This window comes from Misgurnus anguillicaudatus, chromosome 23, assembly GCF_027580225.2.
Source record: "Misgurnus anguillicaudatus chromosome 23, ASM2758022v2, whole genome shotgun sequence".
Classification (NCBI taxonomy): Eukaryota; Metazoa; Chordata; class Actinopteri; order Cypriniformes; family Cobitidae; genus Misgurnus; species Misgurnus anguillicaudatus.
In genome coordinates this window covers 25,264,286-25,377,845 of record NC_073359.2, presented here as the reverse complement: position 1 = coordinate 25,377,845, position 113,560 = coordinate 25,264,286, and the positions used below count along the sequence as shown (strand labels likewise).

At 36.2% G+C, this 113,560-nt stretch overlaps 3 protein-coding genes across 3 annotated transcripts; 1 reads left to right on the top strand and 2 right to left on the bottom strand.

Moving 5' to 3' along the window:
- Positions 1-7,005: 7,005 nt before the first annotated feature.
- insrb (insulin receptor b) lies at positions 7,006-80,815 on the bottom strand. Its single transcript, XM_055218579.2, has 21 exons — positions 79,618-80,815; positions 63,131-63,679; positions 22,566-22,887; positions 20,397-20,536; positions 18,929-19,073; positions 18,548-18,762; positions 17,644-17,770; positions 17,291-17,541; positions 16,861-17,022; positions 16,583-16,781; positions 14,849-15,114; positions 14,586-14,734; positions 14,055-14,211; positions 13,883-13,976; positions 13,741-13,808; positions 13,420-13,649; positions 13,218-13,328; positions 12,914-13,073; positions 12,612-12,741; positions 12,268-12,402; positions 7,006-11,555 (listed from the first exon to the last, which is right to left on the bottom strand). Exons 1-21 carry the CDS (start codon positions 79,694-79,696, stop codon positions 11,201-11,203), a joined length of 4,044 nt encoding a protein of 1,347 aa, XP_055074554.2. The 5' UTR covers positions 79,697-80,815; the 3' UTR covers positions 7,006-11,200.
- A 7,213-nt stretch (positions 80,816-88,028) lies between these two features.
- use1 (unconventional SNARE in the ER 1 homolog (S. cerevisiae)) lies at positions 88,029-91,407 on the bottom strand. The gene is made up of 8 exons (XM_073861646.1): positions 91,249-91,407; positions 90,926-90,975; positions 90,637-90,711; positions 90,387-90,543; positions 90,183-90,198; positions 89,781-89,811; positions 89,522-89,684; positions 88,029-89,176 (listed from the first exon to the last, which is right to left on the bottom strand). The coding sequence occupies exons 1-8, from the start codon at positions 91,348-91,350 to the stop codon at positions 88,994-88,996; spliced, it is 777 nt and encodes a 258-aa protein (XP_073717747.1). The 5' UTR covers positions 91,351-91,407; the 3' UTR covers positions 88,029-88,993.
- A 6,318-nt stretch (positions 91,408-97,725) lies between these two features.
- Positions 97,726-100,834, top strand: LOC141359387 (GTPase IMAP family member 7-like). The gene is made up of 2 exons (XM_073861762.1): positions 97,726-97,741; positions 100,101-100,834. The coding sequence occupies exons 1-2, from the start codon at positions 97,726-97,728 to the stop codon at positions 100,832-100,834; spliced, it is 750 nt and encodes a 249-aa protein (XP_073717863.1).
- Positions 100,835-113,560: the final 12,726 nt, after the last annotated feature.

Below are 113,560 nucleotides of genomic sequence, written 5' to 3'. Positions count from 1 at the left end.
ATGAAGTGAAAGTGATGTAATGACCAATGTTTGGTGACCCATACTTGTAAAGTGACGTCTGCATCCTGGATTGCACACATACCCGGAGCAGTGGACAGTTAGGTGCCTTCCTCACGTGAAACTTGTTAACCGAATGTTAACTGATAAGATATTATTAGCCCATTAAATTGTCAATGAGGATTCATACGTTATAAAATTTCACGCAACATTACATTATTATCAAAGGGCACGCGATCAGTCCAGAGGATTAGCATAATATCCAGAGGGTGGATTGTCTCTTTTTTATCTACAACAGTGGCCATTTCTAAAGCAGGACACATTTCAAAAAGTTTTGTTTTCACTGTTAGATGTTTATGGGGTCTTCGTGCTGCTTCCAAAACATACTTAAGCACGGACACATATGCAGTACAAATGATTTCTCATACAAATGTTTACTTTACCAGAACGTCAGGGCAGCAATTATTCACATAATTTGTAGGCCATTCACAAATTAAGGGTAAAAGAGGCGAAATGTCTGTACGCACGTATTTTTACATACAACAAATATTTTTCTTTAACTGATATTATTATTCGGTCATAAATTCTTACCTTCGGTTAACCGGTCAATAGGCCTATACATAGGCTATATACGTAAAGTAGTGTCCACAAAATACTATTTAAAAATATAGTAATTTATTTTGTAAGTGCTAGAGAAAAATGAAGTCGTCATCTTGTGTCAAATTGAAAAGTGTCGAAAAATGGTCCCTAGCTGTCACCGGGCCGTACCCTTTCAAAAATGACACATTTGCATCTAAAGAGTGCTTTTATTAGTACCATATTGGTACCAAAACATGCATATTAGTACATCAAAGGTACATATTAGTAACAAATGTATACACTGTCAGAAAAAGGTTCATTTTTGTACCTTTATGGATATACAACACATTGAAATGTTGTACCTTTTGGGGTACAATATTATACCCTATAAGCACCGTTTGTGTACCTTAAGGGGGTCCTAGCATGAACATCTCACTTTTTCTATGTGCCATACTTGGGTCCCCATTGATTCTATCAACTTAGAAAATGTGAAAAAGATCAACCTGGTAACTTAGTTTTGGTGCACCGTTCTCTGCAAGCATCTGAAGAATTAGATCATTCAGATTTTGCCTGTTTTGTGATATAGGTAGCGAGTCTTATTACAATAATATCGCCCTTTAATCTGCACAGAGGCGCCCCAAGGCATAAGCGAACTAAGCAATTGCTTAGGGCCCCCAAACCACCAGGGGGCCCCCAAGAGCACACGAAATGGCATTTTGATATTTAATTTCATTATTATTAGTTTTTTATATGTATGTCAGGGATGAACCATTGTGATTGTCTGTAGTATCCAAAAAGCAACATTAAAAAAATGTTAACTGGCTGGTTATAGGATGCTGGATGCAGGTGGGCGGGAATTCGGGTCAAGTGGTTTGGCGGAAAAATAACGCTGCTTAGTTGAGGATGCATCCAGTCCAAGAACTGCTATTTACAAATGCTGGCAGGAAAGAGTTAATATATTATTATACAAGTCAATCAATCATATTGGTGACACCAAGGGGCCAGAGAGAAAAAATAATTGACAGCACAATTGACTTTCAGTTTTAACGAACCATCATTATGGCGATCAGTAGGGTTGGGTATCGTAAGAAATTTTCCAGTTCCGATTCCATACAATAAAAGAAATATGTTAAATAATGCACAATAATTCCATTTGTGTTTATTTAGCCACTTTCAAAGTATTTTAAAGCAACACTATGTAGTTTTTTACCTTTAAATAATGTCTCTAAAATTATTTCAATGATAGAACAACTTTTAACTGGACAAATTGTACTGTTGCTGCAACCTGAGAAGCCTCCTAGCTGCTACAAGCACACTCTGAAAGTGGCGGTGAAGGGTAGGAAACACAGCCCCGCCCCTCCCCCTGGCTACAGAAGAGTGTCTGATACCAGTTACTGTTGCGCTTTTCAACCACACGGGGGAGCTGTAAGTCATTTTTACATGGAAACTACATAGTGTTGCTTTAAACGTAAAGTGAAACAATATTTTCAGTCACTATATCATTTATTCCTGTTGAAGTAGTCCTCGTAAGATCCTACATTATGAAGTGGATGTTAGCAGCAGTAGTTCTCAAACATATGATTTGTGATTATATGCTGGAGCAAATGTTTTGTCATATTACTTGTACAGCAGCCTTTGCAGGAAATAATTTTGGTATGTGCATGCGCGCATTGATGCATATTTGCTTATATATAATGCATACATTTTGAAATATAAAAATGTTAAACGAGGATCAGATATATATTTCTTAACAAAAGTGCCTGTTTATAGGCGCCTTTTTTTCCCGCCGGTGGGTGCTCGGCTCGTCACAACATCAAGCGATGCTTAGGTTACTTAGCAACGACAGACGCTCTGGAGCCCCCAAACGCTTTGGAGATGAGGAAATCAGCGGCGCAATCACGTTTTGCGCGTGGTTTTAGACATGAATTGTAAAGCAAATGTTAAGAAGTTGAGCATGAGCTTTTTCACAACCTTGACCAAAAGAGAATATCTTACCTCTCTGTTCTGCCACCAAGCCAGCGGGAATGATATCAGTTTATAGCGAACTCTGAGTCTGCTGGCCGTTTGCGTTCACACGAACTTGAAGACCTCTCGCTGGGCGATGTACTTTCTATTTTTCATAGTTTGTGAGGTGCACACCCTAAAATCCACACTTTTGACTTTGGTTTAGACATGTTTGACATGAATTATACAAAACTTACCTCAGCATCGCGAGTGTTAAGCTGCGTTAATTTGGTTGCGCGACTGTAAACAGTGGCTCAACGTAATTAATATTCATGAGGTAAGACATGGCTATTTAAAGTAACCGCTCCAAGCGCTTTGCCGTGTATCGCTTTTATAACCGAAACTTAATAATTACGTGCGGTTCCAGTTCCTTTTAAAAAACAGGTTCCCAACCCTAGCGATAAGTGTTTGGATTTCATCAGCTCATTTGCATTTAAAAGGACACACCCAAACCCGGCACATTTTTGCTGGCACCTAAAGGTAATTATTCAATTATTTGGTATTTTCAGCTAAAACTTCACATAGGCACTCTGGGGACACCAAAGATTTATTTTGCGTCATAATATGCTCTTTAAGGAACAATTTTTACCACAAAATTTATGTCCACAAAAGATGCTTACGGTACAGATACGTATTATGACATTTTTAAAGGATACTACGTTCGGTGACCATTTATTGTCTAATACTGTAGTGACAACTATTGTATTACCATGGTACAGTATCATATCAATGAATAAATAAATAAAATATGACGATACCCCATGTTAAGTCTACATTTATGCATTTGGCAGATATTTTAATCCAATATGACTTACAGTGCAGTATGTGTAGCCAGCACAATGCTCTACCAGGTTTGTATGAGCACATTAGTTTTGCTTTACTTTCACTACACTATGAAGACACTACTACATCCTCCAAGACGTTCAGTTCTCGAACACTATCAGCTCAAAATTTTACATGTTTGACTTTATCAGTTAGAGCAAACTAACGAAACGTAAAGCAACCATGCATGACCTTGTTTACAAGAGTGAAAGTGACAGCACCTGTTATGCACCACAAAAAGGCACCAATAAGCGTCACATCGGTTCCTCTTTAAAAAAACAACGGGCCCGTTTCAAAAACAAAACCCCAAACTGCAGGTTTTCTACTTTTTATCATGCAGTTGCAAAACACGTCGCAATACCACAGTATTTCTGCTTACACGGTTCCTTAAACGAAACTTTGACGATGAGTAAAGCAATAATGCATCAACCAACCAACTAAACGACAACAAATACAGTGCATGCATGAACTTGAGGCTATAAATGAAATGGTTAAAAAACATTATTAAGATTGCATGCTTGTCTGTAGTATAAGACGACAATGCAAGACAAAAAAGTTTGAGTCATTCTACACAATTCTGCTAAAGACAGATTTTAGTATAAAAGACAAATATATACTTAATAAAAAACAAACGAAACTCACCCAACACAAAAAGTTGAAATGCAAAAGATTGAAAAACGTCTTCCCAAAGACAAAGACGAAACGCTCTGCTATCTAAACAGACGAAATGAAGAGAGCGCAGTGTTAACCACAGCTGAAAACTAACCGAAAACTTCCTCTTCAGACTGAAATACGCTGCAGGCGGACGAACGAGTTAATACAAAAACAGCACAGGTGAGAAACTTACGAGATGCCGGACTTTAGAAATTAAAGTGTAGGAAAACCAAACTCGAAACCTCGGAAATGTTTTGCAAGTGTACAGGAGGATCAGATGATGTTCACACACGAGCTCTCACAGTTTTGATGGCACAAGAAGATCGAGGCGCTAAGCGGAACTCATAAGCTTGTGGTTGACGTGGTGAACGAAAACCCTTTCCAAAGTTTGCATCTTAAGCTAGCAGAGGCACGAGTATATCGGGTTGTAACAGACTGAAAAGAAAAATGCATTTAGTGACCCTTATGTTGCTACAAACCCACAACCCCAAATGCTTGGTTATTTTTAAACCCAGAGATGGGTCATATTGGAGAACACGTGCTGGGTTAAAAATTACCCAATGTTGGGTTGTTGCTATGCAACTATGGGGTATAATAACCCAGCAGTTGGGTTAAAACAACCCAGCAGTGTGTTTTGTACAATATTTACCCATTGTGGGTTAAAAATAACCCAGCCATTTTAAGACTGCACCCTCATGCAAAGGTTGATGAAGAATTCTGGTTCACCAGAATGCATTGCACGAGGCTGTAATTTTAAAGTTATATTCTGTAAAGACAAAGACTTTCTGTTTAATGTTGCCAGTAAATAACAAATTTAATTCTACAGTAAGTTACTGTAAACAATATTACACACTCTAAAAAATTTGCTGTAATTTTGCAGCTGGTTGCCAGTAACTTACTGTAGAAGATAAAGTAAAAAAATGTTTCATGTTCATTTAACTTTGAACAAAATGTTGCCATTAAATAACATAAATGTAAAATCTACAGTAAGTTACTGGCAGCTAGTTGCCAGTAATACCCATTAATACTGTAATTTCTACAGACATTTTTTACAGTGCAGTGTTACTTGCAGCTGGTTGCCGGTAACTTACCGTAGATTTAAATGGATGTTATAGCTGGCAAAATTTTGTTCAAAGTTAAATGAACATTAAACATTTACAAGTCTTTGTCTTTACAGAGTAAAACTAAAATAACAGCGTCAAGCAAAGCTTTTTGGGAAACAAAATCTGAAGCAAAAAAAAAAACAGAAAAAGTTGATGATGATTTATGGTTCCCAGAATGCTTTGCATGAGGCTGTTATTGTATAGATTTATTCTATAAAGAAAAAGATTTGTTAATATTTAATATTTATTTAACTTTGAACAAACTTGTGCCAGTAAATTACATAAATTTAAATCTACGGTAAGTTACCGCCAACCAGTTGCAAGTAACACTGTTATTTCTACTGAATTTTTTTTTACAGTGAGTTAATATAAACATTTTCTGGGTTCGTCACTTTTTGACCCCGCCATAGTGTGCAGGACTTTCTTCAGAGGAACGCAAAAAGACAACTTTTGAATTATGTGCTTGCCTCTCTTTTCCATACAATAAGCATAAATTTTAACTAAATGTTGAAAATAATCCCCCCTATTCGTTTGATATTGTGTAGATTTTAACAAACAACTGCAAAACATTTTCTTCTTAACAATTTTTTAATTCGTAAATTTCATATAAACAGGTAATTGTTGAATAATTTACACACAGCAACATTTACTGTACACGTCACCGCCCGGCTCTTTATCATGTACGAGTTTATCATGGCACAGTTTGATCATACGATCAATGGCACAATGCCACCAGCGAGGGGAAAGTGTTTTATGGAAAGGCGCGTTTTTTTACGTTTATACCTGCATGAATGAGTAAACATAATGTACATCAGTATGTCTTTTACAATGAAGGTGAAGTACAGGACACAGAAAACAGATTTGGGGATTGCCTAATATGCATAAAAGAAAAATAAAACGCATAAATGTGTACAAGCAGTAGGGTACAAACAAATCAAATAAAAAGCTATATTTTTAATTTGAAAGAATATCAACTAATAAAATACGTAGCTTAAACCCAAAGCCACCAAGATTAAGACCCCCTAAAGTTTAAGGTAACACTTCATTTTACAGCGTCTTTGTTACTCATTACATATGTAATTCATTTTAGTATTAACTAGGGCTGTCACGGTTATGACATTTGGCTGACGGTTAATTGCCTAATAAATTGTGCCGATTATGACGATTAATTGACAGTTTTATTGCTTTGACATTTAATTCTCATACTTTTTTTGTTTGTTCATGAAATCATTTTTTTGGCAGTTAATATTAATACACATATCACATATTTAAAAGTAATTATTTAATGAATATATCTTTCAAAAACTAAAAAACAAATAAAATAAAAGATATAAACACAATAAAGTGTCTGAAAAATAACTAAAAATAAAAATGCATCAAAAAAATAATCTGACCATACCAGAACCAGCCTTAAATAGTAGTTAATCCTACTAAGGTCATATTAGTAATGGACCACATGTTACTGTTTATCAAAGTTTTGCAGCATTTCCTTTACGGCAGTTTTTTCAAAATATTGAATGGCTTTGCAATGTATCTTGTTACCCTGTCAGTTAAGGAGCGCCATGATACTGTCTCGTTTATACAGGCGCTGCAGCTCCCCCTTGTGTTTTTTAGAGAGATATGCAATCATTGCGGTGATCTGAAATCATTGCGATGAGGTCAAATAATTGCGGTGAGACGATTATTCAATCATTGTGACAGCCCTAGTATTAACAGTAAATTATGCATGATTACATGCAGCTAAACCCAACCCCAAAACTAACCCCAACCTTAAACCCAATCCTATAGTAAGTTCATTTAAGATGTAGCTTATAATTACGCAAAAAAATCTGTAAGGAAACTGCAGTGGTCTTTTACGGTTTTCACATTGAAAAACAATTGTTTATTTGAACGTCACCTTTATGAATTTGCCAATTTTCCGCATTATACAAAGCAAAGACAATTTACAGATACAAAATGCAGACAAATGATATGCAATCATTTCTTGGATGGCAAACAAGTAGTTGTACATGAAAAAAATAAACGAACAAATAAAACAACAATGCAAAAGTTCGTACAAAGAACGTTTGAGGTCAAACGCCGAACGGTTCTCATCCGATAAATTCATTGTCATTTATATCTCTAAATCACAGCGTAACGTCGTGAACAAAAGACATTACACTTTCATTGAAAAGAAAACTATATACATTGATAACGTTAAATCCGTAATGTACATGAATAGTAAAAGTTTACAGTCAAAAAAGTAATTAAATTTGCCCTCCCTATTTCGACTAAAAAAATAGAAATTAATATCTCTAAGTGTAATACTTTTTCCTTTTAAAAACAATAAAACACATACAATGCCTTGTGCTCAACCTGCCGTTTTCTAGCTCGCCGATTTTGTTTTTACGTTACTTGGGTTTATGCGAAAGCATAACAGTATTTATCAAAATTATACTCTCTTCTTTTTTATTTATTTATTTTTTTTACATTGGGAGCTGCCAAAATTGTTTTGGATTTGAATCTATCCGAGCGGTTTGTTGAGCGCACACAAGCCGGAGCAAAAAGTAAAGGCAGGTTCAGCTTAATTGAAAATGGAAACAAACAAATGAACAAGAAAATCATTCACGTACACCAATACAGTAATAACTCAGCAAAAGATGTGTTAACCTTTAAGGTTATCTGTATATATATTGAAAAAACACATTTGTACAACAGGTTGGTTTATAACTCTGAAGATGGGTAAAGTTTGTTGGCTTGGAGGATACTAAGGTTTGTGCAAGGCACTATGGATCAAAGCCATAGACAAGCATTGGTTGTCCACCAGGGGGCATTCGATCTATTCCCCGAAACGAAATATGCAACATGCTTTAAAACGCACAGCTTGCATCCAAATGTGTTTCAGCAGTTTCTGTTTGGTTTTGCAGATGCTAGCGGTAAAAATTGATGCTCCTCCAAAAAGAAACGAAACCCTAAACCTCACCCCCCTGAGGATATAACTTTCTTCTATGGCACATAGGATTGTCCAGAAATCTATGAAGAAGATGCATGTGAAAGGAGAGGCAGATAAAGTCTGTGTGTACTATAAACTATGGCATTGATAGAAAAATTCACAGTAGAAACACAGATGCACATGGGAAATAAAAGACACAACATTGACAAAAATCACATTTGGAGCAAACAAACAAACACAAAGGAACAGTGAATAGATTTTCTGCAGTTGAGCCTTGAACTTGGGGCAACAGAGATCGGACCTTTTTCTGTAAGATATCCACAAAGCAAATCACAAAACCTACAGCTACACTACAGCTATATAGCCGATGAAAGGAGGTTTTGTGGGAGCTTTCGAGTCAAAAACTGTGATTCAGTGGCGATTTAAAACATTCGTTTCCCAACAATACAAAAGTTTGTTTCGGCTTAAATCAGAAAACATCAAGGACATGAACAGTGGCTTTAATAAAGATAAATTTTATAATTTAAATAAGTGCTTTTTTAAAGTCGAGGAAATAATACCCCATAATACCTGATCAGTGAGCACATCCTATACAATAAATATAGGCATATTTTTATGTTAGAAATACTACGGTATTTCGATAATCGTACAATTTTTAAGCGAATAACCTGGCTCTGACTCGAAAAAGGACCCGTCAAAAGGAATCTTTGGGTTCAAAGCTTCCCAAAGCAAAGGGAAAATTAAAATAATAATAAAAACATTCGTCATTTTTTGAAATCGCGAAGATTTTAAACTAGTGGACGAATTGAGAATTGCAGAGGTGTGGTTTTCGCCGGTCAGCGTGCCCCGAAACAAACCAAATCGGTCCGAGAAACTGTAATAACTACAAAGAGATGCAACACGGCTCTTATACATTTCTAACAACATATTGAGGTAGACTGTGTCCAAAAACCAACAGAAAGATATTAGCACTAATAAACATGCCGCATGTTCGACCTATCCAGCTGTCTCAAAGAATAAACACCTAAAATGACGAAAGTTTTACCCGCCTTAAAGTATTGTAATAAAAGCTAGCTGGGATTTACATAATTACGAGGATCGTAAAATAAATAAAATATCAATATCTGCCTTTTCGAAGATATGGTAATCTTGTTACGTAGGAAAAACTGTAAAGATGTCTGTTAAATGCTACAGCAAAAAATGTTTGAAAAATACCACTTCGTAGTGGTGTACTGTACGTAGTACTAGGTTTATAATCTTTCTGATATGTACACACCCAAAGCAAATCTGGTAAGACAGAGAAAGGGAACATTTTTATCATGTTAACGCAATAACGTCTTGAGAGTATTGTCGAGAAACAAAACGTGAAATAGCGAAAACGTTCAAAATCCGAAAAGCAGAAATTTTATCCTTGTTTCGTCTCATTTTTCTCAAAACCACCAACAAATAAATATACATACATACATGAACACAAACACGCACACATACATGAAATGTGCACATTTTTGATGACGACCAAGAGAGTCCAGTAAAAACGTAATTCATATTTTGCCATCAGAGAAGGCACGAAGTGGAGAAATTAGAAATTAGCTGTGAACATGAGCAGTGCTTCCTCCGTTTAGTGAAGGGGATTTAGAGGAAAAGTTGAAAATAAAGTTCTCAAACTTCTGTCCTGGTTGTCTTTTATGATTTCCCTTATTCAGAACTAAAGCGTAAGGCTATTTGCAATAAAGGCAAAACGAACCGACAATAAACAATGCAAACTACACTTAACAAGTACTTCAAACTAGATGTTTAAGCTATTGACTGATTTGTTTCAAATATCGTCCAATATTTTTGATATATGCAACTAAAGAATGCAAATTTACTTTCTGTTAACAACTAACAAATTAGCATTCCTTAGAAGTGAACTTTAATTTTTACGCCTAAAAATCCAGGTTAACCGCCAAACGTGCCCAAGACAAACTTTTATGTCCCACTAACTCCATTCCCAAAACATTCGCTACTACACCAGACAAAATTCCAAGGATAAAATTCAGGGCAAACCTGAATTTTAATCAAAAGAAACTAATTAGCGTAAATTTAGTATTTATTTCAGTTAAATTTCAATTTTTGAATTTAAACGTTCCCACCAAACAAAAAATGCTCCCCCTCTGTATGTCGAATATCGACGCAATTCGACCTGCGCGGTAATGCACTTTTCTTTTTGGTTAGACATAAAAAACAACGCATTAAAAAAAAGAGACACTATTTGCAAAAAATATCGTATAATCAAAGCCTCTGATGAAAAACATTAGAAAAGACAATAGAATTATGTACAAAAGTTCAGATGTCGTGAACATTTAAAATACTGATGATACCAATCAATATTTTATATAGATATATATATAAATTTGTGTGTATATATTTAATACCCACTATATATGCAGTAGCAGCAGCTATTGGTCAGTCTGAAGAAATCCCGTCCGATTCGTAACTGTTAAATATCCTTCAGCCGGTATAAAGGACACAGGAGTAAAAAGCTCAGAGAAAAGTGTAAATCAAACATAACGCAAATAAATTAAAACTCATTCATCCGTACGCAAATAACATCCGGGTGAAGTCAGGACAAAATAATTCCCCAATGAAAACAAATGTTTGTTCTAAAAGAATATATGCCATCGTACAGTTCCACAATGAAGTCATTGTTCTTGTGAAATGATCACGCATTAATAGACTCCTTAATGTGTTCATAGGCCACGTAACAAAAGGCCACTATCTTAAAAGATTTCCATCAAAAAAAAAACAGGAACGGGAAATAAGCATCCAAGGGAAAAGGAAGTTGATTGAGGTGATGTAGCCGAAGCAGCTTTCTGGTTGATTTAGTCACGTTCACAGTTTCTATTTCCCCCCACACCAAGCCGTCTTGGAAACTTGGCGTAAAAGTGTAAAATCGGAAAGCAGATCTGCGTTTCTGACGGGGGAAAAGTCTGCATCCTCGTAACCATGCAAGTGTACTGACGAGAAGGTAACGACAACAAAAAAGACCTGAGATTCGTATCGTTTATTTCTTTGAGGGCCTCTGCAAAAATAAATCGTCCTTTTTAAAAACGAAAGAAAAGGCTAAACGTTAGGACGGACTCGATCGGGGAAAAGACAATATTCGCCCGTTTTTTCCACCGTTCATATGCGTATAGGGCACGTGCTCCTCGTAATTGCCCCGTAGGCCCACAGAAGGGCCGTTGTCTCTACTGCTGAGGCTCTCCTCTCTTTGGGAGCACGATGAAGGGTCCAGTGGAATGCTCTCCATGTTCTCGAAGTCCATGTCGAAATCCTCGCTCTCCGGCGGTTTGTTCTCCTCGCTGTAGAAGAAGGAGACCTCTTGGAAGCTCGGATGCAGGTCGTCCTTCATCATCTCGATGATTTCTTGGAAGGTGGGCCGCATCTTGGGGTTGTACTGCCAACACATCTGCATGAGGTTGTGCCTAGAGAGAGAAAACAAACCAGACAAACCATCAACATCAAGAAAGGCTGCGTCCGAAATCGCATACAGTAGGTTATAGGCAATTCCCATATATTCCCAGTTTATTCCCATTAATTCCCATATATTCCTATTAATTTCCATATATTCCCGTTAATTCCATATATATTCCTCCTGTTTATTCCCATATATTACGTTAATTCCATATATATTCCTGTTTATTCCCATATATTACCATTAGTTCCCATATATTCACATAAATTCACATACATTCCTGTTTTTCACATATATTACCGTTAATTACCACGTCATATATTCCCGTCAATTCCATATATATTTCTGTTTATTCCCATATATTGCCGTTAATTCCCATATATTTCCATTAATTCCCATATATTCCCGTTTATTCCCATTAATTCACATAGATTCCAATTAATTCACGTATATTCCCGTTAATTCACATATATTTTCCGCTAATTCACACATTTCCGTTAATTCACATATATTCCCATTAATTCACATATATTCCTGTTAATTCACACATATTCCCTTTAATTCACATATATTCCCATTAATTCCCATGAATTTATACACCTACTTACCCTACCTACACCTACTTGAAAGTTCATTCCCTTGGAAAGGAAATTCCCCAGAATTTTGAAAACCCTACCTACACCTACTTGAAAGTTCATGACAAGATATTCTCTCATACTTACATCCTCTCTGGGCAGTTCTCTGGTCTGTCCAAGTATCCTCCGTCCATGACGAATTTAAGGACCTGCTCGTTGGACAGTCCCTGGTAAGGCTGCTCGGCAAGCGTGTTTATTTCCCATAATACCACTCCAAAAGACCTGAAGTCAACACAAGAAGGGAATATTACAGTATTGACAGATGGACTGAACATTTAGTGAATCCTGGGAGATGCATTCAGTCTTTGGTTTCTTCAAATATTTCTGGCTTTTTAGCAATGCACACTTCTGCTAGTTCCTCTCCCGTGAAGAAACCATGTTAGAAAGAAATATTGCAGAAACGTAATAGTAAACAAGAGTGTAATACCCACCAGCAGTCTGAGTGAGCGGTGAAAACGCCGTCTTTAAGCGACTCTGGTGCCATCCATCTGACGGGTAGAAGCCCCTTGCCACCCTTACGATAGTAGTCAGTCTCGTAGATGTCTCGGGTCATACCAAAATCTGCAATGAACCAACATTACAGTGTGTTAACATCTTTTAAAATGTAGTTTGTGACCCATGAATTTTATTTTCAGAATTTGTTTTTATTTTCATTCGATCATACTTGGTTATTCAACTTAAAACCAAACCCTCACAGGTCTAAAAACGGACTAAATTAAAAAAAAATCTATACCTCCTATTTTCACGGTGTAATCTTCGGCCACCATGCAGTTTCTGGCTGCCAGGTCTCTGTGCACAAACTTTTTAGCGTTGAGGTAAGCCATGCCATCTGCTATCTCCGCTGACATCTGGATCATCTCTTTCAAGGTAGGTGGTGGACGTCCTGGGTTATTCTTATAAAAAACAAACAAATGGTCATTCCTGCAGGTCATTATAGACACATATATTTTAAAAAGTTGTGCATCGAGTTATTCTGCATATCTGGCATGTAGGTGTAACATAAGTAAGAGCTTGAACCTGCAGGATGGACAACTTACCTCAGCATCAGGTCTGAGGTTGCGCAAGTAGCTCTTCAGATCTCCGTGGGTCATCAGTTCCATCACAACCAATGTCGGCTGTCCTTTAGACACCACGCCTAGCAAACGGACCTAGACGAAGATAAAACAAGCAATTTTAGTGTCTAAAACGCTAACGAACACTTACGGTCGTAATGGTTGGCGTATGACCGTAATCGCTCACCACATGATGACAACTAAAAGCTTTCATGACAGACGCTTCGTTGAGGAACTCGATCCTCTCGCGCAGGCTCGCCGACTCGTTGACGGTTTTCACGGCCACTCGTGTCTCAGGTTCGCCCTTTATGATGTCCTTGGCGATGCCTTCGTAAACCATCCCGAACGATCCTTGACCGAGTTCTCGAAGAACGTTGATCATTTCCCGGGGCACCTCCCATTCGTCTGGAATATACACTGAGAACATACACAGAAAAACGTAATACTACATAATATCAACTGTTGACGCCTTTTAAAGTTGCATCTCTATTTCAAAATTCTGACTTACCATCATTTGCACTAAGGTACTCTGGGTTCGAGGATGCAATCAAAGGTCCAGTCGGTCCTTCAGTTTGCCTGAAGAAAAAGGCATTCATATTTCAGACCATTATCTCTGCTAAACAGCGGCTTTAAGATATGTTTCTACATACTTCTTCCTAAGAACGAAGACGACTGTAGAGGCCAGAATCAGCAGGACGATGATACAGATGACAGGACCGATGATGACTTTCATGTTCATTTCCCCTGCAAAACGCATATCGAATTAGAGACTCAAATGTCACAAGATCACGATAGATAAAACAGTAAAACGGTCAAGCTTACTGTCTGGAACGAAGAAGTATGTGGGTTCGGTCCAGGAGCCGTTGCCGGCCAGCGAGGTAGCGCGGACTCTCACACTGTAATTCCCAGGATAACCCACTCTTAATCGACATCCGTGGTTCTTCTCATAATTGATTCTCGACACGCATATTTGATCCTCCTAAGACATTGAAAATAAGTAGAAGTCAACAATAAATAATACTAGAAGATAACTTAAAGTAGGGCTTCCTACTAAAAGACATGCACACACACAGCTACTTCATTGATGTCTTTCTAGTTTCTAGAAATTTGGAAAATAGCATTATTGTTACTAATTTTAAATTGTATAGATATTGTAATAGTATCGCTATCGTTAATCTCTTAGGCAAGTGAAAAATGTTATATTATGACCTGGCATATTTTCAATTCCAGTTTGTCAAACATTAAACCACTTGATCACAGATTAACCAATCAGAATCAAGAATTCTAGAGCAACCCATAATACCAAGTTTCCACTGTTGCGTTAATTTCAGAAGAACAATAAAAAACACCTACGTAGTTATCGGACATCCTGAGATACTTGACTTCGTACAATATGATCATTCCATTGGGCGCTTTCGGTTCCTGCCATTTGATATAGACAAACTCCGGTTCATCGGGAAACATTTCGTGCGTCACCGGTTCAACGATGTCATCCGCTTTTGCTAGAACACAATTGATAAAAAGAAGTTGACTCACAAGAACACAAATTCAAATCTTTGGTACACAACACCTTTAAATCTTGTTAAGGGTAACACCAACCGTTCAGTAAATACTACCTTCAGGCAAAGTGCCGGCGTTGACGTATGTAGCTGAGCTACAGCGGCTCTCATCCGTGGGATGGTTGCAAGCTTGGATCTCGATGTTGTAGCTGGTAAAGTGATGCAAGTTGGAGATGACGATGGCCTCTTTGGCACTGACCAACTTCTTGATTTTGGCTTCCGTGCTCCGAGTAGGGGTAGTGTCGAACAGGCTGGGAGGCGTTATCTGAAAGGTCGGTACGGTGGCATTGGCCACGCCCACCGAGCGACGTCGCCGGCTGGGTCTGTGGGTTGAGTTTGAAGCAAATGTGAGTATCAGAGCAGAGGGAATCTATTTCTGGAGATACCTCAAACATCAATGCTAAATGATTTTATGACTTAAGTTAAAAAACACCATACTGAAAAGACCAGCTAAAACCGAAGCAGTTCAACTGGTCTCCCAGCCTGGTTTAGCTGGTGTAGCAGGCTGTGATTTTAAACACCAGCTGACCCACCAAGCTTGACCAGGATGGAAGCTTGTCTTATGGTGCTCTTTCATTGCATAGTACCCCACGGTTTGATTTGGGTCGGGTCGGCTTACTTTTGTGAGCTTTTCCACTGGGTGCAGTACGTAGTACCCAATACTTTTTTCAGTGCCACCCCGGTCTGGGTTCCAAGCAACCCGAGCTGATACCAAAAAACACTGTAGATCACTGATTGGTCTGAGAGAATCGTCACTACCAGCGTCATCGCTACAATGTAAAAGTTACTAAACTCGATGGAAAAGCTAACCAAGCCAAAGTGACGTGAGCTGACCTGACCCAAACCAAACCATGGGGCACTATGCGATGGAAAAGCGCCATTAGCTGGTTTAAGCTGGTCCTCACAGCCTGGCAAAGCTGGTCTTTCAGCCTGGTCAAGCTAGTGGGTCAGTTGGTCTCCAAGCCTAACCAGCTAAAAAGTGGCCAAAACCCCTTTAAAACCAGCTTGCTATACCAGCTGAGCTAGCCAAATTCAGCATGGGAGATTTTCAGTAGGGCAAAGAACAATCATTAGCAGACTATGACCTTTAAAAGACATGCTTTGAAATCTGAAAGCTGACTGAAACAGTAAACTTAAGAAACAGTAGATGGAGCCATAGATCTTTGAGGCTCAGTACCGCAGTAAAGCCACATTTGATACTACAGCATTCTCTTAGTTCAGCCCAAAACAAAATGAAACCACAGGAGGAACGTTACTGGGGAGATATTAGCCCACATGGCTGCGCTCCAGACCAGCACATCTGATGATAATATCGGGGCTGGACTGTTTCTATGATGGGTTTCACAGGAGGAAACCATTAAACCAAACTGCATGCTTCAAAAAGGAAATGCACAAGGTGTACCACATACAGCGGCTTACAAGCAGAAAAAACATGTTGGGGTCAAAAACATCTGTGACTTTGTTTAGTAAAGCCACCGTGAAAATGAGGGACTCGTTGGGACTTCTTGGTGGACATCAAGTGGCTGTCAGCTCTGATCTACTCTTTTACTTAAAACACCATGGTTGGAAGCGGTATAAAAGTTTTAATGAAAAAGAAAACTTTCTAATAATGGGTAAACATTTTGTATCAACATGAAGCAGTATGTGCAACCCATTATACTTTCGTAACATGATATATTCAACTACACCAAAAATGCTAGGCTGGATCTATTGAAAATGTATTGAATGGTGATCTTTGAAGTTTGCAAACCCAACATGGGACAAAACAGGAGGAATCGTATTGCAACGTACTTGGGTTCAAAGACTTCATTGTGGAGGTAGTTCTCAAACGTCTTGCGAAATTCTGACTCCTCGGCTTCTTTCTTCAGCTGGGTCTCTGTTTTGGGGCAGGTACAGCATTGGTCAGTCTTGCCGGGCACATCGGTTTTGTTCCACTTTTCTTCATCCTCACTGTTATGGCGTGGTGGCGTCCGGGATGGCACTTTCATCCCTGTACAGAGATAGAGGAGACTTGACGTCAAAGTCTCGAGGGGCTCGTCTTTAAATATTTTCAGACCGTGCAGACGTACCTTTTTGGCAGTAGTCAATGTTTTCGATGATTTCTTCCTTTTTCTGGCAGGAGATCAGGTAGTGGGAGATGTTGCCGTTGGGATCGGAGGGCGGCTTCCACTTGAGGATGATCTGCGAGGAGGAGTTGGAGAAGTTGGTGGGGTCCAGAGGTACAGAGGGTTCTGTTACAGTGGAAACAGAGCAGGACAACGTCAAGCCATGCGAGAAAACTAGCGTTCTCGAATGACAAGCTTTCACGAGTCATTGAGTTCCCGTAACGCACCAAACCCCCAAATAAAATGCTAATCAACGGTGAGAAAAGAAAGCATCAAGGCTCAACATGTCAGCATGGCAACTAAGCAGGTGACAGTATCGATAACGTAACATTTATTACAGGGCCAATCCTTCGCTTGGGTGATGGTTATGAATCAACCCAGCTTTTTAACTTACGGGTTGCATTGGTGCGGACGTAGATGATCTCGCTCTTGGCCCCGCGGACCTGGTGGTCATCAGAGGCGGCGAGCTGCGTTTTGACCATGATGGCATACTGGGTCCAGGGTTTGAGGGGCACAATGAGATAAGCTGGATCTTTCTGGCCGTTGCCCTCAGCGCCGCGTTGAGGAGGCTCCACATCGGCAATCGCCCAGCTGTTGGATCCACAAGCATCCTGTCCGTCGTATTCGGTCACGTTCCTATAAGGCCTGAAAGGAAGCGAAATATAAAACTTTATTAACTAGTAAATGGTTGATATAGGGGTCAGTAAACCAAATATATCATTGGCGACAGCTGAAGTAAACACTTACGCTTCCTTATAAAAGACCATGAATCCCAGCAGATCTCTGAAATCTGGTGGCCAGAATGCCTCCCATCTTATGATGATCATGTTGTGAGTTGTGCGGATCTGAGTAAACCGGAGGACTTGATTTTCACCTGTAAAAGATGATCAGAATTAGGTTTGGTTTGACATGAACATGGTTAACTTAAAATTCAACGACATTTCAAGGACTTTTCAGGTGCAATACCCTCAAATTTAAGGACTAAACGTGGGGACACATTTCAAGTGAGAGCAAGGTTACATCGTGTTACCTTTTAAGATACATTATTACAGTTCCCTTTTCGAGGGAACTCGCGCTGCGTCACTGCGGTGACACTTTGTGGACGCCTCCAGGGATAAGTGCGTCTGAATGTGTATATCAAATTAAACCAATCGTGAGGCTTAATGACAAAGACAGGGTGAAGTGGGAGCCAGGAAGTATATCGCTATCTGAAATATTTCCAAAGACGGCGTTACAGGGACGCATGAAGTATGGCAAAGGAGACGCAGCGTCTCGTTCCCTTCTCAGGGAACAACAATTACAAACGTAACCCGAGACGGGTTTCATGTGTCAAACACAACTATGCAAAAAAGCATTTTGGTATGAATCAACATTTGCATGCAGAAGATATAAGCATTTAAAGTGAACAGTTTAGCACGTGTGATGAAATTTTATGATATTCTCCTACACTACACAGGGAATAATATGGATTTTTTTCCAAAAAACTTGTTGCATAAAACAGATTCAAGCACTTTCAATGACCTGTATCCATGTATATTTTTAATAACTTCCCGGGGCCTTGCATTTCCCTCCCAGATTCACAAACTTTCAAGGATTTCAAGGACCCGTGGGAACCCTGCATAATGAATATGACAGATAACGTGAGCCTTACAGAATGCCTGGTCTCCATAAGTAGGGATGATGATATCGTTTTTGGGTATCCTGTCCTTGGTCCCGGTGACCTCCTCCATTCTGAGGATCTCAGCTTTGCAGAGCTTAGAGTTATGGTGAAAGAACATCCGGCCATTAGTGATGGTCAGGTTGTGTTTGGACCATTCCCAAAGTTGTCTCAGGTTCGGGTTGTCCAGGGCGTAGAAGGAATAGATCCTGTAAGAACAAATAATGCACTTTTAAGACCAAAATATCATCTGAATTTGATTAATAATTTGCAACATTTTTGCGAAATCACATCTGTTTACTCGATTAACAAAAGTGTGCCATATCTGCTGACAGCCTGTCAATAGGCAATAAACACGATTTCTACTGGTCTTACCCGGATTCCAGGGTTTCACCGCGAATAACGCGGAGCTTGCGAAGAAAGGAAAGCGAGACGAGGGCGTACGCCCTGCGAATGCTCAGGTAGCCCGTGATCTCCTCCAGTTGGCCCAAACTGGACTCCAGCTCGGCAGCGATATTATCTGGAGGAACAGAACAAAAATGTTAAAACCAGAAAAAACCCATCAGGCATGTACCTAATGCTTATTTAATGTAAAATATATGTATTAAACGTATGGAATAAAAATGTGTCAGTGACGTGACGTTAATTATTTTGTGTCTGTATGGATAAATTAAAAGTAAAAGGGTTTTGCAGATTACTTGCATACATTCTCTTTTTTGAGGACAAAGTCAAAAATTCTGGTTTTATTTCATTTTGAAAGAATATTTGGAGGATAATTGCAAAAATGTCAATGTGGTGTAATCGGTCCGTGTCAATTGGTGTAACTAGTATTTTTTTTTAAATTAAAACGTAAATTTATTCATAAAAAATGTGGAATAAAATATAATCATCTAGTTTAGTGTATTATGTTTTTTTACATACATTTTTACATCATTTGTCAAAGATTATTTAGAAAACAGAGCTGTTTTCAAGCATATGTCAGGACAAATATTACAAAAACGCATTCAAATTTACATTTAGAAATAACTAATGAAATTATATTTTAAAAAGATATTTTTGTTGTTGTTGATGATTATGCTTGCATGCCATCAAGGTAGATAAAATATTAAATATTTCTCATTCTTTGGCGCAACCGGAGGTTACACCATTTGACATTTTCAGTTTCATTCAGTCAAATGTAATTTTTTATTGCATAAAATTAACATAAATACACTGTGCATTAAAATAAACCTGATGCATGCTTTTTGATAACAAATTTAGTGCTGGGCAAAGATTAATCGCGATAAATCGCATACAAAATAAAAGTGATTTTTTTGCATAATATATGTGCGTGTACTGTGTCTAATTATTATGTATATTTAACCACACACACAGTCATATTTTCATTTCAGAATTGTTTTATTTATATATCGTTTTTTATTTATCTTTAATATAGATTATATAAAAATATAAATAAATATATATAAACATGTAAATGTTTCTTAAATACATACATAAATGTGTGTGTATATATTTATACATAATAATTAGACACAGCACACACTCATATATTATACCAATAATCACTTTTATTTTGTATGCGATTAATCGCGATTAATCTTTGCCTAGCACTAAAATATATATATTTTAAAAACGTTTCTGACATTTATTTGGGACTGTAGTCCGATAAAAGTATTAAAATGTCCGCACAATTTAATAAAATTTGTTATGCTTAACAATTTGAGTTTAAAGTCGAACTGGACATGAGTCGTAACAGAGAAATTCTGTGTATCAGACTGATATATTTGCAATAAATGTCATGAGGGAGTTTCGAAGCGTATAAATGGACGATATCGGTACTTACTTCCTCCACGGATTTTGATGATCAGACTCCCGTTGAGCACCGTGCACCCGCGCAGAGCTTGCGCGGCGGTGACGGAGTCCACCGTTTTCACTCCTGTGCACAGTTTGGGACAGCGTCCTGCACACGGTGTACAATTCAGCCTAAAAAAACCATAACAGCAGTGTTTATATAAAAAACAAAGCTTACAATGTTAAATAACACTGATAAACATTACTCACTGGTGCACTCCATGCATGCATGCATTTACTGTAATGTCATAACACACCAGTTTTGCAATTTTTTGTGATTGCCCCTAGGCAAACATATTGTTGCCTGCTCACCCGCAAGGTTTTTCCATGTTTGTAACAACATCCCCAATAATGGCGCAACTTATTGCGTTTACGTTTACGCATGTACGTTTTTAAAATAACAGCAACAATTGTAAAAGTCGCACAGATAGGGGTCATCAAGGATAAAGTTGAAAACACAATTCTACTGAGACAAAACAAAATACCAAGGATAGCTGTGTTGGCATAAACTCAGAAGAATGCATTGCCTTCAGTGGTTGAATATTCAGGCACTTTTCCAGATACGGAATTTTTCAGGAGCGCCTCGCAGTACGCAACCGCCAAGCTATGGCAAATGACCAACTTGGTTTTTCAGCGTTTTGCGTAAACTGGAGCCAAGTGACGAGCGAGCCGACACAAGGCCGTCTGACGCAACTTTAACGGTTTCGTTCCAAACTGCATGGAATGAAACAAGATACGGTGGAAAGTCAACATGAGTAGTCCCTGTGGCGTAGAGGATTTGTATAATTCTGTTGCTTAATTTGATCTTAAGAAAAACTAAAGCTCAAGATAATAACGTTATGTAATCTCGCTCAAATGTTGCTAAAATCCAGCAAGGGTTGCAGGTGAATCAACTGCTGTTTTTCCAAATTTATTTTGCCCTACAACACACTTTTAAAAATCCCAAATTGGGACTTTATCAACCACCACAATATTCTGACTTTTCTCTAATTCAGCCAATTAAAGAAGAAATGGAAATGCTCAGGAAAGAGGCACTATGTCATCACAAATTTGAGTTAATTCTTTCTTTCCAACATAATTCCGCTTTTTAATTCCACTTCCCGTTTTGGAATTACACACCACACAGATTAAGGTGATCAGAATCAACTGTCGACTGTACTTGCCAACCACGAAGCCACGTTTTTACATCTCAACCCGTTTGACGTTCAAGTGCCATTGAATTTTTCCCAGCTTCTTGGAAAACAATGGGGAGGAAAACAGTGGGAGTAATATGAAAGGATGGGGCACGCTGTCACAGAACGACACTTAATACAGCATGACTGCCTTTCAGAGGGACGAAAGGTAGCATGACGGAAAAATCAAGTGAGTTACGTCATTCAAAACAAAATTCCTGGAAAAGCGTCATCCCAGCACCGTGATCCCTAAAACGCACGGACAAAAGAATTCGCAAAACGGCCACCTTTACAAAGCAGCCACAAGCAAACAAAGGCCGCTATTGTTGCCGCGAGGAGCCCGGACTCTAGTTTTCAACGTTAATTCTCTGTTTTTTCATCCGTTAGTAATACGCCACACATGAAGCTGGACATGCAAGCCAACATGAGCTCAAGCTTTTGGACATTTCCTGGCTAAAAAAAGGCCCACTGGTGTGGGCTTCTGACACGCAATGTTGTTTTGGTTAGCTGTGTAAATCAAAAGAGGCTCATTATGATTCTGCTCGTCGTGGACGAAATAATCAGGGTGGCATTTTATGCTGCTCTTAACCTGACACAAGTCATTATAATCTGCTTATGTTCATTTGCCATGACTGTCAAGATGTAATGCTGTTGCATTTATACTTTGTCAGGTTGAGCGTAGCTGCTGGTTTGCTAATTTGCAAGACAATCAAAACGAATAACAGCTCAAGCTAAAAAATAATTTGCCACTACTAAGCAAGATTCACCACGACTGAACATCACAAAGACTGGTAAAGAAATTTTAACCTCGAAATCAAATAAAGTTTCATCAGTTTAGGATCATTACGTTTTTTGCATTGTAACATGACGATAAAAAAAAAGAAAAGTATTTAAAAAGTAATTAAGTTCGAAACGAATTTCATGCTTAATTTACTAAAATCACAATCAAATTAAAATGAATCAATTTAAGGATTAAAATTAGTACATACGTGGTAGAGTTCATGGTGGTGTATCCAGACGGGCATTCTGGCAAACAGGCTCCGTTGTGAATGACATACTCATGGCAATCGCCGCTCTTGGCCTTGCATTGATTGTGGAGGTCCTGGCAGAATTTAAAGGACACGCAGCGCCATCCCTTGAAGGTGTAGTAGCCTCGCGGACAGCGCTCAACGCAAGTTTCTCCCAACAGGAATTTTCGACAGGCCACGCATTTGGTTGCGTTCCCTGGCGCGGAGCAGCCGCCCAAACACTGTTCGTGACAGCACTCCTTGTGGGGTGTACAGGCGCCGTGCTTGCATTCGGAAGGGCACACTGTGAGAAAGACAAAAACGCAACCATTACATTAATTTACTGATCTACAGATTCACGGAGGCCTTTAAGTTAACCCAGAATAATACAATACCAAAAAAGTGACATATTATATAGCACAGGGGTCTCCAACGTGATGCCAAAGCACATTGTATTAATAGTCTCAATTGCAATATTTATTTATTACATTATTTATTTTTATATTAGCTTGGCTTGGTTTACGCATGTTAACATTAAAACAATACTAAAACATATCAACAAGTAAAATAATATAAAATCAACAAGTACAACAACAAAAAAAATGTTGAGTAGACTATATCAAAAAGTAGCCCTCCCGATTGTTTTATCCATTGCGGTAGCCGTTGCTCACAAAAAGGTTGGAGACCCCTGATAGCACACATTACATTTTTAAGCAAAATTTTTTAATTAAAATGTTTTTTGCTTATATGAGTTTTTTTTTTAGGGCCACTTGGTTATTTTTAATTCGAACAGTTTGATAAATGATCATAATACAATTTGTCCACAAAACAAACAGACAGGTTACAGTGCCCTCCCAAAATTAAATGGAAAACATTCATAACTTTTATTAGAATATTTTTACAATTTTAAAAATGATTAGAAATATTTTGTACAACAAATGTACAACAAATGCTACTATAAAATGTTCAAATAAACTGGGCAATGTATTGAATATTATTGCGATATTTGTGCTGAAGATGATGATGATAATAATAATAATAATAATAATAATGATAATAATAAATTACAGTAAATGTCAAAACACATTTATGGGCCGGATAACAATTAATCGCAACTAATCGTTTGCAAAATAAAAGTTTTTGTTTACATCATATATGTGTGTGTAGGCTACTGTGTTTAATAATTAATTTAATAAATAAATAAAAACATAAATATATAAATTCACACAGATACATGTATAGACGGTTTCATCAGTAACAACATAAACAAGCGGCGTCCGTGGTCTACACGTAACTTCCGGTAAACTCCGCTATGAATAAATACAACAAAGTACTTTAAACGTACTTTATTTATATTACAAGCGAAAAACAACACGTATATTACCTAGGAAACAAAAACATTTGTTATTTTCAACGAGGTATTTGTTCAAGAGTTCAGTTTTCGCAAATAGTCAGACCATTGAAAAACATAAACCAGAAGTAAAGGTCAGACCAGACGCGTATCGCGTCACCGCACATGCGTCCGATGAAACGATCTATATAATATAATTATTTATAAATATAAAAATGTATATACACATGTAAATATATACATGCATGTATGTGTATTTATACATACATAATTTTTATACACACTACACACATTTATAATGTAAACAAAATCTGCAAATGATTAGTTGTGATCAATCGTTATGCAGCCGTAATATATTTATTAATTTAATAAAAAGTGTCATCACTAGGCCTATTTTTTATGTTCTGTAAAAATCGTTTTTAAAAGAAATTTGTGGCAAAATAAAGTCACCTTTTCAATCAATCCAGAGGGGGTAATTATATTAAAATATACCGTTGCTTGGAAAGATGTCGCGATACCAAATTTTAAGGTGTACCGCCCAGCCATATATAATTAAGGTCTATACTAGGGGTGGCCCGAAATTTCGGCTTCTGAAAATTTTCATGACGAAAATGGCATAATTGGTTTCGGGGCGAAATAACCCCCCCGCCAAAAACGCGAGCCGAAAATGAATGTCGCCTAGTCCCTCCCATCTGGTCACATTCGAGTGAAGATGTGTACCCCCCCTTACTTTCTCAAATGTTTGACAAAATTCTACAGGATCTCATGTTCTTTCCAGCCAAAAAGCTGAGCAGCTTTTGGTCTTCTAGAGAATCCTGCCACGTTTGCTTAAATAAACAGCAGTCCAATTGTCTGTGTGTATAGCAGTTACATTAAAATTTGCGTAGCAAATATATTTATATAATATTTATTTTTTATTATACAGTTTTTTACGTTTTTTAAAGAAGCAATTTTCGGTTTCAGCTTCGGCCAAGTCCAACCTAAATATTCTGTTTCGAACCAAAATTTTGATTTGGGTGCATCACTAGGCTATACCTACACAGTAAATGAGAATTTGGATAAATGTCTGTAACTATTCTTTTAATAATGTCAACAGTGCAACAAACCACACGATGATCTGTAAATGAACATCATCATTAAAATCAGCACGTTTGATAAAAGCCTGGATGAGCTCCACGGAGAAGCGATGTGAGGTCATCATCATCACTGGCAGTTCTTTGCCTTTCATCATTGCAGAAAGGAACTGATTCAGAGTTGTGCTTGGCCGCAGGGCCATCTGGAAGTGAAGCTTGTGCTTCGTAGGGTGTGAAAATAAATGAATACAGCCGGCTGTAAGTCATCTTCCCTTTCAAACAGCAAACACTCGCACAAGCTGCCTGATAGACCACACCAAAGACTCGACACCGGGGCAAACCACAGCGTTCCAGAAACATGTTTGGAATAGCGTACTACTGCTTTTTCAGTATGCATTGTCAATGATGTATCTACACTTTAGGCAATCCAGATTTTCAGTCCAGATGACCTGTTACCTTTGGCAAAATGTACTGAAGCTCACTGCATGCCGTATCCCACCATGCAATGCACTCGAATCGACCTTTCATTGTTAAATATAACCAGCAATGTCTATCACAAATTTCATCACCTTACAACTCAGAAAACGAAAGTTTGAAGTACCATTAGCGCCACCAGACATAATAAAAAAAATAAAATAAAAGTGCATCAACTATGTAACTACGTATCAATAGTTTTTGTTGAATAATCGTGATTATGATTTTGCCCATAACTGAGCAGTAAACATATCAAATAACCTCAGTTAAATTATTATACTTATTTATTTTTAAAAAATGCATAACATGAGGAATTCAATAGTATGTTAAACATACTGTACAAAACAAGGCCAGTCTCTACTCATCAGCAGCAATGCTATCAAAAATCGACTCCCGATCCAGTCCGTATTTTCGCTCCAGCCTCAGACCCACCCTCACCCTTAACCAATGTTTTTGCTGTCCGTGGAAGGCAGCCATTCAATGGCCTCTTCCAACAGAGCGAAAGATCCGCCTCTGGTTAACCCTCGACGCGCCGGCAGACAACACGCTGGAATAATACACAGGCAGGCAGGGGCGAGCATGCACGCAGACGGGCGCAGTCTCTTAGCATTCCACGCATACACAAACGCAGTCGCTGCGTCGTCTCCCCAAGGATGAGCCCTGTGTAAACACACACATCTTCTCTCTACGGCTTACGGCCTCCCTACTAGTTTTCATTCATAAGCATTGTTTGTGTTTTATGGGGGGGATGAGAGCTCCTATTTTTGCTTTTTAACAAGTAGTGATGTCTGATGCTATGTGATGTATTGATATTCGTGATCAAGTTGCTTCACTGTAAAAATTCATTGTTGCACTTCAATTTGAAATTACAATTAATTAAAATTTTCTTGACTAGTTAGGAGTTGCTATAATATGTTTTTTTTATGGCCGATGCCGATATTAAGAAGCTGTATGGCCGATATGAGGCCGTTATAACACAAATGTTATCACAGTTAATAAGAGACAAACTAAAATTGTTGAAAAAAAACATTAGATATGCATAAAATTTATAAACATACCCTTTTAAAGTAAACACATTTACACGGACATAAATAATGTAGATCTGACATACGGTACTGTTTGAATAAGTGTGTTGAACTTAGGCATGAAAAAAATACCCAAATATCGGCCAATATATCAGCCTTTGCAATATATTGTCCTATCACTGGTTAAAATAACTTAACCTCCTAAGACCCGAGCTTTGGTTTGTTTTTTAGATTTCTACCAGCTATTTTGGGGTTAGGAAGAACCAATAAATATAATAAACAAATATTTTTCTTAGAACATGAAGCAGTGTATTTGTCCATGTTTGTGTACAACAGGTTCCGCTTACACAGAATTAAGTATTATGGTGCAAACAACAAAAAGGTTAAGCTAATATTTTTATAATTTATAGCACTTGTCACTAGTCAAGAAAGTTGAAATGAAATTTAAATTCAAATTAATTAGGTTAATAAATGTTTTACAGTGTGGCTATATAAAACAAAGCGACATTGGGAAGTTCATTTTTGTTTGTCCATTATGGTTTCCGACAAAAGAGAAGTACACACATCCAAATAAACAGGTGCAGGATAAAAAAAAATCAAGTATAAATATACATAGGGGAAAACCGCATACTGTTTATCTACTTCCCTTTATTTTGTTTAAAAAAAAGCAAGGCGGAAGAAGACCTTTACGTTGCTTTTTATTATTATTATTATTTTTAAGAAAGTAAAGTTATACTATTACTATTTTTGTATTATTTTACTTTTTAATTTTTATTGTTTTTTTTATTCAATGCTTTGAAAGGATATACAAAAAAGCATTTATAACAATGAGAATTACAAAATAAGACTGAGATTTACATACAAGATACTCAATTTACATTTATCTTCTGTACATATTAAGTAAAAAAAATAAAGTAAAAAGAAAATAAATAAAAAAATAAATCGAAAATAAATTTTTTTATTGTATTTAAAACAAATATAAACAAACAGGCATCGTAAACGTGCAGCTATGAGAGCGGAGGCAGAACAAGGAAGTTGGATAAAGGAAGGTGTAAAAATGTAAACAAAACAACCCCGTAAATAGCAAAAGAAACATTCGAGTCACGTGGCTAAAAAGACAAAAAATGCTATCATTGCGTAGCTTGAAGTGTGAACGTTACTCATCTAGTGGAAGACAGACATAAACGTGACCCATCAGTCAAGTTTATCAGTTTAAAATGATGAATGTCATCCTCTTTATGAATTGGTACATGCTTGCGAGAGTGTTTTTAGTTCAAGATAAAGGTGTTATAAGGAACGGTATAGGGGGTCTTTCTCACCAACTGTCATTAGATTTTAATAACCAATGATATACAAGATGATTGTTGTAGAAATCTATTGATAAAAGGAATGTGTAACTTTATGCTCGAAACTGAAGGCCAAACTGTTGTAATTGTATTGGTATTTTTTTTATATAATTTTTTATTCTATTTATTATTGTGTGTGGTGGGCTTGCTGCGACATGTGAAGTTCCCTTCGGGGATTAAAGTTGTGTAATAAAGTTAATCAAATCAAAAACAAGCTTAAGGCGTCAACCTGGACGCTTCGAAGGCAAAATTCCACAAATGTGTGACCCCGTCTGTGAAATCCAGGCTAAAGTCTTATAATCGAAATATCAAGGTTTAATTTCAATCGTTGATTTTAATCTCTGACGCAATCGTTTTTAAAGATATCATGGTTATAGTGTCAATTTTTTTTACATTGAATAGGATAATTTTATAAAGAAAACACGCATGTTAATGACTGTCAAACAAGCAGCACCTCCAAACATTTTCGAATGTTATCCATAATATCGCCTCTGGTTAGCGTAAGAATTTGCCTATTAACCAACCCCATAACAAATCCTCGATCTCTCATAAACAGGAATTATAACGGTTAACTTGACATTGAACGTTATTATGATGACGTATTAGTACAGGTATGAACATAAGCAAGTTTTACGATGGCAGGTCTTTGTTTTCGTGTGCGCACACCTTGCCTCAGGAGTGAGCGATGGACCTGCTTAGACAAGTTGTGGGAGCTTGTGTCATCAAACACACACATCATTCAAGCGCACACAACCAAGACCAAATCTCTTTAGTGGCCCTTCAAAACTTAAACATTTGGACAATGGCTGGCTCGCCCTCTTCGTCCAGACCCCTTAAGACCACTATACCTTATGTTACAGACCTCAAGATCCTAAAAACTTTTTGGTTGGTCGAAGCACTGTGCTTGAAACGTACACTTGTGGAGGTTAATTGAGTCATTGCTGTGAAGCACACCCTTGGCGGGACGTACAAGGAAGTGCAAGATAAACATTTTTCCAGGAATTACAATTGGGTTTCCCCACTATATTTGGAATAATAACGCCAACGGGTTAACTGACTATATCCAAATGAGTAAGGACAAACTTAATTAATGAACGCAGAAGCAGGAAGTCGGATCCAGAATGCGTGTATTTTTTTTCCAATGCAAACTTCAGAGCAGGTTATCTCTACCCAACCAAAGCGATGAAATTAGTTGGTAATTGCGAGGTTGTTTCCCAGAAAATCGTAAACCAGACTGAAAGCAAATCGACACCTGTCCTACGCTATCAATGGTTATTCTTGAATCTAAGCTTCCGGTCAATGACAAAACTCAATTATTGGCCCATAAGCAGGGGACAAACAGACCATCAAGGCCGTCCAGAATGTTCCTTGACCCAGACGATGATTCAATAAAGGCCTCCTGCAAAAGAACACCGAGTCACCTGTTATCTAGATGTTTCTTCAATGAGCGCATCTGTCTGAAAGAGTTACTCATAGCAGCTGTTCTGACGATCTATGCCTCCGCCTGCCCTTCTAAATGTACTTTTTTTAGGTAGTTTGCACCTGCATTTCACCACTAATCTATCCAAATTACATTTCGGAAATAAGGGCTTATAAAAGTGCAGCTTTGTGGTAAAACCGGTTAAACCGAGCATATTGCATTTGCCTTTTTCATTAATAAGTGAGAAAACATTCAAATCTCGACGAGAAACTGCCTCCAGTCGAGCTGTAAAAGATATTCAACACAACATAGCTAAAAAATTGTGATTTCACTCCAGTATACATCTGTTGCATATAAAGACTAGAAAAGTTAGCAAGTCAGCCTTCGAAACAAATCTACAAAGACATACGAAAGTCAAACTCGACATTTCCCTCGAAGTTATAGACGTTTCAGCAGTAACAACATAAACAAACGTCTTTCGTCGAACAAACATAAATTCCAGTAAACTTCCCAAAGCATGAATAACAACAATTTTGATAAGCAAAATAAACTACATTAGTTCGAATCATAGCTAAAGCGTATCAAACCTCACTTAGCTAACGTTACTGTGTAAAATGTGTACTATATAATGTATACAATGTTAACAGTGTTACAGATTGGCTGCCAAACCTTCCTTCAAATAGCGGTAACCATGATCCCCGTTTCCCCTTGTCTTAACTCCAGCCAATTTGAGGCGTCAAATTTGCATCTACTGTGTCTAGTTTGCCACTTGAACATTTTGAGTTTACTCGCTTCATTCGCGCGTGAAATTCTAGTCATAGAGACATTCACACGGAAATTCGCATCATGGGAGGGGCTTCTGCGACTCCGCTCGCTTCCTGTAAACGCGTCACTAGTAGAGCAAGCTCGTAATTGGTTAACATGGCACGTTTTTCTGCCAAAGTTCACATTTTTCAACTCACGCATTTGCCGGGGCCACGCTCAATTCGCGCTAAACGCCTCATTCGCGACGCGAGACCTCCAGACACGCGCCAACGCGTCTTTACATTGACTTAACATTGAAATCACTCACGCTTGATGCCTCTACCTCGGCTGGTCTGAACGCAGCATTAGGAAACCAAAACATTTGTCATTTTCAACAAGGTATTTGTCCCAAAGTTCAGTTTAGCCACTAGGCAGACCCTTAAATAAACAGAGATCGGAAGTTAAAGCAACACTAAAGAGTTTTTGCTCTTTGCTCCCCCTACAGGTTGGAAGCGGAATTGTCCATTACCACTGTCGTAAATAATTTAGCTTACTGCAGCAAAGCTGGCTCCGATTGGATTGTAGGTCTGCCGTAAAGCAAGTTTTTGTAGTTTTCACTCGAACTACAGGAGCGCAACCCGACGGTTGGAAACTTCTTTAGTGTGGTTTTGGCCGATAGAGGGCTGCAAAGTGAATGTGAAAGTGCCGTTCACCCTGTTTCGAGTGGATAAACGACTGAAATTTTTTTGGAAACGTTATTGTAAGGTAAAAAACTGTTTAGTGTTGCTTTAAATGCCGTCCAGACGCGTAAACACGCGTAAACACGCACATTGGACGCGCAGACGTCCGATGAAACAGTCTATCGAGGACAATTTTTTGACAAAACCCAATGGCTGTATCTGAAGTAGGCACAAAAATCAATGTCCATCAGGACTGATGCTCGCCTTAGTCGCCAATGATCAAAACCCGTTCACCATTTCTCCCTTAGGTCCAGGACGAAGCAGACAGTGTGTTGACTGGACACTTTGGTGACAGATAGAGCCGGCATGTTAATAACTTTTAGGGCGTTGTAGCCGAAGGGAAGGGGGAGAATAATTACAATTCAACCTGCATGGAAAGGTCACAGCACGTTTGCGATGTCGAGAACGTTATAACAGATGGAAAAGCAAGAATCCGAGTCTTTTCCGAAACAATAACCGTTATATTATCAAGTTCAAAAACTGTGCAGTTCAATCAGTTCAGATTGACCTTGATGTTGTGGACACTAATATACTGCTAGCTTAGCTTCTACCATAATACCGTATGAACTGGACTTTGGTGAAAAAAAGTATTTGCTTAATCCATGTAACTAGATCACCTCGGTTTAAAAGAGCTCGAGCGTATTTTTCAGCCTCAAAGCAAACTGAATAGGCCATTATCTTCTCGAGGTAGTTTCTAACTCGGGCAACGTCTGATTCAGGGTGGCCCTCTTTGCAGGTGGAATTGTTGCGTTCCAAGACGATGTGCCGAATGAGGACAGGGAGGAAAAACAGGAGCTTTCATCTGACCAGGTCTGTTTTGCCTCGTAGGAAGGTTAACAGAAAATGGAGACTAAATAAATTCTGAGGTTGCTTGTAAGGCAGTGCAGTAAAGACAGTGAAGCGAGATTACGAAAGGGTCGTATGTACATGCGAGGACTCGGGCTGGGCCGAACGTGCTCTAGAAACCTGCGGCATCGCAACGGCTGCAGTGCAGACTGCTTCATATTCATGACGCAGCATGGTGATCTCTCAGTCTGGGATTACTCGGCTTTCTCGCATACAGCCGATACATAACTGCTTGCACCGTCTGACTCACAGTAAATGGGAGCTAGATTGTTTCCCAGGTTACAGCGATATTTGAATAACTTTCCGTAATCTGGTTCTCTCGTCACAGGACTCGGGGTGAGCTGGGGATTGGAGATTGAGCCGGGGATTTGATAGCACAGACTAATATTCAGACTATTCAGGGAGCCAAATTTCAATGATCTATTTTTTCACATGCTTGCAGAAAATTGTTTACTGAAAGTAAGTTACTGGGTTGATCTTTTTAACATTTTCTAGGTGTGATAGAGGCACTAGGGAACCAATTATAGCACTTAAACATGAAAAAAATAAGATTTTCGTGATATGTCTTCTTTAAATTTTAAAAAACAACTAAATGTTTTGTTAAATACTTATGCTGCGTACACAACAAACGCGAAGTATCACACTTCTCGCTCTAAATAACTCGTGGGATTTAACTTCGTGTCATGCAAATTTTTCGCTCGTATTGAATATTTTCAACTTGCGCAAAGACACGTTTGAGGCGAAAAGCGCGTATTTTCGTCCAATTCGCGTCATTCGCATCGCCCCGTGTGAGTTCACGTCTATTTGCGTCTTTACATTGACTTTGTATGTAATCTACTCACGTAAATCATTGAATTCGTATTTGGTGTGTACACCCCATTACTATTAGAACTAACCCATTATCATAACAGCATAACAAGAAATACTGATGCTATTTTATTAAATATTAAATCCCACGAGTAATTTAGAGCGAGAAGTGTGATACTTCGCGTTTGGTGTGTACGCAGCATAAGTATTTAACAAAACATTTAGTTGTTTTTTTAAATTTAAAAAAGACATATCACGAAATTTTTTTTTTCATGTTTAAGTGCTATAATTGGGCCCCTAGTGCCTCTATCACACCTAGAAAATGATAAAAAGATCAACCCAGTAACTTACTTTCAGTAAACAATTTTCTGCAAGCATGTGAAAAAATAGATCATTGAAATTTGGCTCCACTTATGCTGCGTACACACCAAACACGAAGTATCACACTTAGGGATGCATATCAATTAATCGCGATTAATCTATAGCAGAATAAAAGTTTTTGTTTACATCATATATGTGTGTGTACTGTGTATAATAACTTTGTATAGTTAAATGCATGCACATGCATGTATATATTTAAGCAATGTTTACATGTGTATATACATTTGTATATTTATGTATAATTTATATTATATATAAATATAAATACTTAGTATATAAATATATTTTTTTCTTAAAATTATACATGCATGTGTGCATATTTATATATACATAATTATTATACACAGTTCACACACATATATGATGTAAACAAAAACCTTTATTCTGCTATAGATTAATCGCGATTAATTGATATGCATCCCTAATCACACTTCTCGCTCTAAATTACTCGTGGGATTTAACTTCGTGTCATGCGAATTTTTCGCTCGTATTGAATATTTTCAACTTGCGCAAAGACACGTTTGAGGCAAATAGCGCGTATTTTCGCCCAATTCGCGTCATTTGCATTGCCCCGCGTGAGTTCACGTTTATTTGCGTCTTTACTGTACATTGACTTTGTATGTAATCTACTCACGTAAATCATTGAATTCGTATTTGGTGTGTACACCCCATTACTATTAGAACTAACCCATTATCATAACAGCATAACAAGAAATACTGATGCTATTTTATTAAATATTAAATCCCACGAGTAATTTAGAGCAAGAAGTGTGATACTTCGCGTTTGGTGTGTACGCAGCATAAGTATTTAACAAAACATTTAGTTGTTTTTTTAAATTTAAAAAAGACATATAACGAAAATGTTTTTTTTTTCATGTTTAAGTGCTATAATTGGATCCCTAGTGCCTCTATCACACCTAGAAAATGTTAAAAAGATCAACCCAGTAACTTACTTTCAGTAAACAATTTTCTGCAAGCATGTGAAAAAATAGATCATTGAAATTTGGCTCCACTTATGCTGCGTACACACCAAACACGAAGTATAACACTTCTCGCTCTAAATTACTTGTGGGATTTAACTTCGTGTCATGCAAATTTTTCGCTCTTATTGAATATTTTCAACTTGCGCAAAGACACGTTTGAGGCAAATAGCGCGTATTTTCGCCCAATTCGCGTCATTTGCATTGCCCCGCGTGAGTTCACGTTTATTTGCGTCTTTACTGTACATTGACTTTGTATGTAATCTACTCACGTAAATCATTGAATTCGTATTTGGTGTGTACACCCCATTACTATTAGAACTAACCCATTATCATAACAGCATAACAAGAAATACTGATGCTATTTTATGAAATATTAAATCCCACGAGTAATTTAGAGCGAGAAGTGTGATACTTCGTGTTTGGTGTGTACGCAGCATAAGTATTTAACAAAACATTTAGTTGTTTTTTTTTATTTAAAAAAGACATATCACGAAAATCTTTTTTTTTCATGTTTAAGTGCTATAATTGGGTCCCTAGTGCCTCTATCACACCTAGAAAATGTTAAAAAGATCAACCCAGTAACTTACTTTCAGTAAACAATTTTCTGCAAGCATGTGAAAAAATAGATCATTGAAATTTGGCTCCACTTATGCTGCGTACACACCAAACACGAAGTATCACACTTCTCGCTCTAAATTACTCGTGGGATTTAACTTCGTGTCATGCTAATTTTTCGCTCATATTGAATATTTTCAACTTGCGCAAAGACACGTTTGAGGCGAATAGCGCGTATTTTCGCCCAATTCGCGTCATTCGCATCGCCCCGCGTGAGTTCACGTTTATTTGCGTCTTTACCTTGACTTTGTATGTAATCTACTCACGTAAATCATTGAATTCGTATTTGGTGTGTACACCCCATTACTATTAGAACTAACCCATTATCATAACAGCATAACAAGAATTACTGATGCTATTTTATGAAATATTAAATCCCACGAGTAATTTAGAGCGAGAAGTGTGATACTTCGCGTTTGGTGTGTACGCAGCATAAGTATTTAACAAAACATTTAGTTGTTTTTTTAAATTTAAAAAAGACATATAACGAAAATGTTTTTTTTTCATGTTTAAGTGCTATAATTGGGTCCCTAGTGCCTCTATCACACCTAGAAAATGTTAAAAAGATCAACCCAGTAACTTACTTTCAGTAAACAATTTTCTGCAAGCATGTGAAAAAATAGATCATTGAAATTTGGCTCCACTTATGCTGCGTACACACCAAACACGAAGTATCACACTTAGGGATGCATATCAATTAATCGCGATTAATCTATAGCAGAATAAAAGTTTTTGTTTACATCATATATGTGTGTGTACTGTGTATAATAACTTTGTATAGTTAAATGCATGCACATGCATGTATATATTTAAGCAATGTTTACATGTGTATATACATTTGTATATTTATGTATAATTTATATTATATATAAATATAAATACTTAGTATATAAATATATTTTTTTCTTAAAATTATACATGCATGTGTGCATATTTATATATACATAATTATTATACACAGTTCACACACATATATGATGTAAACAAAAACCTTTATTCTGCTATAGATTAATCGCGATTAATTGATATGCATCCCTAATCACACCTCTCGCTCTAAATTACTCGTGGGATTTAACTTCGTGTCATGCGAATTTTTCGCTCGTATTGAATATTTTCAACTTGCGCAAAGACACGTTTGAGGCAAATAGCGCGTATTTTCGCCCAATTCGCGTCATTTGCATTGCCCCGCGTGAGTTCACGTTTATTTGCGTCTTTACTGTACATTGACTTTGTATGTAATCTACTCACGTAAATCATTGAATTCGTATTTGGTGTGTACACCCCATTACTATTAGAACTAACCCATTATCATAACAGCATAACAAGAAATACTGATGCTATTTTATTAAATATTAAATCCCACGAGTAATTTAGAGCAAGAAGTGTGATACTTCGCGTTTGGTGTGTACGCAGCATAAGTATTTAACAAAACATTTAGTTGTTTTTTTAAATTTAAAAAAGACATAACGAAAATGTTTTTTTTTTTCATGTTTAAGTGCTATAATTGGATCCCTAGTGCCTCTATCACACCTAGAAAATGTTAAAAAGATCAACCCAGTAACTTACTTTCAGTAAACAATTTTCTGCAAGCATGTGAAAAAATAGATCATTGAAATTTGGCTCCACTTATGCTGCGTACACACCAAACACGAAGTATAACACTTCTCGATCTAAATTACTTGTGGGATTTAACTTCGTGTCATGCAAATTTTTCGCTCGTATTGAATATTTTCAACTTGCGCAAAGACACGTTTGAGGCGAATAGCGCGTATTTTCGCCCAATTCACGTCTATTTGCGTCTTTACATTGACTTTGTATGAAATCTACTCACGTAAATCATTGAAATCGCATTTGGTGTGTACACCCCATTACTGTTACAACTAACCCATTCTCATAACAGCATAACGAGAAATACTGATGCTATTTTATTAATGTAAAAATAACGAGTAATTATTGAGGTTTATTTTCGCAAGCACCATTAAAGGCGGAGTCCACGATGTTTGAAAGCCAATGTTGATATTTGAAATCAACTAAACAAACACGCCCCTACCCCAATATAATCTGGACCTTCTGTTGATAGACCCCCCCACACATACGCAACCCGGCAAGGATGTCGGTTAGTAGACACGCTCCTTACTGCTGATTGGCTATAAGTGTGTTTTGGTAGTCGGCCCGTCTCCTTTTCCAAAGCATTTTTCAAACATCGTGAACTCCGCCTTTAAATCTTATAAACATACTAATGTCGGCATTCAGCAAAACGCATGAATGACCTCTCCACAACATCCTACATTTAAAACACCACATCCTTTAATGTTTAAATATTTATTAATGAGATCTTCTCCAAGATTGGCAAACAAGGAAAGTATGACTCAATTCAAACATACAATAGAAAGGCAAAGACAAGGACACAATAACAAACACTTAAGATTCCAGTTCAAGGAAGATAAAGGGCACAATTTACCGGAAGTACCTGCTTTTTGTCATTTTGTTTTCTGTATCACGAATGCAACCACGAAAATAGTACTGGGAAATATTCAGTTCTCAGAAAAGCGTCTCAGTACTCGTTCCTTTGAATTAGTACCAGCGCTAAGCAATCTAAAAGCAACTAAAGTGGAAAATAAACAACGTCCTTGTAAATTCTTCATAACATTTTTTAAAGCATAACTATTTGTGGCAAAGTCAACTTAAGATCAAAACAATTGTATGTACGATAGGCCTACTTACGGCTTATAAAACAGGTGCTGAATAAGAAATAGCTCAAATAGGAAATAACAAACAGATTTTATGGGCCATACCCACACATATGGAATTCTGGGAAATGAAACACTTCTTTAAAAGGGGAAATGGTCAATGAAAATACCATGACATGCAACATATAAAAAGGCCATAGACAGCAACAGTATACACTGACATAAAGGATTATTAGGAACACCGTACTAATACTGTGTTTGACCCACTTTTACCTTCAGAACTGCCTTATTTCTACATGGCATTGATTCAACAATGTGCTGAAAGCATTCTTCAGAAATGTTGGCCCATATTGATAGGATAGCATCTTGCAGTTGATGGAGATTTGTGGGATGCACATCCAGGGCACGAAGCTCCCGTTCCACAACATCCCAAAGATGCTCTATTGGGTTGAGATCTGGTGACTGTGGGGACCAAGAAACCAATTTGAAATGATTCGAGCTTTGTGACATGATGCATTATCCTGCTTAAAGTAGCCATCAGAGGATGGATACATGGGGGTCATAAAGGGATGGACATGGTCAGAAACAATGCTCAGGTAGGCTGTGGCATTTAAACGATGCACAATTGGCACTAAGAGGCCTAAAGTGTGCCAAGAAAACATCCCCCACACCATTATACCATTGCATTAATGAGATATTGAACAGGTGTTCCTAATAATCCTTTAGGTGAGTGAAGAAAAATAACATTATTTACGAGCCGTGCAGCTGTGTCAAATTATTTCATAATAAAAACAATTTTTTTATTTATTATTTTTGCTATTTTTACATATTATTTGTTCCTGGCAATATTGTTTTATCCAGACGTTCCTTTAACTGCTGCTAAAATCCTAATTTATCATTTTGTGTTTATGTATGAAACATAAAACTGCAGGTTACTTCACATACACACCTTTAGGTAGAAGTCAAATGACGTCAATCATCGACGACGACGACATTTATCACAAATCGTACCCAACAGTTCAAATTATAAATCATTACAAGTTTATCGTTGTGAATAAAAAAAAAAAAAAACATTTTATTTAGGTTTTGAGGTGAAATGAACTCATGCAACATGTTTTGGTGAAACTCGCCTAATGTCGCTCTAGCTTGAAAGAAAAGATTGCTAATCTACAACAAAACGTTAAATTTGTTCTGGGGGCGACGACTGCCCAGTGGTCAACATTTAGACAGAGGGCAGCACTGAATGTTAAAGATTAACAGCCGCCCTGGCGACCTACAGCACAGTGATAAACAAGAGCTCAGTTCGGTCAGCTGACTCGCCCCGGCCCTGCCCTGCCCTTCCTTAGAAAGAGGGCGAATGTGGGTGGGTGGGGGGGGTTGTGTCACAATGCAAGCTCAAAAGAGGCCAGGAACGGGGGGTGTTTGTACGCAGAAGACTACAGCATGGTAGGCGTGATAAAGCTATAAACAGCCGTACCGTTGGGGAGGAGAAAAAAGACGAGATCAAAACGAGAGCACGTGGCATTCGACAATGTGCCAAACGCATCAAAAAGCAAAACAAGAAATGACTCCCAAAAGCGGACCAACTAACCTTGATATCAAAACTACTTCCTCCAAAACACTGTAGTAAAATTATTTTGGTCAAGTCTGTGCCTGGCGATAACAGCCGGTAGTTCCTGCCATGCTTGGCATTGCTTGATCCCTACTTAGAGCAATTAGTCGACTGGCAGGACGGCTCATTGTGTCACCCTGGCAGGACTTTAATGAAAACACACTATTTTACAATTAAGGAATGCCGTGTTTTATTTCTGGGGCCGGATGAAGCAGGTCACTGCGGGGCAAAGCAAACCATCTTCCTTAAATGCAGAAAAATAGATCACAGATCAAGAAATATTTTTATAGATGGCCGGTCAGCACGGTTCACGCCTGGGGTGTTTAAGATACCTCAGGATGGTGTAACCATATCGATATTGGTTATTATTTCAATAAAAGCTAATATATTGTGCAATGGAGGCTAAGGGAACGTACTGTGTGCCACACCAAATTCCTCTTGAGTTTACAATCAGAGTAAAGATAGTCTAAACAAAGGATGAAACTCTCCTGGCAAAGTCTCCACTGTGGCCCTCGGCCGAGCCATGGAAAAATAATGCTGGTCTGAAATTTATTGATTTCTTTTTCTCCTGCCAGATTTGCGCAAGATTACCAATGCCTAAATCAGACCCACCCCACTGCGGATATTCTTTTGCAAGAAATGAGTCAAATATAACGTTAGCATATATCACAATTAATACTACTAAATTTCAAAACAATTCAGACACAAGAATGCCATAAAGAAAGGACCTTAAAACTGGTCACGGCTGAAGTCTGCTGAACGTTCGGCTTGAATTAGACAAACTGAATCAACGCAGTTTTTCGCAACACGATTAACCGCAAATCATAATTGTTTTAAATTAAAACATTAAAGGGGGTCGCACACCGGACGCGCAGCTCAGCGTCGCGCCGTTCTAAAAAATCAAAACACATTGTTTTTTGAGTGTACACGCCTGGCAGCGTCTGTCAAATCCCTGTTGCGCCACAGAGCGCAACCCACATAGTTAACATTAAATAACATCATATTTGTCCCAAATCGTTAGCGATTAACATTGGCTGCTAATGTATATTTTGCATTTTGAAGGAGACGCTATTTGACTAAGTTTGCGCTATTTAATGTGCACTTACGGTGTACGATACCTCAGAGTTGTCCAAGACAAGACTCGACGCGGCGCATCCGGTGTGCGACCCCCTTAACGCTTCTTATTTACTTTGTATGGGTGATGTCATGTGTTGCCGAACTGAATTGTGGATCCGTCTGCGTCGTGTCACTGCTGTTGCTTGCGGCAGAAGATGAAAATTTCTCAACTTTTAGGCGTCAACACGTGCGTCAGCCAATCAGATTGTTTTATGCAAATGACCAAGTGCAGAGCCAGGCAATTACGTTTATGCAAGTGTTCGGCCACTAAGATTGGCTGTTGACCGTGCTTCAGACACGCCTTTTGTAAAACGTTAACGCTGGCGCCCCGTGTGAATGTACCGTTATGGTTTACTTACGACAGTTTCATTGAGAAGTGATTGGTCACATGATAAATTGTTAGACTTTTCCAGCCTAATCTCATGAAAATTCGTACATATTTTACAAGTTGGCTAATTCATATGAATTCGTACGAAGTTAATCATGCGAAATATGATTATCATAAAAACAATAATGAAACATCATTGCTAACCCCTAAGTCACAGGGGTCAAGGCAAAATCGTACAAAAATTTACAAATGTGGTGGTACTAATACGAATTAAATTAAAGCCACCTCATAAAACAGGCACGAATTGCCATAAGATAACGTCAACGATTCCTATTCTTGTTAAAAAATACAAAATATTTATTTAAAATATAATTATTAAAAACAAAACCATAATTATTCCAAATAAAACAAAGAACAGTAAAATATATAATTGTAAAAAAAATGTGTTGTTGTAGTTGTTAACTTTTTGTGGAAACCATTTATTCAGTGTCAAAATTTTTATTTTTTTACTACTAATAATAGTTAGTATTAATTAGTACTATAGACGGTTTCAGCAGTAACATAAACAAGCGGCTGTCGTGGTCCGCAGTAACTTCCGGTAAACTCCGCTAATAATAAATAACAACAAAGTACTTTAAACGTAGTTTATTTATATAACAAGCAAAACAACAACACCACATAGATTACATAGGAAACCAAAACATTTGTTATTTTTGATGAGGCATTTGTTCAAGAGATCAGTTTAATAACTAGTTAGACCATTAAAAAAACGAAACCAGAAGTAAGGTTCGGATCCAGACGTGTATCATGTGCGTCCGATGAAACCGTCTATACTATTTTCTATTTTTGTAATATTTTATTACTATTAATAATAATTTAATTATTAATAATTATACATAATTTAATAATTAAATTAATTATTAATCATGTAATATTAGCACAGTAATCCCTACTTAATATTCACAAGTTCATACTACAAACAGTAGGAAGACATGTTGCTACATTGGCCAATTCTAAGAACGGTAAAACACTTCAAATAAGAGAAAGAAATGTACAAATAAAGTCCGTTGAGAGCAAATCACTAAACAAAGAAATTGTTCCTAAAACTACAAGTTCAATCTGACAGCTTGTTTAGCACAAAAGCTGATGGCACACGATGCTCCAACGCGTCTCATTTACATAAACTTCATTAACACCACGTTAAGGGAATCCTATGCTACGCGCACCACATGGCGCTGGTAATCATAGTCGAAGTGTTAATTTTTTTAATGAGACATGATAACCCAAAAATACTCCGCTGTGAACCGCATGGCCCTCGTTTCGAGCGAGCTAAAAATACGTTCCCTGCGAGCCTCGCCAAGCGTTTCAGTACTTCTCCCCCGCCTATAGTGCGAACGATCGGGTTGTTTACATGTTTTCTTGGAAGCACTGTGAACTGGCAGGGTTCTGGAAGCTTAAATTGGATCAGGGGAGCGTGTTTTTTTGGGTCTGACTCCGAGTATGGCGTGGTGACAGAATCCAGAGCTTTGCTTTTCCAAACTTGGCTGATTTAAAAGGGAATTCCCCCAAACTTACTGCAAGGTAACTCACAGCTGTACACACATTGGGCTAAGCTCACGTATGGACCAGGGGTCTCATTTATAAAACCGTGCATAGGATCCTTACTAAAAGTCTACATACGCTCAATAACCAAAAATGGCATAAGCCAAAAAATATTAAGATCATCCTCAAATCCCACCTTTCAAGCCTATTCACCCGTCAAGTTCACAACCTTTCCGTGGGAACTGGCGTACGCACTTTTTGTGCATACGCACGCTTTATAAATGATACCCGAGGTCTGGCGTACTGAAAGAGACTTTCATTATCGCACCAAAACGCTCTTACATGAGGAAACCATAAAACTAGTGGTCTACAACGTAGCCCGAATGACTAGTTGTTAGGCTGGTTCAGAGTTCACCCGAGCCAAATCCAACTCGTTCATATGGGACATTTGCGTAAGACGAACTTGCATGCAAAAACAGCTAGACGGAACTCAATGCATGCTTTTGTTTTTACAACGCAACACAGCATGAGACATAACGCAACGACCAAACTTTCCTCCACATGTGTTTGGCTACCGCATCTGTTTTTTAAGGGGATGATTTAAAGACGCAACTTTTGTAGTTTTGTTTCTGAAAAACGTCAACTACGAACAGCTGAAGTAGACAATTGATACAATTAAAGCATTAAAAATATAAAATGAAAACAAATCTGGGCAAATAGTCAACAATTATGACCTATTTATAATTACATATAATGCATCTACATATATGCAAAGCTCATATTTTATGCATTACCCAAAAACATTAGTAAGTTTAAAGCAAAATATCATCCTGCAAGGTCCAATCATTGCAAACAAAGCAACATCTTAATAAGCTAAAAATTACGACTGTCATTTTATGGAATGCCGAACATCGGAAAGTATGTGGTGGGGCGGGTTAGGATGCGAGACTGAGTCACTGCTTCGTATGGGGGAGTCCACAGCTGGACCGAAGCAAACCTCACGCTTTGATCAAAGCCCGTAATCAAAACCTGCCCATCATCTGTGTCCCAACATCTCATTAGACACAATGCGAAGTATGAACGGACGAGCGATTGAAGAAGCTAGAGGTCCTCCCTTTCGTCACTCACCAGCTGTGGGGTTTTACAGCCGAGGCACCGGGCGCCCAGATGTACTGCGAAATGGAGACGAACGCAACAGATTGAGAAAAACAAGCTGGAGGGGAATATCAGTGATGTGTTGCATTTATTTAATATGACCTAATTACGGACGGTAATATATTTACTCTGACAAGCAAACATATCAGTTCACGTGGTGGTAACTTGTGGGCCACGGAGTTGGTAAATAAGAAAACGCCCTTGTAGGTGATATATCAAGGTTAAAGGTACAGGTACATTATGACAAATCACGTGACTTTCTGTTGGATTGCATGGGTGTCAATAAAACTTAGGTCATAACATCAACACAGTTCGTCGCAACTGGCTGCGTCATTTACTTTAAAGCACTCATTAGTTAAAATGAGACCAAAGAGTGGTGGCAACAAAAGGAAGTGTATCAGACAAAACCCATTTGAAGTTAACGGCACCTGTTAACTTTACATCTAAGTACAGTGCAGGTGCACCGGTCTGATGGAAACGCATAAAGGAAGGGCAACTGCGGTTATTTGACACATCCATGACTTGAAAACAATCCTCTACTATTACCCGCAAGGAGGGAGGGCTTGTTTTGCTCACAAACAAGTTATGCAATGCCTTCTGCACTACTTAATTCATTAAATTTGTCCCTTTGGAAAGCTCCGAGCTAGGCGTCGTGCTGTTCGTTATTGATATGTTAACTCTCGCTCATTGGTAATTAGCGATGCCTCGATACGCTCAATAAATTTCTTATTTTCGGCTAGTGGATGATTGATGTGGTTTCTTTAATAGTCGTTATCTAGAGAGCAGAGGACAAATATAACGTTGATATAAACATAATAAAATTTAGACTGAGCAAGTAAGATGCACAAAATTGCTAAATCGCAAAAAAAACAACGAAATAATTAACTTCACTAAGTGAGCAAAAATATAAAAAACATGCTCAAAAAAGTTCAGTTAAAAGTTAATTGGTAAAAAAAAATTATATTATATATATAAATAAATATATAAATTATATATATATATAAATAAATATATAAATTATATATATATATATATATAAATAAATATATAAATTATATATATATATATATATAAATAAATATATAAATTATATATATATATAAATTATAAATTATATATATATATATATATAAATAAATATATAAATTATATATATATATAAATTATATATATATATATATATATATATATATATATATATATATATATATATATATATATATATATATATATATATTAATAATAACAACAAAGACCAGCGTATTTTTCGGTCTATAAGCCGCATTTTTTTCGTAACTTGGCTGGTGCTGCGTCTTATAGTCAGGTGCGCCTTGTAAGTCAGTATGAATTAATTTTGACATTTATTAGGCAAGAAACAACATTACCGTCTACAGCCATGAGAGTCCGCTATATGCTGCTCATGTATTTATGTAATTTAATGGATTCAGTGATGTGGAATGACGAGTCTACGAACTTCACGCTAGTTGGCTTGTTTGGTAAATTTAGCCGATTCAACCTTCGAGGTAAGTTCTGTATGCTATGGTTTATCGTTTAAATGACTGATAATATTACTTTAACGTACAGATATCTATTCAGCCTGCTGTTCTGTCTGGTATTGTTTAGTTGAATAACTTGCCTTTTCAGATGTCTGTTCTTCGGCTTGGAATTTGTGAAAATGTTTTCTAAATAAACGCAACGTGTAGTCAACTGCGACATATATACGTTATTTCGTCTTAATGACGCATTTTTGAATGATGCGGCTTATACTCCGGAGCGGCTTATAGTCGGGAAAATACAGCATATAAAAACTGTTGAATTATGCAAAAAAGCGTCACAAAATGGTCAAATATAATAAACGGAACAAACCAACACTACACTTTTTATTTGTAGATAAAAATTACTGACGAATCAGCAAAAATATTTAAATGAACTCTTTCCTCGCCACTAACAAGTTATTTCATCAATTAAGAGAAAACATTTCCCTGCCAATGACGCTTTTCTGATGAGTCTTTACGGTAATCTGTAATTCAGCTATTATTACTAGATGGCGCTCTTACCCAATTTATAAAAAACTGAAGCAAAAACTAATTTTATTAATTTTAAACTCTCTGTATGTAATAATTTTTCTAAATTCCTTTAGAAAAATTTTGCTCAAAATTTGGTATTTTTGAAGAAACCTACCCATATTTAAGAGGTTATAAAAAGAGAACAAATGACGATAGAAAAGTTTATCCTGTCTTGTTTGTTTAAAAACAGAAGGTCTGTTCTTTCACTTGATATACGTATTCGTATGTTTATATATTTATAGAAGAAAAATTTTCTGGAAGGCATTTTGTGAAACTTTTATAAAAAATCACAAAAAATTATGGAAAGGAACTTTAAAAAAAAAACAGCTGTCGGTAAATGAGTTAATGAACTTAAAGTTCTGGAAATAATGCATTTAATACTGTTTCTACAAAACGGACCAAATCTAAACCTTTCTCAACGTCTAATCAAAGTTAGTCACTTTTAGGGCTCCCATGAGACCTCCGATATCTGTGAAAAGGGGAAGAGCTGCACAAAGACAGGAAATAAAGTATTATCTGTGAACTTCAGAAAGATGCCAGATTCCTTGTCAGTGTGGACTTGGATGGTTTTCCATCACGTAAACCTCAGACAGACACCCATCTGAACACGCAACAAATCACACAAGCTATTCATCACAACTACTTCACTGTTGCCCAGCAACCCCAAAAACAGGAGTAAGCCCACGTGTCATCGACCCCTCTTCAGTTATTAATACAGATGATGGGAGCTGCCGTTCAGAGCTTCCAGTGCATTCGAGAGGAATCTCGGCTTTACTTGATGCATCTGGTATGGCGTAGGGAGAGTAAATAAGGGAATTCTCATATTTGGCTGAACCATTTCTTTAACACACAACTTTACAACTTATTTACACTGCAAAAAATTAATGTCTGAGATATTTTTGACAAAAATATTAGGAGTTTACTTAATAAGCAAAGTGGCTTTGGAATTTAAGTTTTGTTTACTGAAATAAATCATAAAATTGAAGAGGTTAAGGCTTAAAACAAGTAAAAAATATCTGCCAGTGGGGTAAGAAAAAAATTAAGTTTATTGAATTAAGTTGAAACTGGAATTAAGTTTATTTTTCTATTGGCCGATATTTTTACTCATATAAACATTGATTTCAATAAACAAGAATTAAAATCTTAAGCCACTTTGCTTACCAAGTAAATGTATCTCAATTGAAGAATTTATACTAGAAAACAAGACAGAAATACTAAGTAAGACATTTATTTTTTGCAGTGCAGACAACCAATTCTTTCAGTGTATAATAAATATAACCAAAAAACATATAAAACGCACATATTAATACACTGAACTGATATTCATACAAAAGGCAGAGACTAATGTTCAAATGTTTTAATTATTTTCAAATTGTATTGTCTTATTCTTATTAGCGAAACAATTAAAAAAGTGAAATTAAAGAAGCGATGGCATTGACGCCACATCTTGTGACCTTGTTTACAAAGGTGCCAACATGGTAAATGTCATAAATTTGCCTACATTTGATTATTACAGCACAGAATCGTAAACATTTCTTGTTTCTCTTCAAAGCCCTAAACCTTTCTTTTTTTTAGCTGTAAATAAAATTAAGACTAAACTAGTATTATATAAATGTAACTTCAATTAAATACATTCCTAACATTTATGCCATCTTGGCTTTTTCAGTCATTTTAATCAAAACAAACCAACAAGCAACATTTGCACTTCCAAAAAATGACTTTCTTAACCTAGTATTTTCGTCTTGTCGGTACAAATACCTAAAAATTCTTAAATTAACATGTTTTTCTTGATAAGCAAAATTACCTAAGAAAATAAAAATATATCAAATTTAAGTGCATTTGTAGATAAAACAAGCAAAATAATCTGTCAATAGGGCAAGCGAATTTTTCTTGAATTAAGTGTTTAAGAAAAAAGTTCAAGATTTTTGTTTACCCCATTGGCAGATTTTTTTGCTTGTAAAGTTTTTGCTTGTTTAATCCACAAATTCACTTAAATTGGGATATTTTTGGTCTTAAAAACTAGACTTATTTTCTTAGCTTATTTTGCTCATAAAGAAAATGCATCTTGACTTGACAATTTTTAGATATTTGTGCTTAAAACAAGACAAAAATACTAACTAAGAAAGTCATTTTTTGCAGTTTAAACCCCTAATTCAAGAACAATTTTCATGCAGTTACATTTTATTTGCTTCTTTAAATCACACATTCATTAAAATTGTATATTTTTTGTTTAAAAACTAGACTTATTTTTTTAGGTCATTTTGCTCATCAAGAAAATACATCTTAATATAAATATTTTTAGACATTTGTACTGAAAACAAGACAAAAATACTAAGTAAGGAAGTCATTTTTGCAGTGCCAGACCCAATAATGTCTAATCAAAATCTAATCTTAACTACCCTAGCCAATGCGAAACAAAAACAAAGCTACATTTACGTCTACAGAAACGCATTTCACACCAGTGATGATTCATTTGTTCACATTTAACAGTCCACAGCCGCATGCAAATGTTTTCCTCTGTTTACACCCTTGTGTTTACATGCATGATATTTGTAAACTGCCTCCTTTCCCCTTTCCAAGGACACAGAACAGCTGAAGGAATGAACGAGAGCCAGGTTTGTCGAAGCAGCGTGTCAGTAATGCGATGCAAATGCAGGGCGTAAAAACGCTGCCATTGATAAGGTGGAAGAGAGAGCTCACTTTATCTCCCTCAGGGCTTCCTGTTTAGTCAATGAATGGAGGTTGGCGTAGTCGTGTGCAGCCACACACACATACACACAGAAGGAAGTACAGCTGCTAAAACTATTCCTCCGAAACGGCTAATCCAATACAATCTGCGCTTCCTATTCCAAACACGAGCCACCGGAAAACGTAACGTGAAATATTACGCGTTCCGCTTTGAACAAAACACATGGCAGTCATTCACAAAAACGGCACGTGGACGACAATCTCGGCCCAAACAGATGGCAAACGCTGCCGTTTGGTGCTACTGATACGCATTTCAGAAACTGACGTGTTGACTAATAAATATAAACATGACTAATGAATAATTTGGTTGGTTTATCTGACCCTGATTGGACGCATTTCGTAAATGATATTTATGTACAGTAGGACATTCAAAAATAGCTTCTTAAATACTTTTTAAAGCTAAAAAGTGACAAATCAAATGGTTATTGGATCACCTGTTCTTGTTTGGTAATTTTAAGGTGATAAAACTACACCGTAAAAATTATGCCTTAGTAGCTTTAACAAAATAAAATGAGTAACTTATATTTAAATATAAATAAATAAATAAATAAATAAAAATAAATAAATAAATATAAATATATATATATATATTTTTTTATTTATTTAACCAAAATTTACGTTAAAAATAACAAAATGTGAGCAATTTTTAATGAACACATTATTGAGAAAATTCAACTTAATTTTATCATGTATAATCCACTTCAATTTGTAAGAATAAAATTATAATTAAATGCAATTTATGTGTTTTTAACTAAAAGGAAGACTTGTTAGTGTTTAATGTTCATTTATCTTTCAGATTTAGAAGAATTTCTGTTTCTTCTTTTAACTTAATGTTTTTTGCGAATTGATTACCATTTTTAAAACCATAGTGGATACTATAGAAAAGGTATTGTTATCATGGTTTATTATTAATAGTAACCATGTTTTCTGTTTTTATCCATTAAAATCGTGATTAAACCTTTTTTGCGCATTTCTGCCCTATCCGGCACAACACATTGCTTCTCTATCTGTAAAAATCAATTGCGGGCAGCTGCCAGGGTGCCTCACACTTCCTTTTAGGACACATTATTTCCCCGCAACGTACATACGTTTACGTTGAGACATACACATTTAGAACTTACACATCTATCAATCACATTCACTTCTCCTTTTCTTAAACGGTCAATGGTTTTGTGCGAAGGGTCGCATGAAATGCACTTTGCTCCGTTGGTTCAGACGGTATCGAGGCACGGCGAACCTTACAAAGCAATACAGGCTGTGTCAGACAGTATCTGTGTCAGAGTTCAAGCAGTGGGGTAACTGAAAACCTCTCGTTCACGTAAAGAGCGATCTTTGAGAAAAGACTTTGAGATGCTATGAGCGGTGGGCTCATGAAACGCCTCCTCTGATCCTTAATCAAGAGAGCTTTGTGCAAGAATCACAGAGTTTTCCTGCAGAAGCTTTCATAAGACAGTTAAGCTAAAAGGGAAGTTTAAATAGTAAAAACTACAGCTGTCAAAAGATTAATCGCGATTAATCACATACCAAATAAAAGTTTGTTTTTGCATAATATTGCATACATTACTGTGTGCAATGTATTCATTTAAGAAATATTTTATTTATGTTCATATATAAATGTATATCAAAATCTAAATAAATAAATACATGCATGTGTGTGTATTTTTATATTAGGGCTGTCAAAAGATTAATCGCGATTAATCACATACCAAATAAAAGTTTGTTTTTGCATAATATATGTGTGTGCACTGTGTGTAATTATTTAGTAAATATTAGGGCTGTCAAAGATTAATCGCGATTAATCGCATACCAAATAAAAGTTTGTTTTTGCATAATATGTGTGTGTGCACTGTGTGTAATTATTTTGTATATCTAATAGGGCGGTCAAAAGATTAATCGCGATTAATCGCATACAAAATGAGAGTTTGTGTTTGCATAATGTATTTGTGTGTGTATTGTGTGTAATTATTATGTATATATAAATACACACATACAAGTATAAATTTAAGAAAATTTTTATGAATGTATATTTTTTATTTATTTATATATAATATAAAATATATTAAAATCAAAATAAATACATATATACAAGTAAATGTTTCTTAAATACATGCATGCATGCATGTGTTTTTATATATACAAAATAATTACACAATGCACACACATATATTATGCAAAAACAAACTTTTATTTTGTATGCGATTAATCGCGATTAATCTTTTGACAGCCCTAATAAACAGACATACATGCATGTATTTATTTATTTAGATTTTTATATATATTTATAAAGACATACATAACATATTTCTTAAATGTACATATTGGACAAAATAGTTTATGCAATATTATGCAAACACAAACTTTATTTTATTTTGTATGCGAATAATTGCGATTAATCTTTTGACAGCCCTATCAAAATATATTATTACTATTAAAAAAAACATTAATAATATAATAATATATTCTATACTATATGTGTGTGAACCAAGATGAGAAAAAGTGTGGTATACTTCAGTATTTACTTCAATAAACTGTAAACTGCGGTATATTATAGTATATTATAGTTATTACTACACTTGGTTAATGTATATAAAAGTATTCTGTAGTTTTAATTATAACAAGTTGATAAAGTGTAGCAAATACTAAGCTTACCACAATTCTTTAAAAAAAAAGTATTGTATATGTGTAATTGTATAAAAATATGTCTTTGGCTTTTTTAAAGAAATATGCGCAGTCGTAAATATTATTTTACCATGAAACAAAACAAAACACAATTGCTTGATCGAGTGTTCGCTTTAAAGGGGACATATCACAAAAATGTGACTTTTTCCATGTTTAAGTGCTATAATTGGGTCCCCAGTGCTTCTATTAACCTAAAAAATGTGTAAAAGATCAACACAGCAACTTAGGTTTGGTAAATCATTCTCTCTCATGTGAAAAAATAGGTCATTGAAATTTGGCTCCCCTTGTGATGTCAGAAGGGGATAATACCGCCCCTTAATCTGCACTTTCCAACCACGGCACTGACATTTAGTGCAGATATCAGCTCATTTGCATTTAAAAGGACACACCCAAAAACACCAAACCTACAAAGTGGCAATTTTAACGTGCTATAATAAATTATCTATATGATATTTTGTGCTAAAACATTACATACGTACTCTGGAGACACCAAAGATTTGTTTGACTTCTTAAAAAGTCTTGTGAAATGTCCCCTTTAATGACTTTTATTATACAAACCTGAAAAAACTGCCATTCCCATAGCAGAAAGCACGCTGTCTGTTAAGAGAGGCGCTTCTTACGCGCCCCTTTCTTTTTTCCAAAATTCTGAGAAACGCTACAAAAGAAAAAGCTGTTTGTTGCTCAAGCGGTGCAGACGAACCTCCAGCTGTTTCGCTGTGAAATGAGCGTCTGGGCAAAAGAGCAGCGAAGTGGTGAAGAAAGAACACTCGTGGAGTGCTTATCTGTCACGCTGAGGGTCTCTTTACTCTGTGGTGGGAACTGAACGACCTGCTCCGAGGGTTTGGAAAAGCACACTTAGCCTCTGATGTTTCCGAGGTGCTGATACTCGAAAAGCCAATAGCAGACGGAAGCAGAGCCCTACACCTGCCTGTAGATATCACACGACACTGTAAAGTTGCCCTTCATGCTTTTTTTCTCATTCGGTCACAGCAGTTATGAATTCTGGAGATCTTGAGACAATTAAATGCTGTTGAAAGTCATCGTCAAAATCTTCAAAATATAAGATGATAGCCAATGTTGGGATTTATGAGAGATGCCACTGTCATGGACATACACGAATTACCACCCTACATACTCTACATAAGAGATTTTACAACCGACACGCTACACCTTATACATATTATATCTCTCAGTCTACAATCCTAGCACACTACGGCCTACATACCAATCCATCCAGCCTACATACTGATCCATGCTGCCCAGCCAATATAGTTATCCATGCAGCTCATATACTTTTCCAGGCATACTGCAACTAATCCATGCATATACCTAAATACTAATCAATGCCCACTACATTCTGATCTATGCACACTACATATAATCCATGCATCCCATATACTGAACCATGCACACTATAAACTAATCCATGCACACTACAGCTAATCCATGCACAGTACAACTACTCCATGCATCCTATATACTGAAGCATGCACCCTATACACTGATCCATGCACACTACAGACTGATGCATGCACACTACAGACTGATCCATGAACACTAAAGACTGATCCATGAACACTAAAGACTGATCCATGAACACTACAGACTGATCCATGAGCACTACAGACTGATCCATGAGCACTACAGACTGATCCATGAGCACTACAGACTGATCCATGAGCACTACAGACTGATCCATGAGCACTACAGACTGATCCATGAGCACTATAACTACTCCATGCATCCTATATACTGATGCATGCGCACTACAGGCTGATGCATGCGCACTACAGGCTGATGCATGCGCACTACAGGCTGATGCATGCGCACTACAGGCTGATGCATGCGCACTACAGGCTGATGCATGCGCACTACAGGCTGATGCATGCGCACTACAGGCTGATGCATGCGCACTACAGGCTGATGCATGCGCACTACAGGCTGATGCATGCGCACTACAGGCTGATGCATGCGCACTACAGGCTGATGCATGCGCACTACAGGCTGATGCATGCGCACTACAGGCTGATGCATGCGCACTACAGCCTGATGCATGCGCACTACAGGCTGATGCATGCGCACTACAGGCTGATGCATGCGCACTACAGGCTGATGCATGCGCACTACAGGCTGATGCATGCGCACTACAGGCTGATCCATGAGCACTACAGGCTGATCCATGAGCACTACAGACTGATGCATGCGCACTACAGACTGATGCATGCGCACTACAGACTGATGCATGCGCACTACAGACTGATGCATGCGCACTACAGACTGATGCATGCGCACTACAGACTGATGCATGCGCACTACAGACTGATGCATGCGCACTACAGACTGATGCATGCATGCGCACTACAGACTGATGCATGCATGCGCACTACAGACTGATGCATGCATGCGCACTACAGACTGATGCATGCATGCGCACTACAGACTGATGCATGCGCACTACAGACTGATGCATGCGCACTACAGACTGATGCATGAGCACTACAGACTGATCCATGAGCACTACAGACTGATCCATGCACTCTATACTAATCAGTGAACACTACTGACTGATCTATGCACACTACAAGTCCTCCATGCATCCTATATACTGATCCATGCACTCTATTTGCTAATCAATGCACACTACAGACTGATTCATGCACACTACAGACTATTCCATGCATCCTATATACATGTACCCTATATATTAATCAATGCACACTACAGACTGATCCATGGAAACTACAACTAATCCATGGAAACTACAACTAATCCATGGAAACTACAACTAATCCATGCACACTACAACTAATTAGGGATGCAAATCAATTAATCGCGATTAATCTATAGCAGTTTTTGTTTACATCATATACGTGTGTGTACTGTATACAATAACTCTGTATATATAAATGCACACACATGCATGTATATATTTAAGAAATGTTTACATGTGTATATACATTTGTATATTTATTTATAATTTATATTATATATAAATATAAATACTTAATATATAAATATATTTTTTTCTTTAAATTATACATGCATGTGTGCATATTTATATATACATAATTATTATACACAGTTCACACACATATATGATGTAAACAAAAACTTTTATTCTGCTATAGATTAATCGCGATTAATTGATATGCATCCCTACAACTAATCCATGCACACTACAACTAATCCATGCACACTACAACTAATCCATGCACACTACAACTAATCCATGCACACTACAACTAATCCATGCACACTACAACTAATCCATGCACACTACAACTAATCCATGCACACTACAACTAATCCATGCACTCTATATACTAATTCATGCACACTACAACCAAGCCATCCACACTACAACCAATCCATGCAAACTACAACTAATCCATGCACTCTATATACTAATTCATGCACACTACAGACTGATCCATGCACACTACAACTAATCCATGCACACTACAACTAATCCATGCACTCTATATACTAATTCATGCACACTACAGACTGATCCATGCATCCTATATACTGAACATTGCACCCTATACACTAATCCATGCAGCCTATACACTAATCCATGCTTCCTATATACTGTTACCTATATAAGTTAGTGAAGGATTTCTGTGAACTGTCAGTTATTGAACGCAACGCTTAGTAAAAACCACCTAAGCTGTGTTACATAAAGAACACAGAGCTCCATCAACTACTGGCACCTATTTTTGACCCTCAAAAAGGCAAAGCAGTCCTTCAGATATGTAGCTTTTACTCTGACAGACACTAAATGTGATGCACGAGACAAAACAAACAAGTGCACAAACAAGTGCACAAACAAGTGCACAAACAGACCACCGTCCTTCCGTAAAGGTTAGATTTCTGCAGTTACACTGACCCAGTCTTATCTGTAAGTGAAGAACAGCATGAACATCAGGGAAACATCAGGAGCTTTCCAGAGACTTCTAGTCGAACCATGACAACAGGACAATCAGCTTCCGTAAACTCAATGAACCCATGCTATCATCACCGCAGAGAGGCCGTGAAGATTTATTACTGGATGTCTGGCCTTGCACAGCTACACATTTCCCCGCATCTCTCCTGCTTTTGGCTCTCTTTGAAAACCCAGAGCTAACAGCACAACTGCAGTTCATTCCTAGCTCATTACTATGGAAATATATTTCATTTCTTTTATTAAATTACACATCGTAATGCATATAATCCCAGTAACCGCAACCCTTAAACACAGCAAAATCGAGTTCAGGTGACCCAAATCAAAATTGATCCTTTGCTACAAACCAAAAAGACATTTATCTTCCTTACGCTTGCTCAGGTTAATGTCAGGTTAAATCACTGAGATTGATCCAGAGAAAAGCCGACCTAAAGTTCACAACGGGCAATGACATCATTAAAGGGGGAAAAATGCTATGATGACAAAAAACACAAACATGCCACTGAACTTTGACCTAAAAATCTCCAGGTTGCGCAAGAGCCGCTGTCGACGAAAGGGATCAACACAATAACAGAACACAGTGTGCCAGAGGAAGAGACATCACTTATCTAAAGAACTGATCTGATGTTTGTACTCGCCGCTTTTTAGCCAGGCACCCGTCTACCTTTGTTTAAGCGCACATTTCTAAAGAAAAAGCAGCTATTGTAGGGGCGTTGCTATACCTTTAAAAGCCACCACGATTCTTTACGTGATAATTAATGACACTGTTTTGAACACGCTATAATTTTAACACACTTTATTTATTAAGAGGAAAAATAACAAATTTTAACAAATCTGAAAATTGTTTACTAAAAAAATAAAAATTTTTAGATCTGGGGCACCACTGACTTCCATTGTAGGAGAAAATAATACTATGGAAGTGAATAGTGCCCCTGATCTGTTAGGTTGCAAACATTGTCCTGCAGAATTAAAAGGAAGATAGATAATTAAAAGAATGTTTGTAACGAAGCAGATCTGGGGCACCATTGTCTTCTAGGACAAAATAATATTATATAAGTCAATGGTGCCCCTGATCTGTTTGGTTGCAAACATTTGGATTCTGCAGAATACAAAGGAAGATATTTTAAAGAATGTTTGTAACAAAGCAGATCTGGGGCACCATTGACTTCAATACTAGGACAAAATAATACCATGAGAGTAAATGTTGGCCCTGATCTGTTAGGTTGCAAACGTTGTTTTGCAGAATACAAATGAAGATATTTTAAAGAATGTTTCTAACACAGTAGATCTGGGGCACCATTGACTTCCATACTCAGACAAAATAATACTGTGGGAGTGAATGGTGGCCCTGATTTGTTAGGTTGTAAACATTGTTCTGCAGAATACAAATGAAAATATTTTAAAGAATGTTTGTAACAAAGCAGATCTGGGGCACCAGTGAATTCCATAATAGAAAAAAACTAATACTATGGAAGTGAATTGTGCCCCTGATCTGTTTAGTTGCAAACATTTAGATTCTGCAGAATACAAAATAAAATATTTGAATAATGTTTGTAACAAAGCAAATCTGGGGCACCATTGACTTCCATACTAGGAAAAATTATTCTATGGAAGTGAATGCAGGGCTCAAAATTAACTTTTTTATTTGGTAGCACTGGTGCTCCCAACTTTAAAGAGTTAGGAGCACCAGCAAAAATTTAGGCGCATCCATCCAAAAATTAAAAAGTACCACAACTACAATGTAAATGTTAATAGATTTATTTTATTAAAAATAAAACACCACCACCAGGCTTTACACGTCCTATGGCCAGCATTTAAAAGTTGGTCTTCTATTCTATTTTATTTTTTGCTGCATAAATTCCTAAATTAATACCCAAATGCTGTTGAAATAGTATAGCAGCAATAATAATTTAACAATTACAGGTCACATGATTAAGATTACATAGAAAATCTAGCAAACACGTAAAACACTGATTAATTGTGACATTACAAAAGTGACCCTAATATAGAAGGCTAATATATATTGGTATTGATAACTGCATTATCAGGATGCTTTTACTACTAAATAGGCAATGTTTTAAAAAATACAACAAAAACATACCATCAGCATTGTCGTATTCCACAGCAACATGGACCACAAGAATGTTTGTCAAATGTCCATTCACCAGCGCATGCGCACATACACCATTAAACACACTGACAGACAGGTCGGTGTCTCCATCAATAATAAACACATTTGTCATGACACGTCTTGTGTTTTTGGCACTTTCGCCATGTTTAAGCAAGGTACGTCTGGCGCTTAAAATGTTTTGATTCCGCCATTAACGCCGTTTTACAGGATTTACAGTAAACGCAGTAAGTTACATTTCATAGCGGAGACACTCTTTAAGCCACTCTCTCTGAAAGATTTAACGTCAACTCGTATTTTCCGGTGGTGGAGTTACATTTGAATCCGGATCGTCGTCAAAAAATACAGTAATAACCTTGGCTGTAATCGCCTCGCTCTCGTCATGCTCGCGACGCGTTCGTCTTTTCACATTTCCGCGCTTCACAGAAACAAGGAATGACTCACGCTCATATTAGCCAATCTGCGGTCTTCATTAAACGCAAGAACTTAATGGTGAAATTTGATTGGTTATGTATCGTTGGACACAGAACACTGAACCTGGGACAGCGCCAGCACGCAGGATCACAATCAACTCGCGTCACAACAAAATGGGCAGTCGCACAAATGCTCCCAAATATATTTTAAGGTCGCACAGATTAAATTTCGGTCGCAATTTCGAGCCCTGGAATGTTGCCCCTGATCTGTTAGGTTGCAAACACTGTATTTTGCAAAATACAATGGAAGAAATTTTAAAGAATGTTTGTAACACAGTAGATCTGGGGCACCATTCACATCCATAGTAGGACAAAATAACACTGTGGAAGTGAATGGTGCCCCTGATCTGTTATGTTGCAGACATTGTCCTGCAGAACACAAAGGAAGATATTTTAAAGGATGTTTGTAACAAAGCAGATCTGGGGCACCATTGACTTCCATAAGAGGAAAAAATAATACTATAGAAGTCAATGGTGCCCCTGATCTGTTTGATTGCAAACTTTTTCTGCAGAATACAAAGGAAGATATTTTAAAGAATGTTTGTTACAAAGCAAGTCTGGGGCACCATTGACTTCCATAGTAGGACAAAATAATACTGTGGAAGTGAATGGTGCCCCTGATCTGTGTGGTTGCCAACATTTGTATTCTTCAGAATACAAAAGAAGATATTTAAAAGGATATTTGTAACAAAGCAGATCTGGGGCACAATTGACTTCCATACTAGGACAAAGTAATCCTATGGAAGTCAGTGGTGCCCCTGATCTGTTTAGTTGCAAACTTTTTCTGCAGAATACAAAGGAAGATATTTTAAATAATGTTTGTAACAAAGCAGATCTGGGGCACCATTGACTTCATACTAGAAAAAAATTATTCTATGGAAGTGAATGGTGGCCCTGATCTGTTTGGTTGCAAACATTGTATTCTGCAGAATACACAGGAAGATATTTTAAGGAATGTTTGTAACAATCTGGGGCACCATTGACATCCATAAGAGAAAAAATAATACTATGGAAGTGAATAGTGCCCCTGATCAGCTTGGTTGCAAACATTGTTCTGCAGAATACAAATGAATATATTTTAAGGAATGTTTGTAACAAAGAAAATCTGGGGCACCATTGACTTCTATAATAAGAAAAAATAATACTATGGAAGTGAATAGTGCCCCTGATCAGTTTGGTTGCAAACATTGTATTCTGCAGAATACACAGGAAGATATTTTAAGGAATGTTTGTAACAATCTGGGGCACCATTGACATCCATAAGAGAAAAAATAATACTATGGAAGTGAATAGTGCCCCTGATCAGCTTGGTTGCAAACATTGTTCTGCAGAATACAAATGAATATATTTTAAGGAATGTTTGTAACAAAGAAAATCTGGGGCACCATTGACTTCTATAATAAGAAAAAATAATACTATGGAAGTGAATAGTGCCCCTGATCAGCTTGGTTGCAAACATTGTTCTGCAGAATACAAATGAAGATATTTTAAGGAATGTTTGTAACAAAGAAAATCTGGGGCACCATTGACTTCTATAATAAGACAAAATAATCCTATGGAAGTGAATGGTGCCCCTGATCTGTTTGATTGCAAATATTCTTCAAAATATCTTCCTTTGTATTCTGCAGAAGTAATTTATACAGATTTAAAAAAACTTCAGTGTGAGCAAAAGATGACAAAATGTACATTTTGGGGTGAACTATCCCTTTAAGAGACAAAAAGTTAAGCCCTTTTATACTCAGTAAAAAATGCATATTTTAGCTTCAAAATCATTCTAGACCAATTGAAACTGAACCATAAATGCTACGCAGGCAATAGGACGTTAAAGGAGAGACTCTGTGTTTGTTGTTTAACTATCAACTTTAGAAATAAGAGTCGGCACATAACACCAATTCAAGCGAACACCTGCAGCTCTGCTTCAAGCAGTGTTTATTGTTTAGCTAAGAATGGAAAACGACGCTCACAAAAGCACCTGCACAGATTTTATCTTCCCACGTCTGCGTTTCACCATCTAAACTTGAAACGGTTACTATGATGATACCGAATGCCTGCCTGCACAGAATACTGTTCATTATGTTTGTGAATGGATAAAAGATTTGCATCCTCAAAAATTAAATCCTGGATATTCATTTAATGGACGCAGAAATAGTGCATACAGAAGTTAAGAAAACTCGACGGTTGGACTAGCACAAGCAGCTTGTGTTAGTCTGGCATAAGAGCGTGTGTTTCTTTTGGGCTATGGAAAGTCCATGTAGCGCTACACACACTCTCACCCTCAGCTCCTGCCCATATTAAGCAACACTGCATCATGGTACAAGAACGGGGTCTGCTTTGACATTACGCCCGACTAAACTTTCACCTATCACATGACAAAAAACGGCTCGAGTCAAGCATGCCCGCTGCCCTTTGAGGACCAGGGGACACCTCGTGGTCGCCAGCGCGTACCTTTATTTGGGATGAAACGAAATTGTCAGCACGCCGGTGGCCTTAGTGAAGAACGTGACCTCATCAGCACAGATTCGGCAGGGTTGATATCACTACACAAATATGTCGATCGAGAATATACATGTGATGTCACTTTGAAATGTTTTGAAATCGATAGTCTCTGGATTTTGTCAACAACTTCTCTACTATTCATCATAAAGAAAGTCCTGAACTTTTTGAGGGTCCTGCTCACCCAATCAAATGCGTTTCTTGTATTGTTAAGATCAAAAAGAGCTGGACGGCACAACAGAATAGAAAACAACAGATGCATTTTACTAACAGAGAGTACGCTAAAGAAAAGAGAAACGCACAATCAGCATGTGTACGTCTGACAGTGTTGAAAATAGTAGAGAATTAAAAATTTGATCACTAGGGCTAAAAACATGAAAGTCTTTGTTAATCAACCTGTTCGTTCTTGGGTGACTAGTTGACCGTTCTAACTCATAACTAACGCCATTTATTGTTTAGTTATATTTTAGGGACTTTTTATGCCTTATTGGACAGGATAGTGGAGAGTTGACAGGAAAATACTAGGTGGAGTTACAAGAACGGGATCAAAAATGTCCTTCAAGGCGCCGACAACTAATGTCACTGATAACCAGTGTTGGAAAATGTTACTTTTTAAAAGTAATGCATTACAATATTAAGTTACTTTTCACTTAGTTACTTCTCATGGAAAGTAACTTACATTTCTTTTACGTTACTTTTTCTTAGTTACTTTTCTTGAAAAGTAATAATTGATTTTATGTTACTTTTGCATTACTTTTTCTTAGTTAGATTTCATGGAAAGTAATACTTACATTACTTTTAGGTTACTTTTTCTTAGTTACTTTTCATGGAAAGTAATACTTACATTTCTTTTACGTTACTTTTTCTTAGTTACTTTTCATGGAAAGTAATACTTACATTACTTTTACGTTACTTTTTCTTAGTTACTTTTCATGAAAAGTAATACTTACATTTCTTTTACGTTACTTTTTCTTAGTTACTTTTCATGGAAAGTAATACTTACATTTCTTTTACGTTACTTTTTCTTAGTTACTTTTCATGAAAAGTAATACTTACATTACTTTTACGTTACTTTTTCTTAGTTACTTTTCATGAAAAGTAATACTTACATTACTTTTACGTTACTTTTTCTTAGTTACTTTTCATGAAAAGTAATACTTACATTTCTTTTATGTTACTTTTGCATGACTTTTTGTACTTAGTTACTTTTCATGGAAAGTAATACTTACATTTCTTTTACGTTACTTTTTCTTAGTTACTTTTCATGGAAAGCAATACTTACATTTCTTTTACGTTACTTTTTCTTAGTTACTTTTCATGGAAAGTAATACTTACATTACTTTTACGTTACTTTTTCTTAGTTACTTTTCATCGAACGTAATACTTACATTACTTTTAAGTTACTTTTGCGCTACTTTTTCTTTCTTGGCTGAGACTTGACCTCTTTCAGGCCTTGCAGGTGTTTTTATGACTAAGAAGTTCTGCATTCAGAAACTGCATTTTCCATCGCAAAAAATATTTTTTTAAACAGAATTAATTAAACTGAAAAGTAACTTGCATTACTATTTAAAAAAAAAATAACTTAAATATTAATGAATTTATAAAGTAATGCGTTACTTAACTTGTTACTTCAGAAAAGTAATATTATGACGTCATGCACGTTACTTGTAATGCGCTATTTTTTTTTTAAATACATGACTTGGACTGAATATTAAAGAAAAAACAGTCAATTAGAGCCCAGATTAAATGGTAACTCCTTCAATATTCTTTAAAAATTATTTTAAGGTGAAACTTCAAGAAGCTTTTTGATAAAATGACACGAGTACGGTTCGCAATTTCTAGGCGAAGGGTGACCACAATTCAGGTGATAAAATATTACAGAGTATAGATTTATTTTGGATGCTTTTAATCACCAACATAAATCACAGAGTTACATTTGTGTTATGCCATAGTTTGGACTAGTTTGTTATTATTCTGTAATGTGGAAAAACTATAAAAATAAAGAACGAGCGATTGTATTTCAATGCAGCTTTTAATAGCTCGAAACGATCCCAACTGAGGCATAAGGGTCTTATCTAGCAAAACAATCATTATTTGCACCAAAAAAAAAAAAAGTGTCATTTTAAACCATTACAACTTGTCTTCCACCAGCTGTGTGGCGTGCAACGTTACGCATTACGCAATCACATCGTTCCACATACAACAACGTCTGAAAGGTCATCTTTCTCCAAACTTGTAACCACTGGAGCGGTAGTTTCGCATACATCATGCATGACCTTTCGACGTGATTACGTAATACGTACGGTAGCATTCGCGCATCACAAGGCTAGCGCAAGACAAGAATTTGTGGTTGAAAAGTACATATATTATTTTATTGGCGAAAATGACGATCGTTTTGCTAGATTGCTGATCCTTCGGTTGAGATCGTTTAGAGACTGCATTGAAACTGTACTAAAGTCCACTATATAGAGAAAAATCCGAATGTTTTCCTCAAAAAACGTAATTTCTTCTCCACTGAACAAAGAAAAACATAAACATCTTAGATAACATGGGGGGTGAGTAAATTATCAGATTTTTAAATGAAAGTGAAGTAATCCTTTATCTTGTAATTGATTATAGATTCACTATCTAGTCCAGCATCAAGCTCATCTTTTCGTTTTAAAACGAATAATGCGAGAGGTGAAAGTAAAGAAGGCTCTTGAGTGGATTCAGGATGAATGTGGTGTGAATGCAAAACATGTGAGGAACACGCTGAACCGTACGCCCATCACGACCACACGAGAGGATCAGTATAGTATTAGTATAGGCACAGGACGTTCAGCGCTATCAAAGCAGCTTCCTCCAGCCAAATACAAAATCTCGTACGCACACATCAAGCACCTCAGCTATTGAAAGTAGCTTTGACTTGCAAATCAGTCAGGACATCTGCTTACTATGCAGCTCGCTGCAAGGTCAGGGCTATTAGGGCTCTGACATGTATTAATATATTGCAAATAAATAAAATAAATTGCAAAAAGCATAATTTTAAAATTTTTAGCTGCCTTCAATTTTAAAGTATAATCAAACTGGCTGTGCAAGTCGTTTCAACTTAATATTTTAAATTTCGTTGTAATAACACAATTTACATAAATAAATTACGCAATTTCAATTTGTTTTCACAAGAGTGGTCAAAAAAAAACTAAAAAAACCTAAAATGATTTGTATATCAAATTTGGTTATATTTCACAATTCAAGACAGCAAAAACTTTTTACAGTCCATGCTGTGATATGCGCAAAAATGTGCAATAAGTCATTGCGATATTTATCATATTTGTTTATTTTTGCTTCCAGTAAATTCAAATGTGAATATATTGTGGCTATATAGAAAGAGAACGCCATAAACCAACATTTTTAAGGGCTAAATTCAACAACATCCATTCAACCAACTTAATTTACAATGCCACAACATAAAAGCGCTTACGTTTTTTACTAGGAGCATAGTGGCCCCAAACTGAAAATTTTAGGGGCGCAACCAAAAAATTTAGGGGCACACACCGTAAATCAACGTGCTAACCAAATAATGGTTAACCAACGTGCTAACCAAAATGCCACCATTTGGTGGCAGTCTGGAGCCCTGGCTTATGATGTTTTAGCAGAGACCTCAATACAGACATGATACCAACTTTAAAGCAAAGACTTAAACTACCAACTATACAAGAAGTCTGCCTCTTTAAATAAAAAAAGATTTCTCGATGAAAAAACAAATCAATAAAATAAATTTCAACTCACATTTTCTGGCAATAATCCTGGTTCCAGCAGCGATCGCCGAAATTCCCGTTAATGGTGGTCTGCATACAGGTTGTCATGCCGGTGACGGTGCCAGGGCAAACATCTCCGCACTCGCGATCGTCCTTGTTGGCCACGATGTAGTTGTCCTCCACCGAGTCCAAAATTTTCGACCAGTCGAGGGTGGCAAGGTAACAGAGGTCCGGGTTCTTCTCGATGCGCACGGCCCCCCGCGTGATGTTGGTCAGGCTGTGAAGGCCGATCTCTTTCAGCTGGAGCATTTCGAACATGACGAGGCCGTAGTTAAAGAAGAGGTTGTTGCCGCGGATGACGGTGAGGTTGGGGAAGAGGTCGGAGAGACTTTCCAGGCCGTAGACGCGGAATAGGAGCAGGTAGTCCGTGACCATGACGAGTTTCGGGAAGCTCAGGCCACGGAAGTCCTCCAGTCTGGTCTTGAACATAAGCAGGATTTTCAGGTGGCCCTCGATAACCGTGCAGTTCTCGAGAACGCGCAGGTTGCTCGCGCTGTTGCGGATGTCCGTGCTGGGGCAAACTGCAAGGAGAAAGTTGTAAAGCGATCAGCATTTAATGGTGGTAAATATTCGCAAGCTTTAACATACAAATATATTCTACTAAATTATAGTAGAATTTAAATTTTCAATTCAAACAATTGCAAAAACAAGATCAAGGTAAAACAATTATTGATTGGCTACAAATGTGTTTTGGTACTTGGCCTGACTCCCTTTTCCAAAGTGTTTTTCAAGAATCATGCACCCCGCCTTTAATAAAAAAAGTTAAATAAATGCATGTTTTCAAAGTCACTGAGTGAGTTGTCGTGTTAAGTAATCGTGATTATGAGTAAAAAAAATCATGATTATTATTTCGCCTGTTATCAAGCAGCCCTACTAAATTATATTATGTATTATATTTAATTCTAATAAGTATTAATAAATATAAATAATAAATAATAAATAATAATAAATAATATTAAGTAATAATTATAGAACTATAATTATGTGCATTATAGACACATATACAGTAATATTAAAAAAAATTGTAGAATAATCGTCATAAAAATTATATAATTTATAATCTATAGCAGAATAAAAGTTTTTGTTTAAATCATATGTGTATGTGACCTGTGTATAATAATTATGTATATATAAATATGCACACATGCATGTATAATTTTAAGAAAAAAATATTTATATATTAAGTATTTATATAATATATAATATAATAAATTTATATAATAAAATTATATAATATAAATTATACATAAATATACAAATGTATATACACATGTAAACATTTCTTAAATATATACATGCATGTGTGCGCATCCATCTATACATGGTTATTATACACGGTTCACACACATATATGATGTAAACAAAAACTTTTATTCTGCTATAGATTAATCGCGATTAATCGTTATGCATCCCTATAACAACTATTAATAATCAGTACACTAAACAAAACCAAAAACTTTTATTCTGACAAAAAAGAACAAAAACTTTCTGACAAAAACTTTTATTCTGCTATAGATTAAATCGTGAATAATCATTATGCATCCCTATAACAACTATTAATCAGTACACTAAACAAAACCAAAAACTTTTATTCTGACAAAACAGAACAAAAACTTTTATTCTGCTATAGATTAATCGCGATTAATCGTTATGCATCCCTATAACAACTATTAATCAGTACACTAAACAAAACCAAAAACTTTTATTCTGCCAAAACAGAACAAAAACTTTCTGACAAAAACTTTTATTCTGCTATAGATTAAATCGTGAATAATCATTATGCATCCCTATAACAACTATTAATCAGTACACTAAACAAAACCAAAAACTTTTATTCTGACAAAACAGAACAAAAACTTTTATTCTGCTATAGATTAATCGCGAATAATCATTATGCATCCCTATAACAACTATTAATCAGTACACTAAACAAAACCAAAAACTTTTATTCTGACAAAACAGAACAAAAACTTTCTGACAAAAACTTTTATTCTGCTATAGATTAAATCGTGAATAATCATTATGCATCCCTATAACAACTATTAATCAGTACACTAAACAAAACCAAAAACTTTTATTCTGACAAAACAGAACAAAAACTTTTATTCTGCTATAGATTAAATCGTGAATAATCATTATGCATCCCTATAACAACTATTAATCAGTACACTAAACAAAACCAAAAACTTTTATTCTGACAAAACAGAACAAAAACTTTTATTCTGCTATAGATTAATCGCGATTAATCGTTATGCATCCCTATAACAACTATTAATCAGTACACTAAACAAAACCAAAAACTTTTATTCTGCCAAAACAGAACAAAAACTTTCTGACAAAAACTTTTATTCTGCTATAGATTAAATCGCGAATAATCATTATGCATCCCTATAACAACTATTAAAGGCGGAGTCCACGATGTTTGAAAAACGCGTTGGAAAAGGAGACGGGCCGACTACCAAAACACACTTATAGCCAATCAAATCAAATCAAATGCCGGGTTGCGTATGTGTGGGGCGGGTCTATCAACAGAAGGTACAGATTCTATTGGGGTAGGGGCGTGTTTGTTTAGGTGATTTCAAATATCAACATTGGCTTTCAAACATCATGGACTCTGCCTTTAATCAGTACACTAAACAAAACCAAAAACTTTTATTCTGACAAAACAGAACAAAAACTTTCTGACAAAAACTTTTATTCTGCTATAGATTAAATCGTGAATAATCATTATGCATCCCTATAACAACTATTAATCAGTACACTAAACAAAACCAAAAACTTTTATTCTGACAAAACAGAACAAAAACTTTTATTCTGCTATAGATTAATCGCGATTAATCGTTATGCATCCCTATAACAACTATTAATCAGTACACTAAACAAAACCAAAAACTTTTATTCTGCCAAAACAGAACAAAAACTATTAATCAGTACACTAATATATATATATATAATATACATAGAATTATTTATAATATAAATGACAATTGTTTTCGATTTTTTTTATGTTTTTTTGGCCCCAAAACTTACAAAACCTATAGTTAAATTATAGTAACTGAAGCAAAACCATGTGGTAACTATAGCTTAACTATATTTTATTTGCAGTAAAACCATGAATAATTTTTATAAGGGAAGGAACAGGAATCAGGAACTCGGATCACCCAAAGCGATATTACACAAAACGTCAACGTGCAGCCTCATTGACAACTTGTTATAAATAAAAATTATTTGTATGAAAATCAACTTCCCATTTATCACTCAAAACAGTCAAATCATATCTAAACAATACACAAAACCACAACTGAACGACATCCAAACAGAAGTACTAGAGTTTTTTTTTTAGGGCCGAGCGATGCTTAAAGCGTGTGTCTGTTTCTCTCACTTCATTCATAATCCAACCGTTCACACTGAGAATTCATTAGCAAAGCGACAAGACAGCAGATGCTAATAGATAACACCACGCACAGCTCCATTCAGGGCCTCTCCATTCATTCAAATTCAAAAGAACCCTCACAGGGCTTTCTCGAGGGGCGAGGGGGTTTCACTGTATTTCATTTCGAAAAATTCACAGCAGCCTATTTTGTAGTAAGTCGCACTACAAGCGCCCATTATAAATCAAGTGTGATAAATAAGTGTGAATCAAGCGATTTAGCGACAAAATCTCAATTGAATGGACACGCCTGGAAAACAAAGAAACCAGCGTGTTTCTCGTGAAGACAAACGGCATATGTGGTCTGCAGGTGCGAGGGTTTTTCGGACCTGCAGAACAAAACAAATTGAGTTTTTGTGATGTTCGGTTATTGGGGTGAACTGCTTTCCTATCGCAGCCTGAAATGTCAGTTTTGCCACAAAAAAAAGGTAAACCCACAAACGTGCAGGTAGAGGTAGAAATATGAGATTCACAGTAAAATAAAAGTTGGATGTGCGCTCTAAATGTTTTGACACGCAGGTGCATCCATCACATTGAGATATAAACAAGTATTTTGCAGCTGTTTGGGTTGTGCAAAACTACACTGTCAAAAATATGCAGCATTTTTGTCAAATCAACATGTTACTTTAACTTACATAAATAAGTTAAACCATTTTGATTTGATTTTATGTTAACTTTTCACACACCAAAACGTAAAATAGGTTCAATTTACTTGCAAAATCAAGTTGTTTTAACTTCGTGCTGCATTTTTTCCAGTGTACATACTCAAAATTTATTATCCGCTAGGTCGTCTGAACAATAAATCCATATTACACAGTAATCGTGTATAAACAGACTGGTTTCAGGTTCACCTGATAGTTATCGGATGAGTTTCTGCTAAAAATCTTTTGAAAGAAAAGAAGTAAAATGGGTTTGATGAGGAATGACGTAACAGGACAGAAAGCAAAAATGTAATATTACCGGACCAAGACACATGAGAAACGTTACATCATCAGGTCCCCAAAGATAATTAAAAGTTGTAAAACGACAAAATGTCCTAGCATGCACAAACACGGGCAGTCTGTTCACCTCGGAGAAAACAAAAACAGAAGTATAACTTTGACTGCCAACAAATGCAATGTGACGGTTTTACGAAATTAGACAAATAAAAATCTACCACCTTTTGATTAGATGAGCAATTTGCAGCTATTAGCTGTGTCGCCTAAAACTATAGCGTCATTTTCTGAATTTTGACAAAAAACTATTGCGAAATGACGGCGTTTCCATTAACCGATATGCGGCTGAAACAGTTTTTAATCTCGCGATAAGTCATTCCAAACATCACATCGACTGATTTTGGTAGGTTTACGAATATCACATCCACCGCACTAGGCATTATTTTTAACGGAAGGAGACGTAACAGTATTGCTGACAATCCCACCATTAATGCCAACCCCTTATACCCTTAATGGCAATGTATAATTTATTTTTTTGGAGGTAATAGTACATTTTTTTAAATAAAAAAAGAAAATTGACAAAGAAGATAGGCAAGGAAAGCCTCTTGGTTTTGGTATATACCGCATCATTTTCAAAAAATGATTATGTCACTTACTTACATCAAGTGACCTGGAAATGCGAATACATTAAAACAATCTTTTCCGAATTGCAGGAAAAACCACCTCACGCGAGCGTAAAATGTTTTTACGATATATTACAGTTTTTGCAAAACTGACATGTTTCCATTGAACGTATTTTTAATTCCCAACGTAAATTTGCGCAATTTAAATGGTAATAAAAACGCAGCTAATGAGGTATTTTTAAACAGCACATAGAGCTGTCACAATGATTAAATAATAGTCTCATCGCGATTGTTTGACGTTCAGATCACCGCAATGATTGCACATCCCTTTAAAAAACACAAGGGGGAGCTGAGGCGCCTGTATAAACGAGACAGTATCAGATAATTGCGGTGATCTGAAATCATCGCGATGAGGTCAAACAATCGTGATGAGATGATTATTTAATCATTGTGACAGCCCTGTGTGCAGTTTGAAAATATCTCATTAGCTGCGTTTTTTATTACCATTTAAATTACACAAATTTACAGACAATTAATCATCATAACGGTCACAATTTACTAGACAATTAACCGTCAGCCAAATTTTATAATTGTGACAGCCCAAACTGTGCATAATTTAAGGCTGGATGGTATATCGAGTTTTGGTACATGGGTATACAGCATATGACCCTCTGATATGACCAAAATGATTTCAAAATCAGCTTTATTTAAACAACATAAACTAACAACAATAAATATTCAAAGCAACAAGACGCAACAAAACAACAAACAAGATGCTGCATTATTTCTAGGGCACTATTCAAATGTAAGCAAATTCGTGACAGACCGTGTTAACTCCTTCACAGTTTGGTAACTCTTACCAAAGAGTTCATTTTACTATAGTAACCATAGCATTTCGGTAGGACAATAGTAACCACAAATTTATTGTGGTTACACCAAAATAACTATAGTTTAACTGTAGTAATCATTCTCTGGAAAAATAGGGGAACTTACCAAGCACATTTATGACTTGCCATCAAAATATTTATTACATATAAACTCATTATGATCTTAATACAACTGTACAAGTGACCCGATACATCAACCTTTGTAGGTCAGGACATCTTGGTTTTATTGTGCCGGTCAACATTTCCAAAGTCAGGTGCAAACATATCCGAGACCTGTGGACTCGTCTGATATCATACTTGATAAATTTGCACTGAACCGCTCCGCTGGTCCATGAGGGGGGGGTGACCTGAATGAAAGTGGACACCGAGCTGCTTTACAGGTGATTTATGGGTGACACTGGGGTGACGTCAGGTTTTAAGTTGCTGCTTGTTTACGCCACTCTCTGGAAACCGATGGGTAGGGGGTATAAATCCCGCAGCTGGCCGAGTAATGCATAATGATGAGTAAAGTGCAACAAAAAAGAAAAATGTAGCACGGTGAACGGTTTGCTAATTGTACAGTCGCTACAAACCGCAACGTCCCGTTAGCATGTTCTGTACTATCAACTTTGAAAAGACACGCACTTGAGGATGGATGGCAGGACCACAATCTCCATATGAGATCAAAATGATGCTTTAAAAGTTGTACAAACAAGCAACAAGTAGTGCATGAAGATCTAGAAAGATCTCGAGATAAAGACGAAAGTGAGTATGGATGCGTGCGAGACGCTGAGTTGACACATCCCTGTTGCTTATCATGCAAACCCATCAATAAGAGCACAGATGAGTGTGAAAGTTACAGTTTTGCTTTGCGAACCGGTGCAATCTGAATGCCGTGGCATCTGCAGCTACGAGGGTCAACTTTCGTTTCCGAAATGCAGAGAAAACAAACTGATGTGTATAGTTAGAAATTAAGTGGATATTACCCAGGCTACTTAAGATGTAACATTAGCTTTCCTTCCCGTGACGTAAAGCAAGCGCATGTTAACACCTGCCTACGGCCACTTATGCGAACATATACATACACTTAACACAATTACACTAAATTTTTGATTTTCATAACAAGGCTAAGTTACTGCAAAGTAATCAGGAGACTTCAAAGATTCGATTTCACGCAAAACATGAACCTATACACTTGAGGTTTCATCTGACAACGAACCTCACAAATCACTTATCACATATAATATTATTAATAAACGGGTGATAAGAAAAGCCCTTGACGTCTCAAGCAGTGTTTACATTATGACAGCCTTCCTTATTTTTAACTTCGCATTCTTCATGGATAATTTAATACGCTACTAGCAATAGTAACTAGCGCTTGGAAATTGGAGTGCGGTGGCGTTCGGACCACATGTCAGGAACATCAAGGCCACTCGGAGAGGCGCTTACTTGAGCTAAACGTCCCTTGTGCAATAAATGTATATTAATATTACATGCAGTCTTTAACATTAGGCTAATATTAAAGGCTAGTATGTGGTCTGCTAGTCATTCTTTGATAGCAGAACTGCTTCAACAAACCATCAAGTAAATAGTTTAGAAAACGTCTATAAAAATGGTACATCTTGCATTTATTTTTAAGCATTTGAAAGATTAAAATTTTGATAAAAAACTAAAATGCAAAGTAAGAGTATCAAAATAAGAAGCATACAGTTACAAGCATCTCTTCATGTACTTCATTTACCAATTTTGTTGTTTTTTTCCACATTTAAGGGGAACATTTTCATTACCGCAATGTGTCCATGACTGGATTTTGGTTCTTTGACATGGAAATATTTATAATTGAAAAATCTAAAAAATAAAAAGCTTCAGTGCATGTTATACTATAAACATTTACAGTACAGAAACATGTGGTATTTGGTGATCATTGGTAAATGTAGTGACAATAATTAGGAATATAAATGTGTCCAAGACCAATTTTCTCATCCTCCGCAACAATTTTCAATCATTGTTTTAGCCCTCAAGAAACTAACATTTTCAAAAAATGACATAATTGACTGTGACATTCAAGATGGTAAGCAGTTCTTATTTTTTTCTCTCCAGATAAAAATGAATTTGTTTGTCATAGTACCTAGACAACTTTTTAGTTCTCATTACCGAAACATGAGTTTGTAAATGCATATATTTAATGTAATATTATGTTGCGGTAATGATAATTTTTGATAATGATAATCTAAAAAAAATGTAAATAATTCTATAGGAAATATTTTTAAATCCTTAAAAAAATAATGGTTATATTATATGTGCAAAAAAAATCTTCAAGGGCTTTTTAAAAATTCTATTTCCGTTACACCATTGCCTACAATGACGCTGATGCGGGGTTCCCCTATTTCAAGATGGCGGCTCTAGTTGACGCATTCGGTCCAATGAACTGCCGTAGCCAAGTCGACATCTAGTGTAAATATCTATGACCCTGGACCACAAAACCAGTCATAAGAAGCATGTGTGCATGTGTATATGTGTATATCCAACAATGCATTGTATGGGTCAAAATTGCCAAAAATGGCCATTTAATGCAGTATTTTAAGTAAAAATCATTTTTCATGAAGATATTTTGTACATTTCCTACCATAAATATATAAAAATTTATTTATCATTAATAATATGTGTTGCTAAGAACTTCATTTGGACAACTTTAAATGTGATTTTTTTCAATATTTAGATTTTTTGCACTGTCAGATTCCAGATTTCCAAATAATTGTATTCTCGGCCAAATACTGTCCAATCTTTACAAACCATACATCAATGGAAAGCTTATTCATTCAGTTTTCTTTAATAAATCGACCCCCATGATGTTTTTGTGGTCCAGGGTCACATTTAGTGGACAGGTTCTTCTGCAACTCCTCACAATTTTGGAACAAATGGAACGAACTCTATTTATCATCTGGACAACAGAAAACGCTTTTAGCCTAAACAGTCTAGATCTACAAAGCCAAGAATTCATTTATCAGGAAGTCTTAACAAACAGAAGACTGTTCTCAGGCCTGCTGTGTACGACTGAGCTTGTGAAACCAAAAGCAAACCGTGGCACTTTTTGTAGTGATGCGCTTCAAGCGCTGAAATGTACAGTGAAAGCATCAAATATCAAAAGCCGTGTGGTAATTACGCACTCGCTGCAAGACTTCTGCCCCATTACTGCTGAAGAGACACTGGAACGCATTTCCTAGTGCTGCTAAAAGCGGCCACGCGCCCCTCGGGTCAACGGGGACGCGGTTGCCGACAGCAGAGGTATGCTGCTCCAAAACCAGATGGGAACTGGCATCTTCACTATTTGGCTATTTCTCTCGAATCCGCAGCCCGGTCGGAGGCGGCGGCGGCCACGTATGGAGTCTTGGATGACGACCAGAATCGGAATAGAGACGCCTTTTTCTGATTAAAAAACTATTAGGGATTGTAAATAATTGGTCAATTAGTATAGTATCGGATTATTATTCATAAGAATGCTATTATACATTATTAATATTAAATAATATAACGTTTTGACTTTGTTTATATTCTCATTTACAATCCTACAAGCCTTTGCTGCTAACAGCATGTGTTTTGAAAGCGACGGGTTGCCGAGCGGAAATATAGCTGGAAGTAGCCAAGAAGACAAAAACCAATACTGATCAATTTCTCATTTAGACTGCAGGCCAGACAGCAGATGAATACGGCCATTGCAGCATAGCTCTCTCTACTGTCGCCTCTGGACTAGATCCACAGAGTTACCGCGGAGAGAGGAACGGCCGCTCCTCCACGGGGGCAGACAGGTCACTTTAATGGGTTGTTTGTCTGTTCTGGAGACCACCGGCTCAGACCGCCTGCTGCTGGGTAAGCCTGCATCTACCATAAACACTCTGCACGCTCTGTCAGACTCTAATGGGCAGACTCGGTGAACTCGAACGAAAGGTGATCAAACAAAACAGGACTGGACGGCGAATGATATAAATGCATGGAACAAAATGAAATTAAATAAAATATTATCAAGTGTATGAACTTTGAATGAAATGAAACAAAACAAAAAGCAAGCGTATCTTTGTTCGAGCTAACCTGAGGAAAGTAATTTGTTTTCTCTGCACAATCCTACAATAACAAACCTCACTGACGTGAATTATTTCAGCTCTCCATGAACAAGGTTATTCATGCATTTCTGAATATTTTGCGAGCATGTACATGCAACATTAGACAGCAATGAAATATCAATTCATTACACCGAGACTAGGAGCTCTAACTAATATTTCCACTATTTGTTTTTCCGTTCGACTCTCCTGGACGCTAAACAGTTCCTAAAAAAATCTGAGTGTTGATTTTTCCATTCTGGATATCCTTATCCCAAGGTGAGACATGCACATACAAACCCCTCCATAATGCATGTCACCTTAACTCAATAGGAACGTCTTATATATCAGGACGGAAACGATTACCTGCATTCGAACCATAACCATTTTGTTACTAAATATTTTTTAATATATTAAATAAATGCATTGTGGCACACACAGTTCTGTGTAAATATCATACACAAAAGGACTGCATTCAAAACAAGACCTCACTTTATTTCGAATCGCTTGTGAGCTGTAAAATGTCCAGTTGACATTTGATGCACAACTCAAAACAGGTTGATTTTACATTGCAAAAGCGATGGGTGGATAACTAAACTAAATAAATAAAGCTTAACAAGTTTACTTTTATAATTAACAATAGATATACTGTTTCTAGTAATAAGCCAATATAATGCAGAGGTCAATATAGACGGTTTCAGTAGTAACAACATAAACAAGCGGCTTTCGTGGTCCTCACGTAACTTCCGGTAAAGTCCGCTATAAGAATAAATAACAACAAAGTACTTTAAACGTAGTTTAATATAACAATCAAAATAAACAACGCGTAGATTACGTAGGAAACCAAAACATTTGTTTTTTTCGACAAGGTATTTGTTCAAGAGTTCAGTTTAGCAAAAAACTGAAACCGGAAGTAAAGTTCGGACTAGACGCGTATCGCGTCACAGCACATTTCTCTTAAACTTAAATTTCATTTTTGTAAGAAAAGACGTTGTCACTTCATGTAAAGCCAAAGTCTGACAGAAAGTCAAATGACTAATCATTATTGACTTTAACATGACGTTATGTTGTGCCACACACAACGCCACACTAGTTCAACACACTTATTCAAACAATAAAATGTCAGGTACACATTAATTATGTCTTGTAAATATGTTTTAAGTACTTTAAAAGGCTATATTTATACATGTTATGCATAACAAATGTTTATTTAGTTTCACCAATTTTCTTTTTGTCTCTTAATTACTTAACATTTGTGTTATATCGGACTCAGATCGGCGAATCCACTTCCTAAATATCGGCATCGGCCATAACCCCCCCCCCCCCCCCATATCGGTGGACCACTAACTGTTTCTTTCACACTATAGTAAATCACGGCTTATTTCTCACCCTGGTTGGCTGCCAAGTCCATTATGAGTCGTCTCTGCTGCGTTTGGCTTGCTTTCATTATTAGGACACATTTCTGTGTTTTCCTCTGAACAAATATTTTTCAATACAGGTTTTAATATTACACAAAAAAAATGTTAAATCAAAATTGACTTGCGAATGCAATTTCACATTTAATTTAAAGGGCACCTATTGTCCGATTCACGTTTTTACATTTCTTTTGGTCTGTAAGTGTGTATTAGTACATGTTAACGATATGCAAAAGGTACAAACCCCAAAGTAAACGATAACGCGAGTTATCGTTTTCAACGTAAATCTATTTTCTTGGATAACAGGATTGTAGGCAACAGTTTACTTCCTGGAATTGGTGATGTAGACAAGGCGACAATATCATAATTCCTCCTGCTTTGTCTCACAGATGGTAAGTTAACTGCTGTTAGCATTGCATTGTGCGCAAATCTTTCAAACATGGTAAGGAGCGTCACATTTCCGGCTGATGTCAGAGGTATTCAGGCCAATAACAACGTACAGATTAGCTGGCCAATCAGGCACCCAGCGCTTTTCAAATCCGTGCGTTTCAGGAACAGAGTGAAATCTGGAGCTACAATAATGTACGGTATATGGAAAATAAAGTGTTTTTTGAACCATAAACCGCGCAAACACATTGTATTATACCAAATACACAAAACAACGTAGTTTTTAGCAATGAGATAGGTGCTCTTTAAACATACTGCTTTTGGCCCTAATACATGAAAGTAGGTCAAACTAACTTTGTACGACCAAAACTCTGCATTGCATACAGGAAAAAGTAAAAAAAAAGGAAAACCTGGAAAAACACGTTCGAGCTTGGCCCCTTCTCAAAGTCTACCGACCCCGATTATTTATGCATAACTGCACTTGACGAAAACAAGCAGGGAATAAAGGTAACTGAGTTTGCCGTTCACACTCACAAAACCTCTGATAAACAGCCGATTGATTGTGCGTACGGGGCGGATTATCGTGGACGCTTGTACGTGCCGCCCAGGCTGGACGTTTCGAATACGTGCCGTGTGAGAGGAAAACAAAAAAAAGTGACCAACAGTGAACTCTTTCACCTCCGGCTAAAGAAAGCCCAGGGCAACACAAACCCACAAAGGTGTTTTTAGGGAAAGCGATTTCTCACATGAGATTTTTTTACGTGAGAACAACAAAAACCTAAATAAGCTAAAAAGGTCAACGCAGTGCAATGAGATTTAAAGCCTGGAGCAATGTTTTATGTAAACTCTTGATATCAAACTCTTCTGAAATACTTAAAACTTTCCTCCTATAAATCTGACGTATCGTTAAAGTTAACGTGAAATATATTTTCATAGAAAACCACAAACCAAGCCATTTTTTATCAACTTATATGCAATATACTTTGACAGTCAAAGAAGGGCAAATATGTGCCGATTAAAATTTCGTCATTCATTGTCCTTTTTCTTTCCTAAACTATCCGACAGTGTTTATTTGAAAAGAGAGGGGCGGCAAAAAAATCCAAACTGAATTCACCCGCAAAGTAAAACAAATTAATGTCGCCTCTTAACCTTGTTGAAAGGTTTATTGGCAGAATAAAGATGAGTATCGCACACATTAAAGACTCTGTAATTGAGAGAAGAGGCACATGTGTTCCTGCCACACATGCTGATCCAAACCCCAGTGAGATATTAAGTGCGGTGAGCATAAAGGGGCTTGTCATCACCCATTAAATTATTTTTATACAAATATTTCTTCTTAAATCAACACTGGGTCACACCACTAAAGAAACACACACTTCTCTGGCTCAGTTTGGAAAACCAATTTTAGTTTCAATATATTAAATGTGATTTCCACTAATTTAATTGGATTTGTTTTCAATTCAACACAAAAAAACCCAACATGGTCATATGAGAGTTCTCGAAACACATTTAACCCAAAATGTTCGTGACAAGCTTTCTTCCCACCCCTCTCATACGTGCTAAAGGTCCCGGGATCAACACGCGCTGACCGCCACATTACAAGCATGGTTTAACAGAGACATTACTGCATGAGATCACCGACGGATAAAGTCGCATGGATACAAACAGCAACGGATCATCTGATCGGATTGTTTAAGCATGTCGTAATAAGCTTCCACCTCTTTTGTGGGTCACGATCTAACACGGAGTGTTTATAAAAGATTACCGTGAATCTTTAATTAACGAATATTGAGTCTTAAAGTTTACGACAATGTGGAAATTATAACCTCTGCAAGAGGGATTAAGGGCAGGTCGTGTCGTTCACCACCTGAAAAAACACGGTGCGATATTAGTGAGGGTTCGTACACAAATGCGACAACAAACGGGAAAAACTTCCAAATGGGACGGGGCGTACTTTAATTGTCCTTTTTATTATTGTACTTCATTGTAAAATTAAAGGATTAGTCAATTTTCTTTATAAAAATCCAAATAATATACTCACCACCATGTCATCCAAAATGTTGATGTCTTTCTTTGTTCAGTCGAAAATAAATTATGTTTTTTGAGGTAAACATTCCAGGATTTTTTTTATTTCAATGGACTTTAATGGATCCCATCACTTAACAGTTTTAATGCAGTTTCAAATTGCAGTTTCAAAGGACTCTAAACGATCTCAAACGAGGCATAAGGGTCTTATCTAGCAAAACGATTGTCATTTTTTGCAAGAAAAATAAAAAATATGCACTTTTAAACCACAACTTCTCGTCTTCCTTCGGCTGTATGGCGCGCCAGCGCGACCACACGTAATTGCGTAATGATGTGGAAAGGTCACGTGTTACAAATATGAAACGCACATTTGCGGACGATTTTAAACAATAAACATTAATAAGTATCATTCGACATACAACAACGTCAGAATGGTCCTCTTTCTCCACACTTGTAAACACTGGGGCGGAGTTTCGCATACGTCATCCGTGACCTCTTGACGTGATGACGTATTACGTGAGGTCACGCTGGCTCGTCACACAGCCGGAGGAAGACGAGAAGTTGTGGTTTAAAAGTGCATATTTTTTATTTTTCTTGTCAAAAATGATAATCGTTTCGCTAGATAAGCCCCTTATGCCTTGTTTGAGTCCTTAGAAACTTCAATTTTAAAACTGCATAAAAACTGTTAAGTGTTGGGGTCCATTAAAGTCAATTAAAATGAGAAAAATCCTGGAATGTTTTCCTCAAAAAACATAATTTCTTCTCGACTGAACAAATAAAGACATCAACATTTTGCATGACATGGTGGTGAGTAAATTATTTTTTGTACTAATCCTTTAATAGTAATTGTAAAATTTTACTTATTTTTTTAAAAAGTTAAATCTTTACCTTTTTGTGTTGCTTTACAATGTTTTATATTTGTAATTAAAATTATTTAATATAAAAAATTCTTAATGTAACATGAGACTTAAGCACCTTCAAGAAAATGCCCACACATCAATGAACAGAAGCCTCCGAAACTGCTCGAATTTCCTGGGAAAAGCCCACCCTGGAGATTCGGAGAGCTCAACATAGAGCTCACATGCTACTGGCAAATGTTCGGATACATGACCTGGAAGACAAGAGGTCAACGGGCAGCAGACAATCAACCGAGTCGCAAACTTTCAACGGCGAGAGCACCTACAGGGTGGGCCACTTCAAAGACATTCCACACGCTTGGAATTCTGGGAGACATACCAAGGCGAACTGAAGAGTGTCAGGCGATCCCAAACAGGACTTTGGGATCGAATAAGCTGATAGTAACGTTAAACAGCTCTATTTCGACCTGTCGCCAAAATGGCTTAATATTTGAGAGTACAACAAAGAGGTGTTGTAAAATAGTTACTTCGAAACACAACATGGATCTGGCAGAAACTGAAGAAACCAGACGACAGAGCCGCTGGGAACGGTTTCATTAAATAGAGCAAAGTTATGGGTGAATAATACTGCAATACGAATCTTTTTAGTAACTCACACCAAGTATATGATAGGTGCAGAATGATCCTGAAATACTGATACTTCCGATACAAGATGTTCCGATACAAGCAAAATAGCTAATAACACTTCCGTGTTTTTCCCACTCTTTGATATCAAGGAACACTTTGGATGCTTCAGTAACTTATAATAAGATTCAATTATTTCCAGATCAGTTCCTCCATCCAGTTTTGGCCTAAAACAAAAGCTCCAAAAAAACAACAACAACAGGTGACTTTACAGTACATGACATTATGAACGAATGGCCACACCATTAAAAACATTATAAAATTCCTTCATGATATGCGTTTTGAGACTTTTTCCAGTAGGATTTAATGGTGTTATACTGGGTCCCGTCCCATCATTATAATATATAACAAATTACTGGTAAACCCCCACAGAGGCTATTGGTTTCCATTAAAACCAATTAAACTCCCATTACAACCATTAGAATGTCTATGATGGTTTTTATCGTTTAATTTTCAGCAGGGATTTCAGTTTTTATGCGAAAATTCAGCAGAAACCATAGATAGATAGATAGATAGATAGATAGATAGATAGATAGATAGATAGATAGATAGATAGATAGATAGATAGATAGATAGATAGATAGATAGATAGATAGATAGCAAATGTGGCTAATCCTAAGTATCTTGCTAGGGCTTCAACTTGTTTACACGCTTCCAAACACTACGTGAAGAACGTGCGTATGCTTGCGTGCACGCCCCCGGGAGTGGAATTCTAGCGGGCGCGTTCGCGCGAATCCCGCCGAGTCCAGTCACGAGCGCTAATCTGGCCTTCGGGCTGACGCACAGAACGCCAGGCCTCAGGAGCGACCCATTTTGTGAGGAAGAGGGGGGAAACGACTGATAAAAACAAACGTTTCGCACAAACATGACAGATTTCGGCTTACTGTTCAAATTGAGTTTTCACTTTTTAATCGTAATTGCATTGTATTAACAAATGAGACGTGAAAATATCCGCGCGACATCACAATGATAACGGCCACATGTGAGAAACACCCCTTGTTAACACATTAAAAGCCCTCTGCAGTCTGCATGGAGTAAATTCCACAAGTCCCGTGTTGTAAAGTGTGTTAATAAAATCACATAGCTGAATAAATATATCGGTTTTATGGGTATGAAGTTGTGTTAGAGTGTGTAAATACTCACTTTCTCCATTTAATGATCCGCAGTGGCAGGCAACGTAGATGAACGTGACCAAAAAGACCACACTGGCGTCCAGCCGCATTATGCCTCGCGACACGTTTTAGTTTCCCTGGGAAATCAGATCCACCTCTGGTGTGTTCAAAATCGTTGTAGAGCAGATAAACTAGTAAATATAACCCCCAAAAACCGTCTCAGTCCGAGGAACAACTTAAATGAGACCCCTAAGAAGGGGACTCGGGGGTCCAGCGTGCTTCAGTTCAAGATAATGTCCAGTCGTACTAACGTTAGTAGTGCGTACTACACAGCATGGGTGAATTCACCATTAAATAACATGATCTTGAACCCGGGTGAAAAATAAACGAATAGGAATCATTCTGAACGATTGTTGCGATGCATCATCCTTTAACGTTCAGTAGATGAAACATAAACAATTTGAAGAAATGGTATAGCACCTGATTTTTTTCATACCCCAGATTTGAAGAGGTACCAGTCTGGAAATAATTGTGAAAAAAAGAAATAACAATATGAACTCCCAGTGTGGGTATCCTGGAAAAAACTAAAAATAAATAATAATAAATATTCCCACTGCTCACAGAAAAGCACAACGTGTTTCCCAATAGACAAAAACTTCACAAATGTGTCAAATTCGTAATGCCCCCCCGGAACAGGTGCAAATAAACAAGCCTTATTCCACAGGTCGTTTCACGCGCTGCCAAATGTGTCTATCTTGGAGACAGCTCAGCCTTCAAGACGCGTCGTAAAATGGACATCTCCATAAACACATGCGCGAATCAAAATCCGATATCTGGGTTTCGGCATTCACACAACACGCAAAATTAAATATCCACACACTTTCGTGTATTTTCAAAGTCTCCAACGCAAAAAATAGATATTGATATTCCCCAAAAGCCTCTGCTCCCAGCACAATGCTCCCAAAGTGTGCGAGCGTACGCGCGTCTCGGCCGCGTTGCGTTAATCTTCCACGTTAATCAACAGACTTGCGTGCAGCGCGCGTCTGGACTGGCCGTAAAAGCCGTCAGTTCAGTCCACAAGAGCTCGATGTGCGGTTTAGCTGTGGGAATTGGCGTGGGAATGCGCGGAAAGTGGGAAAACTTCAGTCGTGTTGTCGGCGGTATGGTTTTCCCCCTCTCGTCTTTCCCTGTGTACCTCCACCAGTAAACAAGTACTGCCAGTCAGCTGGGGTAGAGCTGCGACGTGACACAAAACACGGAGCGGATCAGCGCGGATTACGGACACGCTGACATGGAGTCTGTTTCTGTTACACCCACACCCCATATTGTATCGTGTTGGGCTGTCAAAATAATAGACAGATACAGGCAATAACCGGGATATTAACTGCACGGTTATCGATATTGTGCTGTGTTAATACTCAATAATAAATAATTTTGCGGCCATTTCAAACTTTGCAATATTATTATGGCAATTTGTACTATTCTGCAAACAACCACATTCCTACATTTTTGTGCGAATTGCTTTCGCACCTGTGACGTTGGGGTTAGGGGCGGGGTTTCATTAATGTTTTTTTTATGAAAATTGCAAATTTTTTATAATTCGCTTTGTACGAATTCATACGAATTAGTCAACTTGTAAAACAAGTCCTTCAAGTATAATTCCTCGGATTTATACAATATTAAAACAAAATGAACAATACTAAACATAAATTTAATTGACAGCATTATTTATTTAATAAAACACCACATTTAAACAGGCTCAATTTTGTTATCGCAAGTTCTTTTAGCCATGATAACGATGTAGTAAAAGTTTGATATCGAGACATAGTTGTGTTTGCATAATAATTAGTGCTGGGCAAAGATTAATCGCGATTAATCGCATACAAAATAAAAGTGATTTTTTTGCATTATATATGTGCGTGTACTGTGTCTAATTATTGTGTATATTTAACCACACACACATTTATATATTCATTTCAGAATTGTTTTACTTATATATATATATATATATATATATATTTTTTTTTAAATATAGAATATATAAAATATAAATAAATATATATAAACATGTAAATGTTTCTTAAATACATACATGAATGTGTGTGTATTTATTTATACATAATAATTACACACAGCACATACTCATTTATTATTCCAAAACTCATATTTATTTATTTATTAAAATATTAAGAGTACATGTTTACACATTTTTTATTAGGTTGATTACATTGAAAATGCCACAATATATATAGTTTGGTGTAGTTTAAAATTTCTTTAGTTAAAATAGTTAAAACATAATTCCCAAAATTACATATGTGTTTTATAACATTTTTAAGTCTAAAATGTAGAAAAGAATATAAAAATATATATTTATAAATAATTATATATTTACATACTAGGGCTGTCAATAGATTAATCACGATTGATCGCATACAAAATAAAAGTTTGTGTTTGCATAATATATTTGTGTGTTTATTGTGTTTAATTATGTATGTATGTATATATATATATATATATATATATATATATATATATATATATATATATATATATATATATATATATATATATATATATATATATATATATATATATATATATATATATATATATATATATATACATACATGTAAACATTTAAGAAAAATGTATATATAATCTTATATATAAGAAAATATAAATAAATAAATATATATATATGTGTGTAAATGTTTCTTAAGTACATAGATGCATGTGTTTGTATTTGTTTATGCAAAATTATATTTCACACAGTGCACATATATTATGCAAAAACAAACTTTTATTTTGTATGCGATTAATCGCGATTAATTTTTTGACAGCCCTAATAAATACATACATACTCATATACACATATAAATACACATATAATTTTTATACTATTTTCTACATTTCAGATTCAGTAAATTCATAATAACACAGATGTAATTTGTAATATCTCATAAGATAGCATCAAATATAAGATATGTAAGCTATAATAATTATACAAGAAATTTTGTTTTTTATTGATGTTACAGTGTAGGATGCTATGATAATGTCACGTTAATCCCCCTTTAAAATTGTACCTTTGTCTCGATATAATAGTTAAATCAAACAGTCTTTAAATTTATCCATTTGTCAATATTTGCTATTATGTGCCGTGCTGAAAGGACTTCCCTTTCTGGTGAACAATTCCTTTAATGGTTTTCCCTGCTGGCCTTTTCCATTTCTGGAAATGATTTCACTGAAATACCTGCTACCTATAACACAAATGTAAATGGATGTGACAGAACAAGAAACAGTTAATGGATTAATAATTGTGCAATAGTCATTAAATGGAACGATTTGCCATTAATGTGATTTGTGCTCCTGAGAGCAACAAGTCATTCTGGCATTAAGACGCCAGCTTGCTTGAAATATAATTGTAATTTAATTAGACAGTTTAATCTGTGAAAGCACGCAGGCACAGAACATCTTGGTTGCTGTGATTAATCTATCCGTTATATAAGAACTCATATACTCAACTGACACAAGTAATCCAAAATCATTTTTGTGATTATATTACCGCCCCTCTGTTTACCAATCCGACTGCAGATGGTCAAAGAAGCACATTTTATTCATGTTCGTGCACGCTCACCATTAATTCTCCATTAAATTAATCAATTCTCCCATATAAATATGCTGCTCATCTTTAGGAAACCAAAACATTTGTTATTTTCGACAAGGTTTTCATCCCAGGGTTCAGTTTAGCCACTAGTCAGACCCCGAAACAAACAGAGACCGGAAGTTAAGTTCCGTCCGATTATATAACATCTTTTATAGATCTGGCCACACCTTGTAATGATTGACACAGGAACAGGTTGTACTTAACTAAATACAAGAACAAATGCGTATAAACTAATATTGATCGAGCAAATATTGATCTCATGTTCTATTACACCCCTATGTCAATACCAAGGGATTTTGCCACGTGTCTATCTATCTATCTATCTATCTATCTATCTATCTATCTATCTATCTATCTATCTATCTATCTATCTATCTATCTATCTATCTATCTATCTATCTATCTATCTATCTATCTATCTATCTATCTATCTATCTATCTATCTATCTATCTATCTATCTATCTATCTATCTATCTATCTGCTTATAAAGGAGAGCAGATTCCTCCCAAACATCCCATCCTGAAGGACTGGTGGCATAATTACACCGGTTCTTTCTGAGAGGAGATGCCGAGGATCAAAGCGGAAGAACGTTCCCACACTCTTTTTCCTGCTGAGGCATGCCGCAACAACTCTGTTTCAAATGAACTCTCTGCCCTCCACACACCATTATGTCTATCAAAACCAAAGTAAAAAAGCTGAAAATAACATAAACAGTTCTCAAAGTTGTAGATTTCATCTTGATATCTTATTGATAAAAAATATAAAATAGCATCATACATTGAAACTAAATTGCATGATAGTATAAAAAATGTAATCGTTTCTAAATAATAAAGATCCTTGTTGTTGGACACAAATGTCCTTCGCATTCCAAATTCTTATCAAAGTACCTTGAAAAGACACAACATGCTGCATTCCAGGATTGAAACTTCAGGTTTGGCAGAATTGTTACAAACACTCACTAAACACAAAAGATTGCCAGAGAGGGCGGGTTCATTGTGTCTAAACCTGGTTTCCAGGAACTCACAGCACCTGCTGGGTTCTCCTGGGGTAGAGCGGAGGCCCGCGGGCCAGTGGAGGTGTCGCTTCAATCCCTTTACCCCGGCTAACCCGCCACCTTCAACCCACGCCTGCATCAGAGCTTTCACTGTCAGAGGTAAAGACGGCAGGAACTGCGAAATTAAAACTCGCAGGCGCTTCATCTACTCGCTAAACTTCAAAGGTGGATCAACCTGGTTTGGAAAATTACACTTTTGGATCCACAGGAGTCGCGTCAGAGTAACAATGATTTATGATGTATTAGGGGACATAATGCTTACAACTATTGGGGGTCATAGGGGATATGGAAGTAAGCCTATATAAAATTCCACACGTCAGCAGTTTACTCACAAATAAGGAACCTTGTTTAGCAGTTTTCATATTAATGCCTGACCAAAATGAACTGCATGTGGTTTCCTCGCTTTTTTGAGTTTGAGTTTTCTATCTATCTATCTATCTATCTATCTATCTATCTATCTATCTATCTATCTATCTATCTATCTATCTATCTATCTATCTATCTATCTATCTATCCATCTATTGGATGGATGAATGGATGAATGGATGATAGATAGACGAATAAAAGGATGGATTGATAGATGGATGTATGATGGATTGATGGAGGGATGGATGCTCAAAAGATAGATGAACAAATAGATTTATAGATAGATAGATAGATAGATAGATAGATAGATAGATAGATAGATAGATAGATAGATAGATAGATAGATAGATAGATAGATAGATAGATAGATCGATAGATCGATAGATAGATAGAGACAGACAGGTTGATAAACAGACAGATAGAAGGATAGATGGAAGGACGGACAGATAGACCTGTAGATAGATTTATAGACAAACAGACAGATAGATGGATGGACAGACAGATGGATAGATGGACAAATAGATTGATAGGCAGATGAATAGATGGACAAATAGATTGATAGATGGATGGACAGATGAATAGATGGATAGATAGATCCATCCTTCTATTTGTCTTTCTATCGATTCATTCATCTGTCCATCCACCTATCAATCAATCTATTTGTCCATCTATCCATCTGTCTGTCCATCCATCCGCCCACCCATCTGTCTATTAATCTATCCATCTATCAGTCCATTTGTCTATCTATCCATCTTTCTGTCTGTCCTTCCCTCTATCTATCCATCCATTTATTTGTCCATCCATTTATCTGTCCAATTGTTTTTCTATCAATCTATCAGTCTATTTGTCTGTTCGTCCGACCGTCCATCTGTCTGTCTATCTGTTTGTCCATCCATCTATCAGTCTATTTCACTATCTATCAATCCGTCTGTTTATCTGTGCGTATTTCCATCCATCCATCCATCTATCTTTCTATCCATCTATCTGTCTGAGTATCCATCCCTCCATCAATCATCATCCATCCATCTATCTATCTATCTATCTATCTATCTATCTATCTATCTATCTATCTATCTATCTATCTATCAATCAATCATTCTATTTGTTTATCTATCCACCTGTCTGTCTGTCCATCCATCCATTCATCTGTCCATCCATCTATCAATCTATTTGTCCATCTATTGATCTGTCTATCCATCCATCTATCTGTCCGTCCATCCATCCATCCATCCATCCATCCATCCATCCATCCATCCATCAATCAATCAATCTATCCATCTGTCTATTAATCTATCTATCTATCAGTCTATTTGTCTATCTATCATCTGTCTGTCTGTCTGTCCGCCCATCTATCTAGCCATCCATTTATTTGTCCATCCATTTATCTGTCCATCTGTTTTTCTATCAATCTATCAGTATATTTGTCTGTTCGTCCGACCATCCATCTTTCTGTCTATCTGTTTGTCCATCCATCTATCAGTCTATTTCACTATCTATCAATCTGTCTGTCCATCTGTGTGTATTTCCATCCATCCATCCATCCATCCATCCATCCATCCATCCATCTATCTTTCTATCCATCTATCTGTCTGAGTATCCATCCTCCATCAATCATCATCTATCTATCTATCTATCTATCTATCTATCTATCTATCTATCTATCTATCTATCTATCTATCTATCTATCTATCTATCTATCTATCTATCTATCTATCTATCTATCTATCTATCTATCTATCTATCTATCTATCTATCAATCTATTTGTCCATCTATCCATCCATTCATCTGTCCATCCATCTATCAATCTATTTGTCCATCTATTGATCTGTCTATCCATCCATCTATCTGTCCGTCCATCCACCCATCCATCCATCCACCCATCCATCTATCAATCAATCTATCCATCTGTCTATTAATCTATCCATCTATCAGTCTATTTGTCTATCTATCCATCTGTCTGTCTGTCCGTCCGTCCCTCTATCTATCCATCCATTTATCTGTCCAATTGTTTTTCTATCAATCTATTGTCTGCTCATCTGACCGTCCATCTGTCTGTCTATCTGTTTGTCCATCTATCTCTCCGTCTATTTGTTTATCTATCCATCTGTCTGTCCGTCCGTCTATCCATCCATTCATTTGTCCATCCATCTATCAATCTATTTGTCCATCTATTGATCTGTCTGTCCATCCATCTATCTTTCCGTCCATCCACCCATCCATCTATCAGTCTATTTGTCTATCTATCCATCTGTCTGTCTGTCTGTCCATCCGTCTATCAGTCTATTTTACTATCTATAGACTATTTGTCTATCTAGATGTGTCTGTCCATTTATCTATCTGTCCATCTGTGTGTCTTTCCATCTATCAGTCTATTTGTCTATCTCTCTGTCTACCATCCATCCATCCATCCATCCATCCATCTATCTGTCTATCAGTCAATCTATTCATATGTCCGTCCATCCATCCACCTATGTCTCCACCCATCTATTAGTTTGTTTGTTTATCTGTCGATCAGTCTATTTGACTATCTATTCATCTGTCTGTCCCTTATTTATGTGTCCACCTGTGCGTCTATCCATCTATCAGTCTATTTGTCTATCTCTTTATCTGTCTAGCCATCCATCTATCTGTCTATTAGTCAATCTATCATCTGTTCATCAGTCTATCTATCCATCCATCTATCAGTTTATTTGTCTGTCTATCCATCTGTTTATTTATTTGTGTCCAGCTGTGAGTCTATCCATCTATCAGTCTATATATCCGTCTGTTCATTTATCTATCTAACTATCTATCTATCTGTCTATCTATCCGTCTATCTATCCGTCTATCTATCTATCCGTCTATCTATCCGTCTATCTATCCGTCTATCTATCCATCTATCTATCCATCCATCCATCTATCTATCCATCCATCTATCTATCTATCCATCTATCCATCCATCCATCCATCCATCCATCCATCCATCCATCCATCCATCCATCCATCCATCCATCTATCTATCTATCTATCTATCTATCTATCTATCTGTCTAGCCCTCCACCCATCAAACTATGTTTATTTGTCTGTCTATCCAAATAATCATCTTTCTATTCGTATTTCCAGTCAATCTGTCCATCAATCAATAAATCTATCTCTGTCAATCAATCCGTCTTGGTCCATCCATCCAATGGTTTGAATAGTTCATCTTATGTAGATCTTTCTGTTTGTGGATCATGATTTAGTTAAAAACTTTAAAGATTAGATTCGTTCACCTATATTATGGAAAGTATTATTAGGTCTTCAGACTTCGTTTCATCATAACAATCTTAATTGTAAACAAAATTAAAAATGTAAAAATCATACAGGAGTCAAGCAAGTGGATTGCAAATTATTTTATTAAAATAACAGACGCTGCATTTTTGCTTGCAAATACCTTTCTGTTATCACTTCACAGTGAACCCATTTGATAGAAAACCATCAATACAACTGTTCTGTGGTCAGGTGGATGAATCAAAGTCAACACAAGCAACAGATATAATCAATGACAGTCCACAAAAAACAGCCATTTACACCCATCAACAAACCAAACACTTTGCTCCACAGTACAAAAAACACACAGACGTTAACCAATGACACATATGATAACCATATCTGAGCAATACTGAATACTCCATCCATCTGCAAGACTTTGTGCTATAAAGAGAACAGCGTGCACAAATAGATCTTTAAGTAAGGGGGCAGCTAAATAAGGGGCTTTATTTTCCGGCCGAGTTCCCTGAGGTTGTCGTATCCACTTTTCCTATCTGTGCCATCCAATGAGCAAAAATACTTCCCGCTGTTTGCCAGAACTCTTCCTGTCTGAACAGGTCTGCATGTATCAGAATAGAGCCACGGTCCGTTTGCACGTCCATCGTACATAAGAAACTTTAATTGCAACTCTTTTCAATGCAAAACTGAAGTTGTACCACTTTTGTCCCACTGTACTCATGGAAAAACTCTGCACGCGTCTCATATTAAACGGAGACTGGCGTAGTTGGATATGAAATCATAAACTGACTAATCTGGTTAAAGCTACCTAATACTTAGTGTTACCATGTGGGGGATCAAATACAGAGACACTCAATTGTTAGTAAGCATCAACTGTAGACACAAAGATATTCAGTGAGCATCATAACATGGCATGCAGGTAACAATGTGAATTTTGGGAGCAGCCCTATAAAGATTATGGCTGTCAGCTGAATGTGATCTTATTTAATAGCTAAATTTAAAGCTACCGTCAGTCCAAAAAAGCCTTATATGCTGCTATAGATAAATTAAATCCAGTCTATTCTAATGTCGTACATCATCTGAGTTTTGGGAACAGTCTTATAAATAGGATCATGCTGATGAAGGTGAAGGAGACGATTATAAGCATCAGCCACAGGAACCAGTTGACGGATTTTTTGGCGTGCTGCTCCAGGCGATCCGACTCCGTCTTGAGCTTTTCGAAGTTCACGTCGGCCTGTCGCATGGACTGAGTCAGCACCTAAAGATGAGAAGAACATTTACATTTGCATTGTCATTTGCTTTATATACTTAATTTTTATCAATCCTGGGTTCGAACCCATGACCTTTTGTGCTGCTTGTGAGCTATATAAAATCATGTACTCAAGAACTAAATAATATATTTGCTTGATCATTTAGTAATAGGACATCTAGTTTTAAACCAAACAAGTGTATAAGTAGATGTAATACTAGTATGATGGCGCCCTCTAGTGGACACACATCACATTGTTACTGCCAAATAGGATTTATAGACTACATGCATGCAAAATATAATAAATTCTAGTGATAAATATAATTTTCTATATGTTAAGAAGCAATCAGAGACCTGGTTGTCTTGTTTAATGATGTTTTGAGCAGCGAGCGAGTTATTCTTCAGGTTGCGTGCGAGGTTCAACATATCTTCTGCTAGCTTCTCCTGCAGGTTGTGATGTTGTTGAAGAATCGCGTCCAGCTCCGCAGCGGACTGTCGCTCATCCACTGGGATACTCCTGATGAAACATGCGGAAAAGAGAGAAAATGTATCTGTGGTCTTATAGAAAAGCAAAAAAGGAATGAGGGTAGCAGAAATGTGGCACGTAATCTACCTTCTGTGTCTCAGATCTGAATCAAATGAACCTGGTGATGGAGGACAAAGAAACAGACAATGTAAATAATGTCGTCAGTCCAGTATAAAAGTCATAATTTAATATAATGCAATGTTAAGCCGGACTTTATTAGGAAACTTCTTTGGTTCACATTGACATGTAATCAAATTTAATAATAAAGCATGCTGTCCGAGGGGAGGGCTCAGGGGTCCGAATTTAAGCCCGAACCCAGACCATCTTTAAAGTGAGACGGTGGGGTGGAGGAGGAATGCTGCAAAAACTGTCCCGGGACAGAGGTGAGGAATGGCTATATATACAGGTGATCTTCACCTGATTTCAAAATCTTAATTGGAGATTTTATTGATGTTATATTATTAGTAAGGATTTAGTTATAATACTTACCAGAATTGGAACCTCCCTGTTAAGATACACAAGACACAAAAGTCAAATTAAAAGACACATAGAGTTTGTTTAATCAAATTTCTGTATGTCTTAACTTCTCGTAAGCAGATCATTTTATTGAGCTATATATAACCTGGTTTATTAGTTTAATTCATAAGCATGCTGTAATGATGTATTGTTTTTAATAACACATGATATTCGTACTGTGCTCATGAGTTCCTTCTTCATTTCTTCAGTACATCGTGCTTTACTCTGTATGTGGACGGTTTTGCTGGCGGGCGTCCTCTCGCTGGATATGGTGGGTGTGCGCCCAGGAGCCAAAAACTGATTTGCTAATGATTTCTCGGCTGGAGATGGCAGTAAAGAGAAACACAAAACAGTTTAATTTTCTAACAATAAGAATGCATTTGCTTATTACATGTTAGTATTGAAGGTCTTTTAATAACTAACCAGTCTTTCCGCCTCCAGGAGACCCTTGAGGAAGTCCACTTTACGGGTATAATCTGTCAGTATTTCTGGTGTTGGTTTGCTGAGGGAATCAGTTAAAGAAATATGAATCTTTATCTATACAATCATGTGTTTTTATCATATAGACATTTCTTTAAGTTATTGAATATTGTCATGTTTTGTGTTAAGATAACGCACAAAGTCGTCAAATATGAATTAGAGAGACAGAAATTTATGTTGACATGTAAACAATGAATATGGCATTTGTATTGCAGTGTAAATCGTATTTAAAGTACCTGGGATTCTTTTTTAAAGCAACAAGCATTTCCTCCAGAGCACCAACATACTACAAAAGGGGGGAAATGATATTAAATATGATGTTTATAATCAAACAATACATTTATATTAGATTACATGTAATCTCATAGAAGAGAATAATAAGATAAACCAACTAAATGACGAATGACACTGATAAAGGCCGAAACAAGTTAAAATATATTTTTACACATTTAATAAACGATATTGATATGAATGGCTTTGTTGTTATGCAGAACACTCAATAGTTTGAAATATTAGCATTTATCGCAAATATAAAATATTTGATGTAAATATATTGTACCTTTTCTAGTCTCCATTCCGTTTCGCCTCTTTTTTCTGAAGCCAGAGATTCACAGCGGGATAATAATCTGATAAAATTGATCTCCAGTCTAGACGTGGCCATATTTAACACTGACAGCGGAAGTCGCGCCAGTTTTACGGATATCAATGCGGAAAAGAAAAGAGCGACAAAATAAGAGTCCCTTATTTGAAATTAATAACTTAAATAATAAATAGGATATTATGTTTATCATACCTTTAATTATGTTTAAAATAAAAAATGAATTAATTATGTTTAATAATTTAAGAGAGAGAGAGAGAGAGAGAGAGAGAGAGAGAGAAGGGAGAGAGAGAGAGAGAGAGAGAGAGAGAGAGAGAGAGAGAGAGAGAGAGAGAGATGATTTTATTTAATAAATACATGAAAATCTTAAAAAAAATCGAATGACCCCCTACTCCTATTAATTAATTAATTAATTAATTAATTAATTAATTAATTAATTAATTAATTTATATAATAAACAATAAATAAATAAATATAAATACAAATATAGGCTGGACACTTGAGACAGATTTGAGATACACTGAAAAAATGATTCGTTGAATTTAATAAATTTTTTTAAGGTAAGTGGTTGCAATCAATTTATTTAAGCTACATTTAAACAAAAGTTTTATATTTTATTTTACTTTACTAATCTTTTTTGTTTAACATAACTATGTGCACTAATCCTTTACATCATCTGATCATTTCATTTTCCAGATATTTAAAGACAACCTGTAGCTCAGATTTCATCACCTTAATTATTACTGCATTCATAAAAGTATTTATAAAACCCATCACAAAATCCCAAATATATTTTACATGAGTATATAATAATAAAGCTTTTCAATTACAGATAGATATTGTTATTTTTACTGCAAAATACCTAACCTTTGTGTTTCAATTTGTGCATTCAATCTTGGCAAATTAACTTTTCTCAAAAGCCATTTCAGCAGTTTTTGAAAACATACTGATGCAAAGTATGGTAAAAAAAAAACTGCTTCCACTGTTTTATTTTCAAGAAGCTTTGCATTTTTCTCTCTGTGTATAACAGGCTGAACTTGCATTTTCCTCTGTTTTTTGTTTTTGCTCTTCTTCCTTTTTTCTTGCCTGCACCATCTTCAGTATTTCATTTGTGTAACAGCCTCCTTTTTTTCTCATCACTATATTCTCTATACTCTTGATTATATTATCAATTTGAACTGTGTTGTTTCTGTATCTGTCCTGACTCTGTATCCAGTATTTACTATCAATGACATAACAGCCACCTCCACACTTATCAACAAAACTCTTCAGTTCAATATTTTCTTGAACAAAATCATGAATTGTTTCATTGGAATCAAGTTCATCACCTCGAGTAAAGACAATCACTGAATAGCTTAAAGCTTCTTCTCCAAACAAATCATTAAGTTTATTTACAACTTCTTGTTCCTATTCTGTGCAGTGTTCGAATTATGTCAAAGCTTATGGGGGGGTCCCCTAGCTAAGCCCCACCCCCTGACCAAGCCCCACCCCCTTATCATAGGGTGGCTGTGATTTCACAAAGTAAGATGTGATCGTCTTTGATCAACAATCATATGATCCTGGTTTTAATCAAAGAAACCCAAATTACTCTTAAATCAAACCCTAAACATTTTTACCCCACAGATTAGTGTGAAACACTGGCAAGGCCAGAAAATAGGGATGAAATAACATCCCTACCCAAACCCAACTCTAACCCCAACGCCAGGCAACAATTGTTTAAAGTTTAGAAAATATAAAAGAATAAATCAGAAAAAATAGTATAAACCAATATTTAAAGTGACATCCTAATGCAAACACCAAATCTAACCCTAAACCGAAGCGAAAATGGTTTAAAAATAGGAAAAAGCAGTTGTGTAACCAATCCGTGAAAATGCCACGGAAAAATGAGCACAAAATTCCGTGACTATCCCACGGAACTTTGTGAGATCATGTTGCGAAATAGGGTGTACCTCATTCTTAAATTACATAATTTTACTATATAGTAGTGGTTAAATGGATTACATTGCGTTTTTGAGTCATAGATCGAATACTTTTCAGATAAATAACATAAGAACAAGTTAAGAAATTATGAGCATAAAAAATAGAAAATAACAAAGTTACAAATAAAGTAAGATATATATTTAGGTACATAAATAGAATCAAATGAATAATAACACTGTCTTCTTCATCGTATAATTAATCTTTTTTTTTAGATACAGAAGTGATTTTCCTTTGTTTTCTGTTGTTTAATTAATATAAATGACAGAAACACAAGCAGATAAGAACTGCTACTTTCAGACCAACACAAACATCTGATTTCTTTCTGAACTGATTGCACTCACTTTAAACATAACTGAATGTTTTTATGAGAATAGGTGCCAAGACTGTGGTATTTCAAAATAATTTTATGTTTGCATGCTTTAGGATACGCGCGACTCCATGCGTCCGCTTATGAGTGTTGCGTCCATTTGAGTATGTGTGTGCGTCATTGCCCGTGCGCACACAAAACAGCTTACTTTAACATCTTGCGCTTAAATTATTTAAAATCGCTTGCATGTTAACATTTGCAAGGTTTAAAACCACACATGCAAAAGATAAGCTTTCTATAAATAGTTATTTATTTCTGAAAGATGCGTATTTGACCATAGTATGTGTGCGGGTCATTGTCTTTGCGAAATCTGCGGAATTCTGCGAAATGATTTTAAATGTTTTAAAAATTATATTAGATAATTTAAGCTATAAATATTACAAAATTGCATCTAAAATAATTACTTTTAAGGCTTACAATGAAAATGAATACACCAAAGCAATAAGTCCTCTGAATTAAAGCGGACCAAAATGAAGCAGCCCAGCTAACAGAAAAAAGTTCTAAGAACGTTCCCTGAAAGTTTCCAACGCTCCCAAAAACGCTCCGCCAACGTTAAAAGTGTCCAATTTTCTTGACGTTCTAAGAACGTTTTTGTGTTGTCTCAACGTTAGAGGAATGTTACATTTTACCATTTTTAAACGTTATGACAATGTCATGTTTTAATGTTCACAGTCACACAATGTTTAAAACAACAACTGTTTATTATATTGACTTCTTTGATTGTTATGTAAATGATAGAGAAACATTGCATTTTATTATATTTATTTTTTATATTTATATTATTTTATTATATTTATTATATATTTATTATATATTATATATCTACTACATGTAAGCTTAGATGCTGATGTTTTGTTTCATTTTAAGTCACCATTATTGTGATTAGTGTTCGTTTTAGTTGGGCTCTTGAGCCTTGTCCTTTGCTTTAGTTTTTTCCCTGGTTGTGTTAACTTTTTGTTAATACACCACATTTGTTATGAACATGTTAAGTTAATAGTGTAATTCTGTGGTGTGGTGGTTGGTACATAATGGTAAAAAATCATTCCTAATTAATTTACTAATCAAAAGTTTATTTTCTGTCAAAAATGTAAATGAGATCCAGCACTTTCCCAGCAGTTTGTCATTAAAGAGTTTTAGAAACTTTGGACAAAAAATATCCGCTGTACAACTGGGATGCACAAACATCAAGAACCAGACCACGAATCTCAACCATGGCGACAATTAAATGAAAAACTTCATCTGCAATGCATGCTGGGTATTAACAAATTACAAATCTCATTCAGGACTCCCAGCATGCACTGCAGCATGGATAAATAAAGATTTTTTTCCAATTTTCTTTGTCACTATGGTTGAGATTCATAGTCTGATTCTTGATGTTTGTGCATCCCAATTGTACAGCAGATATTTTTTGTCCAAAGTTTCTTAAACTCCTTAATGACAAACTGCTCTGAAAGTGCTGGATCTCATTTACATTATTGACAGAAAATAAACTTTTGATTAGTAAATTAATTAGGAATGATTTTTACCATTATGTACCAACCACCACACCACAGAATTACACTACTAACTTAACATGTTTATAACAAATGTGGTGTATTAACAAAAAGTTAACACAACCAGGGAAAAAACTAGCAAGCAAAAGACAAGGCTCAAGAGCCCATCTAAAACGAACACTAATCACAATAATGGTGACTTAAAATTAAACAAAACATCAACATCTAAACTTATATATAATAGATATATAATATATAATAAATATATAATATATAATAAATATAATAAAATAATATAAATATAAAAATAAATATAATAAAATGCAATGTTTCTCTATCATTTACATAACAATCAAAGAAGTCAATATAATTAACAGTTGTTGTTTTAAACATTGTGTGACTGTGAACATTAAAACATGACATTGTCATAACGTTTAAAAATGGTCAAATGTAACATTCCTCTAACGTTGAGACAACACAAAAACGTTCTTAGAACGTCAAGAAAACTGGACACTTTTAACGTTGGCAGAACGTTTTTGGGAACGTAAAGAACTTTCAGGGAACGTTCTTAGAACTTTTTTCTGTTAGCTGGGAGATTATGTGCATGTCAAGATAGAATTATAGTTTGTATAAAAAATGACATGTATTATTGTTTATTTTGTTATATAGCAGAATAAAAAAGCTTGTATTAATACGTTCTCATTATGAATTAAGCACGTATGAAGATAATTTCATCATTTTTACAACGCAATGTAAACTTCATATATTTAACATAACAAGAGAATTCATCTTGCAAACGGATTTGATATGATGATGTGCTGCTGAGTGCCGACTGTCGCGTCACATAGATGACAATTACAAGTAACATCTGCTTAACTTAGTGATAAGTTTTATTTAATCTAAATATCAAATGGTGCTCTCTATCATTAAAAACAATCACAGCAAACACGCGCAGGGTTTATGTAATTGTCAATGCCGCTCACAAACGCGCAAGGTAACACGGTCTCACACCCATGGCGTCAATATTTGACGACACTTGACCATGCGTCAATATGTTGACGCGGAGGGTATACCTTTCGCGTCATTTTTTGACGAACTGGGGACTTCAATACTATGTGCTTGTCATCAATGACGGTTGGTCACAAACACGCTCAAGTGCAGTTTATGTGCCCTGGTGTTAAGTATTAAAGAGAATATCATTTATTATCATTTAAGCGTGATTTCTTCTGCTTTCCCAATAAAATATTTTGTGTGACTGGGTGGAACAGCCGTCAGTCTGAGAGGATAGCTTTGCCACTGTTTGTCTGTCAATTCCTCCAGAAAACAGCATGTGGCGCACTTGCGAGTTTATTAATTTCAGACAGAACAGAAGTCATTTGAATTAGTTTATTGCGAAATTGGGACAAATAAAGACAGTTTCGCTTTGTGACAGCACAACATGAGAATTTTAAATTCATGTAGTATTTTTATTTTAATAAAAACCAGGGGACCCCCCTAATTTATATTTTTGTGCTTTATGGGGGGTCCCTTAAGGCTTATAGGAGGTCCGGGACCCCCCCAGACCCCCTTCAATTCGAACACTGGTTCTGTGAATCTGGCAACTTTGAAAACAATCATGAATGCATGAGGTCCTGGAGAACAAAGGATCATGCATCTACACTGAAATAAAGGATTCATTGAATTTACTCAATTTTTTTAGGGTAAGTGGTTGCAATCAATTTATTTAAGCTACATTTAAACAAACGTTTTATATTTTATTTTACTTTACTAATATTTTTGGTTTAAATGTAGCTTAAATAAATTGATTGGAACCACTTACCTTAAAAAAATTGATTAAATTCAATGAACCATTTTTTCAGTGCACATAAAAATCCAGGTGTGTCAAAAACAATGATTTGTCATTTCTGTCTCTGGTTACTAATTTAAATTCAGAATTTTCTGAAGAGGATGCACACAAGGAGGCAGTGAAAACATCTTCACCAAGTATAATATCACTTGTGTTTGCCCCTCCTTCATTACACAGATGACTACAAAGTGTACCTATGTGAGTACTATCATTACCATCTATAATCTGAGAAGTCAGCTGATAAGTGTGAGTGAAACATTCAGTCATTTTTCTACTAAAATATGTAAGTAAAAAAACTACAAGAGAAAATGTGTCATGTTTAAGTGTTTAGTGTACATGTATAAAATGTATAGAATTACACTAGAAAGCAAAATAAACTAAAGAACTGTTTTATTGTTATTTAAGGAGTCTTCCTAGTGAGATATTGACCCTTGAGTGTTCAAGACTTTTGCAGCTGTCTGGACAGGTACGTTTCTTTTGTTTGCCTCCTGCCTCTTGTGATATTTTATTTAAAAGTGTAAGATATCATTTCTTTTTTATGTATGAAATGTCTCTAATATAATACAAATTGCATTTTAATACAACAATTTCAACCCGTATATGAGGTAATGTTTCACAAAAAAAACACAAGACAATACAAATATTAGGACGGGTTATAATTGTTTTAATCTATGCCTGTGTATAAAAAAAACTCTATCATTTACAGGACCTTGATACAAGTGCTGTATAACAGCTTTCAAGAACCTATAAAGATGGCAGGAATTGCAGGTAATACAATTTAAGGGCTCTATCTTACACCCGGCGCAATGCAGCGCAATGCGCGACGCAAGTGTCTTTCGCTAGTTTCCACCCTAATTTTCACGTTTAGCGCCGCGTTGTTTAAATAGCAAATGCATTCGCGCCCCCTTTTGCGCCCATGGGCGTTCTGGTCTGAAAACAAGGCGTGTTCAGGCGCATTGTTGGCGCGTTGCTATTTTGAGGCAACTAAAATAGACTACGCCATTGACCAACAAAAACCTGCTCTAAAGTCTAAAGTCAATGGCGCAATGTGTTTTATGTTATTTAAAGAGCGCATTAGTAAAATGCGCCTATAAACGGGAGGACAACGCGGGTTTGCTTATCACAAAGTACACGAATGCGCAGCAGCACAAAAATGCTTTAAATATGAAAGATTAAAGGATTGAATGTAAAAGATTATTATTGATTCTCTTGGACATAAATGAGGACTAATTATGAGACGTTAGAAGGCGCAAAGAGCTGCTTCACCTGCAGCCTGGTAAGTAAATAAATGCTTGCTTTAAACAAATGCATCTGTTTTTAAATGTTTTTTTTAATGCTACCTCACGGATTTAGTGTATATGATGACTCTGTACCTGCGGATATGGTGAGATGAGAAACATTTTAAGTAATGCTTAAAAAAAACTCTTTGCTAAAAAAACCGCTGTCCAAAGTGCTGAAACGTATAGAGGGGTTGCAAGTTTACAAACATTGCAGGGTGCGCGCGCATCCAGGGGGCAGAAAGCCCGATTGGTGAGCTGATCTGCTACTGCAACAACCTTAATTATTGAAGCGTTCTTTATTGTTTGTATATAAATAAGACTTGATTTTAGTTGGATCTGTTTTTCTGTCTTTATTTTTGCAGTGTTACTGTGATACATGTATGAATTATAATTTTATAATTATAATGCTAGTAACGTAATAGTCGCATCTACTGGTATGTTAACATCAGGCACCCAGCACTGACTCTGTTGGTACTATTTTCCACGCAACAATTCCTTGGCACCGCTACGAGCATACAACACAATGCACTTCTCTTCTTTCTGCCCCTCGGTTGCGCGCGCAACCAGTTAGTGACGTCGCCGTGCAACCCGTCTATGGAGAGCCGTTTGTAAATTCTTTATCTCCTGTTTGTTACAAATAAAGTATTTTTAGAGTACAAACCTTATCTTACATACTTGTAAATTATTTTTTGATGATATTGGATAGCCATACATTTAAAGCAATTACAAGCCTGCTTTTTTACTTCCATGACTAAAAGAAAACGGGGTTTAAAGGTTTTAATAAAAAAATAACAATTTCAATACAAGTGAAAAACAACACAATTATTTAACATTAATCTTAAACTGGGGATCTTCTTCCTCCGCTTAGTTTTTCAGTTTACAAAGTTCGTCATCTAAATAGGGATTAGACATAGCGCCAGCGCAACTTGCTTTTAAAGGGGATGAAAGCTGAGACTCTAATTGGTTTACTACACGTTACGCCCAAAATACTCCCATTACAATAGGACCAACCCTTTCCGACCATGCGCTGGGCGCACAAACCATTTTTCCCGTCGTTAAATTAGCAAAAGTGGATTCGGACACGCCCATTTAGACGTTGCGCTTTTGCGCTTTAGACAATGCCCTTAGATCGTTAAAATAGGGCCCTAAGTCTGTTATTTAAGGTTTTAAAAATGTAAATAAAAATGACATATTTTATATAAAAATAAAATTAAAGCTCACATTAAGTTTCAAAAAAAGAATAAAGTAGGATCTTTGGTATTAACTTTTAAGTAGGGATGCACCGATACCATTTTTTAAGGATCAAGTACGAGTATCGATATTTTTTCCCTGGTACTCGCCGATACCGATGCCTGTTGTACTTTTTTTGTTGTTTTGTTTTAATGTGCAATTTTCTAAGAACAACACTATGAGACTAATGAACATATCAGCATCTTTATATTTAAAAACTTCAACTCATATTATGAAAAAATAAATCATTCTTATGTGCTTATCATCAAAAATTTTCAAAGCCCAAATTTCACAGTGATCTGTTGTACAAGTTAAATAGATTGTACACAGTAAAATAAAGTTGTGACAAAACAAACAAGAAATGTGTTGCCTCTTTTCTTTATATGTTAATATGACACAAGATCATCACTTTGTTAACTCAGTATTTCGGTTTAAAATAAAAATCTAAATTTTATGGCATTTGGGTTTATTTGGTTATTGCTGAAAACAACAGATATTTTTCACATGGTACACTCTCAGAAAATAAGTTGCTAATAAGTTAATAATAAGTTAATAATTTTTTATTAAAATTAATAAAAAAAATTAAGTTTAAAGTTTTAATCTTCATATACTTTCAGTAGAAACACAGAAGAAAGAATTAAGAATTGTGCTTTTGGGGAGGACTGGAGATGGAAAAAGCAGCACAGGGAACACAATACTTGGTGAAAATGTTTTTACTCCCTCTCATGGATCCTCTTCAGAAACTCCTGAATGTAAATCAGTAACCAGAGACAGAAATTATTGCAAAATGACTGTTATTGACACACCAGGATTTTTTGACACCAAAATGAGTGAGGAAACATTGAAAAAAGAAATCCTGAGATGCATAATCATGTGTGCTCCAGGACCTCACGCATTCATGATTGTATTTAGAGTTGGCAGATACACTAAACAAGAACAAGAAGTTATAAAATACCTGAATGATTTGTTTGGAGAAGAAGCTTTAAGCTATTCAGTGATTGTCTTTACTCGAGGTGATGAACTTGATTCCAATGAAACAATTCATGATTTTGTTCAAGAAAATATTGAACTGAAGAGTTTTGTTGATAAGTGTGGAGGTGGCTGTTATGTCATTGATAGTAAATACTGGAATCAGAGTCAGGACAGATACAGAAACAACACAGTTCAAATTGATAATATAATCAAGAGTATAGAGAATATAGTGATGAGAAAAAAAGGAGGCTGTTACACAAATGAAATACTGAAAAGGATTCAGGCGAAGATAGAGGAGGAAGAGCAAAAACAGAAAAGGGAGGGTGTCACGACACGGTACACGGGGAAGACAGGAAAACCCAAACGCAGACTTAAATAAAGAATAATTTAATATAAAAACCAAAACACCCACGAGGGGGTAAAACAGTACAATGATAAACACAAGAACTAAACTGATTAACATAAACACTGGAAACACTAACTACATAAACTTACATAAGACTAGGAACAGGAATAAACACTAGGAACAGGAATAACACTGGGAAATTTGGCAAGGAACATAGAATAATACCAACGCACGGAGGACAGGACAGAAGGACATTAAATAGGGATATCTAAACAACAAACACCTGAAGCTAATCAAACATAAGGGAGCGGGAAACAATTCACGAACCCTGAGAGAAACGTGGACCGCGGAAGGGCATGTCACACAACTCTCTCAGGGCAGACACGTACTGTCACAACCTAATCCCTCAAACTCGGATGAGACAAGAAATAGAGAGACCAGGTCGTGACAGAGGGAAATGAAGGCCAGTCTGATAAAGAAAGAAGAGAAAACATACTAACAGAAGTTGCTCAATATTTTTGGTCATCTTTATCAGCAGGCTGGTGGCTACTAAGGAAATTGTTTTGAGTCATGTAGTTTGACTACACACTACACAATATACACAAAGGATCAGTTATGATCTATTTGTAGATTTGTTATTAAAAATAAATTACTGAAACCTTTAAATTGCTAGAATATTTAATTACATGTGTTTTTGAACATTTTACCTATTTTGTTAAATTAAAACTATTAGTTACTCATAAAACTTTGTTTAAGTTAACTTTGTTATTATATATGTTCTGTTATCATTCATTTATCCTCATTGAATTGCAGACCTGTATGTTTTACTTTCATTAAACGCAAAATAAAATATATTTTATATTATTAATATATATTAATATTAGTGAGTCTCACTCCCAATTCACTTAGATAATGGAAAAAACAGCAATGTTTAAAGAAAACTACAGTTGTACAAGTTAAAATGGATTGCACACAGTGACATAAAGATGATACTGTACAAAGACTTTTTTCTGATTTCTATTTCCTATCACTTTATAGACTTTTTTTGTACACAAAATTATCTCTGACTATTCATATATTAACACAAAGCAAAACTGCATACTATTTTCAATTGATAGGAATTCATTAAGAAGCATGATGATCATTCATGTGGAAAAAGGACTGGTGAGAAAAATAACACAAAATTCTAAGGTTAAAGTTAATTTAATGTTTGTAAATCAGATCGGATTTCTACAAAAATAACTTAAATTTGTCACCAAATTTAACTTTAGCTTTGGTCTATGTTAAATGCATTGCATTTAAGTAACCTTCTTACAGTGTATTAATTTCACAAGACCACAATAAACAATAATATTTTTCTTGTGAGTTAATTGCCTTGTCACAATTGAATTGTTTTACAAATTGAATGTGGGTTTTACATAAATGTTTTCAGATCTTCTTTTCTATAGTTGACTTCCTGTATTAATGTCTTTCTAAATTTTAACACATCCTGTAAAACTGAAGTCAACTATATCACTGCATTAAAGTTTAACAAGCATGAGGACCACACCACTTTTATTCTGTAAGCTAATCTTACAGTCATTATATTGAGGTCTTGAGGTTTAGTGTAAGTGTGTTAAAGGGGACATTCCACAAGACGTTTTTAAGATATTAAATAAATCTTTGATGTCCCCAGAGTACATTATGTGAAGTTTTAGCTCAAAATACCATATATGTAATTTATTGTGGCATGTTAAAATAGGCACTTTATGGGTCTGAGCAAAAATGCACCGTTTTGTGTGTGTATCCCTTTAAATCCAAATGAGCTGCTCAGGTGGGCGGAGTCTCAAGCGCTCTGTAGTCAAGACAGAGCATCAAGAGGGAGATTATCTAACGAAAGAAGTTATGTAAGCGATGCTAAGCATTATATATTTAAACAAGTTTAAAAGTCAATCATCTGTTTTATGCATACTAAATACATGTTTATCAGCAGATGGGGAACATTGTGGAATAAAAATAAAGACTTTTAGGTCTCATGCTGTCAGTGTTTTAAACAGGCACAATGATTTTCAGCATGTTACAATAAAATACACGTCCACAAACACTCAGAAGTTTACTTTTTGACCAAACCACATGAGCACATTTAAATGATCTGTAATAAAACAACATGTTTAATGCTTAAACTTTAGAGAAACAGATCAAATGACATGTTTAAGTTTATTGTGTATGATTGAACACAATCGCGTTTCTGTCAGTAGGTGTTGCTAAAATGTTCAAAATGGTTAAATGCTAAAACTAGTTGTTCAGATAGAAATAGCTTGAAAAAAGCTTTTAAATGAGACCACACTCTAAAAATGGCTGGGTTATTTTTTAACCCAAAATGCTGGGTTGAGTCTGTTGGGTTGTTTTGCTGGGTTATTTTTTACATTTTAAACACTTTTTGGGTAGTTTCAGTTTTGTAGGTGTTGGGTTAAAACTGCTGGGTTATTATGTTGGGTTGTTTGAAGAGGCTCATGTGCTTCGCGCCCTTGATGTTTGAATGTGCTCAACAATTCGTCGTGAAAGGACAGAGTCTGGAAGCAGTTGTTTCAAGGTAAGTTTATATGTTTTTGTGAACATTTCATGAATATAAACAAGATTATAACATTTTGCGAGACAGCAACGTGTTAATTTATGCAGACTAAGACGACGGGTGTAATTTGGAGGAATGACGACTGTTACCTCAGATCGCCATTTACACAAATTGACTCGAATAATCGTTCTAAGATGTTTGATATGGCATATTAATAAAATTAATAAAATCGGTGTTACAAAATCCCCATCACACGGTTGATTACATTAACTCATGACAATTTCTGTAAGCCTTTAACAAAGCGAGTCAAAACCGGTACAGTCGACCTCCGCAACCCCCACTTCGGCTTCTTGTGTCACACACGCGCACAGTTTTCCTTTCCCAGCTTAACAAGCGATATCGACGCTGTTAAATTAAATTTAGCGACAAACGAGTTGCTTTCTTGTCATTCTATATGTAAAGACGTGCCGCGAGGCGCGAGCACGTTAACTTTACCGGCGGCGCCGGCGGAGGATCAGCCGCCGTCTACTCTGTCACTGAGGCAGGGACATGCAGCACATTCACTTCACAGTCGGTACGGCAGGTAACGCGTCAATAAATGAAAACGAAACAGCGTTTCCAAGAACCGGTGTCTTGTATGTATATTGCTTGTTCCTCTCTTTTAAAATGAAACAATAATTTAAGTGTTTGGACATGAACTTGAAAATATAAACGTATTTGTCACCAAGACAGAGGCTGCGTGGAAGTGACTATCGGTTAACAAACATGTAGCCTATATGTGTTATATGAAATTAGATGTGTTATTGAGTCGTATTTAGTTACTATTTTATATTAATTTCATAATATTTTTGGGTTGTCTCCTGTGATTTCAAATTTAGATTGACCAACCCTCTGATCTGTGGCTGACAGTGTTGGGGAAAGTTACTTTTAAAAGTAATGCATTACAATATTAAGTTACTCCCAAAAAAAGTAACTAATTGCATTACTTAGTTACTTTTCATGGAAAGTAATGCTTACGTTACTTTTAGTTACTTTTCCGTTACTTTTTCTTGGCTACAGCTTGATCTCTTTCAGGCCTTGCAGGTGTTTTTATGACTAAAAAGTTCTGCATTCAGAAATCGCATAAAGTTCTGGAAAACAATCAAATTAATGAAGGAATCAAAAACAGGTATAGAAGTACCATCTTATATTGTTGTTGAGGACAAAAAAATTATGGACAAAAATGAAATTTTAAATAGTTTTAATAATCATTTTATTGCTGCTAGCTCTCTCTATGAAACACAACATAACCCAATTTCTAGTTCTTCCACTGCATGTCCTGTTCATCAGTTACCGGTAGCTCAACAATTTTATTTTAAGGCAGTAACCGTAGCAGAAGTAAGGAAGGCCCTGAAGGATCTAGATCAAAAGAAATCATCAGGTCCAGACAAACTGGAACCATATTTTCTAAAAATAGCTGCAGACTTGATAGCAAATCCAGTTGCATATCTAATTAATCTTTCTTTAGCTACAAATCAAGTTCCAGCTATCTGGAAATCTGCCAATGTCTTCCCCCTTCATAAAGGTGGTGATCCGGCTAACATAAATAATTATAGGCCTATTTCTAAATTGTCAGTATTAGCCAAACTAATGGAATCACTTGTTAGCATGCAGTTGAAAGATTATTTAATTAATAATAATATTCTGAATGAATTTCAATCTGGTTTCAGGAAAAAACATAGTACAATAACAGCTGTCTCAAAAGTTGTTAATGACCTGGTTACGTTCTTGGACAATAAACAGTGCTGTGCAGCACTGTTTGTTGATTTGTCAAAAGCTTTTGACACAGTGGACCATATAATACTCCTTCATAGACTCGCCTCTATTGGACTATCTGAACAAGCAGTGGGATGGTTAAACAGTTATCTATTAGGGAGAACACAATGTGTGCAAGTAGACGGCCTTACATCTGCCTCTCTAAATATTTTAAAAGGGGTGCCTCAAGGCTCAATCCTTGGGCCTCGTCTTTTTATTATTTATACAAACAATCTCTGCCATAATATAAATAACATAAACTATCATTATTATGCTGATGACACTGTTCTCTATTGTTCTGGATCTACAGTAGTTCAAGCTATCACAAATTTACAAACTGCTTTTAACATTTTGCAACAAAATCTGGCTATTTTAAAACTGGTATTTAATGTTAAAAAAACTAAAGTTATGACTTTCACTCGTGGACAATTAATTAAAAACAATGTTCCAGCCATTTATACATTTTCTGGAACAGAAATTGAAGAAGTGTCACATTACAGATACTTGGGTATAACTATTGATCAATCATTGTCTTTTAAATTGCATATCCAAGATTTGGTTAAAAAACTGAGATTGAAATTAGGTTTCTTTTTTAGAATTAAGTCTTGTTTATCTTTTGATGCAAGAAAACAACTTGTAAATGCAACATTCCTATCTGTCTTGGATTATGGTGATATTTTATATATGCATTCATCCTCCCAGTGTCTGCATGCTTTGGACACGGCATTTCATGGAGCCTTAAGATTTATCACCAATCTAAAATCTCATACTCATCACTGTTTGTTATATTCTCGGGTCGAGTGGTTCTCCCTGTCCATTCGGCGTTGGATGCATTGGCATCTTTTTATTTATAAAGCAGTTTTAGGATTACTTCCTGCTTATCTGAACACTTATATTCTCCCGAGATCTGCTGGGTCATACCATCTGCGTTCACATGATCTTTTTTTATTGATAGTCCCTAAAGCCTGCACTGATTTTGGCAAAAAGGCGTTTAGTTATGCAGCTGCATCTGCTTGGAATCAGCTTCAGAATCAGTTACATTTGAAAGAGTTGGTTTCACTAAATTCTTTTAAGGGTTTTTTAAAGGATCTTGCAGAGAGGCAGTCTGTCTGTCATTGTTTTAAATTGAATTAGGTCCCAGGAAGTTTTTGATGACATTGCTGTTTGTGTATGATGAGTGAAAGTGTGTTTATGTATTTACCTGTAAATGTTTTTGTATTTATTTGTAACCACGTTGCTGCCACTTGCCAGGACACTCTTGTAAAAGAGATTTTTAATCTCAAGGAGTTTTTATCCTGGTTAAATAAAGGTTTGAATGAATGAATGAATGAATATTTCATCACAAAAATGTTTAGCTCTGGCCTGCCATCTCAGTTTCTGACTCAAACTGTTTCCACACAGGCACAGAGAGTGCATACGTTTAGTTTAATTCAGTACATATTTTTTAATCAAATTAATTAAACTAAAATAGTAACTTGAGTTACTTTTTTGAAAAAGTAACTAAAATATTAATGTGTACATTTAAAAAGTAATGCGTTACTTTACTCGTTACTTCAGAAAAGTAATATTATTACGTAACTAAAGTTACTTGTAATGCGTTACCCCCAACACTGGTGGCTGATACTGTATCAGAGATGTTATGTTTTTAGCAGAGATCAGATGTGATGTTGTTTTCCAATTCTTATTTTAGAGTGTGCAGAGTTTTAACGTCTTAAATCTGATAATTCAGTTCAGACTACTAAAAGTTTTTTCCTCTTTTGTAGATTGCAACAAATGTGGTGGAATTTCTTCTCTGGACAGAATCCTCGAAACCCTTTCCTTTCGTCCTGGCCATGGGAAACATGCAGCAGATCTCTCAATCTTTTTTCTCAATCAGTCTCTCTGAATACGGAAGTGACTTAAACTGCAATTCGGCCAAGATGGCGATGGCGCACCGCCTACTTTAAGCTTCAAAAATGCTCTTCACAAACCAATGGGTAACGTCACAGACACTACTTGCATATTTTTTTACAGTCTCTGGTTTAAAGGCATTTTAAGTGCTTGAAAATAAATACCAGGCAATGTGCTTCTATGGGAATTCCTGTAGTCTGTCATTTTTCAAATGGATGAGTCCTCTCCTGTTCGATTCCTTTGTACATCTTTGTTCGCGACGAGTAACTTTGATAAATGAAGTATTTTTAGTCAAATACATTCCGTTCTGTGAAACTTAAAACATTTGTTCTGTAAAAAAACTTTACACATCTATGATTGATTTTACTTTTAATTTAACAATTACATTGTTTCTTTTCTTACACAGCTGTAGTTTTGTTTATGTACATTTCAGTATTTCATTTATATACTGTAAAATTATAAATTCTGTCTTAAATTCAAACGAATTGATTCAACCTGTTACATTGTTACTTCAATGTGCATAATTTATGATATTTTATAAATATATTTATACTTGGGTCAGTAAGCAGTCCTTTAAATGATTTTGCAACTTACAACTGTAAAAATGTAAGAGTTTGTAGTTATTTTGCAGTCAAATAAACATTTATTTATTTATTTTGCCATATCCTCTACAGTAAGTAATCGAATATAAAACCAACACGAAGTAGCGCTTAACATTAGTATAGGTTTGCTTGAACAATTCGCGCTTAGAAAATTAACCATAGTTTTACTATTGTTTGTGTTGGATAACCATATAACCAGACATTTACCATAGTAAAGGATATTTTCAGTGAAACTATAGTAATGAAAATTTTCCAATACCAAAATAACTGTACTTCTATATTAAAACTGTTTTATTTTTCATAATGTTCAACAGCAATATAGCTAAGAGCAGCCGTTTCTCTATGTTCAGAAGTGTAAACGTTGAGGATATTCTATATTGATCTGGTTTAATTTATTACATTGACTTCATTTGGTACATGTATATGAGATACTTTTTTTACTTCTTACAGAGTACCACGGCTTTTACACAGGTGACATGAAAATGGGAATTCGTGAAACTCTGAGCAGTTGCTGATCCATGTCAAGATTCATTTCATTTCCAGTGATACATACAGCAATGTGGCAATTTATTTCAATGCGGCAGATTTTTTTAATTAATATCATTGTAACCATATTTCATGGCAGTCTGTTTTTATTATTTTTTTATGGTCAATGCATTACATATCATCTGTGAATTACCATTTTAGAATTAAGCAAATGCAACAAAAATGAAAAACCAAACGTGGCTAAGTTCTAGCCTGGGTGCCAGCCGATCTTAGCCCCGCCCACAGGATTTTGTAAACGGGAAGATGGCTAGAATTGAGTATGGCAACGTCAGGCTAGCTAAGTGCTAGGATAGTACATTTCAACATTTGATAGAGACATGAGAAGAAAAAGAGAAGCGTCAAGTGTATATTCATCATGATCCCATCGGTGTTCAGAGCAGAGCCTTAGATTTGGAAGCCCTATTAGCAACATTTAACTTCCATAGTTTTATTTTTATTACTATGGAAGTGAAGGGGGCTTATGATCGGTTTGGTTAAAAACATTCCTCAAAATATTTTTTATTTCATTTTTGGGTAAAATAAATCAGATAAAAATGTACTACAATTTTATTAAAATTTAATTACGCAAATTAAATTACATTAAATTTAATATTAAATTAAATTACGCACTTAAGACAAACACAATTTATTATTACTATTATTATTATTCATAGCGGTACCCATGTTTGGTGTGACAGCACATGGCCTTTTGTTTGGGTAGTGGGCTGTCCTGTCTTGTCTCTGTCCCCACCCCCTTGTCTCCTCGTTAAATATTCATTATTGGTTTACTCCCTGCACCTGAGCCTCCCTCGTTATCTTGTTTAGTTTTCCCTATTTAAGGCCCCAGTGTGTCTTGTCCTTTGCTGAATCGTTTTGTATTGTCCTGTGTATCTTGAACCCTTCTTCTGGTGACCGATTGGCAAAGAATCAAGTTAAGTCTAGTTTTGTGTTATGTCTTCTGTCTTGTCAAGTCATTGTTAAAGTTTGTCTTTCACCCCCTCGTGGGCTTTTTGGTTAATAAACCCCATTGAGGTCAACATTACCTGCACTTGGGTCCCGTCTCTCTGTAAACCATGACATTTACAACCTCACACACTTTTTGGGATAACAATAAGCTTTGCGTACTCTATACTGTAATGTGTTGGGAATGCTAATCTATGGTGACTTAAGAGTGCGTCTAAAACGCATGTTTATGTATTTCCTGGGACTATTCTGACAGCATATCACTACTATTTCAAGTACCTACATTCTTAAATTAAAAAATAGAATCAGATTACATAAATTGCTAAACCAACGTTCAGAATGAAAAAAATTATAAAAATTATAAAAAAACTGGCAGCAATGGTCATGTCCTACAAGAAGCTATGTCAGTGTATTCACAAAAGACAAAGTTAAAGGTGCTCTAAGCGAATTCACGCGTTTTGGACCATAAAACATTTTGTTACATATACAGCAAACATCTCCTCACTATCTACTTGCTGCCTGTCCGCTGATCAAACTGTAATAAACGCGATCTCTGTAGACAGCCTAGGCTTCACAAACTGCAATAAAAACAATGTGGCCAAACCTACCATCAGAAACGATAACAAAGTGTTCCAGCCAATAAACGACAAGAAGGATTTGGGGGTGGGGGTTTGGCGCATTCATAAAAGCACGAAAGGGAGGAGGCGGGAGGAGGTAGCTACGCTCCATTTGTTTGAAAACAGTTCAAACATAAACAAAAAGTGATGTCGCACAGATTCGCTTAGAGCGCCTTTAATGGCAAACAATCTTATGCACATCAAAATAAAAGCATGACTGACAGTATACAACTCCACCTTTACACACCCAACAATTTAAAACACAATGGGCCTCATTTATCAATCTAACGTAGAAGCAAGCGGAGATCCGTGCACAAATATCATCTTATGATAGGGCTCACATGTGATTCATGAAACATTCGTATGCTGCCAATCTCATTGCATTAATGATTGTATATAAGTGTGGTGGATGATCGTGATTTGAATATCGGCTATATAAATAAAGCTATGCCCCTATAGTTTTTATGACAAACCTGAGAAAACGTAACCCGACCACACAGAGGAACATCTCCAGGGATACTGAACTTTGACCTTTTAAGTTTAAACAAAAAGCTTGACGAGCAAAATGATGGGCTTACTGTAGGCACAAAGGGCAAAGTGTGGGGTTACTGTGAGCACACTGGGCAAAGTGTGGGTAAAGCATGGGCATTACCCAGTCAAAAATTTGTTCTCCCAGTGAAGTCACTATGAGCTCACAAGATGATTATAATGTTGTCACAGTGTGTGGGTCACAATGATCTTAAAGTGTAACCACACTGCACTCTCACTGTATACTCATATAAAGGTCACAATATGAAGTCACTGCACACTCAATGTGAGCTTATCCTTCCAATAAAACACACGGTATACAAAGTAGCCTACCAGAGAGCTAATATGCTAGCTTTTGCTAATTGAAAACATGTCTCTGAGACGTCAGTATTTAATTGCTAATGATAGCTTGCCAATAAAAGAAAAAGTGAAAGAGACATGATTGCCTTTGCATTTAACCCATCCACTGTGAAGTGAACCCATCCACTGCAAGTCATGAACACACACAAACCCCACACATGGACAGGGCAACTATCACTGCAGCACCCCAACACTTCAATCACTCCCTGCCAGCTGTGGGAATCAAACCAATAACCTCTGGATTAACTCTGTCTGACTCTCTAACCACTCTGCCACAATGCTTGGACAACACAAGTGAATCCTGGTCATGGAATGAGCACACAGTGAGTGTACCATGACCTCACATTGTGACCAATATGACCGCACAGCATGGGCTGTGACCTCACGTCATGACCATAGTATGTGTGCACGGTGAATGTGCTGTAACCTCACATTGTGACTCAAACTATGTTTATAATGTGAACTCACGCCAGGCAGTCTATTAAAGCAACACTAAAGAGTTTTTTCTCTTTGCTCCCCCTACAGGTTAGAAGCGTAATTGTCCATTACCACTGTCATAAATACTGCAGCATAGCTTGCTCTGATTGGATTGTAGGTCTGCCGTAAAACAAGTTTTTGTCGTTTTCACTCGAACTACAGGACCGCGAACCAACGGTTAGAAACTTTTTTAGTGTGGTTTTGGCCGATAGAGGGCTGCAAAGCAAATGTGAAAGTGCCGTTCACCCTGTTTCGAGTGGATGAACTACTGAAACTTTCTTGGAAACATTATTTTAAGGTAAAAAACCTCTTTGGTGTTGCTTTAATAGCTAGATATATCGCTATTTAGCTATAAATGTTGATACTTAATGAGAATTCGCAATGTTTTTTTTTTTTTATAAAATTGTAACATGTATAATAGGAGTATTACTGTAGTTCGCTGGTTAGCTAACTTAGTGACGTATTGAAGGTAGTTAAAGAGAAGGGGTTTCCTCAAATATATCCTTAAATAATGCTTATGTTATTTATCATTGTTTTATATGCTGTATGATATTATATGTACAACCCCAAATCAGAAAAAGTTGGGACACTGTAGAAATTGTGCGTAAAAAAGAATGGAATAATTTACAATAGAACATAGATAACATGTCAAATGTGTGAGACATTTTGAAATATCATGCCAAATACTGGCTCATTTTGGAATTCATGAGAGCTCACATTACAAAAAAGTTGGCACAGGTAGCAATAAGAGGCCGGTTCAAGCAGCAATTTTACCATAAAAGCATATAAATGATCATACAGTGATTACAATAGAGGTATTTCTCAAGTTTCTTTCTGATTAATGAACACAATAGATTTGTTTAATTATGAATTTGTATAAATAACATAAAAGGTTCAAATTATTCTGAAGTAGATGGAATATGATCATGTATATGGCCTGTTTATTTATTATTAATTGTAAGCATACCCTTTAACTCAGACCTGGTGAAGGTACTAAATGTTATCAACTATAGCTTTATTATAAACTCATAACTAATATACAGATATGACTTTATGTAAAACCACAAAATCTGAAGGACAAAGATAAAGCAACACTGCATAGTTTCAGTTCTCTTCAGACTCCAACAAACAAGTCATAATAAATAAAGCCTTAATAGACAAAGACTCAATACAATAATTAAAAAGGTTGCTTGTCTGTTCTTCCTGTTTTTCAACATTCATACCTGACATGTGAAACTTCATTTAGTTTTCTGAGACGTAACACTAGTCCATGTGACAATACTTGGCTAAAAAAACTAAAAAGTGTCTCAGAAAAGCCTTCTGTCTGTAGTATATTACACATATTCATGAAGGTATGCTGGCATCAGCTCGCTCAACATGTCTATAGAGAGTAGGGTTTTGTTTGATTTGATGAGATGATGGTTTATTCAATAACTTAGTTTGGCTAAAGTTAGCCAAAATTTGGGTAATGCTTTATATTACAGCCTGCAATGTACCAATAATGTATATAAACAGAATTTACAGTCTACCTAAAGCATAAACACAATTTACATAGTACCTCATAGGTATGTAGTCATATAGGTATAAGGGACCAATGAGCTAAGTTTGGGGTATTACAGTTTTATTACAGACACTAGGACAGACTTCTGAATAGGTCACTTTTGCAAAACTCTTCACACAGTTCTCCTAACCAAATTTCAGCTTGGCAAAGCAGTTCATTTTACATTTCACATAGTAATGCTAATCTACTCAGTCTTCTCCATTTGGCCAATTGTTTTTATAGCATTTAATTTTAAGAGTTAAAATATATTTCATTAAAATATTACTGTAGAAATTTAGCAAATTGCTGTCTTATTCAGTTTTGTATGTTATTGTTTTGAACATAAGTTTAACAGTTTTTTACGATTGCTTACACCCTAAAATTAAACTTTTCCCACAATTAGCAAAACCTTACACTCAAGGAGCAAAACACAAGGCTAGATTTGCACAACTAGGCACATTGTCAGCTTCACACTATTTGCAAAACATTAGACACAGTGATTTGCAAAACACTAAACACACTTTATATACATCAGACACACTTCTTTGCAATTCCAAAGCAATAACTGTCAAATTACCACATGTATGAGCCAATCTGTTACAGTTTTTCTTGATTGCTTTGATGTAGCCATCAACTCAAACTCCACATTTTCAAAACAGTTAACACACAGGCCAAAATTTGCCTTCAAACAACACAACTTGCTCACAAGTAAATGAGCTGTTTCAGTCAATCCTTACACAGTGGACAACAAAATACTCAGTGCGAATCAGTGCACCGTTGCCTGTCCATGTAGCCTATTGCTAGTGCCATTTGTTGTCTTTCTATATTGGCTGTGTCAAATTTGCCTTTTTTTCGCAAAGAATTGGATCCAGAATAAGAAATGCTTTGATACATTTTTTTTGATTTCATGAC

What these genes read in the sequence shown, in the direction of transcription:
- insrb (XM_055218579.2), bottom strand. Translation starts at nt 79,696, where the DNA reads ATGCGGCTGGACGCCAGTGTGGTCTTTTTGGTCACGTTCATCTACGTT. An exon ending in GGTGAAACCCTGGAATCCGG is followed by an intron (nt 18,763 to 18,928) that starts GTAAGACCAGTA and finishes TTGTTCTTACAG; the next exon opens with GATCTATTCCTTCTACGCCC. An exon ending in ATACTTCTTCGTTCCAGACA is followed by an intron (nt 13,977 to 14,054) that starts GTAAGCTTGACC and finishes TGCGTTTTGCAG; the next exon opens with GGGAAATGAACATGAAAGTC.
- use1 (XM_073861646.1), bottom strand. Translation starts at nt 91,350, where the DNA reads ATGGCCACGTCTAGACTGGAGATCAATTTTATCAGATTATTATCCCGC. An exon ending in CGGAATGGAGACTAGAAAAG is followed by an intron (nt 90,976 to 91,248) that starts GTACAATATATT and finishes CCCCTTTTGTAG; the next exon opens with TATGTTGGTGCTCTGGAGGA. An exon ending in GCTTTAAAAAAGAATCCCAG is followed by an intron (nt 90,712 to 90,925) that starts GTACTTTAAATA and finishes TGATTCCCTCAG; the next exon opens with CAAACCAACACCAGAAATAC.